General features: G+C 44.2%; 2 protein-coding genes across 2 annotated transcripts; both read right to left on the minus strand.

The window, feature by feature from the left end:
- Nucleotides 1–13,172: 13,172 nt before the first annotated feature.
- ITGA1 (integrin subunit alpha 1) lies at nt 13,173–92,879 on the minus strand. The gene is made up of 30 exons (XM_056848712.1): nt 92,808–92,879; nt 65,337–65,457; nt 64,987–65,099; nt 63,740–63,828; nt 61,325–61,439; nt 59,056–59,183; nt 57,205–57,353; nt 56,087–56,237; nt 52,568–52,733; nt 46,160–46,233; nt 44,647–44,785; nt 43,471–43,613; nt 42,269–42,412; nt 41,654–41,911; nt 40,144–40,274; nt 36,960–37,123; nt 35,430–35,566; nt 33,940–34,050; nt 31,913–31,998; nt 29,739–29,874; nt 28,115–28,195; nt 24,060–24,136; nt 23,107–23,196; nt 21,189–21,291; nt 18,544–18,657; nt 16,805–16,909; nt 16,462–16,566; nt 15,405–15,497; nt 14,165–14,281; nt 13,173–13,312 (listed from the first exon to the last, which is right to left on the minus strand). The coding sequence occupies exons 1-30, from the start codon at nt 92,863–92,865 to the stop codon at nt 13,268–13,270; spliced, it is 3,543 nt and encodes a 1,180-aa protein (XP_056704690.1). The 5' UTR covers nt 92,866–92,879; the 3' UTR covers nt 13,173–13,267.
- PELO (pelota mRNA surveillance and ribosome rescue factor) lies at nt 81,262–84,205 on the minus strand. The gene is made up of 2 exons (XM_056848711.1): nt 83,447–84,205; nt 81,262–81,704 (listed from the first exon to the last, which is right to left on the minus strand). Exons 1-2 carry the CDS (start codon nt 84,170–84,172, stop codon nt 81,273–81,275), a joined length of 1,158 nt encoding a protein of 385 aa, XP_056704689.1. The 5' UTR covers nt 84,173–84,205; the 3' UTR covers nt 81,262–81,272.
- Nucleotides 92,880–144,179: the final 51,300 nt, after the last annotated feature.

Raw genomic sequence — 144,179 nt, forward strand, 5'->3', positions numbered from 1 at the left:
TCTTGATGTGACGGTCTTTAGGACCGCGCAGAACACAGCAGCTGTCAAGCCTTTTCACAAACCCACGGACTTGGGGGCTGGATTACATTTTCAGTCACATCACCCTCTGCATTTAAAACGCAATCTTCCTTTTAGTCACTTGTTAAGACTAAAAAGAAATTCTACTCTGGAAAATGACTATCACCTAGCTGCGGAACGCCTTATTAATAGATTAAGAACGAGAGGATACGATGATCATATTACCTCCCAAGCCAGAATAAAAGTGGCAAACAAAACCCGACAAGAATTGTTATCCAGTAAGGAACCTCGGGAGCTTACACCTAGAGTGTTTGCCTCTCTGCAGTTCACCCACCTGTCAGGAGAAATTAAGAAAATAATTTTACGACATTGGCACATTCTACAGAGTGTGCCAGGATGCCAGGAAACACCACTGTTAGGTCTCAGGAGAACACAATCTCTGAGAAATTGTCTAGTCCATACGGACTGTCTTTCTAAGAAAGTGAAATCCAAACCGCATGGCCACTTCAAATGTGGCACATGCGCAATGTGTAAATTTTGTTTACCTGTTAAGGAAGTCAGTTCCACCGCTTTCAGATTCAGTTATAAAATTAAACAATTCAGCAATTGTCTATCTCAAAATGTTATTTACGCGGTCAAATGTCCCTGTTCTCTTTTATATATAGGTTCCACATCTAGACAGATAAAAGTGCGCATTGCTGAACACAGAACGCGAATTCGCGCACGCGTGATGGAGGCTCCACTAACGGAGCATTTTCTTAAGAAAGGCCACACAGAGGACGATCTATTATTTTTTGTTTTATGGAAGTATTCTCCCAAACCATACCAGACGGAAGACATCTCCACTGTATTACACAGGCAGGAGATGAAAATGATATTTTTATTTAAAACTTTGGCTCCAGCAGGTCTTAATAATGACTTTGATCTAGGCTGTTTCCTTTAAGTGTTCTGTAAGTTCTTATTTTTTTGCTCCCATACTACATAGGGATGAGGCTTGGAGATAATGTTATTCAGCTGGGATCTAGCTTTCTCCTCCCTTTCTCCTTCCTTAAAATAGTGCTGGGTTTCTAGCAGATTCAAGCACTTCATTGCTAGGGAACCCGCTGGGTCGTTCTCTTCTGTACTCGGGTAAGCTGCTTTCCTGCTACTCTGCCTGCTTGCTTCTTTAATATTGCCAATTGATTTTTGCTTAGATTTTCTATTTATTTATTGTAGAGGCTTATATGCCCATCTCTAGAATGATATTCATATAAAGCCAAACTTCACACCGGTAAGATGGTATTTTATTAACACTTTTGTTAATAAGAAATCTTTTACAGAACGAGACAGCTTGCAATTATTTAATTATATTGTTTACAGAGGCATTGCCCTGAACACAACTGAAGAAGCTGCTCCGAAGCGAAACGTTCACCAATCCGGAGGTGTCGTCTTTTGTTCTTGATGCTGTTTATGCTCGCATGGGCTATTTTCTTGAGAGACCTTTCTCAGGTGCTGCCTGAGAGATTTTCTTCGCTGTTACTTTGAAGAAACTGAAATTTTCTGGGTTATACTTTGTTTGTATTCATTGATCTGTTGTAAGGTTTTTTAACCCCATATTACTATTGTTCTCCCTTGGTGAAGCAACCTGTATTGTCATTTTTTCTTTGGTGAAGCAACCTGTATTGTTTATTTCAATCTCTCAGGTGAAGTAACCTTCTTCATTTATGTATAATTTGTAACATTTGTGATTTGGGAATCTTACCTGGTGTATGCTTGTAATATACCTACCTTGGACATTCAGTCTTGGTTGTTATTATATTAGTCATATATATTTCTTTCACAATATATGGTACTACTAATTTAAGAGCCCCCGTGCTGCTGTTTATTTCTAGCTTATACTATCTCAGCATAGGTGATTGTTTGTGTTAGTAGTACCTGGAGGTTGGCAACTCTACTTTCAACCACTTTGGAGACTTATCAAAGTTAATTTGGTACAATTCCAATGACTGAAAGAACTATATAACTTGCAATAACCGTAACAATCTCATTCCAAATATTTCTTAGATAGGCACTCTGGGTACACCATGAACAGACTGGCATGTATATCATATCAACTGTTTTTGTTTTCCAATTTAGACTAGGGATTTTTCTGTCTTTAAAACCACACACACTGTTTCTGATACACAAAGACGAAATAATTTGCAGTACATCTTTGACCAAACACAGTGAAGGAGTGGTTAACATTTTGAAGGTGTTCAAACTTAATATTATTTTTCACTGGTGCGTAATTCTGGCTTAACTGAGCTGCTCTTGGGTCTCTTTGCGGGGAAAAGCAGCATAGACAAGCCATAAATAAATACCAAGGGCCCATCTACTCTGGAATCCTAAGAACATAAGAGCCCTGCAGGATCCAACCAGTCGTCTATCTAGTCCAATATCCTGTTTCATACAGTGGCCAACCAGTTACTATAAGCCTAAGACCTTCCCTAATGTTGCCTCCTGGGACTGGCATTCAGAGGTTTCCTGGTATTCAGAGTTCCAAGAGGGAGAAAGGATGAGGGGAATCCTTTTTCACACAGTGGTCAACCAGATGCCTCGAGAAAGCCTGCAAACAGGCCACAAAGGCAACAGGTTCCTCAGAGAGCCAGCATGGTGTAGTGGTTAAGAATGGTGGTTTTGGAGCGGTGGAGTCTGATCTGGAGAATCTGGTTTGATTTCCCCACTCCTCCACATGAGCGGCAGAGGCTAATCTGGTGAACTGGATTTGTTTCCCCACTCCTCCACATGAAGCAGGTTTGATTCTCCCTTAAGTGGCAGAGAAAGTCGGCATATAAAAACCAACTTTTCTTCTTGTTGTTCTCCTTCTCCTTCCAGCAACTGCTATTCAAAAGTAACTTGCTTCTGAATCTGAACATGAAGCTTCCAATTAGCCACCCAGGATGGTAGTTAATATCCGTTAACTTGCCTTTTAAAAAGCCATCTGGAGTACAAATAGAGGGGCCGAGCATCTGCTTGGCATGCTGGAAGGTGCCAGGTTCAATCCCTGACATTTCCTGTTTAAAGGACCAGGCAGTAGGTGATGTGAAAGACCTCTGACTGAGACCTTGGAGAGCCACTGCCAGTCGGAGTAGACAATAATGACCTTGATGGACCAAGGGTCTGATTCAGTAGAAGGCAGCTTCATGTGTTCACATGTACATATGATTACACACGTATACAGTGCTTTTTAAAGTGTTCAGCACTCTGCGCTTCTGCCATAGTTTTCACCCCACAATTTGCCTCCTGAATTTCCAATAGCAGTAGTTCATTATTTTCTCCTTTTATTTATAAACTTTGCAGTATTTTAAACAAATGAACAACAACAAAGCTTCAGCTTTTACTACCTAGGAGAAAAGGAAGATCTTTGGAGGGGGACTGCAGTTTCAAGAGAGAGGAAGGATAAGGGGAATTGAACAAGTAGGTCATTTTGAATGAGCTCAGGTTTCTTCCAAGAGCTTTTTTTTTTTTAAAGGTGGAAAGTAATCACTGCATCAGTTTTACCTTTCCTTATGCAAAATGGATGAGGAAGGAAAGGGCTCTGTGGGTGTTTTTAAATCCTGGCATGTAACCACCCCCTGAAAACAGCTGCTGTAAAAAAACCCAGGATGAGTTACCCCTGAGAGGATGAGAACACACGTTGCTTTTAAGCAACAGTCTCTGTTCACCAGAAACCTCTTGCTGATGACATCATCCCTGCAGTTCTGGGGAAATAGTCCTGAATCTCTGCTCCTGTGAATCCAGTGTGCTAGTGCACAGTCCTGAGAATGGGATTTGATGATCCTTCAAAGGGTGTCATGTGTATTTTGTCGATTGAACCAGATCTAGCCAGCTGTTGCCTGCTTCTGAGTAAATATTGATTGATAGGGATTGGGTGGATGGGCTCAGCCGTTAAGGCTGCGTTTATATTCAGCCTTCCTCTCTTATTTTAATGCCAGGTCTATATCCTGAAATAAGAATAGCTCAGATTATGAGCGAAAACGCATGGTCACTTTAGCCTCCTTTATTCCCTGTTTCAGCCAGGATTCAGCCAGGATTGAATGCATGTGTTTCGCCGAACGTGTGTTTGATCCTGGCTGAAACAGGGAATAAAGGAGGCTAAAGTGACCATGCGTTTTCACCCATTGACAGAGTGTATTACCCTCCTTAGTAGAAAGGGTTAATGGATTTCTAATCACAGTGTCTGTCTGTCTCTCTCTATATATAAATAAACACACACAACCCCCCTGCTTGTATTCTTGTATGGTTAGAACAAAGAAGTCCACACCTTCTAATGATCATATGCTGCACATCATGAAGGGTGGGATATCACCATTTAAATGTGGTGATATTTTTCTTATCTGATAAAGCTGCCCTAAAGGCACAATTTATAAAATTGTTCATCCTGCAGTAACACAAGTGTTGCAACTTCTTTCTTCCCAGGAATGTTGACAACAGCATGAGGGAGACAAGTAAATCATTTCCAAAATAGATCCGGAAATGAACACTCAAGGATTCCTGAAACAGATCATCCTTAATATGGAAGGTTACAGACAGGATGTAGCAATGGGAATTAGTCATGTTTACAACTGTAACTGCTCTCTACTATAGTCCAACATAAAGTAGGATCACAGTTTTTATATGGTGCACCTATCTGGGTCGAAGTTTCTGGAGAATCTATTGATAGGATAGTGACCCTCTACCTACCCACTGTGTTCACTTGTAATTCTCATAGTGCGAATTAGTTAACCAAAAAGTAGAGTTTAGAGATCATGTTCCAATACCTCAAAGGATGTCAAAAAGAAGAATAGTTGCTCAAAGTATTCACTGATGACAGAGCAAGAAGCAGTGAATTGACTAATAGGAGGTAGAACTCTAAAACATAGGTGGTGGGGAAAATCCTACCTCAGGAGTGGTTCAAATGCAGAATAAACTGACTACAGGTGCCATAGACTTTTGTTCCTGGTAGGTTTTCTGAGCGCTGACCTGGATGGCCCAGGTTAGTCCAATCTCATCAGATGCCAGAAGCTAAGCAGGATCAGCCCTATTCAGTATTTGGATGGGATACCACCAAGGAAGACCAGAGTTGCTTCACAGAGACAGGCAATGGCAAAGCACTTCTGAAGTATCTTATCTTGAAAAACCTATGGGATCGCCATAAATCAGCTGTGACATGATTAGGGTTGCCATAAATCGAAAGTGACTTGGTGGCACAACACACACATGGGGTTTCTGAGAGAAGCTGGAAAAGCACACATTGGAGATGCTGTTAAAAAGCAGGTTCTGCTGAACAGAGATGCTTTCCTTTGCAGAGTGGGTCACCCATCTGGGTTGGCGCTCCTTCTTACACATGGATCAGTGACTTCTATTCAAATGAATGGTAGCTCCACAGCACTTTTGCTGGTGCTGTCCCATTGGTATCCTGCATTCCCCCCCCCCCCAAAAAAAAACAGGCTGCTGGAAGACCATAGATTTAATAGGGTGGCATACTTAGATTTATATAATTTTATGCTCACAACAACCCTGTGAGGTAGGTGCGTCTGAGGGAGAATTACTTGCCCAAGGTCATCCAGAAGAACATAAAAAGAGCCCTGCTGGATTAGTCCAGTGGTCCATGTAGTCTGGCATCCTGTAGTCAAGACAGTTGCCCTGGAGGGCCAAGAAATAGGCCATAAAGGCCAAGGCCCTCCCCTGATTTCAGAACTTTACTGCCTCTGAATATGGAGGTTTCCTTTAGTACCATGGCTAGGAGCCATTGATGGACCTAAAATGATATAGCTAATCAATCTGACCTTCCCATATCGAAATCCCGCTTCCCATATCGAAATCCTGCTCTCAGTTAAACCAACTGTCTATAAAGTGAAATGTGCTGGTAAAACACACCATTTTGTTTTGTGTATGTGCTCCTCTGTCTGGGGAGGGGGGGCACTTAAATGTGAACCTTCAAAGATGCCCTAGAGTTTTCAGCATGCCCTGGCATGGAGGCCATGCACATGAAAGATATGAAAATGAGTTCATATGCTGTGTGTAGAACATGTAGCAACCAGGGTCTCTGTACACAAATGGACATGGGTAGGCTCCACTTCCACAATCTGTTCACAGCAACAACAAAAACAGTTGCACAGGTCATGCAAGCATAGGTGAGCATAGGTGCATGTAAGGCCCAGTTCATACCAGTAGATGTTGTTACTGTGGAGGCTAAGAGATGGAGGTAAGAACCAGACACCATAGTGCAAATTTACCTGGGCATGAATTGACTGGCTGGAGGCAAGCTACTTTCTCAGCCTCAGATCCCATCCCTGAGGATGACAACAGAATCGTTGTGGCTGTCCATCAAAGCCCTCTGAACTCAAGAACTCAAAGCCCTCAAGAAGTACTATTATCATGATAACACCAGAGATTCTGCAAAGAGTGGGAAAGGATGACTCAGGTAAATACTAGCTTTCACACCCTTGTAACAAACACAGTTGGCCTCAGTGTGGGTGAGATCGAAGTCAACAGCGATTTCTCAAGAGCAGACCCAAGACCATTCTTACAGCTCAAACTGTCTAGACTTTCTGCTAACATGCATTGACTAAACAAAGGGTTTTACTGTTAATTTCCAAGAAGATTGTGCAATTGTATTAGTAACACGTACATACATACAGTGTCCATAAAAGGAGGAAACAAATATTGGAAAATGAGCTCATGGGTTGTTACAGCCATACTGGCCTATCCCTACACTAAGACGTGAGTCAGATACACAACTTCTTTTGACATGGAGTTGATTCCAGCCCAGGTGGGAGCCCAGGTGGTATGGTGGTTAGTATTTTTGACTAGGATCTGGGAGGCCCAAGTTCATATCACTACTCTGCCATGGATGCTTGCTGGGTAAGGTTGCCAGGTCCCTCTTCGCCACCGGCGGGAGGTTGTTGGGGTGGAGCCTGAGGGCGGAGTTTGGGGAGGGGAGGGACTTCAATGCCATAGAGTCCAATTGCCAAAGCAGCCATTTTCTCCAGGTGAACTGATCTCTATCAGCTGGAGATCAGTTGTAATAGTGGGAGATCTCCAGCCACCACCTGGAGGTTGTCAACCCTAACACACACATACACATATACACATATATAAAATCTGCCTAGTACATATACAGTTGAAACAGAGGGTGTGGAAGAAGATTTTAAATGATCAGCACGCAGTCATGGGGAAATCTACCAGCCAAGGATAGTGAAGAAAGAAGATGGGAGGGGCATGTTAAATGGAATGGATGTATATAACAGTAAACTATCCCTGGTTGGGTTGAAACATCTTCACTTAGCCACACATCAGGTCTGATGAATGTATAAGCAGAAGAACATTTCGCATAGCAAAACAGTTTGATAGTGCAGAAGAAAAGCATCGTACATGGGGAAAAGAAAAGCAGTGTATATAAGGAAAAGATAATAATTCTCAAACTATAGGTACTAGATACCAGTACAGTCTACTTTGACCAGACAAATCAAATTGTCTTTAGCCAGACGTCTTTGGAGTAAATAGAATGCAGTCTTCAGGCCATAATGAACTCTGAAAATGAACTCTGTTAAAATAAATGGAACCTCCTTATTAAGTGGTCCCAGTTGAGCTAAAATTAGTGTTGCGAAGTTAGCAATATTGTTTATTTTTATGTGGGGGTAAGGACCATTGATCACAGTGAACTTTACTTCTAAATTCACAGGGTTGCCCTGCACACCCCGTGGTTAACTTGCCAATGAACTTGTCACGTTGCTTCTTATGAGTCTTAGTTGAGCTACTGCATTTAAGATAAGTGTTCTGAAGGAACTGTAAGATGCCATCTATGTTTCAGCGTAAGGTTGCCAACCTCCAGGTGGGGTTTGGAGACCTCTCAGCATTACCACTAATCCCCAGACTACAGAGATCAGTTCCCTGGGAAGAAATGACTGCTTTGGAGGGTGGAGTCTATGGCATTATACCCCGCTGAGCTCCCTTGCCTCCTCATACCCTGCCCTCCCCAGGCTCCACCTCCAAATCCCCACAAATTTCCCAACCCAAAGTTGGCAAAGTTCAGTGTAAGCTTCTATCCAGTGTAGCAGTATTTTCATTACTTACCAGTTTATGTGCATTTAAACAATTCCTCAAGTCATAAACCTGCAGTTTTCAGAGGGCCTGCTTATACTTTCGATTACCTTGCTCCACTGAGCTCCTAATACAGGTTTCTTATTGCTTAGAATGAGTTGGATCCCACAGATCTGTTGTGCTAGCGGAGACTTTTCTTGAAAGAAATGCCTCCACTTCAAGAAACTTGAAAGAATGTCTATCATCAGGCAAAGGCTCCATCTGACAGAGGAAAGTGCCTGAGCTAGCAGACAGGATCTGTGGGATCCAATCCATTTACCTCTAGTAGCCCCTCAGGTCATCTCAAATCTGACCCTTTCTATTTTTATGCACTTTTCATATAGAAGAAGAAGAGCTTGTTTTTATACGCCGACTTTTCTCTACCACTTAAGGAAGAATCAAACTGGCTTACAACCACCTTCCCTCCCCCTCCCCACAACAGACACTTTCTGAGGTAGGTGGGGCAGACAGAGCTCTAAGAGAGCTGTGACTAGCCAAAAGTCACCCAGCTGGCTTCATGTGTAGGTGTGGGGAAACCAACCCAGTTCACCAGATTAGCGTCCACTGCTCCTGTGGAGGAGTGGAGAATCAAATCCAGTTCTCCAGATTAGAGTCCCCCACTCCAAACCACCGCTCCTAACCACTACACCAAGCTTGCTCTCAGATGTAAATAACTAAGCTCCAGGGTTGTTTTTTAATATATGTTGCTTCGCCACCACCCAGCAAGGAAGACGTATTTTCTATGCCATTGTTTCTGTGTCCAGGGGTACCAACAAATTGTGGTCAGTTAGTTCAGACCTCACTGTGAACCATGATGAGTGCAGAATCAGCTGTAAGCTCTCGTTCGAAATCCCTGTTTGTTGACAAGTAACAAATGTCTGAACTGGTGTTTTAAGATGATGGTCAGGAGTCTACATCTGAACAATCTGAACTTAAGACAATCTGAAATTCAGACAAGACAGAGGTTGGTCAGGAAGGCTTCTGTTCTAGAGGGATTGGTTCACCAGATTAGCGTCCACCACTCATGTGGAGAAGTGGGGAATCAAACCCGGTTCTCCAGATTAGAGTCCAATGCTCCAAACCACAGCTCTTAACCACTACACCACACTGGTGTTTCATATTGCTTTACGAAGTTAAACCACCACCACCATTCAAAAATATATAGAAATTGTGTGATTGTGACATATTTCTGCTGTGAGCTCCTGCCATTTGCAGGATTGTGGGATCTTATTCTATAGTTTTGTATTGATGAACAAGGAAAAAGACCAAAACCAGGGATAGAATTACATCAGAATTTGTGTTTCAGTAACAAATACAGTTTTCAGTGTGCACGAATCTTTCCTCAAAACGCTATCCACATTTCCAAAATTCCAATTGTATCATTGAGTTGTGTGTTAAGTCCCGTCAAGTCGCTTCCGACTCATGGCGACCCTATGAATGAAAGTCCTCCAAAATGTCCTATCTTTGACAGCCTTGCTCAGATCTTGCAAATTGAAGGCTGTGGCTTCCTTTATTGAATCTTTAATTAGTAACAACAAATATTAGTAACAACAAATATACTTTGTTGTATATACTTTGTTGTATAATAAAGGATAAATATATCCTTTATTAGTAACAACAAATGTACTTCCTTTATTAGTAACAACAAATATTTAAAGTGTTTCTGCATGTGAATGTGTGTGTTTATTTAGAGTGTGTGTGTAAGCACCAAAATGTTTGAAAAGATGGCTAAAATCAAATATTGAAAATTTGGCCACCCCATTCAAAGCAACTCAAAGGCAACACCCCACTCAGGAGCCAACTGGGAAGTTAAAATGGCTGCGGAACAAGCTCAGTTGAGTAGCCCCTACCAGCTCACACTTCAGGAGCCACTGAAGTCAGTGGCACTGACAATGATGGGACATGGTTGCTCCCTTTAAGTATTTGAAGGACTGTCACTTAGAGGAAGGCAGGGAACTATTCCTGTTGGCAGCAGAGGATAGGACTCACAGTAATGGGTTTAAATTGCGGGCGGAAAGGTACCGGCTGTATATTAAGAAAAGGTTTTTTTTACAGTAACAGTGGAATCAGCTACCTAGGGAGGTGGTGAATTCCTCCTCACTGGAAGTCTTTAAGCAGAGGCTGAACAAGCACTTGTCAGGGTTGCTCTAGGCTGATCCTGCATTAAGCAGGGGGTTGGACTGGATGCCCTGTGTGGCCCCTTCCAACTCTATGATTCTATGATTCTACATAGACAATTATTTCTGACATCCAGGAGGGGTCTGACTCTTTCTAGTTGGCAATTATTCTGACATCTCACATTTTGGTTTTATTTTTGCAGGCGGTGAGAGGGTTAGGCAATACTCAGCAGATATTCACCTTACAGGGACCTTGTTCAAACAGAACAGTTTGCCAATCTTCCTGCAAATGTGGATCATTCCAACAGGGATTTCTGGGCACAGCATTTCTACATTTTGTGGGTGGGGTGCAATATTTAGCATACAAGATTCAGCATGCTCCATTTTTTTTTAAAGAGATTCTCTTTCCACTTGAGGATATTTGGAAAGTAAGAAAAACCTTATGCTTCCCTATTTCCAGACCCTACGATTTTAAATGCCTGTAGAAATTTGGAAGCTAAGATCCTTACAGCGAGAGGTACAGTCACTGAAGATTCCATACCAGCTGGGAGAGGAAAACATCTAGAAATGTGTTTTCTACTAAAATGATAAATGTTCATAAAATGACTAACTTTAATCCCTCAATTAAATTGAACTATGACTCAGCTCAAATGTGTAAAATTACAAAAGAATGGAATCCAAATGTGATTTTTAATTGTGAATCGCTAAAAGCCACAGAAGGGAACACTGCATTTTTTTGAATGATCCCACCACATTTTCATACACATTAATTAATCTGAATCTCAGCGCTGTCCATGGGCCAATTTAACTGTAGTTAGAGCCTTAAGGAAGCGTGATGAAGGAGAGTTGGTTTTTATATGCCGATTTTCTCTACCTTTTAAGGAGAATCAAGCCGGTTTACAATCTCCTACCCTTCCTCTTCCCACAACAGACACCTTGTGAGGTAGGTTAGAAGAGAACTGTGAGAGGGTTAGAAGAGAACTGTGACTAGCCCAAGGGCACCCAGCTGGCTTTATGTGTAGGATTGGGAAAACCAACCCGGTTCACCAGCTTAGAGTCCACTACTCATGTGGAGAAGTGGGGAATCAAACCCGGTTCTTCAGATTAGAGTCCACCACTCTTAACCATTACACCACGCTGGCTCTCAGCAGATCTTGCAGCCTTTGACATTCTTTGTTGCAAGATTCTCTGCTAGCAGATTTAATATATCTGCAGATTAAGTATCTATCTGTTCAGGAACTATTCAGCAACTCCACAGCTTCCTCCCAGCTGTAACCTATGTGAGAAGGAATACGTTTCCTGGAATCCTCACCAAGATGTTGGGACACAACAGATACCACATGTGAATACTTCTGTTCACATAGAGGCATACCATTGATCATGCTGAGGAGGAACCAGAAACGGTTCAGATACAACTAAGTGGGAAAAGAAAAATCACAGTTATACCTGGAAATATGTCCATCAAGGAGCTCTACTTGGATCCATCACAATGCTTGCAAAATGGAGTTTTCTTTTCTCCCCCTTTCTGCTCCAGCCCTTGAAAGCTGTCCCTGAGTCTTGGAGGTTGTTCTGTAAACTGTCGGATGTGGTGTCGGGATTGCAGCAGGAAGAGGAAGAAGTGGGGATCTTCCTGTGCATGAACAGAAGTGCTTTCCATTTGCACGATGACATCTTCGGATCCAAGCCTCTATCCTTGGGACAACAAATGTTTTGCAAAGTAGCTTCTGCACCTCGGTGTGCATCACACATCGTACAACAGAAAATGCCGCAGGGGTGGCATGTTCAGTGCAAATTTAGAGGTATTGCCCTCTATCCAATTTCACACTAGCTGTGTTCAGATGTCACAGTAAATGTATGAACAATCCAAGTACAGTGTACACTTGATTTTTAAAAATACACACATCGAGTAGTTCTCATGTTACACTCAACACAAGTGCAGCTGAACAGGGCATTTATCCAGGTACTGGCCCCTGGTTTCAAATGCAAACTGAATGCACATCGGTTCTTTCCTTACAAACAGATATATGCATGTATTTGAAGCATGTATAGGGTTGCCAGCTCCGGGGTGGGAAATACCTGGAGATTTTGGGGGTGGAGCCTAAGGAGGGTGGGATTTGGGGAGGGGAGGGACTTCAGTGGGGTATAATGTCACAGAGTCCACCTTCCAAAGTGGTCATTTTACCAAGGTGAACTGATCTCTGTCACCTGGAGATCAGTTGTAATCCCAGATCTCTAGCTACCACCTGGAGGTTGGCAACCCTAAGCATGTAACAGGCAACTGCATGTTGGTGAAGGAGGTGAAGTATTTTTTTTAGTCCAGATGTATAGCTCAAGACACTATGTGAGCATACCAGAGCAAGGTAAGGAAAATAAGCTTATTGCAGTACCTTTTTTTTTCATTTATACCTTGTTTCAAAAATAAGAATATTGACTGATTGATTTATTTCATACTTGGGGATGAGTAAAAACCCAGGCTTATAGAATTGTTTCTTCTAAATGTCAAGAGATTGTCTTAAACCCATTATTTGGAAGTATATCCCATATTTTCAATATAATGTACTTCTAACTTTGTATGTTAGCAACCAAAGTCCAAAAAACCCAAAAAAGACATAATTTTACAGACAGCCAGGATCCAGAAAGCTGCTTTGGGAAAGTGACCTATTCCCACTCAAACCAGTGGAATTTTTGACCTTATTTCTTTGAACAGCAGACCCCCCCACCACACACACACAAGATAAATCACTCTGTGCATGTACCTGTGAAATGGAAAAGTCCACAGCCCCTCTGTCCTCTGCACGGAATCCTAATGCAGGCTGTGTCCAGAAATAAAATTAAAATATATTTCTCTTATCCAACTCAAGCTCCAGTTAGTTTTCACTTCTTTTCTTTTTAGCATTAGGCACCTTGGTTATTCTGTATTGATATGTGAGGAAATTTTGTGGCTATCCAGATGACACTAGATTTGGCATTTTCCGGTCACATTTCTGAGGCAGACCTGAGAGCAGATCACTGTAGAATTGCTACAGTTTATTTTGGTGTCATTTCCCTCCTCATTTCTCCATTTTCTTCCTTAAGGGCCTGTTGAAAAATCCAGCCTGCAAAGAGGAGGGATAATGAAACAAAAATGCTTTGAGTCAGCTTTGAAATGTATAGGCCTATATGGCTTACCTTTGCATTACTTACAATTATACTTTACTCTCATCTTTGTTTTGTCACTAAAAACAGTAGCTTGTTGAGGGTGCTTAGATATACCTCTGCCAGAAATCCCCAACTCACTCACAGGACAGAAGGAAATATTGTTAAAACAGTTTATACTGCTTTACCATTTAAATGCTTTACCATTTTTGTTCAATTGTTTTGTGGAACACAGAGGAGGGGAAAAGAAGAGAAAATGGCATTTCTCTGTAAAGCTATTGTTACAAACATGCAATGCTTTCTGAACCATGTATCTGTTGCTAAGGATCAAAGATGTCATGCTTCAGTTATGCTAACAGCAACTGAAATTAAGTTGAATCAACACTACTTCACTGGGCTGTTCTTTAGATATTGATACTTGGTACAAAACTGCAGACAAAGGCGTCTATTTTCTTATTGTAAGGCACTGGTTTCTTCCTTTAGCTTTGAGCAGGCTGCCCACTTGTGGTCAAATGTATGACAACACAGCGATATCAACCGCAATGGCCATCACTTTGTGCACTGGGTTGAATTCTTCTGTCAAGTGTGGAATTTTCCTGTGATAGACATCTTCAGAAGGTGGGTCCTTCCAGCACAGAAAGACTCCTCACTTAGCGCAAGCAAAAAAAAAGGTATCCAACCTACTATGTTTCAATCTTAACTTGCTAGCATATCAACTTAATGATTTCCCCATCCTTATTCTCAGTGATTCTTCAAGACACTTAATCGGCACTGGGGTGAAAACATCTAAACAGACTATGCCATTATCTTACCTTCCATAATGCAAATATAAGTAGTGTAAGAATCAGAAGTCCAGCAAAAACACTCAGCAGAATAACCCATAACGGGACCCGGCCAGGAAGAAGTTCTCTTAAAACCTTAATAATGATCTAGAAATGATTAAAATTGTAAAAAAAAAAAAAAAAAAAAGGAATAATGGAATAGAGCTTAATCACATCTGTAGTTACGGTGGCTTCGTTTTTAGGAGTCTAGTATTGTATAATAATTGATAATAACTTAATGCTGTGAAAGAATAAGTTTTAGTATTTAGCTGGTATTTATGACGTAAATAATGAGTTGGGTAAAATTCACATTGTAGTTTCACTGTAGTCACATTGTCTGAGATGTTATTTTTTTCTTTCATTTGTAGGAGTACAATTAATTGCTATAATAATAAAGAAATGCTGGTAGACTTCCACTTTTGTGTAATAACGAGGAAGCCACAGCTTGGCAACTTTACAATATGCTGGGGTAGAAACTGAATTAATAGCAGCAACAGCTCCAGAATACCCAGGGGCAGAATATGAAAAATGGTCAGCTTGTGCAGTCTGTTCACACTTGGGTTGCCAGGTGCCTCTTTGCAACTGGTGGGAGGTTTTTGGGGCGGAGTCTGAGGAAGGTGGGATTTGGGGAGGGGAGGGGCTTCAATGTCATAGAGTCCAATTGCCAAAGCGGCCATTTTCTCCAGGGGAACTGATCTCTATCGGCTGGAGATCAATTGTAATAGCAGGAGATCTCCAGCTACTGCCTGGAGGTTGGCAGCCATAGTTCTTGTAAAGTATTTTTAAAACTGGGCTGTAAATTTATAGCAATCCAATATTATATATGCTTACTTTATATATATATGCTTAGAGAGCCAGTGTGGCATAGTGGTTAAGAGTGGTGGACTCTAATCTGGAGAACCGAGTATGATTCCCCACTCCTCCACATGAGCAGTGGACTCTAATCTGGTGAACCACTCCTATGCATGAAGCCAGCTGGGTTACCTCGGTCACAGTTCTCTCAGAACTCTCTCAGCCCCACCTACCTCACAAGGTGCCTGTTGTGGGGAGGGGAAGAGAAGGTGATTGTAAGCAGCTTTAAAGGTAGAGAAAAGTGGGGTATAAAAACCAACTCTTCTTTTTCTTCTTGAAGTAAGTCTCACTTAGTATTATGGTCTAAAGCCTTTACTCTGATTTAACAGATTTGTGGATTAAGACTTCAGTACATAGGAGTGAAACTAGTGAGACTTACCTCTCTTTTTTCATCTTCTTTTTTCAAGATCAATGATGAATTTTCACTCCTCAGTAATGCTGTTACAATAACATCTACAGTGGGAATACTTGCCTAGGATACAAAGAGTTGAACCCATTTAAACTCAGTTTAACAAAGCTTTAAATCATCAAAATAAATCAGAGTAAGATTTCCGTTTGTGAGAGGAAGGGGGAGAAAAACCACACATGCGAGCAACGCCAGCAATGAAAATGGTCAGTGGGTACACCATAAGGAGATCATCTCAGTGTCTTCCAGAATTTAATTGCAAGCATACATGGCAACAACTCAAATCAGGGCCAAGTACAGTAGGGAGAGCAAGATTAACCTGCTTATCGAAACCACCAGGCTTTTATTGGCTTTGGAAGGAAAATAGGCAGGAAAAAAATCAGGAATAAAAAAAAAAATTCCCTTTTATCTGATCAGACCACTGAGAGGTAATATGATAACTATCTTCAAGTATTTGAAGGGCTGTCATATAGAGGATGGTGCTGCTGAGTTGTTTTCTGTTGCCCCAAAAGGTCGGACCAAAACCAATGAGTTGGAATTAGGGCTGTTGATTCAGTAAAAACTAAAATGAAAAAATACCAAAAAAAATGCAAATTTGGTAAAATTCGGGTTTGGGTTTACTGAGTCCGCAAAATCCGAGAGGTTGGCAAAGCCAAATTTGCCATCCCTGAAAAAGCTGGATAAAAATACGGCTTTTTTGGGAACATCTTTCAGCAGCTCCTGGGGGGTCATTTTTGCAGGTTGAGGTCCCACACTTTTAGGGTAGCTAGAAGGGACTCTCCTTGCAAGAACCCCCAAGTTTGGTAAAGATTGGGTCAGTGGGTCCAGAGTTATGGGGTCTGGAAGGGGTCACCCCATCCTCCTCCATTGAAAAGCATTGGCAAAGTGGCTGAGTTCAGATGCTTTAGTGTGATCTTTGCAATGTATCTCAATGGAGAAACATATATATATACACAATGGAAGAATAACAATAGAATAATACTAGAGGCATAATGTCCTTTCATACTCTTGATTGTGATGGCTCACTTACCATTATAAAGGTAGGTTTCCAGAGTCGGAGTGAAATGTTCACCTGAGTTACATCAGATGGGGCCAGAGCACAGTCAATGGTTGTACAATCATAGGAATCACATTCCTGTTTGAAGGATCATGACACAAATGATAAATGAAATGTAAAACATGACTGCCCAGAATGACCTCCTTCCAAAGGTCCTAACAGTGGTCTTTCCCTCATTGCTACCAATGACATTCTTTCTGACGGCACCAATATCCTTCAAAACATATTTACCACCTGTGATTTCATTCATTATCTGGTAATTAAATGTCAAAACAGATGAGACAGAGATCGTGAACCAAAGTTTAGAAATACATACAACAACTGGATCCTTTAGAGGCTCTCTTTTCCTTGACGTTGAGAAAGGTTCACCAGCATCAATCATTAATGGATCTATGGGGTGACTAGTTCGGCAGACTGCATTCTAATAGTGGGGAAAAATCAGAACTCTTACCAGCAGTTAAACAATAGTCTGAGTAAAGTGTTTGGGCTCACTTGATTTGACAAACAATGTAATATTATTGGTTCTTGTAGGTTATCCGGGCTGTGTAACCGTGGTCTTGGTATTTTCTTTCCTGATGTTTCGCCAGCAGCTGCGGCAGGCAGGCATCTTCAGAGGAGTAACACTGAAGATGCCTGCCACAGCCACTGGCAAAACGTCAGGAAAGAAAATACCAAGACCACGGTTACACAGCCCGGATAACCTACAAGAACCAATGAACTCTGACCGTAAAAGCCTTCGACAATAATGTAATATTATCTTGCTTATGTTTGCTTATAGGAAGTGAAACTATACACGTAAAGAAACAGAAAAAATATTAATTTGAAAAGCAACCTCAATAGAAAGAATAGTATAGTCAGCGTATACTATCAAAATACTACTATTGTTAGGAAAAGTTACTATTTTTTAATCACAGTTCCACAATATAAACAATGCTTGGAGGATAGTCATATACATAAAAACTATACATGTATTAAGAATGCTGGTAGAACAGTAGTTTTGTTCCATAAAATCATTACTGAATTATCATTGACAGCCATTGTTTTCATCCATTTACCTTCATGTTTGCCAATTTTATAACCATTAAGTTATCTAAGCAAACATTTACCTAATGCACCTATTAATGTTGAATTTGTTGAAATATTTATTGCACTTAATAAGTTATTCTCCGTTTCTTTATGCTATTGGAAGAACTCGGCTATCTGACTGCAGGTTATAGCTTCATGAGCTATAAAAATTATAAGCACAGCATTGTTCACTTTTGCTGGCAATTGCTGTAATAAACTGAACTGAACTGAATTGAATTATAAGCACAGCAAACGGATCTTGTTGACTCTTGATAGCTACCAGATCTATTTATTCTTTGGCTATTTAAAAGTTAATTTAAAAAATAGCACCAAGAATTAATACATCTCTTCCACACCCCTGTCAGAATGCACAATCCTATACATGTCTTCTCTGAAGTCACAGTCTATATACTGAACTGGGTTTTCTCCCAGGCAAGTGGGCATAGGATTGCTTTGTAAGAAAGCCCCACTGAATTAAATAGGATTGACTTCAGAGAAAACACACAGAAGCAGAGGGGGGATTTGGCCTCACTTGGGCATACAGAGCCAGGGTCCCACCCCTACCACCCCATTTGTTTCTTCTCTTTGAGAAAGCAAAACCTGGGAAAGAAATTGGGGTTTATTTGGGTTGCCCCTTATTTAGCTGAAAGGTTCAGATTTCAAACTTCAAGCTCCTGTTACAATATGGTTTTAGGATTGAAGGATCTCTCCCCCATCTCTGTCCAATTCCATTTAACTTCAGTGGAACATTTCTACTTTTGGGAGAAATAGTCTAGTCCAGATGTAACTAAGGCATCAATCACTGTGGCTAGATCTGACTGACCCAGGAATGGACGTAGCTCATGCACCAGCCAGAGATGGGCAAATGCACTCTTTCCCTCAAAAGCGGGAGATATGGAATATATTGTCATTCAAAACTGGAAATCCATACTATGAAAATCAAAACTAGACACTGTTGTTGAGGAATGTTATTTTCTACATCTTACTTACCTCTGTGAATGATAGTCTAGTTAGGTACAGTATAGGGTTTTGCATTGAAGTCAAGTTAGGGAATAAAATTTGCAGTGTAAGTTCTGGCACTGGAAAATGTTCACCTTTAACAATCTGTGGACAAGAAGAATGAAGCTTATTCATTCATTCACGCACTTTATTTCTTTTATTAACAGTATTTTCACTCTGTACTAATGCGTACATCAATATTAACAGGAAGTACAGTCCTGTTCTACAGTACAGTACAATTCCACCGTTTGACATCCCAAAATCCTACAACAATACATTGATAAATTATACAGGAGAACAAAGCAGTTCTTGAGCCATTTAAGTTTCTTCATTGTCAACCTTAAAGTTGTCATTATTTTTGGCTTCTTGATGTTCAGCTGTAATCTTGGTTTGGAATTTTCTGCTTTAACTTTCACCAGCAGTCATTTCAAGCCCTCATAATTTTTTGCCTGTAATATGGTGTCATCTGCATATCTCACAGTGTTAATGTTCTTCCCCCCAATTTTCACTCCACTTTCATCTAATCTAGCTTTCCCTATGATATGTTCTGCATATAGACTGAAGAGATAGAAGAATAAGAATTGGTTTTTATATGCTGACTTTCGCTTCCACTTAAGGAAGACTCAAATTGGCTTAGAATCACCTCTTCCCCTCCCCACAATAGACACCTTGTGAGAGAGCTCTAAGAAAGCTGTGACTAGCCCAAGGTCACCTAGCTGGCTTCATGTGTAGGAGTGGGGAAACCAACCTGGTTCAAACCAGTTCTCCAGATTAGAGTTCACCCCTACAAACCACCACTCTTAACCACTACACCACTCTGGCTCTCAATAGGGAGACAAGGAGATAAAATACATCCCTGTCTGACACCTTTGCCAGTTGGAAACCATTCAGTCTCTCCATATTCTGTCCTAAAAGGAGCCTCTTGTCCAGAGCACAGGTTGTGCATCAAAACAATCAGATGCTGTGGCACACCCTCTACTTTTGGACAAACACTACAGAAGTATCACAAGTCAATAAAATGTACTTTTGTGATACTGACTTTTCATACACTCAAGCAAGGCCAGTCCAAACTGTTTCAGAGCTGGAGAACAAGACAGCTACCACAGCTCAGCCCCTCTCTCCTCTCAACCCAGGAAGAGAGCCAGAGTGGGGTTGTGGTTAGCATGTTGGACCAGGATCTGGGAGACCCGGGTTCCAATCCTCATTTTGCCAATAAGCTTGCTGGGTGACCTTGTGCCAATCGCTCTCTCCCACCCTAATCATTCTGACAGGATTGTTGTGAGGATGAAATGGGGGAAGGGAGAACTACATCCAGTAATTAATTAATTAAATCCTAAACTGATTAAACAGGAAGGATTTAACCTGCTGTCTCCTCCTCACAGCAGCCTCCCAAGTAGGGTTTCGAGGTCCCTCGTCACCACCGGTGGGAGGGTTTTTGGGCGGAGCCTGAGGAGGGCGGTGTTTGGGGAGGGGAGGGACTTCAATGCCATAGAGTCCAATTGCCAAAGTGGCCATTTTCTCTAGGTGAACTCTATCGGCTGGAGATCAGTTGTAATAGCAGGAGATCTCCAGCTAGTAACTGGAGGTTGGCATCCATACTCTCGAGCCACAAGGCTATTATTACTGGCCGTGGACCTGGGTGTAAACTTTACTGGGATCAGAAATGGCTGCTTGGGAGAGGGGAAAGCCAAGAAGATCAGAACTCCTTGCTCACAGGGCCCTTGCACTCGATCCAACCCAACAACTTTTCTTCAACCTAATTTTGAATAAATTGAAGAGGAGGCCTTAGAACCTTCCTGTGAATCCTTTTTCCTGCCACTAGAATACCTCCTCCCCTGTTTGCTGAAATGGTGCCTTGTTGTTTGGGGTAATCCTGTCATCTAGGGATACATTGGGCGAAAACGCATGGTCGCTTTATCCTCCTTTAATCCCTGTTTAAGCCAGGATCGAACGCACATTAGGCGAAACGCATGCATTCGATCCAGGCTGAATCCTGGCTGAAACAGGGATTAAAAGAGGATAAAGCGACCATGCGTTTTTGCCCATTCTAATCTGTGGCTGATGAAGTAATGCCGTGTTTCTTAGAGAGGAAAGAAAAATAGCAAGAACACACCAATTACTAGAACATTATTGGAGTGGGAAGGAAAGGCAGCACATGCAAGAAGGCAGGATAAAGCAAAACGTTTCTTTTTGAGAGTGGTGATAATAGTTTATGAAGGAGGTTCATTTTTGTTATGACAAACCAGCCTGCCATATCTATATTGCTCACTCCTCCCCTTTCATAATATCATAGGATTTCTTATTAGCCCTTGAAACCCAGATGGTTTATATTATCCTTTTCTTCCAATCAGAATAGCAAAGACCACCGGCCAAGGTATGCAAAGCTAATGGTTTCAGGCAAACCCCCCACCCCCCAGCAATAAGCACACAAGGAAACAAATAATCAGAATAGTATTATAAGTAGAGACGCCAACAGTATATTTGTTATGACAGGAATAGCAGCTGAGCACCTGGAAAGAAAAAAAGCTGACATTATCCCATAAGCTGGAATTATAAAGTATTAGCATCGTATAAACTGGCACATGTTGTTATATTACAGGAACATCAATCAGAAAATTGTGTGTGCTTTTTCTTACCAAATAGCTGATGTTAATTTCATCCCCAATATTGTCAGGGGCGTTGATAACAGGTGGAACTGTCTCATTTGCAGCAATAATGACATGAGAGAAAGTGGGTTCCCTTGAAAAATAATAAGAATTTCTTGAAGCTATTTTAGCGTTTTCATATTTCAATAATTCTGACAACACCCCAGTAACATAGGTCAGTAAAATGTCCATATTTTAGGCATGGGAGCAAGTTTTATGACTACAGTACTACTTCACACAATCATGAAAGAAAATTATAGTCATGTACTTTAGAAATCCACAACGTACATTGTGAAATTATTGTCTTAAGCTTTTTATGCTTGGCTGTTTATCCTTAACAATAAAGACTCAGACACAGCTTATTAACTTTTGGAGGAATGGCCACAACTTTTATTGGCAAACAGCTGTTTTGTGCCTTGGCATGGCATGGGAACTGGATGGATATCAGCCCCCACCTTGCTGACTGATGTAACTCACCCTCCCAGCGATCCTGCTGGGAGGGGCGCAAAGGATGGCGGAGCTGGGAAAACACCTGGGCTTCAGCCACTTGGTGGTTCCCCCCGCCACTTGGGTAGAGGCCCTACTACACTGCCCCCGAGCTGGGCACCCAGAGCCTAGCCTCACCCAAAAACCCCTTATTGGGGTTCCCAAAATGGCAGATAGGGGCACGCAGGCCACTCGCCCCAATAAACAAATCCAGTCCCATGCCTACACCGCCAAGTTGTGACAAATTTCTTAACCATTAAAAAACTTTCAAAGAGGGAAGGGTGGGTGGGACAAAGCCAGAGACGGACTGAAGCTGGCTGCAGCCCGACTCCCTTTTTATGCTGAGCTGGAGGACCAGATTGAAAACTCCCCTCCAGCTCAGTTTTCTCAGCCTGTCCCCAGCCTGCTCCCCATTGGCTCATTCGAGCCCTCTGCTGGAGCGCGATTGGCTGAGCCCGGGGAGAGACCCAGGACCAGCAACGGTGCGGCCGGGATCTTTGCCACCCAAAACAATCCTACCCAAGCTGCTGCCGCTTCCTCCCCCGCACGGGTCCCCAACCTCGCCTCTGGATAAGTCCGGAACCGTTAGATTGTCGGAGGGGTGACTGCGACCTGCTATAACACACTCTCTTTAAATTTTGTTTAAAATGCTTGTCTAGTTCAAACCTGAATATCATCTCAGGGATTCACTGACCTTGGATTCAGCTGGGGGATGAAGATGGACATAAACCATCCCTGTTCACTTTTCCTGCACCGCTGGCCCACCAGCGCTGCCAGCACATCAGCTGCTTTGGCAGAATTCTGGTGTGGGTGCTCATGCCAGGGTTTGCCTACCCCTGCTTCAAGTCAACATAAAGGACCACCTTCTCCCATACAAACCTACCTACCAGTCATCTTCGGAGGTTGGTTGACCCTGCCATCTGAGGCTAGATGGGTGGCAACCCAAGAAAAGGCCTCCTTGGTTGTGGCACCAAAACTTTGGAATGCCCACCCCAGGGAGATTTGCCTATCTCCCTCTATCGATGTCTTTGACCAGCACATGAGGCCTTTTTTCCCCTTCCAGCATACCCCCAGTAACAATTATTGGCCCTCTTTCTAGTGTTGTTTATGTGTTTTTAGCTGGATTTTACATTTTAAATTGTATTTTAATTGTTCAAATATTTTAATTTTTTTCGTTCACCACCTTGTGAACCCTGATGGGGGGAAAGGCGGCACAAAAATGTTCTAAACAAATAAATAAGCATATTTCAATAAGTTGGGTACCATTGATTTAAATCCCAGTTCTTCAGTTGATGAAGTTAATCACACTTTTAAAAATTAAGATACATTTTTGTTTTATTTTTACCAGATGGGAAGGGGAAAAAATTCTAGCCTGTCTTGTGCATCCTCCAAACTAGAAAAACAATCAAGAAAGCAGCAATACCTTGAAAACACCAATCCACTTTCATATTTTACTGGTATCGTGATGTTTCCTCTGTTGTCGAAAAGGGTGTCATCGTGCTCTTCACTGTCACTAAGTAGAAAAATTATTTAGATTAGAGTATGCATTCATCCATTACATCTGGGCTCAGATTTGCTAGGCTGACATGCCTGGTATTGGTTAAAAACATGATCCATTTTTTAAAAGAAATTGGAAATGAAATAGCTATCTCTGATTAAAAAATAGTATTTCAGACTAAACTCTATATGAGGTTAGTAAATAATTGGCATAGATTTGAAATAGGTATGCTACCCAAGAAGGGACTCTGATATCTGTAATTTACAGTAACTGCTGTATTTACGGTTGCCAACTTCCAGGAAGGAGGGCTGGAACTCTCTGGGAATTACAGCTGATCTCCAGATGACAGAAATCAGTCCCCCGTAGAAAATGGCTGCTTTGGAGGGTGGACTCTATGGCATTATACCCTGCTGAGGTTTTCCCCCTCTCCAAACCTCACTCTCCCCAGGCTCCACCCCCAAATCTCCAGATATTTCCCAATCCAGAGTTGGCAACCCTAGCTGTACAGCATACAAACATAACACCAATATGGCATATCAATACATTGACCCGTTACTTGAACTTCTGGTCTCGGCTCAACTGACTTTAAATTATGTTAAAGTAGACACTAATTTTGTGATTTGATAAAGCTATAAAATCCGATTCATTTGTGCCACAAATGAAAAAAAAAGCTATTTCTTTAATACTGTTAATTTGTTCTCTTTCATGGAATTGGTGGCTATTGGACATTTCTAAATGGGAACTGTTATATGCTCAACATATGATTATTTGGAGCTAAACACACTAAGAAATATCTCGTTTGGTCATACATCTAATTCAGGTTTTTTGCGAAATCTGTTACTGAATAAAAAGACATACAAATAACGATTGGGACTAACCTTGTCACAGAAAAATGAATAGTAGTGTTTTCCAGAAGAAAAGTCACATTGAACTGGAATACTATATTGAAGGAAATCTAAATGGAAAAGCCATTAAAATGCATCAGTAATGTGTGGGAGGTTGTAAACAATGCTAATAGGATGTAACATGATGTCACTCCCCCCAAGTATAGGAACCAAAAAGGTTGAGTTAGCATAAATTAGGGTTGCCAACTCAGGGTTGGTAAAAACCTGGAGATCTGAGGGTGGAGCCTGGGGAGGGGAGTGTTTGGGGAGGGACCTCAGCAGGTTACAAAGCCATAGAGTCCACCCAAGCAGCCATTTTTTTCCAAGGGAACTGATCTCTGCTATCTGGAGATCAGTTGTAATTCTGGGAGATCTCCAGGTCCCACCTGGAGGCTTGCAACCCTAAATGCAGCAAATAAGAGTTCCTCAGAATCAATATAGGTTTGTTTGTTAGTTTTGCTTTGATTCAGTAAAAATATTATCTTTTTGGCAACCACGGGTTGTAAACTAATAGAAATATTACAGTCTTTCCAGATGAGGGAGCCAGATTTCATCTTTACTATTGAGCGTACACTATTCAGTGCCCTGATGTGATCAGTAGTGTGATATTGTGTGGGTTTTTTTTAATTTATACTTTCGTATGCAGCCATGGCATGTAAATATTTTAAAGAAGTAATATCCTTTCCCCATTGAATAGACAGAAAGTGTCCTTTCCTCCAAGAGCTAACATGGGGATTTTCTCCAAGTTTACCTTTATGACATACCTATGAAGTAGGTTAGGCTGAGAACATGGGAGGGGCTGTGGCTCAGTTGTAGAGCAGCTGTTTGGAATGCAGAAGGTCTCAGGTTCAATCCCCGGCATCTCCAGTTAAAGGGACTAAGCAAGTGGGTGATGTGAAAGACCTCTGCCTGAGACCCTGGAGAGCCGCTGCCGGTCTAAGTAGACTATACTGACTCTGATCTGATTCAGTATAAGGCAGCTTCAACACTGACTAGCCCAGGGTCACCCACAGTGCCATTCTTAGCACTTACTCCCTTCTAAGGCCACTGACTTTAGTGGAATAACAAGGGAGTAATTCGGTTTGGTATGGCAGGCACTAGTGCCAATGAACCTGGCAGCTGAGTAAAAATTTGAACCTGGATCTCTCCACTCTCCACTCCTGGGGAGTATATACTCAGCTTATACTCGAGTATATACGGTACCGTAATGTAGCAGATTATAGATATTTTTTTCACTAAGGGGGCTAATTTCATTTTGAAACAACTGTCTGAATGTATAAATATTACCTTCCTTCCAGTTCGAAGTAGTTCTCTGTAGACATTTGTTTTGAATTAGCAAACGATACTGGGGGCTACGGAAAGGTATTTCGTGAACAGTACAGAAAGAATCTATAACTGGTTAAGCATGCTAACCTTAAAGTCTCTGGCTACAGTTCTCATCCGATATATATACAGTGCGAGGAGAACGAGTTGTGGGAAAGTTTGCTGTCAGCCAAAATATTGCCAAGAGAGCTGAGCCGGGTCACACAATGGGGATATGGGAATGCAACTTCTGAAAAGCCTCAGATACAGTGGAATGTCGCTTCATAAACAGAGCAATGGCCTAAACTGTTAATGTAAAGGCTGAGAACAATACTTGATGGTATGAGGTTATAAGAGCGGTTGCTGTCCGTCTCTCAGCCCTGGGGTCTTGCCAGACTATCAGGGTGAAGACAGAAATAACATCTGAGCAGCAGTCACAGTGAGGGTTTTTTTTTTTGCCTGTAGTATGATCTTAGGTTCTCACTGCTTATGGAGGCACCCTTGACAGCTCATTTTTGCCAAGCCAAGCATACAGAACAGGATTTACTTTTTTTTTGTCCTGTGGCATCTTACATGCCAACCCTATCATGTTATAAATGCTGATCGTATTTTGCTTCAGAAAGAAATGTATTTAATACATCTTTTCAACTCCATGGAATCAAATGGGCTTAATTCAGAAATCGATCTGTCTTGCTATCTCTAAGTCACATCAGGATACAGCCCTCTTTTAAATAGCCACACCTGATGGATCCTATTATTCAGTGGCAATTCCGCCGGGTTTCTAGGATGCCTGCACATCAGACTACTGACTGCACTGCAGCGAATGGACACACAATTAAGTGTAAATTATTGCAAGTATATTATAGGTAAGCAACTTGTATAAGAGGAAAAATAAGTATGCAATTTGAAATGGAGACAATAATATGTGTTATTTGTACAATGTGCAAGGTCTTAATTTGACTGTATAAATTTATTGTGATTTGTACACCTATTTCAGTGCACACTGATGAAATAAATGGAAATGAAACAGCCTGATATCCGGCAAAGCCATTTGTGCGCTTCACTGTAGCTGAAAACAATGTTATTGGTGATGCTACATGCTTCTATTTCCATTGTGAAATTGATACGAAACTTGATCAGCTAGACACACGCAGCTCTCTTCAATTTGTTGCACCTTGCGTTCAAGACTTTGGATTACTCCTCTTGTTTCCAGTTCTGTGGGACTTTGCCATTCATGGTTCGCTGTTTTGAGGTCTCCCACGTTGTTTTATTATTCTGGTGTAATTCATTATTGGAAACATTGTGCATTATATGCTATTGCACTGAAACTTATGTTGCTGTGTATTTTGTTAAAAGTGATATTTTCCTTAACCTATACTGATTTTGTACAGCATTATTAGGTATAGAGGTGTAATTTTTGTTTCATTAATCTCCAGGTGGTGGCTGGAGTACTCCTGCTATTACAACTGATCTAAGAAGAAGAAGTTGGTTTTTATATGCCATCTTTCTCTACCACTTAAGGGAGAATCAAACCGGCTTACAATCACCTTCCCTTCCCCTCCCCACAACAGACACCCTGTGAGGTAGGTGGGGCTGACAGAGTGTGACTAGCCCAAGGTCACCCAGCTGGCTTCATGTGTAGGAGTGGGGAAACCAACCCGGTTCACCAGATTAGCCTCCGCCACTCATGTGGAGGAGTGGGGAATCAAACCCGATTCTTCAGATCAGAGTCCACTGCTCCAAACCACCTTTCTTAACCACTATACCATGCAGGCAACAGAGATCAGTTCATTTGAAGAAATTGGCCACTTTGGAAGGTGATCTCTATGGCATTATCCCCCATTGACGTCCCTCCCCTCCCCAAACCCTTCCCTTCTCAGGCTCCACCCCAGAAATCTCCAGGTATTTCCCAACACAGAGCTGACAACCCTACTCACTGCTCCTATATCTTTCCCCAGTTTTAGTTTCACGCAACATGTAGAGTGCCTGCTTATTTATTGTGGGAGATAGGCATTTCCCTCAGGGAAGCCATTGGTTCTAGGGTATTGTATTTCCCAGCACTCTGACTGTGATGCTGAGAAAATGTGACTTTTTTTTCTACTAGTATGTATATGTGCACACAGCTGAGACTTGATAGGTTGTCACAGATGCCCATTGGGTAATAATATTTAATCATAATATGTATTATTGTTTAAGAAGAAGAGTTGGTTTTTATATGCCGACTTTCTCTACCACTTAAGGATCAAACCGGCTTACAATCACGTTCCCTTCCTTTCCCCACAACAGACACTCTGTGAGGTAAGTGGGGCTGAGAGAGCTCTAAGAGAGCTGTGACTATCCCAAGGTCACCCAGTTGGCTTCATGTGGAGGAGTGGGGAATCAAACCTGGTTCTCCAGATTAGAGTCAACCGCCACTGGCACTGTTTAAGGTATATTTAAACCGAATAATATTCTGCCTGCAGGTTTAAACTTAACAACAACAACAGCAACAATAATGCTTTAACACTGATGATTCTAGCTCCATAAAGCCTGCCCGTGAACAGGGGGAGAAACAGTGGCATGAGGGAAATGGCACTGGATAACATAGGAATTACCCTGGTTTTCTAATTGGACGATGGGGTTATACCATCACCCAGGCTCCATATATGTATTGGCTTGGAGGGCCAACCACCACAAAAAGGAACAGGTACTCGCTGACCTGGGGAAACTACAATTAACCCAAATCAGCCAAATGCACAATATCTTACCTCCTCTCCAGGTGTTAGGAAGGGGTAACCCACTTTGCAGGTGATGTGAAGTCCAAATTCACAGCTATCTTTTTGAATTCTCTGGACAGAAAATGACAAAATCACACCTTTTGGTTTAAAAAATCAAAGCAGAAACAGAAACAAAACACTAGTTACTGTAACGTATAGTCGAAGGCAAGTGGAACAGTTAAAAGTGTAGGACTTGGACCGGGGCGACCCAGTTTGAATCCCTGTTTGGCCATGAAGTTCACTGGATGAAACTTGGGTCAATCACTGGTATATGTGGGATCATCTCACTTTGTGCACCCGCCCGCCCTGTGAACTAGGAGAGCCGAGGGTCAGTGATCTGCCTAATGTGGTCAGCACAGCTAGGATCTGAACCAGGTCCAAGCCCAGTCCTCACTCTGCTACATCACAGTTACTTTAATGCAATAGTACAGGATCACAGTTTCTTTTTATTTATGGAAATGTGTCTGATGCATCATGGAACTGTAGGTCATAAAGAAACTATTCCCTGACCACCAGAGAGGCATTTGAGCCTTCCACAGAGAGAGGCAATGTGATAAGCAGGATTATGGGTAATGTAGGCTGCCGTGGCCCAGACTCTGTGGCTCAGCTTCTGGGTAATGCCACCCACTCATGTGCCCCACACAGAAAATGATCTCTTGAGCCAGAATTACCTGTCATTAAAGAGGGTGAGATAACCTGTTCAAGGAGGCAGCTTTTCAGGTGCCGTTAGAGAGGAACAAAATATCCTTTATTGTCGAAGGCTTTCACGGTCAGAGTTCCTTGGTTCTTGTAGGTTATCCGGGCTGTGTGACCGTGGTCTTGGTATTTTCTTTCCTGATGTTTCGCCAGCAGCTGTGGCAGGCATCTTCAGAGGAGTAACACTGAAGGACAGTGTCTCTCAGTGTCAAGTGTGTTTGGAAGAGTAATATATATAGTCAAAAACCCCTTTTGACTATATATATTACTCTTCCAAACACACTTGACACTGAGAGACATTGTCCTTCAGTGTTACTCCTCTGAAGATGCCTGCCACAGCTGCTGGCGAAACATCAGGAAAGAAAATACCAAGACCACGGTCACATAGCCCGGATAACCTACAAGAACAAAAAACATCCGTTATTTGTTTTATGATTCTATTTGGCCAACATAGCGACGCCGTCTGGGCATCTTCCTCAGGTATTGTTATGAACTGAACCATTTCTGTAGGCCTTAATTCTCCATGAGGTAATAAACCCATGCCTAGATAAAAACCATTTCTGATGGCAGGTGAGGGCTCCCATGTTTTAATATTCCTCCATTAAAAAAAAGCTACCCACATGGACAACTAAATAGCATGAAGAAGGCCTGTAGCCGATCAGCCTTCCTGGAACCCAACTTTATATTTGTAGAGAGGAGGGGTTTCTTAGGTGTGGGGTATGGAGAAGAATTCAGTCATATAAGAATATACCTGCAGTGTAAAGTGCTCCAGGCCAGACACAGGTTTATCAGCGCAGTGAGAACTGGTTCTTTGACTGCCCATGAAACCACTTAATAAGTATGCATACACTCCCAGCCTGAGCTTGAGTAAATGAACATGTTCCCACCCCAGTGTAATATAATGTATAGGAATATCTACCTCTGTTCCAACGAAAATAATATTTGCAGGGTATTGAACTATGACTCTTGTATTATAGGCACTGTCTCCTTTATTTCTAACAAGCAGATGGACTGGGAATTTGTAATTGCTTGACTTGATGACGATCATAGAAGCACTGTAAAACGTTAAAACAAAAGGTTTGGGGTAATAATTAAAAAAACAATAACATCTCTTATTGTTTTTTCTCTTTAATCATAGCTTTCGTTGCCCCAGAAAGATGCAAGAAGTTTTATTAGAAAGAGATACAAAAGATTGAATGAATTGGTAGAATCCATCCCATTACAGGACTCATGTCACAAACAGCATCTTTATGGGAGAAATTACAGGAGATGAGTGACTGCTGCCAAAGACAGTAATCTGCGTGCACTGCTCAGGATAAGAGAAAAATGCCTATTATATTAGGTGCTGTGGAACTCAGGCAGGACAATGCTGCTGCAGTCATCTTGTTTGTGGGCTTCCAAGAGGCACCTGGTTGGCCACTGTGTGAACAGACTGCTGGACTTGATAGACCTTGGCCTGATCCAGCAGGGCCTTTCTTATGTTCTTATGTTCTCTCTCTCCCCCATAAATATCTCAAACGAAACAAAAAGTCCCAGAGTTGGAAGGGGCCTTATATACCATCTAGTCTGACCTCCTTCTCCATGCAGGAAATCCAAAACTAGAGAATCCTGACCAAATGGCTGCCCAGCATCTAACTGAAGATCTTCAGTGAGGGGGAGCCAGACCCCCCCCATCAAAGTAATTGGTTCCATCTCCGAACTGCTCTTATCTTTAGAATGTTGCTCCTAATCTTCCATTAAATCTGCCCTCCTGTAATTTAAGCTTGTTGAATATAGTTTGGACCTCTATAGCAGCAAAGCACAAGGCTTTAACATGTGTCAGTCCTTCAAGTATTTGAAAACAGTGATCATGTCAGCCTTCAGCCCCTGTTCCTTCACATACCCTTTTCCTTCAACATTTTCTTATAGCCAATAATGGGTACAAATTACAGGCAAAAAAGTTCCAGCTGGACATTAGGATTTTTTTTATTCGTTTTTTTTTTCTTTTTGCCTAAATAGAGCTTACCATTTGTCTCTGGTGAATTTCATTTTGTTAGTTCCAGCTCAGCTTTCTAATCTATCAAGGCCATTGTGAACTTTATTTCTGTCTTCTAAGGCAGAGTTTCCCAAACCTTTTGAGTCATGGAGCACTTCTCAGGAGAGAAATTCATCACGGAGCACGAATTTTCACATAGCACCGATATACTAAGCCGAATGGCAGTAGTATTTTTCTTTCCAATCTCTTCATGGAGCACTAGATGTTTCGCAAAGCACTGTTTGGGAACCTATGTTCTAAGGTATTAACTACCCCTCCTAGTTTTGTGTCATCGGAAAATTTGACAATTCCCTGCATCGGAAAATTTGACATTCCCTGCATCGGAAAATCTGACAATTCCCTGTCACTGATAAAAGTGATTTTAGAGGGAGAGGAAGAACTTCTGCATTCAGTGGCAACAGTACCCTTCCTGTAAGATGTAATTCCAGCCTAATTTACATAACAGCAAGTACAGCAGAGTTTTAATAAGCTGCGTGAAGTTGTCATAATGTACTTTGGGGAGAGGGTGTTGGGCACATTGGATTTGACCAGCTCTGCTGCTGGTAAAAAATAGAGGCAAGGCCCCTTTTGACCACCAAAAAGCCAATGCTGCAGATCGTGGGATCCGCACACACAAAAGCCTTATGGGACAGGAGCTGCAGTGAGGAAGGGAATTGGGTGAGATCAAGCAGAAAAGCTGGTAACCTTCAATGTCAGGAAAGCGCAGTAAAAGTAATAACATGAACGTCAGAAAAAGCAACTTAAGTGTTTAAAAAGTACTGTAGAATATCGGTAAGACAGCTACCACCAATTAATATGACTCAATACGGGGTGACACCCAAGTCATGGAATTGGATACCAAGGTATCCTTCTGCTCATGGAAGGTACTCTTCCTATCCTGGAAGTACTCCCTCCTTGAAGAGAACAGGGCTTTTGGACCCAACCCCTAGTTTAGAAGCCAACCCATTAAAACTTGGGCAAACTGGACCAACTTTGCTTGACACCTGAAATATAACAACAAGTACATTAATTAATCATTAATTTATGCAAGGGTATTTAAAAAGTTTCACATGAGTTACCTGTCTCTTTCTAGTCTTGCATCAGCAGTCAGTTGTAGATCTGTAATGCACTTTTCCTTTTTTCCACAATCTTTTGTGAATGGGATCTGAAAGGTATTAGTTATGAAGAAGAGTTTGTTTTTATACCCCATTTTTCTCTACCGTAAAGAGTCTCAAAGCAGCTTACAACCACCTCCCCTCCCAAAAAGGCACCTTGTGAGGTAGGTGGGGCTGAGAGAGTTTGGAGAATACTGTGACTAGCCCAAGATCACCCAGCAGGCTTCATGTGGAAGAGTGGGGAATCAAACCTGGTTCTCCAGGTTAGAATCCACTGCTCATGTGGAAGAACAGGTAATCAAACCCAGTTATCCAAATTAGAGTCTGCCGCTCTTAACCACTACACTCTGCTGGCTCTAGAGAAAAATTAGGCAATGTACAATTTCAAACCTCTGCTTTGACCCTTGGCTTGTGCTGAACAAGGAATAGTCTGCAGCTCCACTTGTCAGTTACCAAATGACTATAATATACTTCCCACATGACTTTACAGTCTGGTATTGTGCAAGAGAAGCATTTCATTTTGGAAATATCTACTTCTGACACTTTTCTACACAATGTCTATTTTCTAAACTGACACCAACATGCTTTGGAAGCCACTAATCAATATAGTGAAATATGGCCCTAGAACATGGATCAAAATGTCTGCACAATGGGGCTATGTTCAGATGGGGAGTCTGCAAACCTAGACAAACCCCCCAATGTTTGCAGAAAAATCTCAAAACTTAATATTAACAATTGGGGGGTTGTTAAATCCTCCTCAAATGTAGAATGCCACCTGAGATCTTGTGAAGTCTTGTGAGATCACAGTTGGCATTCTGTGGTTGTCGAGCAGCCGAAGCACCAGAGCCTGCACCCAGGTATTTTCAGGGCAACTGTAGCTCGGGGGAAAAGCAACACTAGTGAGGCAAGGGAAAGAAACTGGTGAGTGAATTAGTGGGAAACAGGAGATGGCAGTTCTTCAAATGACACGATGGACCTGGACTCACATGCCCTGATGTTGTAATTCAGCGAATATCTTTATCTACCTTTCTGTCTGTATATCTGTCTATCTGGTGTTAATTTCCCCTTCTGTAGCTTTTTGTTCTCCCTCTCAGACACCAAAGGCAGCTTTACATATTCTATTTTTAATGTGCAAAATAATTCGCACATAGGACTGCAATGTATGCTCGTGGAGTTTCTTGTGTATGTGGCACAGGTTTATGCTCTTGGAAATTAAGATTAGCTAAACTTCCTGCCAGTGTTTATACAGGTTGGGAAATATGGTAGTTTCTACTACTTAAGAAGAGAAACAGACCTAGATAGCCCTTGGATTTTGGCAGGGAAAGGCGGAAGGACAGAAAAGTGATGAAGCAGCAATGGTTACAGCATAATATTTGGGGTCCTCAAGACAAGGAAAAATGGTGGGGAGGAGAAATGGCTGAGTTGGGAGAAGCTGAACTGGAGGGGTTTTATTCCTTGTGGTTATCAGTTCAAAGAATCTGGCATGTGATCCGTGAAGCTATTCTACAAGTTATGCAGAGTCAGGGGGTACAATTCTGGACATTCAAAATTAAAGTGATCATATTTTGGATTGTGAAAGATTCCCTGTATGTAGTAAACTAGCATATCATAGATGTAGATACATTAACACTTTTCTCCCTGTAGGGATTTTTTTAAAAGGGAGATTCAGATATATGACCCATTCTGCTATCTGAAGCAGTATAGCTCCAGATTCTATCACCTTAGTCTGCCATTTTAATTCTGCTTAATGAGAAGAATTACTTTTAGCCCTAGGACCTTCAGCGAATCCTGTTATACTCAATCCAAATGACAGTCCAATGGCATGAAACTGTGAAAATGAGATTTCTTAGTGGCTTGCTTATCATTTAGGCCTTTCCCTCCTCCTTTTCACAAGATATTTTGAGATATTGGGGTTTTGTGTAAGGATTCATTTCCTGCTAAACACTCATAGTTTAATAGAAGTATCACATATTCCCAAAATGGTAACTTACATATTCAAATATTGAGTTCGGCAGCTCAGCATCAAGAATAGGGCCACTCTCAGGGTCCGAAAAATTGAACTCTAGCAAAACCTTCACAGAGTCACGAAAATCAGGTTTGCTCTACAGGTAAAGGAAATCAAAGCCTTCATTGCAACTTTTCATTACTTTCAATTATCAATATGTTTACAAAATGACAACATTCTGAAAATAAATTACTTGCTGTTTGGTAAAGTTAGTAGTAAACATGTCTAAACTTTATATCATTCGCATTTAAGGAAACAACACAAAAGGCACTTTCACACATGGCAAATAATGCACTTTCAATTCACTTTCAATGCACTTTGAAGCTGGATTTTACTGTGTGAGATGGCAAAATCCACTTGCGCTTTCAATCCACTTTAACAATTGTTTGCATTATTCAGCATTTGTGAAAGCAAGTTTCAGGTAGATAGCTGTGTTGGTCTGCAATAGAAGAGCAAGATTCGAGTCCAGTAGCACATCAGAGACCAACAAGATGTCCAGGGCATAAGCTTTTGAGAGTCAACGCTCCCTTCGTCAGATAGTAAAGCAAAAAGTGTAATTTTCCTAAGACAAAGCTCCTTTCCTGTTCACAGCCAAACATTTTGGGAGACATGTGACTGCCATCCCCTCTGGCGTTTCATCTGTAGCATGCCTAGAAATGTGTGATGTGATATTATTGCATTCACTAGTCTCCCACCCCCATTCCCATTCCAGTTTCCTGGCTGTTGATTGCAGGGGGCAGGGAAGTACTGAGATTGATGATGTCAAGTCATGTCATTCCACTAGAAGTTACTGGAGAGACGTGTGACAACTACAATTTGGTGGAATCTACATGGCCTGTAAAGCCAGATGAATACTGTGCCTCTCTGCTGATTTACCCAGTATACTTTTACAGGTACACATGAAAATGTTTTGGGTCAGTGGCCGGCAAACCGCGGCTCTTGAGTCGCATGCGGCTCTTTGGCCCCTTGAGTGCGGCTCCTCCGCATCCCCGCGCCCAGCCAGGCAGAGGCGCCGCGCTCCTGCCGGGCTCCAGTGCGCCCCAGGCGGGAGGAGCCGCATCATATAGTTACACTGAGGAGTCAACAAGGATTGTTTTCAGGTCACGGGTAAATCTGGTTACAAATCTAGTTTGCTATGACATAAGCAAAGCCATTTCTAAGTTAACCAGGATATACGTTTCAGGGGCATGCAATTCCTGCCTTGGAAAAAAATAATAATGTTTACACAAACCGATACAGTCTTAATGAAGGGAAATTTGAATGGAACCTGTGTCACCATCTGCCCACAAAAGAACATGGAGCTCTAGGAGAATACAGTCTATATTCAGATCAGTATATATTCTCTACAGTAGAGCTATCTGAATATTACTTTTGAATGAGGGGATCCTTTACAAATCAATTTGGCACCAGTTCAATACAAGTCAAACAAGAACAGCAATGGGAAAATAGGATAGCTACTTTATATGATTTACTTGCCAACATGTAGAAGGTATGATTAATACATTCTGACCCATTGACTGTGATATTTTTTTGTATCTTCCGTTCTTGGGTTCCTGTGAAAAAACTCCGAGATGACTTCCTTTGTGCATCAAGTGTGAGCCAATACTGGATATCTAGGGAAACAATAGGAAGACAGATCATGATGGGTAGCCATGTTAGTCTGTCAATAGCAATAGAAAAGAGCAAGAGTCCAGTAGCACCTTAAAGACTAACAACATTTCTGGCAGGGTATGAGCTTTCGTGAGTCACGGCTCACACCCTGCCAGAAATTTTGTTAGTCTTTAAGGTGCTACTTGACTCTTGCTCTTTTCTACTAATATAGGAAGAATCGGTTACATCTATAGTTTCAAGAGGACTGTCTCTTTCCCTCTCATGTTCTTTCTTACTTCTCTGAGCCACTGTTAATATGCCAGAGAAGGCATACTGAGGAAGCACGAGTGACTACTGAAGCAGGAACAAAATTTGCATCTGACCCTAGGATTGCCAACTTTGGCTTGGGAAACGTCTGATGATTTGGGGGCGGTTCTTGGGGAGGACAGAGTTTAGGTAGGATAGAAAACTGGAGGATGTGATGCACAGAGTCTGCCCTCCAAAGGTGCCATTTCCTCCAGGTGAACTGATTCCTGTAGCATGGAGATCAGCTGTCATTCCAGGGAAAAATCCAGGTTCCACCTGGAGGCTGGTAAGCCTTTCTGACCAGGGAGCAGTAGGAATAGAGTTGCCAGGTCCCTCTTCCCCACCAGTGGGAGTTTTTTTGGGTGGAGCCTGAGGAGAGTGGGGTTTGAGGAGGAGAGGGACTTCAATGCCATAGAGTCCAATTGCCAAAGCGGCCATTTTCTCCAGGTGAACTGATCTCTGTCGGCTGGAAATCAGTTGTAATAGCAGGAGATCTCCAGCTAGTACCTGGAGGTTGGCAACCCTAAGCAGGAGAGAAAATACAAGTCATCAACATAGCCTCAATCTTGGTTTGAATCTTTAGGGTATATGACCCTGACTTCTCTTTCTATTTGTTGATGTCCATCATTGTGGGTCTCCAGATAGAACTGCAAAGCAAACCTCCAGGTGGGGCCCGGAAATCTCCCAGATGACAGAGATCAGTTTCCCTGGATAACATGGCTGCTGTGGTGGGTGAATTCTATGGTATTATACTCCACTGAGGTCTCTCCCCTCTCCAAACCCTGATCAATCCGGGATCCACTCCCTAATCTCCAGGGATTTCCCAAGCTGGAGTTGCCTACCCTATTTCCCAACCACTGCTTGGGCAGAGTTTAAAATATCACCGTGCCATAGCAGCAGGCATCTTTTCGCTACTGTCAACATTTAGCATTCAATTCTAAGGCATTTTGACAGTTTCTATTCCATTTTTCTTGCCATATATTAAGATATAAAGCAGTTTACCTTCAGATAACTTGTTTGTTTCTAAGGGGCAGCTCCAAAACAAATGCTTTCAGAATGGCAGACAACTGTTTGTAGAAAATGTCTGTAATTTGGACAATATCTACTTACTCCTTTCATAAATTGTATCTTCCTTCGATTTCAATCGGACTTCAAAACAAATAGTACTATTGATGGACACGTTTTTTCTTTGAGTGCCATTGTTAATCTTCTGGATATTAATTGTGCTGGGCATGAAATTCATGGAAGCATTTATCTCAGCAACATCTCGAGTCCTAATACGACATACAATAATGCAAAACATTAGACTATACTACTAATAGCTAGTGTGATGTAGTGGTTAAGAGCAGTAAACTCTAATCTGAAGAACTGGGTTTGATTTTCTGCTCTTCCAAATGAGTGGTGGACTCTAATCTGGAGAACCGGGTTTGTTTCCTCACTCCTTCACATGAAGCCAGCTGGGTGATTTTGGGCTAGTCACAACTCTCTTAGAGCTCTCTCGGTCCCACTTACCTCACAAGGTGCCTGTTGTGGGGAGAGAAGGGAAGGAAATTGCAAGCTGGTTTGATTCTCCTTAACAGGTAGAGAAAATCAGGGTATAAAAACCAACGTCATCTTCTTCTAATTATAATTTTAGCATTTTAGCCTTGAGCATTCTTGGATGACATTGATTTGCCATCTAACTCCTGCCCAATCTGCTGTCTGACTCTCTCTTTTTTTTTGGCAGTAGTTTATTACTGAGGGAGTACATCTGGGACTGTCCAAGAGCTTTTGATACTACTAATGATGATAGGCTTCTGGTTTGCCATGCTGGGGCAGGAGAGGATATTGTTGTGCAGTGGCTCCTATCCTTTCTGCTAGTGGGCCCACAAAGTTGGACTGGAGCACAGCAGCTCCACCCCAAGGCAGAAATTTCCCAAGCCAGAGATGGCAACCCTTGGCAGAGGCAGGCAGTGGCAAACCACCTCTGTTAGTCTCTTGCCTTGAAAACCCTACAGGATTGCCATATGTCGAATGTGACCTGACGGCACTTTGCACACACACATGTGGATGCAGACACACATGTGTAGCCATGCAGAAGCTGCTTTCATATAGATTTTCCTTGCTAAATAAGGGGAGGGGCCATGGCTCAGTGGTAGGGCATCTGGTTGGCATGCAGAAGGTTCCTGGTTCAATCCCTGACATCTCCAGTTAAAGGGAAGAGGCAAGTAGGTGATGTGAAAGACCTCTTCCTGAGACCCTGGAGAGCTGCTGCTGGTCTGAGTAGACAATATTGATTTTGATGGACCAAGGGCCTGATTCAGTATAAGGCAGCTTCATGTGTTCGTGTGCTGTCTCTCTTTCAATTGAAAGGTGCTGATAACTCTGAATTAGTGTCTGAATGAGGGTGGACAAACTGACGCTAAATCTGGAAAGTGCAGAAGTACTTGATATATAGGGATAGGGGTACATCCTGTATTAGAGGGGATTGCACTGTCCTTGAAGACCCAGGTTCTCAGTCTGAATGCTCTCAGGGGACCATTATTGCAACCGGATGTGAAGCCAGGAGCAGATTTTACCACTTTAGGATGGTATGCTGGGTGTTCACTTAACTACAGGAATTCATGACTCAGTTGCATCCAAAATAGAACACTATAATGAACTATTTGTGAGGCCATCTTTGAAGTGTGTCCAGAAAATACAGCTGGTTTACAACATTGTGGCCAGACCGTTAGCTGGGACTAGCCACATAAAATATATTATACAAATCTTCTTCGTTGGCTGCTGGTTTGTTACTGGGCTCAATTTAAAGTATTACTTTTAACCTTTAAAGCTGTAAATATGAGGTGCAGGCTACTTACTGCCTAATCCTATGTACGGTGTACAACTACTCCTTAAAAGGCTATTTACTTAGATATGGGTCTCCCTGCATAACAACTGGGAGGGAAGGTGGCATGGTATAGCCTCAGCCTGTCATATCTCAGAAGCTAATCAGGGTTGGTACTTGGAAGGGAGACCATCAAGGAAGACTCTGCAGAGGAAGGCAATGGCAAACCACCTCTGTTTCTCAGTTGCCTTGAAAGCCCCTTGCTGGGGTTGCCATAAATTGGATGCGACTTGACAACAACAACTACTACTACTGAGGAACTACACAATTACAAAACATTAAGGCTGACAATGAAGAAATTGAAATTATTAAAGACTTTCTATTCCTTGGCTCAGTCATCAACCAAAAGGCAAACTGCAACCAAGGAATCCAAAGGAGACTGAGACAGGGAGGGCAGCCATGAAGGAACTAGAAAAAGGTGCAACTGTATTTAGGATGTCACTGTCAGTCTCTGAAAATTAGAATACCAATATTTTAAGCAACATAAAAGCACCTTGAAGCCAATACATAACTAGTTCCTAGACACCCAAATGAGGCTAACGTTTCTCAAAACACAACTCCTATCTCCAATACCTAGGATTGCCAATTCTAAGTTGGAAATTTCCTGGTGATTTGGAGGTAGATCCTGAGGAGCTATGGTTGCCAGGTCCCCCTTGCCATCGACAGGCGCTTTGGTGGTGGTGGGGGGGCTGATTTGCGAAGCGTACAGCATGTGCACACAATAATGACCCTTCAGGGGTAAACCTGGAAGTGACAGGGGCACTCTAGCATGTCCCTCAAAAAACTCTATGGAAACCATAGAGGTTTTTTGAGGGATGTACTAGAGCATCCCTGTCGCTTCCAGGTTTACCTAGGAAGGGACATTATTGTGCCATGCCATGCGTGTATAGGGATTTCCCCACCCCCCTTTTAGCTAGCTTGTTTCCTCTTCTGGCCAGCTGAGGGGTGGCGGGCAGGCCTGTTAATTTGTGGGCAATTGGCCACCATTAACAGGCACTAGGCAACTCTATGAGGAGGGCAGGGTTTGGGGAAGGAAGGGACCTCAGCATGGTATAATGCTAAGGTTGCCAGACACCTGTCAGGGTGGGGGAATCCCCTAGTTTGGGCCTCCTCAGCCTATGCTAAGTCTATATGGGTACTTGAAAACAAGTCTAGTTTACATTTGCCAGTGGTCCCCGATAGGGTTGCCAGGTCCCTTTTTGCTGTCGGTGGGAGATTTTTGGGGCAGTCTGAGGAGGGCGGAGTTTTGGAGGGGAGGGACTTAAATGCCATAGAGTTCAATGGCCAAAGCAGCCATTTTCTCCAGGTAAACTGATCTCTGTCAACTGGAGATCAGTTGTAATAGCAGGACATCTTCTGCTATTACCTGGAGGTTGGCAACCCTAGTCCCCGACAATTTGATCCCTGTTTAAATCTGAGCATACATACCAGAAGAGGGCTGCCCCACCAAGGCCTCCAATGGTGACATCTGTCAGTCCATCACCATTTAAATCCATTTTGCCATGTATAGACTGACCAAAAAATTTCATCTTTTCCCCATCTCCACCTGATGCAATGCGCTGTGGAAAGAACAACACCGTGACTTCAGTCAATAGGGAATCAAGTTTGAGAATATACATGTATGAATGCTGACATTCACCTAAGTTGGGACATTTACTAACATGTAAATGAAGCTAATTCATCCTTAAAGAGATTTTACAGATAAATACGCATAAGTTTTGGTGAACTAGGTTGAGGTAGTCAACCTTTGAGGCAGTTAACCTTTGAATCCCAGTGCCAAGAGGCAGCATCTGGGGAAGGCCTCAGCCTCTGTGCCCTGTTGTTGGCCCTCCAGAAGAACTGGTTGGCCACTGTGTGAGATATGATGCTGGACTAGATGGACCACTGGTCTGATCCAACAGGGCTCTTCTTATGTTTTTATGTTTGGCTGGTCTTACCCAAGGTGAGTTGCCCCTGCAAATCCAGGGCAGGTCCTGTCTCTGGACAAAGAGAATACTGTCTGGTTTCCAATAGTACCAAAGTCCCATTGTAATAAAGAATTCCAGTTCTTATACCTGGGGAACCTCAGGCCCGGGGGCCGTATGTGGCCCCCGAGGACATTTTTTGTGGCCCTCGGGAGCTCCGGGGCCCTGCTGCAGAGGCAGGGCACAGGGCGGCCCTCCCAGAGGGTGTTCCTGACGCCACGGCTTACAGTGGCGCTGCGGCGCCCTTTGGACCTCCTCTCGCCGACTGTCGGCTGTTGAGCAGCGAAAGGGAGGGGGAAAGAGGCTAGCGGCTCCCGGCGGCAGAGCATGCATGCAGGAGCCAATCGGGCTTTGGGGGGGGGGCCTTTTGTGGACTCTGGGGAGGAAAGGCCATGGAGACTGGTTCCTGGTCGCGCGGGGCTCTGTGCGCCGCCGAGTGTGTGTGTGGGCAAGGGAGGCTGGGGCCCGGTTGTGCGGGGCCAGCGGGTGTGTGTGGGGGGGGGGGAAGGCTTTTCTCTCTTTTCTTCCTCTTTTTCTGTCACTCTTTCTCCTTTCTCTCCCTCTTTTTCTGTCTCTTTGTCTCCCTCCGTCGTTTTCTTTCTTTCTCCCTCTCTCTCCATTTCTTTCTCCCTTTCTCTCCCTTCCCCCCTTTTCCTCTTTCTCTGTTTTCCTTCCTCCCTTGCCGATCGACTGTGGGCTACGCCCCCCCTTCACCTTGTTTGCTCGGGCGCACTGCTGGCTGCTGGGAGGGGGGAGTGGGGGCACCCTGCAGGCCTTCTCTGTGTGGCCTCCCCTGAGGTTGCCAACCTCCAGGTTGTGGCTGGAGACCTGGCAACCCTAGCCTCTTCCCCCCGCCACCGGGAGATCTACACCTGGTATGGCCCCTGAATGATGTCATAAATGTGCAAATGGCCCTTGGCAGGAAAAAGGTTCCCCACCCCTGACCTAGAGAATTGCTGAATTTTATGTCCTACCTGTGCATAATCTTTCCTTATGCTGCTTCCATTGCCATGGTAAATATACACAGCTCCTCGATGATCATCTTCTAGAGGAGAACCTATGACTACATCGTTAAACCCATCAAGATTGAGGTCCTTTACTGGAGCAATTGAGGTCCCAAAACGAGCACCGCAAGGTTCATTCTTCTTGTGATTTGTGCAGCCTTTATCTCTTAGTACCGAACAGCATGTTTGTTTGGCTGGCTCAAGGCTCATCTGATATTCAAACCTAGTCTGTGAATAAGAAACAAGTTGGTTTCCATTGACTGTATATTACAAGCAAGCACCCTTGATATCCTGACCCCCAAACATGCAACATAAGCAGAGTATCCTTAGGTAGCTCTTCTTTGTTGATGCTAAACAATAATTTGGACATCAACCCAATCATCTAATTGTTATCCTTTTTTTTTTTTTGCAGGAAGCTCAAAGTGTGTTTATGGTTCTCCCTTTCTTATTTTGTCCTCGCAACAACCCTTAGAAAGAGTCATTTGCCCAAGGTCACCCAAAAAGCTTTCATGGCAGAGCAGACATTTGAACCCGGATCTACCAGCCATTTTAACCACTATATAACACTCACTCTTGATTACTTACCTCATTCAAAGAATACACATACACCTTGCCTTGTTCATCTTTTTCAGTCCCCATGTACATAGGTGCACCCACAAGCAGAAGATCAGTAAATGTGTCGTTATTGATGTCAACAGTTGTAATAATACTCCCAAAATAAGATCCAATCTGTAATGTTTACAACATAGTATCCCATCACATATCTGTAATGATTATGAATTCTGGAATTTAACGTGGTAGCAGTATATTAATGCTACATACCTAACCGTAATAAACATTAAGAACATAAGAAAAGCCATGCTGAATAAGACCAAGGTCCATCAAGTCCAGCAGTCTGTTCACACTAGAGTTGCCAGGTCCTTCTTCACTACTGGTGGGAGGTTTTGGGTGTGGAGCTTGAGGAGGGCGGGGTTTTGGGAGGGGAGGGACTTTAATGCCATAGAGTCCAATTGCCAAAGTGGCCATTTTCTCCTGGTGAACTGATCTCTATTGGCTGGAAATCAGTTGTAATAGTAGCTAGTACCTGGAGGTTGGCAACCCTTGTTTACACAGTGGCCAACCAATGCCTCTAGGAGGCCCACAAACAAGAAAACTGCAGCAGCATCCTGCCTTTATTCCACAGCACTTAATATAATAGGCATGCCCCTCTGATACTGGAAAGAATAGGTATGCATCATGACTAGTATTCCTTTTGACTAATACCCCTAGATAGCCCTATCCTCGATGAACATGTCCACTCCCCTCTTAAAGCCTTCCAAGTTGGCAGCCATCCCCACATCCTGGGGCAGGGAGTCCCACAATTGAACTATGGAATTCAATGAAACACAGAAAAATAATGCTAAGTGATGTTTCAAACTCAGGGGGGAAGCACTATATGCAACCCTACCATTTGAGCAATTATGACTGCCTTTATTTGAAGTGTTCCAATTACACAAATGGTAGGGGCCATGTATACAGGTTTCGCAATAGAGGTGCCATTCATATAAGTGCCATCTCCATGTGACTCTTGCCAGCTTCACACAGTTCTGTTGGGGGGGGGTGTCACCAAACTTATGGACCATGCCCATTTTCATAATGAAAATAGTGTGGGCACTAGTGTATGTCAACTTTGTCCAAGAAATTGAACCCCTTGCACATGAGGATAATGAGAAGATTGTTATATCAGATATGCCATAAATGTATACATGACATTCCATTGGTATTTTTATGACCACGTATATACTTACTTGTTCTCCACTTAATCGCTGAATTATTTCAATATCTTCATCTGTCTTTCTATAAATGACAACTTGGCCAGTGTGGTTATATCGAGGTTGGCCAGCAATATATAATACATCTCCAGGAACAGAGGCAGAATTTACTTCATACCCTTAAAAAAATGGAGATATAGCATTCATTCACATAATATTTTGATTGTAACTATGTGTGCTTTCTTTTTGTAAAACAAAACAAAAATAGTCCACACATAAGACTCATTAGTAATACTTGCATAGGTCAAAGCAGATGATTAATCAGTTCCATTGAACTGTATTGAAATGTACAAAACTCTGTTCCCCCTCTATGATGCTCATGAAAATGGAGAAACTGTGACAGATGGCAGAGTACCTGGCTGCATTGGATGTGTACAAATCCCCAGGGACATATGATGTGCATCTAAGAGTGCTCAAAGAACTTCCTAGAGAATGTGCAGAGACTTTGTCCATCATCTCCAAGACTTCTTGGAGGACAGGAGATGTGCCACAAGACTGGAGGAGGTCAAATGTTATCCCAATTTTCAAAAAAGAGGGGAGGGATGACCAAGGAAATGACAGGCCAGTCAGTCTGGCCTCTGTCCCAGGGAAGATACTGGAACAGGTTTTAAAGGGGTCAATCTGTGAGCACCTGAAGGACAACTTGGTGATCTGGGGTGTCAGTGGGTTTGTTTCAGGGAATGGGGCTGCAGTGGGATGGGCAGGCAGAGAAGGTGACTTCCTCAAGTGCAACTCTGAATGTGCAGCTTATGATCCAAGGCCATATCCTAAAAATTACTTCTGTCATATCTGCTTGCAGTTCCAGTGTAATGTCATGTTTTTCACATTGTGACAGTGCAGATATTTATATTCCCCAGATCCAAAGCATTTATTTGCTGGTGCATTTGTAATATAAAACATTTGAAGTTGTCTTATACCATTGGTCTATACATTATCTCCAGATCAAGAGAAGTTTCCCAAGATCTCAGACAGGTAGACTTTTTGAAGTTTTGGTACCTTTGGTTTCTTTTTTAATTGGAGAAACAGGATTGAACCTGGAGCCTTCTGCATGCAAAGCAGATGCTATCCCGCTGAACCATGGCCCTTTCCCTGTCATAAGAACAGGATATATGGCAGAAAAATAAGAATTCTGAACTGGAACATCCCACTCACCTAAATAAGCTGCAAGAGGTGCATTTCCTTCTGAAGCCTTATAAAATGAATCATTTCTTGGGATAAAGGTAGTATCTTTCAGCATGATGACAGTTCCGTTCCAATCATAGGCTCCAACTGCTCCAAGCATGATCCAATCCTTACATACCAAAAAATTTTTTTATTTGTATGCAATATGCAATATGGGCTTTGCTACTATCAGTGCAATCCTAAGCAAAGTACACCTCTTCTAAGTCCATTGAAGCCTTAGACGTCCATTGAAGGCTTAGAAGGGTATAGCTTTACTTAGGATGGTACGGTAAGTTATGCTTTGATTCCTGGCGGTGTTTCTTAAAGCCAGTGTCATAATGTGGTTTTCAATAAAAAGAAAGTCAACTTTCAGTGCAGAGCTATACAGAGGTTCACCTTAATGAATCCCCCAAAGTCAATGGTTTTAAAAAGGATTAAGGATTGCACTGTTGCCCTCTCTCTCTGGCTCCAGTGATGACATCGCATGAACTCAAGGATCTCCCACCAGTGCTGACGGCAATTCCATAATAATGGCACAGACAATAGAGTTTAGATCTTTTCAGTCATCAAGCTATGCCTGAAAATTTGGCCTTGGATTCCATGGAGGGTTCCTGGGCATGGAAGAGAGGTGATTTTCACCAGTTCCCTTCCTATTGCAAACCTCCAACTCCTCTCTGCTTTTCCTGGGGTCCACCTTCCTGCAGGAGCAGCATTTCTGGGGGTATTTTGGGCTGTAGCAGGAAGCAGAGGAGGAAAATCTTCTTTCATGGATGAAAATTTCAACTAGCAGCTTGGAAGGTGCATGGTCATGCTAGCCCTACAAGAATTTTGCCAGAAGCCATTTTTGTATCTCATCTCTCCCCACTCTTGGGGGGAAATGTACAAAATACTGGGACATTTTTTCCATAGGAAAAATTAGCAGCTGGGGGCGGGGGGCACTGAGATTATAAAAATGAAATGGGAAAAAGGTTTTACACACAGAGAGAGAGATACATACAGTGCAACCCTGATCTCAATCGCCTGCCACAATGGCTGGAATGTGCAGTTATTTACTTCATTTATACCCCACCTTTTTCATCAATGGGCACCTGAAGTGGCTTATGTTATTCTTCTCTCCTCCATTTTATTGTCACAACAACCATGTGAAATAGATTAGGCTGAGAATGTGTGACTTGCCCAAGATCCAACAGTAAGCTGTCATGGAAGATTTGGACATGGATCCCCCAGATCCTAGCCCAACACTATAACCACTACACCCTGCTGCGAGCACAGAATTAACTTGCAGCCCTACCTAGTCAATTTCTTTTAGCATTTGCTTGATGCCGTTTTACAGATTGTCTGGGGTTTGACTGATAGGAGATACCATCAATGAAATAGGTTGAGAGGCATTTTTTTAACAGAGATATTCTATTTCTAAAACATATCACCTATCTGTACAAGGACACTCCGTAAACAATAAAGTCAACTTTCCTTTTTTTCCAAAGTTACAATCTGACTAGTTTACCTGGGAGTAATGGGCACTGAAACCAGCTTGAGACATTTCCAGTTCAAAAGAGGATGCCAGCTGGTCTTTTGTTGCTGTAAAAAACAAAATCAAAAGTTTAAAATCAGGCAGAAATGAGACTTTCAGCCCAATCCCGAAAGGGGGGGGGCGTTAGGCAGCAGCCAGGAGAGGTGTAGCCGCGCCACCTCCTTCGAGGCTTCCTAGCTGCCGTGGAGGGAAAAAGAGCAGTTAAAAATAAATAAAAACAAAAACAATGGGGAAAATGCCCCATTGAACAAAGCAAGGCTGCGCCACCCAAAAAGGTGGCACAGCCACGCTGCAGCTCAAGGGGGCGTTCCCGGGGTGAATGGGGTTAGGAAGCTGCCCAAAGGCAGCTGCGCTCCCAGGAATGCCTCCCCCATGCTGGCGCAGGCGTTCTCTTCTGGGATTTAGTTCCTGGAGTGGCTGCACTGGTGGAGCTCCGTGACTCCCAGACGCCAGCATGTTTGCCCCTGTACTGGTGTAGGTGCCACTTTATTCTGTGATAAAGTGGCACCTACATCGGCGCAGGGTCACGCCGGCTCCTAAGGAGATTGCCCCCCCCTTCAGGACTGCAGCCTTTGAGTGGTATCCTAAGCAGAATAACACCCATTTAAACCCACTGACTTCAGTAGACTTATAAAGATGTAACTCTCTGCTTAGAATTGCACTCTGAGTATTAAAAATGTTCTGGCTGTGGGTGCCATAGCTAGAATAGACATCTTCTGTTAACAGAAATGTTGAAATTGGTCCAGCTCTGTCCAGTAGCAAATACACTGGAAATCTTTGATCTCAATTTGTTCGGCCACATTCCATGCGTTCGAAACAGACACTGAACCTATTATTCCTATGGCTGCTAAGCCACATTCATTCAACATGGCTGGCTGCTAGCTTAATTGCAGGGTGCATCATAACTCACAAGGACAAAGAGGTACAAATGTGCACAACTCCCCTGAAGATTTTTACTGGTCCTATAAAATCTCTTTTTCTTTTCTTTTCTTTTCAGTTCATTAGAGGTTTCGCCTATCTAAGTTCATCTCAAAAATTCTCATTAGGTGAAACTCAGTGGCAACCTACAGACACACTGGGCTCTTCTGCAGATACCACAAAACCTTCTCTTCCTTGGATGTTTTACCCTTCCAAATCAGCTCTTAAATTCTGCTTTAGAGAAAATTCAGTGGCAACCCTAAGAAAGAGGAGTTCATTTTTCTATCAAAAATGTTCTAGTGGAAATAGAGATCCCTTTCAGTCAAGTGACAGCTGATTTGAGAATGTTTTCCAGAGTAGTGTACATCTCTGCTGAAAGTGGTTTTGCAGGTATGTGAAGAACTGCAAACCCTTTAAAAACCTGGTTACCCTGACCAATGATGACAAAGGAAGCAAGGTATAAATTGGGTTGCCAGGTCCCTCTTTACTACTGGTGGGAGATTTTTGGGGTGGAGTCTGAGGAGGGTGGGGTTTGGGGAGGGGAGGGACTTTAATGACATAGAGTCCAATTGCCAAAGCGGCCATTGTCTCCAGATGAACTGATTATCGTCTGGAGATCAGTTGTAATAGCAGGAGATTTCCAGCTAGTACCAAGAGGTTGGCAACCCTAGGTATAAACTTTGAGTAAGAATGTCCGTGTCAAACCACCTTCTCCTTCCTGAACAAGCTAGTGCCTGAAATAGCTCGGATACAGAAAAGGAGGGATGAAACCTCTGAATGACAAGAACAAGGGGTACAGAGTACCAGAGGTCTAAAAAAATAATTGTAGAAGCATCAAAAATGCCCAAAGGTTGTGTATATTATTCAAAAATGGCAAAATGTAATGGGAAATACAAAAGATTATTATTGTAATTACAAAAGCACAAGGCTCTACCATGAAATCACAAATCAAGAATGACAACAAATAGGAACACTATCAAAAGATTTACAGGCAAAATACAGCAAATAATTTCAATATAGATATCATATACAACTTCAATATGACAATTTTATAGAAATGTTTACAAGCTGCAGAAGAGCACATTACAAAAAGACAGGATGTCGGCTAAGTTCCTATTTCGATGTATGAATCTTCATCAGTTGCGAATGACCCTGCACTGGTTAATTTGGAAGCCAGAAAATCAAAAGCAAATTCAAAGCATGTAGTGCAGTATAACTTCAAAAGACAAACACTTTGGCTACCTAGAGGTTGGCATCCTAGTTTGGTGCATGCTCAGAAGATGATTGCTTTAACTCCTTACTTGGCCTGGATAAGCCAGTTCTGATAACTGAAACTGATTTGAGATTGGTGTAAATATAATTGTTGATTGCCACTTCTGTTACCTGCTGAACTCAAAAAGATCCATGTCACTAAATACGGAGCATGTGTGTTTCAAGACTCTACAACACTCACATACACAGCTGGAAAGGGAGCGTTGCATGCTATCCCCCCCCCCCCCAATACCTGCACTAAAATTCACAAAGGGCAATGCAAGGACATTCATGTAAAAACAACAACTGTGAGCCAGTTTAGATGAGCAATTTTTATTTTTAGTATTTGAAATGCCACTTGTAATTGATGATCCAATTATTATTCAAGCCACAAAGAGATGACTTATTAGCAAAAAATGATTAAATATGTTTCCAGTTGAAATGCGGGAAGAAATGATTAAATATAGGGCTTGGATAAAAATATTTTTTCCATTTGTAATTTTAGGAAGCTGCATGAAAGAGTATTAAATTGTACTAAATTACAAGCTTTCGTCCAGTGTTGAAGACTGTTCAACTGAAGAAAATGGCCACTTTGGCAATTGGCCTCTATGGCATTGAAGTCCCTCCGTCCCTCCCCTCCCCAGACCCCGCCCTCCTCAGGGTCCTCCCCAAAAACCTCTCGCCAGTGGCGAAGAGGGACCTGGCTTCCGTATTCTCCACAGCACTTGTTTCACTAAACTAAAGAAGCCAGAGATCCAGATCTTCATCTTCCATGCCTAAATGATGGATATGATCCAGCATGTGCATATGCAGGGTGGTGGGAAGTGCTGTGCACTGCCCATAGTCAGCTAGCCCTTTCCATGGCAGCCATCTACACCGCTGAAGAGGCAAGCCACATTTCAGTCTAAAAAGAAGCTCCTTTTTTTGGCAACATAAGTCGCTGCCATGGAAACGGCAAAAGAAATCTGTTGTTTTTTTCCCTTCTGCGCAGATAACAAATGCAGCCCAAATGTAAAAGGGAAGAATGAACACTCTTCACAAGCCAAGAAGGAATATACGTAACTCTTAATTGATACAAGCTGCAAGACAGAGAAGCGTCCGGCGGCGGCCCACACTTTGATTCTTACCAGTGATTTGTTTCTAGTGATTTCTGGTGATTTGTATCTAGTGATTTGTTTGCAATGAAATGCTAGTTCATATGTTTTCAGAAATGATTTCCTACATATATGGCCTCTTTTGACGTCGAGGCAAATTATCTCTTATAAGCAAGCTTGATATTATTACCCAGGGAAAACTGAGATGCTTGCGTATGAAGTATCTGCAGATGTTTTTCCCAGTTAGGGAATACAGTCATATTACTCTGAATTACTCTGATTCCTGCCTTTTTAAAAGTATCAATAACTTGTTAAATATTGTAGAGATAACAGAATTTTCAGTCTAAGGACAGAGCAAGCAGGGTTTCAAAGGAGAAACAATGATGGAACATGGAAGATTGCAACAGCTCAAGCCCACAATAGACCACAAACCTGGAAAGAGAAAGGTGCCAGGCTCAAATTACACATCATGCCAGAGAGCCATGCTTGATTTTCCCAACATTTTTTAAACATGGGGGGAAAAAAACAGCTGCAAAGAGACCAAATTGGATTGGGTCCACTGGGCTGGGGAAGAAGTAGTTAAGACTTTCCAGCAACACCCTCCCCATAGATAATTGTCCTCTCCCTAAACTATTAACTGTGGAAGGAAAGAAAGACTGGTATTGCATGACTGATCAACTAGCAGGCTGTGCATGTGTATGGTGGCTTTGTATTGCAAGAACAGTGCCAAGCAGAAAGGGTTAACCTCCCCAATGCCTTGGCTCCGATCAGAACAGTCTCCCCAAACACTACTTAGTGTTTAACTGTGGCAGTCTGTTCTATTGCTGACGCTTTGAATTTTTTTTCCTGCTTACTTAATTTAGTTTAATTTAGTGATTTCATTGGCTAGGATCCATCAGAGAATCTCTGCAGACAGAAAAGAACTTTCTCATCTCCCCCCCCCCTTCCACTACAGCCCAAAATGTCTCTCCAAATGCCTGGTTGACAGGAGACTCTGAGGCACAGCTACTGGGGGCATTTGGGGATGCACCAGCAGGAGAGAGGGAAGAAAGTTGCCTTCTGGCTGCAGAAATGCTTCTGTGAATCCAAACCATTGTATGCTTCATTTTAATGTAAGCTGTTTTGAACAATTAATTTGGAAACACTGGCTTTAAATATTTTTAATGTATTATATTTAGCATTTATACAACACTTGGTGTGTTTTAAGCAGTTCATATACATCACATTAATCCTTACAGAAGCCCTGTAAGGTGTGTGTGTTAAGTGCCATCAAGTTGCTTCCGAGTTATGATGACCCTATGAATTAATGACCTCCAAAATGCCCTATCGTTAACAGCCTTGCTTAGGTCGCGCAGACTGATGGCACGATCTTGGAAGCTAAGCAAGGTTGGTAGCTGGAATGGAGACCACCAAGGAAAACTCAGCAGAGGAAAGCAATGTCAAATCACCTAGGGTTCACCTAAGTGATGTCATCGTTTGGCAGCATGCCAACATCAGAGACTCTCTGGTATTTTGGCAAAAACTCTATGGTAGAAGTCAGTTTTACCATAGAGTTCTTGCCCAAATAGCACAGCATCCTGTTTCACTGGCGATGTAATGATATCACTTCCGTTGTGTGTGGAAGTGACATCACTGAATCGACGGTGATGCAGGCCTAGGCTAGCACATTGGTACGGGGGGGGGGGGAAGAAACCCAGAGTGGTGTATCCCCAGCCCCTGGCAGGGGCCTGGCAACCCTAAAACCTCTTCTGCTTCTCACTTGCTTTGAAAGCCCCTTGCGGGGGTTGTCATAAGTTGGCTGTGATTTGACAGCACTTTACACATACACACACATGTCCCTGGATTAGGTCACAAATAGGTTCTGGGAGCTTTGTGTTTCTGAGGTATACAGGAGCCCAATTAAGACTGGTAACATAGTACTTGGGGAAAAGGAGCTTAGATCTTCCACTTATATTGTTTCCCCAAGCTGAAACTAGCCCAGGGAGCTGCTATTTGCACCTTTGGGGCTGCATGTGTACAGATATGTCTAGATGCCAGTATCCCCAATGGAGCAAATAGGAGCTCCCTGAGGCTATTTCAGGTTGGGAAAACCACGGCAGGGAGGGTCTAAGCCCCTTTGCCTCACTCATTATAGTCCCAGTCTTCATGCACATGGGAAGCACAGAGCTCCAAGAACATGCCATTGCTCAACCTGGGGATGTACCTGAGAAGAATGTAATGTGTAGTTAGGGCCTTGAAGAGTGGCTAGTACCATCATACCCTACTTGCCAACTTCCCTGAAACCAAGTGTCTGGCTACCATTGTTGTACAGCATGCCAAACTAGATGCAGAATTGCCCTCAGAAGAGTTGAAGGTGGCAATCTCCCTCAGGTTTCAGCCTACACATTATTATAGCTCAGGAATGCCAGTGCCTCCGGCCAACTCTTCCATCCCACATGCTCTGGTGACTGTTAAATGGACAAACTACCTGTACAAATGCCAAGGATGTTCAATTATCCTGGTCTGCTATAGATATTGTAAAGTAGTATAAAAGATAAGAAAATAATTATAGCAAATGTCCATGTGTGTGTATAAAGTGCCATCAAGTCACAGCTACTTATGGCAAACCAGTAGGGTTTTCAAGACAAGAGACTAATAGAGGTGGTTTGCTATTGCCTTCCTTTACATAGCAACCCAAGTATTCCTCAGTAGTCTCCCATCCAAGTTCTAACCAGGGACAACCCTGCTTAGCTTCTGAGATTTGACAAGATCAGGCTAGCCTGGGCTATCTAGGTCATAACATGCATATATTCCTCAGTGTTTTCCTGCACATCACTTCTAGCATTGCTGAATCTCTCTCTATCCCCTCTCCTGACTGAAAAGGTATTCCTGCTTCACTGGATCATTGGTCTGACCTAACTGGGTAACTATTTTTTTCCTGATATTCGTGAGAACTGAATCAGGGAATGTTCAAGTCAAGAGAAAGAATGTTTAAGGAGGTAAAAAAGAAATACATTCCAAAATCATCCTATCTTGATTTAGGTACATAATGGCAATATTCAACACCAGGCAATCTTTTCTTTGCTGTAATTACACTGTAGGAAGTTGTTACAATTTAGGAAAAGAGGGGAAACAATACCTTCCAGGGCAAATATTCTCTCTCCAAGAGCTTCCACAATATTAACCAGAGCAAATTCATCCGAGACATTGAAGAAATGCTTTTCAGTTGGCTGACTTGCAATTGATTTTATTTCTTCAATAAATTTCTCGGTGCTTAGATTGCCTCTGTTGTAGGAGCCAAGGATCTATGGCATTAAAAAAAAGTCAAGAAGATATTTTAGTCACAAAGTGTGTGCTTCACAGTCCTTATCATATCATGAACAACTTCACACAAGTCATCAGGAAGCAGGTCCTCTTTGAAACACTGGTAGTCACTCTAGAAAGTAGCAGTGGAGTCTGTGGGGAATGTATATGGCAGAGGTAGGTTTTATCAGGCTCTTGAGTTTTAGAGGAGCCTGAACAGCTTTGCTTTACTTTTTACAATGTTGTAGGTCAAGTTTTGCCTGCCTCTGCATCATGCCCCTGGTATTCCTTGGAGGTCTCCCATCCAAATACTTGCCAGGCTGAGAGTGTGTGACCGGCCCATGGTCACCCAGCAAGTTTCCATGGCAGAGCAGGGATTCAAACCTGGGTTTACCAGATTCTAGTACGACACCTTAATCACTACACCACGCTGGCTCCCTGAAGACTCATATTCAGTTCCTATAGTAGGCCATTTAAGAACTTCACCTGGTCTTCACATATATGGGTTTTGTACATTATACTAGCTTGGCATTAAGTTTTTATCATTTAATTTTCTTAGCTATAACCCTTCTCTTAATAGGATTATTAAATCCATTTATATTTAAAGTACTTACCTTTATATGTTCCAGCTTGCAATCACAAAGATAAAGATAAAGAAATGAGATTTACACACAGCAATAAAGCTAATTTTGCCAGCCACTATGTCTATTCATTAATTATCTTCTCTTACTGTATAAAATACTGTCATAGATTCTAGCTAGGTTTTGACAGCTCCAGATTGGGAAATACCTGGAGATATTGGGGGTGGAGCCTGAGGAGGGCGGGGTTTGGGGAGGGGAGGGACTTCAATGGGGTATAATGCCATAGAGTCCACCTTCCAAAGTGGCCCTTTTCTTCAGGTGAACTAATTCTCTGTCAGTTGTGATCCTGGGAGATCTCCAGCCAACACCTGGAGGTTGGCTACTATCATTCTAGCCTTAATGCAGGATCTATCACAATTTGAATCGCAGAGTCTCTATATCTACTGTTGTTACTAAAAAGACTGTTTTAAGAGGTTCTTGTTTAATCATTAAAGGGTAGTTCACCTGAAGAAAATGGCCACTTTGGAAGGTGGACTTTATGGCATTATACCCCATTGAAGTCCCTCCCCTTCTTCAATGACATTATATGTCTTTTCACCCTACCTAGGACATTACATGTTCTCTACCCTCCAAATCACAAGGCTAGCAAATGCTAACTAATGCAATGTAAGCATATAATTGTGTTTTATGATTTAAATGTGTAGACATTATACTACTGATTCACAAATGAATGTAATGAATGCGTCTTATGCTGGAGATGAGAATGATTTATTTATTTATTTTTGTATTTCTAGCCCGCCCTCTCCCGGCAAGGCCGGGCTCATGTTAATGTTGTTTAACATGATGTTAAAATTGAATATATAGAGTGATTATGAAGCTCACAAATTTTATAGTTTAGTAAAATAGACACAGAGGATGTGGATATCCAAATATGGTCTTATGAGGGGTGCAATTTAGCACACTAAGGGAGCAACTTAGCACATTCCTGCTACAGAGTCACAGAACCCTCCTGATAACAGGAGTGCAGGATCTTTCTTCCTCCTTTTCAAGGAGTTTGAAACAGTATAAATACCGGCACAGTAAGACTAGATTTTCAGACCTCAATCAGAGTGTCTCAAGAAGAGGCTGTCGGTATGTATGGTTTTGACTTATTATTCTAGAATGTGACTTAGATACTTTATACTAAATCAGACTTATTTGACTGTTATAATTTGAAGTTGGATTTTAAATTTGAATGGTATGTAAGACTTGTTTGCTTTATTGCATACATTGTAAAATACATTGTCACTGCATACATTGTAACAAAGTGTAAAGACTTTGTAACTTGCATTTACACATTTTTACTGTTAGTATTTCAATTAAAAGACTTGTTTTTTTAAAAGTAGGTAAAGTCGTTGAGTCCTGCTTAGTGAGTGACTGGCTGAATAAGATAATATATCACTTCTCAGGAAGTGGTCCTTTCTAAGAGCCTGTCACTTCAACAGCATGACCCGCTTCTTATATTTTGATAATAGTTTAAATAGTTGAGAGCCAATGTGGTGTACTGGATAAGTGGCGCTCTAGCACCATAGGCGAACTGAGTTTGAATCTCCACTTCTGCCATGGAAGCTGGCTGGGTGACCTTAAACCTGGCCTACCTCACAGAGCTGTTGTTGAGGGAAAGTAGAGGAGGGGAGGATCATGTTTTAAAAGTTGCTTTGAGTCCAAAGTGGGGAGAAAATTGGGATATAAATAAATACATAAATGCAAATACATCGTAAAAGGGATTCCCCAATTGTAACAAATGTTGAAGGCAATTAATTTTTCAGTCAGACATCTAAGCTGTCTTCTTTTTTGCAGTACAGATTTAGGGAAATCTATCATAAACTGAATTTCATGATTGTCAACATATATCTTTGATTAAACTCTGGCTGCTTTTAGAAGTTGGTCTTTAACAAATGGACTTACTAAAAAAACTACACTCACATCACAAGATTAGTAGTTAGAAGGAAATTTTGATTGATTTGCTCGCATAATTGATTTGTTCTCATTAAATTCAGATCCTAAAATAGAGCCAAAGGTTTCCTCCAAAAAAGCTGTTGATACCTTCAGCTCCTTCTACTAATGTTCTTTTTAAATTATTTTTTTCCTGCTTTTGAGATCTAACATCTCTGTTTTTTGTTCTATGCTTGGTTTTTCTCTTGAATAGCTATTGGTTGTTTATTATCTTCCCTTGCTTTTTCAACATCTTCACGATGACGCTGTGTTTTTGCATCATTTCTAAAACCTCCATTTAACTGCTTCTAAACCCACCTTTGTGTTTTTCTAACTTTATTAATCTCTGTAACTTATCAGTCAGTCTTTATATCAGCTAACATAACTGTCTGGAGTTGACCTCCCAACCCCTGCACTTTCCCAACAGGTAAGTCCTTTAATGGACGGACTTGAAGCCAGTTGAGGAGGAACAGCAAAGTCCTTCCTGAGAAGTGCGTGGAAGAGCCAGATGCTGGCATGGGAGAGGAAGGTGGGTGAAGGCAAACCCCAGTTCCCCTCGCTTCACTGAGGCACCTGACAGGATGTCCAGGTAGCCAAAGGAAGACCATGGAGGCTCCAGACAACTTTGTCAGGATTTCAATTTTTTAATTTCCCAAATGTTCTTTTAAAAATGCCTGGGAACTGCATATTCCCACCCTGGAATCTCCACCCTGGAACTGCATATCTGGAGTGCGGTATATCTGAAAAGCCCTGTATGTGGTGGTGGGGATTTCCTTACAGTCTGATAGCACTTCACTTACAGCAATTGAGTATCTCTGTATGTTATCTTTTTCGCAATCCTCAATCACTTTTTGCAGTCGAAAGTTGTCATGAGATTCTCCATCAGTCACAACCACCATCACTCTTTGTACCCCTCTGCGTGCGCCGCGAGCTTCTGTGAAAGCTTCCTTCCTAAAGAGGCAGAGAAAGAGCGAGAAGAACCTCAAGGAGAAACTGCAAACCTCCTGTGAACCAAGGATTGTAATCAATGATAAACAATGACAGATAAAAATAATTATTAGCATAGTATGTTGCCAACATAAAACCTAATAGCACTTATGGAGCACCAAGATAACTCTGTCTGCCTAAGAGATGCAAAAAACAAACAACCCCCTCCCTACAATACACAAGGATTCACAAGAGAAGAGCTGCCCCTTCCTTTGAGTTGCCAGTGGTAGCTTTGTTAGAAATCCACTATTATCTCCTGCCATACAAACAGGCCACAAAACGTGGATTCTCCAGCCAGCACCTCTATATATCCAAACATTTGGTTGAATCCAGACAGCATTTTTGTTCTTACCCAGTTCTCCTCCTTACTTCAACCCCTGTCCTACATCGCTTTCGTCCCTGCAGCACCTACGATTCCCAGCCTAACCTTTTTGGTGGTCAAAGAAGACCCTTTCCTTCCTTTATCATCAATGGAAAAGCTGGCTAGATCCAACCCATTGTCTTTACCAGTTGCATTCACATACTTGTGGACAGGGCCGGTAATCAATTTAATCATTTTAATTGATTTCCCATGTGCCTTTTGACCAACTAATTTAAGTATATTTGCATATGTCAAACCCTCAATATAAGAGCTTTTCCTAGACAGAATTCATATTTTGACTAAACACATTACAATGACTAAATCTTACAGCCTTGCTTTCAGGGAGGCTTGTGGCTACAGAAGACAGGCGGAGTCACTTATAGTGCTGACTTCAGTAAACCTAGAAGGACACAACTGCTGACGAAGGCATGGTTATGGTCACAGTATATCAACTGATGTGAAAATGAACTCGTGACTTGCGATCATATGCATACTTTGGAAAATCCAAGATGGTGTCTGGTACAGTAAGTCAGGCATAGAACTTTTATTTCGTACTATTTTATGGCCTACCTTGCTGTATCAATTCCAAGAGCTGTCATAGTTTGACGACCTTTTCTCTGAATGATGGCATTTGCTGCAGCCAGCACATCTTCTGTAGTTGTGTAAGTGTTGAGGTTAAATTCATGTGTTACGTTTTCTCCATATTGAACAATTCCAACCTGAAACACACACTTTTTTGCTTAAATAACCTTCCTAGTGGATGACTCTTTAGCTCTTTTCAGACTTTTTGTGAAAGCATGGCATGTGTGTGTGTGTGTGGGGAGCCTACAGAGATAGGGCAGGACTGAGGTACGTGCACTGTGGTTGCTTTACACCTTACTGAAAGAAGATGTATCGCCCTCTCATTAAAAGTCCCATAACAGTTAGATATTGAAGATCAATATGGGCTCCACACCTTTTAATCTAGCCTTACATTTTACTGGTGGAACAGTTTGCATCTTCAGTTTTTATAGATATTTAGAGAGAGCCTGCATGTTGTAGTGGTTAAGAGCGGTGGTTTGGAGTGATAGACTCTGATCTAGAGAACCAGGTTTGATTCCCCACTCCTCCACATGAGTGGCGGACGCTAATCTGGTGAACCGGGTTGGTTTCCCCACTCCTACACATGAAGCCAGCTGGGTGACCTTGGGCTAGTCACAGCCCTCTCAGCCGCACCTACCTCACAGGGTGTCTGTTGTGGGGAGGGGAAGGGAAGGCAATTGTAAGCTGGTTTGATTCTTCCTTAAGTGGGAGAGAAAGTCGGCATATAAAAACCAACTCTTCTTCTTCTCCTCCTCTTCCTCCTCCTCCCTAGTTGCTTTAACTACCCATCCCTTTTAGCACAAACATCTCTGTTTAACAGCAGCCATGGACGTTATTTGAACTGAAGAATGCAAGAGCTGTGCTCAGAATAGCAGAGCACAGATGTTCTGTATTGTTACCAGAATTAATTGGATATTGCTGTTTCACTGTCCAAGAGCAAAAAACCAAAGTCACAAAACAGTAACATTAATATGAGACTTATTATGTATTTTATTTCATGTCTAGACCTGATCCATTCACTGCTAAGACAAACTACAGAAAGTTGTATCTTCTGCATGAGGTTGCTGGTTCAGGTTCCTGAGATGACATGCCTTTTAAGTGGCATGAGGGCTAGATAATACCAGGCAGAGGGAAGGAGAAAAAATATTAATGAATTCCTTTCGTACATAGTTGTACAGTAGTGTCCAGCAAAGAGTCATATCCTGGCATCTCCAAATAAAAAAGGATTAAAAAGTAAAGGTAGTCCCCTGTGCAAGCACCGGGTCATTACTGACCCATGGGATGACGACACATCCCGACGTTTACTAGGCAGACTGTGTTTACGGGGTGGTTTGCCATTGCCTTCCCCAGTTGTCTACACTTTACCCCCAGCAAGCTGGGTAATTTTACTGACCTCGGAAGGATGGAAGGCTGAGTCAACCTTGAGCAGGCTACCTGAAACAGACTTTCATCGGGATCAGGATCAGGTCATGAGCAGAACTTTTTACTGCAGTACTGCAGCTTACCACTCTGCACCACAGGGCTCTTAAAAAAGGATTAGGAGATATGAAAGATGTCTACCCAAGACCCTGGAGAGCTATTGCCAAGGGACAGTAGAAAATGCTGACCTTGATAGATCAGTGGTCTGACAGCTTCGTGTGTGTTCTTGATACACTTTTCTAGTTATCCTTTTTTAGCATCACATCTTATCTGTTCCAGCTAAGAAGGTATGGGAATTTTCCCATCATTCCAGCATGTTGAAATGTATATGTCCATAACATACATATAACTGAGGTTACATCTCTCTGTCTTTTTTAAAAACCACAAAACAGGGGGAATAAAACTTCTGCTTCAACCTACTTGAGTCTGTTGTGGACCTATATCCATATTTTGCAGCAGCCGGTTCAAAAACAATGTCACGCTCTCCCAAGGGTAAATACTGTTAGAGCCGTCAAGAACGATGACAAGGTCCAGCTCAGTCTGGCATTCTGCAACATTAAACATGGGGTTGTGAGGAAGTATAATGATGTAAAGTATTTTGAACTACTGACACTAGGACTATGGTACTCGACTTGAAAAGAAACACCTTTGCATTGCAGTGACTTATTCAGGCAAATATGCTAAAAATTACTGCCTCGTTTGCCTGTGTGTGTGTGTGTTAAGTGCCGTCAAGTCGCTTCTGACTCATGGCGACCTTATGAATGAAAGTCCTCCAAAATGTCCTATCTTTGACAGCCTTGCTCAGATCTTGCAAATTGAAGGCTGTGGCTTCCTTTATTGAGTCAATCCATCTCTTGTTGGGTCTTCCTCCTTTTCTGCGGCCCTCAACTTTTCCTAGCATGACTGTCTTTTCCAGTGACTCTTGTCTTCTCATAATGTGACCAAAATATGACAGCCTCAGTTGAGTCATTTTAGCTTCTAGGGTCAGTTCAGCCTTGATTTGATCTATAACTCACTGATTTGGTTTTTTTTGACGGTCCACGGTATCCATAACACTCTCCTCCAACACCACATTTCCAAGAAATCTACTTTCTTCCTGTCAGCTTTCTTCATTGTCCAGCTTTCACACCCATACATAGTAATAGGGAATACGATGGCATGAATTAATCTAGTCTTAGTGACCAGTGACACATTCTTATTCTTCAAAATATTTTCTAATTCCTTCATGGCTGCCCTTCCCAGTCTCAATCTCCTTCTAATTTCTTGGCTGCAGTCTCCCTTTTGGTTGATGGTGGAGCCAAGGAATAGAAAGTCTTGAACCATTTCAATTTCATTTGCATATGCAACATTAATTGTTCAGTGTCTTCTTCCTCAAACCCATGCCATCTCTTCTTCTGGAGCTTATGCAAGGACAGCTGTGCAGGAAGTCTGAAAGCAGCAGCTGGATAGAAGGGAGGCTCAATTCCTTTCCTTCCTAGAACAGTCAGTCAAACAACATGTTCGTTTAAAAGAAACATTACTACAAAAATAGAAGGACAGAGCAGGAGTGCATCAGTAGTCCAACCATTTCCACCTTCTGACCCAAGCAAAATTCTCCACCTTTTGTATACCACAAAGAGAGTGTGGGTGTGGTACAAAAAGGACTTTAGATTAGAATAAAAAAGTTCTAAATAACTATAGTAAGGAAGGTCCAGGAGCAGAGGAAAAATTATGAAACATCTGAATTGGTCCTAAGTCAAGAAAAAAAGCCATGCTTGCTTCCCTCCTGCCCAAGGGTGACTCAGACAGAATAAAGAAATATGGCCAATCTGGCTTCATTTATACTTGTCCTCAGCCAAAATTAGAAAGATGAGAAGAAAAAGAAGGAGCAAAACCACATGTTTCCTGAAGCATGTTTCCTGAGAAAGGGAGGTCTGGGAAATAAAATAATCCTGAAAAGCGTGGAAAGCAAGCTGGTAAAGGAAAAGGAAATGTATAGGGCATCTTGCTTTGATGTCTAGTCAAAGCATACATGGTGGTTAAGTTCAGAGAAATGCCTGGAAATTGCATAGGTCTTCTTTAGCTAGGCAGGCAGGTAGGCGAGATAACACCAAAGCACTGAAGCAGTTCTTTTGAAATCAAGCAGCGTCAGTTCTGGCAACTGAAAATACATATTTATCATCTGATATTGCTCCCTCTGGTCATTTTGAAGGCCACTGGTTTACGAGACTGAGGCATACCCACCTTTCTCCAGCTACATAAAGCAGAACCTAGTCTGAAATGAAATCTCCATAGAGAAGCTCTCTGGCTCGAAAAGCAGAGGTAACAAAGCTGATCGATGAGGAGACGGAAATAAATTGTGTTCTAGACCTAAACAGTCACACCAATTCTAAGCCCAAGGTCTTCAAGGGACTTAAAAGGGTGCGCTGCTTTTTAGGATCACACTAGATCACTGCCTGAAGATTGTTATTTTTTTAACACTGATAATAGCTCACGACATAGCATCCCGAACTCTGTTTATGAGAAAACGAATTCCAGAGGTCGCAAGCGATTGGGTTATATACCGATGATGATAACATTTACTTAACTTGGTCATGTTAGTAGCCTTGACAAATCGCTTACGCTTTTGGTATGCCTCTGTGTATACATCTGTCTTTCTCAAGGCTCAGTACTTTCAACACATACAAGAGCAAACGTCTTCTGCACATACCTTTCACAGATGGGGCCACAGAGTTTACAACTTGAAAAGTGGAGTCGACGTTAGAACAGATGCCAGTCGTGTAATGCAAACGTCCACATTTGTAAGCATACAGAGGCCCGCATGCCTTCGATAAGGAAAAAATGCTACAGTTTAAATAATTAAGCATTCTGGAACTTTATAATAATTCTGTTTATTTTCTTAAACGATGACTCGGAATATCCTTGCTGGAGCACGAAAAGAGCAATGTAAAACACATGACACATCAATAGGGTTGCCAAGTCCTTCTTCGCCACCGGCGGGAGGTTTTTGGGGTGGAGCCTGAGGAGGGTGGGGTTTGGGGAGGGGAGGGACTTTAATGCCATAGAGTCCAATGGCTAACATGGCCATTTTCTCCAGGGGAACTGATTTCTATCGGCTGGAGATCAGTTGTAATAGCAAATCTCCAGCTGCTACCTGGAGGCTGGCAACCCTACACATCAAAGTGGTATCACATTTCAGGAAGTTCTGTTGTGGTCCAGAGGTCATCTTGACTTGATGAGTAGGCTTGCTAGGCTCCGTAGCTCCACCGGCGTAGCGACACGGACACTGTAGCAATCTCAGCCCAAACTCTGTGGTTTCCATAGAGTTTTATCTGAGATTGCCAGAGCGTCTGTGTCCACAGGCACGCAGTGCCCACCGGCCACAAGCTGGCCGGCGGGCAGCCCGGTGGATCGGCGGGATTTTACCCGCCACCACCGGGCACTTGGCAACCCTATTGATGAGGGTTAGCCAGCTTACACCACTGATGCTGCCAGAGCCAGACTTTGGGGCAGAGATACAGACACAACAAGCCCCCCGCCCCGCCCAAAAGCAGCAGTGGGGTAACATTTGATGTCTCACCCGTAACACGGTTCAAAGCCCAAGATTACCTAGCTGCAACTTTGCTGGCAGCCTGCAGGCCAGATTGCCCCCCGCCCCCAAGACATTTTTGTCTAATTCCTGTTAGCACTTCCAAATTTTCATCAAGGTTTTCCTATTGTAAGGAAAATTAAAATTTAAAAAAATGCTTTCAAGACGTAACAAAGAAAAAACATTTTACACTTCAGTCTGGATTTGTGTGGAAAACAATTTTTAAATTTTTTGGGGGATGTAATATGTACAAGCTGGGGCCCTAGGAAGAACAAGTAGAGTTGCCAACCTCCAGGTGGTGCCTGAGATCTCCCGGAATAACAACTGTTCTCCAGACTGCAGAGATCAGTTCCCATGGAGAAAATGGTTGCTTTGGAGGGTGGTCTTGTGTCATTATATCCTGCTGAAGTCCCTCCCCTCCCCAAACCCCACCCTCTCTAGGCTCCACCCCCATATATCCAGGAATTTTCCTACCTGGAGTTGGCAACCCTAATAATATAGCAGCTTCATGTGCCCTTTGCCATTAGGGTAACATGGGTGGGGGAAACAACTGGGAAACACAATATAACACACAAATTTACATTATGCCAATACTAATCTCCCCTCCATAGGGTTGCCAGCTCTGGGTTGGGAAATACCTGGAGTTTGGGGGGGGGAGGAGCCTGGCAAGAGTGGGGTTTGGTGAGGGGAGGAACCTCAGTGGGGTATAATGTAGGGTTGCAGGTCCCTCTTCGCAACTGGTGGGAGGTTTTTGTGGTGGAGCCTGAAGAGGAGGTGGTTTGGGGAGGGGAGGGACTCCAATGCCATAGAGTCCAATTGTCAAAGCGGCCATTTTCTCCAGGTGAACTGATCTCTGTCTGCTGAAGATCAGTTGTAAAAGCAGGAGATCTCCAGCTACTACCTGGAGGTTGGCAAGCCTAAATACAGCTTCTATCCAGAGGTAGTGGGGTATAATGACATAATGTTTACCTTCTTAAGCAGTAATTTTCTCCAGGAGAACTGATCTCTGTAACCTGGGGACCCACTGTAATTCCAGGAGATCTCCAGTGCAATCCTGCCAAAAAACCCTCAAATTCCCCACCCCCATCCCCTGCCAGTGGCCAGCATTTTGGATTGCCACAATAATGAGAATAGATGTTGGGGCACCTAACTGAAATTGCTTTCACACATGTTGGATAATGCACCTTCCATACACATCAGCCATCATTTGCAAGCGGATTTTCTTGTTTCACACAGGAAAACCCATCTGCAAACAATTGTGAAAGTGCATTGAAACTGCCTTACCCAATGTGTGGGAAAACTGCTTTACCCAATGTGCTTTACACATTGCAGCCTGAGGCTGCTCACCTTCGGGTTTCACAGGCACCCTGGACAAGGGGGAAAGAGAAAGAGGACACATCAAGGGTGAGTGGAGTGAGGGAGCTGATGGGAGTCTGATTTCCCCTCCACCCCAAGTCCTGGCAGGTCCCACTCTTGTAAATTTTATTCAGAAGTACAAGCTTCCTTTACATTTATAGACAATACTTATTTTCTCACCAAAAATCCTCCTTTGGGATTTGTCACTAAAGTCGCTCCAAGGGTCATGTTCTCCTTTACTTCTGTAACTTGAGGAATGGATATGTCATCTATAAATAGAGCAACACTTTTCAGTGTGGGGGGGAAGCAAGATGGTAAATCACACAGCCCAAACATCCCATCTTTTATATAAAATTCAGTTCGTCCCTGTTTCCCTTCCTCCTCCATGTTCCCCCTCAATTAGAGCTCAAATGAAGAAGTCAGAAGCCTGGCTTTCATCCCAGATACGTTGTCTGGGATGCTGGTTCACATATTTTTCATGACCCTCAGAGGATGTCACAACAGCAATTCAATGACTGTGGCAGATAAGCAGTCACAAAGCTTGCTCATAAGAGGAAACATTCTATGTGATTTGATATTTCTAGCGATAAATTATTTTATATGACATCAACGTATCAGCTCAGCAATGTATCCAGCTTTCCAGTGAGGAAAAGGTGAAGTAATTATAGGAAAGGATACGCATTAGATTAGAATTCTTATCGCTTGCCCTATTAGTAAAGTGTGGATTTTTCAAGCGGATGCCTTTGTTGCCAAAAGGGCTTGAAAGAAGGCAGAAGTGGCTTACTCTGCTGAGTGGGGAGGGATCCTGGAAGCTTGCAGGAAATCACTTCCTCCCTAGAATCTATTTATTTATTTAAAATATTTACATCCCGCCTTAACTCCTTAGACTCAAGGCAGCTAACAATGCAACAACTGTTTGCAAGAATGCAGGTAGTAGCTGGAGAGGAGATCTCCTGCTATTACAATTGATCTCCCACTATTACAACTTAACTACAGGTGATAGAGATCAGTTCCCCTGGAGAAAATGACCTCTGACAATTGGACACTACGGTATTGAAGACCCTCTCCTTCCCAAACCCTGCCCTCCTCAGGCTTCACCTTGAAAATCTCCAGGTATTTCCCAACCTGGAGCTGGAAACCCTAGTTTCCACAGCAGTGCAAAAAGCCTCTTACTACAATGCTGCTTCTGGGGAATGGGGAAACCCCCAGGAAAGCTTGGAGAAATCTGAGGTTTCCTTCAGGAGGGGGGAAATCAGTCAAAATCACCCCAAATTGTTCCCGCAGAAACTCTAGGCAGTATCCAAGCCATATATTTTTACATGGAGATTAAAATGTCACATGCAAAGTGAGAATTGTGATGAAAATGCCCTTAACCATCTCTTTGCAGGGCCCACTCCGAATTACTACTAAGCCATTTACCGTCTTACCTGGCAAGTTCAGCTTCACGCATGGTGAACCACGGTTCTTTCCCACACGGCATTTGTAGACATCTCCTGTTCGGTTCTGGGGTTGACCAGCTAAAGGAGAACCAATCAGCACCCTTGGAAATGAAAACAACCACGTTTGTCTTCACAATGCAGCACAGAATTTTTACTCTATGTAGGTTAAAAATGTAGGTATGTAGGTATTTTAAAGTTACACACAGTCAGTTGCTTAAACCTGAATATTTGTAGAACAACGGTAACAGAGCACAACAGACACAGCTGTAACAGAAAATGGGGAAAGCTTACGTGGGGGCAGGGGAGTGGATAGAGAGGATAGTCATAAAAACCCTCACCATTTTCCTTCTTCATTTTCAAACTGCTGAACAGTATATCCAAACATATCCTCCACGGGGCCACTGAAGGTCATAGTGTCTTTCACATCAACATTGAACTGCAGAGAAAGATGCAGCAGACCTGATTTAAAAAAAGAAGCATACAACAAAATATGAATTACTGGCTCAAAAAGAAGCCGGGACAATTAGTGTCATTTTCCATCTATGATGTAAGTAGATTAATTACCCTAGGGAGAAATGCTACTAATGGTACCTGGCATATACAATTTGGATCACTGTGCATTATAAGTTATACCAGGGGTGTCAAACATAAGGCCCGCGGGCCGGATCCGACCCCTTGAGAGCTCTTATCTGGCCCCCGAACCAGCCAAGGCAGCTACCCCCACAGTCCCCATCTGGGCTGGCAAGGCATGGCCCAGACTTACCAAGTGGCATTTATATCATATCCGGCCCTTGTAACAATTGAGTGTGACACCCCTGCATTATACTTTCTTCTTTTCTAGGATTTGTTTTGCAGAATCTGGCCACTGGGTAGGGTTGCCAGGTTCCTCTTCACCACTGGCGGGAGGTTTTTTGGGGTGGAGCCTGAGGAGGGCAGGGTTGGGGGGGGGTACTTCAATGCCATAGAGTCCAATTGCCAAAGGGGCCATTTTCTCCGGGGGAACTGATCTCTATCGGCTGGAGATCAGTTGTAATAGTGGGAGATCTCCAGCTAGTACTTGGAGGTTGGCAACCCTACCACTGGGATTGTGATGTGGAAACTGGTTTGGGTTCGAGTTAGGGGGGCTTTTTTGTAGAGTCCCTTTCTTCTGATTTCATTTTCCCATCCATAAGTTCTCCCAGCACGGCAATGCTAGTGTGCCTCGTACTTTCCCTTAAGGCTTCTTCCTAGCGAGAGACGCTGGTCATTGATCATTCCAAGCAGCTGCTTCCCCGAACTTCGTCCTTCTCCTCTGACAGGTAGCTGCACAACTTCCCTCTATCCCTTTGACCTTTAGATCTTGTGTGTGTGTGTGTGTGTGTGTGCTCTCATACTGTGTTTTGTGTTCGCTTGTAACCCCTTTTAAACCCCTTCAATAAAACCACTTTCTTGTGATACAAACATTTCTTTATTGAAAGCTTTTCCCATTGGTTTGCTCATCTCTCGTACACATTGGGAAAAGATTTGGCTTGAAAACCTCTCGCAGTGCTCTATCTCCGTAGCTAAATTCCCCACTAAAACCAGGAGATCACCCACTAATTACCTTAACGCTAGGTTGGTATTTGTTTCCATAGGAAAAAGTCACCAGGAAGAAGGGATAAAATCCGCTCAACGCCAGCCTCCCTTTTCAAAATGCATCCTCATTCCTCAGTGGTCTAGAAAAGTCCCCCAAAAGAATCACAGATGTAGTCCCAACTGTTTGCTACTTCAGCATGTGTGCAGATATGATTCTTTCAAACCAACTACAAAGACTACACCAAGTCAGCAGCAGCCTGCGGCCACTTTAATGTATTAACTACACTGCTGCTTTCTCAACCCCCGGTCTGCTCCTCAGCTGCACTGGGTCTTATAAACAAAACTGACAGCATTCCCCATTATTTTTTATAATTTGGACATCCCTCCCCTTCATAGAGCCTTCTCTCTGGCCAGGGTCAACGCCATCCCTTCAAGGCTGTTGTACGGCAGGTACCATCAAATCCCAATACAGGAACGGCTTTGTACCTGTGGGTCCAATTCCCTGGATACGATTGATCATATACTGCTGGATTGTCCCCTATACCAAATATCCCGTGAGAAAAGGCTTAAAAATTGGATACATTCAAAATATTATCTATCCAATAAAGCAAAATGTCAACTCCTATTAAATGATTCTGCTCCAAAGATTACTGTGGATGTTGCCAATTTCCTGATGGATGTGATGAAAATTCGAAAGCTTGCCAGCTTTGATTTTTGAACTCATTCTATTGATATTAGGTTTTATGATTATTTTGTAACAACTGTAATAATAATTATGCCATTAAAGGTTTCATTGTCATTGTTATTAACTACACTGCTGAATTTGTACAATGGAGATTTGGGGGTTAAAAATCTTTCCTCAGTTACGGAACATCCGAAGTGAACTTGGTTTAGTGAGTACTTTTTAGTCTAAATAATTTCAGAGGGCTGTTGTGAGTGTAAATTGGGGAAATGAGTCAATGTATGTTACCCTGAGCTCCTTAGAAGGAGGTCAAAGCTAATCTAATGTCCAGAAGTGAAACAACACAGCTGGAGAAGATAATGATTCTCTCTAGGCCAAACATACAGAGAGGAATCTGAAAGATTCAGTCTCTGGTTTTAAAGTGCCTAAATCTTAGCTTTCCATGTGTTCTGCTCCAGCCAGGTTAATGAACTGAAAATAGTCTGTGACCTTCATCAACTGAGAATCAGGTTTGCCAGCAGACAGTGGCTGGCACCTGGCAGGAGATGGGAGGACAGTAACATGGGACAGGATGGGAGGACAGTAACATCAACAGTTGCGTTGATGGTGTGTGATGTCACACCATCCTGGGATTCAGCAGAACCTCTATGGTTTTACCATATACCATACTATAGCAGCCAGCATGGTATAGTGGTTGGGGTGTCTGACTAGGATCTGGGAAATCCACGTTCGAATCCTCACTGCCATGGAAATTGGCTGGATTACCTTGGGGGCAGTCACACACTCTCAGCCTTGACTCTGGCAAGGATTTAGATGGGAGACCTCCAAGGAATATCAGGGGCATGATGTGGAGGCAGGCAATGGCAAACCACCTCTGGATGTCTCTTGCCCTGAAAGCCCTACGGGGTTGCCATAAGTCAACCGTGATTTGATGGCAACAACAACAAAAATACTATTGCAAGAGGCCTGGCAACCCTAAAAAGTAGATCTAAGCTGCTCCGCTGAAATTTCAACTTTTCTCTTTGCCAGAGCAGGGCTCACTGCCAGAGTGCTCATCCCCTTCCAGCTGAGATTGATACTCTTGGTGCAACTCCGTCCTTCCCCATGATCACAGGGGAGAGGGTTTAGAGGACTCAACTTCTCCTCCTCCTGCCAACCACCCTCCAGAGCAGCTTGGAGGGAGAAGGTCCAGTAGCACCTTAAAGTCTGAACAAGTCTTTCTTCAATGTAGATTAACCTATTAACAGGGTCATCTGCTGAAGCTGGAGGGTGAGAGACTCAAAACAGATAAAAGGAAGAATTTCTTCACACAACGGATACATTGTGGAACTCCCTGCCCCAGGATGTGGTGATGGCTGCCAACTTGGAAGGCTTTAAGAGGGGAGTGGACATGTTCATGGAGGATAGGGCTATCCATGGCTACTAGTCAAAATGAATACTAGTCATGATGCATACCCATTCTCTCTAGTATCAGAGGAGCATGCTGTGGAACACAGGCAGGATGCTGCTGCTGCAGTCCTCTTGTTAGTGGCTTCCTAGAGGCACCTGGTTGGCCACTGTGTGAACAGACTTTCGGATTTGATGGGCCTGGGTCTGATCCAGCATGACTTTTCTTATGTTCTTATGACGTTTCCTATTTTTTTCTGTCAATGGGCACTAGGGTTGTCAGGTCCCTCTATGCCACACCAGCGGGAGGTTTTTTTGGAGTGGAGCCTGAGGAGGTCAGGGTTTGGGGAGGGGAGGGACTTCAATGCCAGAGTCCAATTGCCAAAGCGGCCATTTTCTCCAGGTGAACTGATCTCTATCGGCTGGAGATCCATTGTAATAGCAGGAGATCTCCAGCTAGTACCTGGAAGTTGGCAATCCTAATGGGCACCATGGGCAACACATTGGGGACCCCTGTTGTAAGGCATCTTATCCTCTGATAACAGCAGAAACCCTGCTCCTCTTTTCTCCAAGGTGGACAACCTCCACATATAGAATGGGAAGTCTAAAAATTTTGCACCCAGAGAAGAGGCACAGCTTATCTTAACAGTTATCTATCTTTCCTTAATACCAGCAGCACCGTAAAAAACGCAGCATGAACTGATATTCCAGATATTACATGCTATTTATTTTAAATGCTTACTATTGAATGGCCAAGTCCCATAAAACATCAGAAACCAAAAATGCATTAGAGAACGTAAGTCTGCTGTTGATAGTAAACTTCCATAGTGAATATACCTGCTGCAACGGCCAGCTCTGCTCTACCTATTCACTGCTGGACAAAATACTGTATTGGTTCAAATTCAAACAGTGGGCACCACCCCAAAAAGGCACAGCTAACCACAAAATGGCTGCCAGTTGCGGAATGGGCTCACCACAAAATGTTGAGAGGTTCCAAGCAAATAAACCTCCTCTCATGGAGGCAACTGATTCCCAAATCAGTGTTCCTGGTAGAGACTGTTCTGAACACAAAATGCTGAAATGAAGTGGATGAAAGCCAGGATTGGCTGACCTGGATGGCCCAGGCTAGCCTGATCTTGTCAGATCTCAGAAGCTAAGCAGGTTCAGCCCTGGTTAGTATTTGGATGGGAGACCACCAAGGAAGTCCAGGGTTGCTATACAGAGGAAGGCACTGGCAAACCACCTCTGTTAGTCTCTTGCCTTGAAAACCCCATAAGGGGTCGCCATGAGTCGGGTGCGACTTGATGGCACTTTACACACACACACACACACACACGGGAAGAAGGAAGTGGGCACCAAGAACCAGAGTAGCAAGGCCCGTGGGGTCACTCATTTAGCAGCTAACACAATGATAAAAAGAAAAGGTGATAGGAAGAGGAAAATAAGCAGTTCCAGGCACAAACTCTTATTACGTAATGACCAAGTGGAGTGTCTGCTGCAGGAGACAGGTCTGTGAAGTATTAATGGCTGAGATGATGTAGTTATAGCAAACAGCAGGCGAAAAGCCATAGGGTTTATATGGAAGAGAACGCTAGGAATCAGAAGGACAGCAGAAATGTCAAAACAGGCTGATGCACCTTTATAAAAAAATTAAAATATACATGCCCAGAGAAGGTACTGTGAAAATCCAAAATGATTATAAGAAGAAGAGCTGGTTTTTATATGCCGACTTTCTCTACCACTTAACCGACTTACAATCACCTTCCCTTGCCCTCCCCAGGTGGGGCTGAGAGAGTGTGACTAGCCCAAGGTCACCCAGCTGGCTTCATGTGTAGGAGTGGTGATTGGAGTCCACCGCTCTTAACCACTATACTATGCTGGCTCTCTGGGTGCTAAAAGGGACAAGGAGAATATAATCAAAATGCTATATATATGATGAGGACACGAAGGAATCAACTCCAGGAAGAAAACACAGCTATATTTCTCTTACAGCACAAATATATTCATGCTGTTGTAAGAATATTGAAGGGCCTAGGGTATGAATCTGAAGATCTACCCATGCATCCCAACCTAAATTGCACAGCAAAGTATGGCAACCAAGTTTTTTTGCACCCCCCCCCCCCCACAGTTCCTTCAACAGGGCTTGTACAGAAGCTCCGAAAATGTTTCCTGTGGATTATGTTCACTGGAGAAGAGTACCTCTCATAAAAAGTTGTAGAAATGAAATGATGCGGGGATTCACACTCCATTTTATGGGGCCATGGTAAGTCTTTCAGCAGCTTGTATAGCTGTTTAAATTGATAAAAGAACTGATTCATTGCTTGTAAAAACGCTGATTGTTTCCATTAGTGCTCATACAGTCCTCTGGTAAAACAGCAAAACAAGCAAGTAAGAATGGTTTTTAAGTTATTGAGCCTCTAGGTGGTGAGGAGACCTTTTAGAGAGGTTTTCCTGCTATAAGCAGTCACACCACAATGTGATTTATTCTCACAAAAACAAGGTTGCTGAAGTTATTCCATACACTGAACACAAATGGAACAATTGTCATTAGGGAGGAAAAGAACACTCTTGAGACATCAAAGTTTTATTTCTATTAGATAAGCCAGTTCTGCAACACTCTTGTGTGACGAAGGAACGAAACAGATACACAGAGATAGGCGGCTTAATCTTTATTGGCTGGAGAGCAAGTTTAGCCCACGCTCAAATGGTACTATTTCCTTTTTCCTTTCTCCTATAAGGGAGTAGCTGCCATTCACTCCTATGGGGGGCACAATACTTGGGGATACTTTCGTGAGGGAGATTTGAGGGTGGAACCTGGGGAGGGGAGCCTGTAGGGAGGCGAGGGACCTCAATGGGGTATAATGCCACACTTTTCGCTTATGATATTGGGTGGGGAGTCCCTGCGAGCTCTGAACGTTATTAATTTTGTCTTACAAGCTAGGCATGAGGACAGGGAGGCATTTGAAGGCCGGGTCCAGACTAAATCGGTAATTTCCACCGATTCCATCTTCCCCGTGCAATTCCTCCGGGTCTCCTAATTGCCTGGAGCACCATTTCATGGAGGTCGGACAGCTGCCGTGGGAATGGGGAAGGCAGGAAAGTTCCATTCGGTCTTTAGAAAATGTTATCTTGATCCAACGCTTTTAACTTTCTTTGGTTTTAGTTAGTACTTATAAACTTCTTTGAGCCAAGAGGGAAAGCGGGGTATAAATATTTTAATAAAAATGAATAAAATACATGGAATAGGAAGGGAAGTTCCACTTATTTCAGAAAAGAAATTGCACTATATACAAAAGAACACATTCTGTTGGAGCCACGGTGTTACAATGGACACAAATAACCCTGACTTTGACTTTTGCTATTCAAAGCATAGTTATGAAGACACAGTCTATAGGAGAGGTTCTTGGTATTCAAAAGCAAGCACTCACCATACTCCTGATGTCCCAGTAACACCAGTGTTCAGCTATTTAAAAAGCCACAAGAGCTCATTTTGCTCTGCATTTTATATTTGTTTAAAACATTTGCCGCATTTCTATCTTGCAGAACTCCAGGCAGCTTACAATATAATGGTGGACTAAAAACTAGTATCGCAGATAAAACTTTCTAAAAAGGTTTCAAGCTTTTCAGCTACCGGATTTGTCTATTTATTTCTTTAGGTCATACAAACCAGCTTCTTACCATTAACCTTTGCAGAATAAGAAATTGACTTTCTGGTAAATTTCCAAACAACAAAACAACAATGTGGGAATTCTTTTTCTAAAGAGTAGACAATTGTTCAGCACAGCAAAAACAGCACTAATACCATACAAAGGGCCCAGATTCAATAACAAAGACTAGTTTGGACTAAGGCAGGGGTCGCCAAACTCATTAGTCAAGAGAGCCAAATATCAACAGTACAACGATTGAGATTTCTTTTGAGAGCCAAATTTTTTAAACTCAAACTATATAGGTAGGTACACTGTTTATTAACTTAATAAACTTTAATTAAAGTTTAGCAGAAGTGGAAACCAGTAGAGCACCTACTGCACAGTGGGGTGGTGAATGGCTGTGGGGAGAGTGTAACCCCCCCATTCCTTTTGAAAGAGGCACAAAGTAGCAGGAAGAGGGGAAACCTGTAGTAATAGGCCAGGGGAGGGCTAACAATTGCCAGACAAAAAGGCCCACTGTTTCCTCCCCCCCCCCCACCATCACCCAGTAAAGGTCCAGATGTCCAGGGATCCCAGGCACAAAGGAAGAGGCCAGCAGGTCCCCGGTCTGTGTGTGTTCCATGCAAACAAACAAGGTGGAGATGCACAGTCCATCCATCCTTTCCCCCCCCCCCACCACGGACATGCCAGTTCCCCCCTGGCCAGAGGGAGGGGCAGGTGCTCACCCCCCCCCCCATTCTGGGACCGACGGGCTCCAGATTCAGGGCAGGCAGGCGGGCGCCTGAGCAAGGTGGCTTGGCTGGAGGAGCCCCCCCCCCCCACTGGGGGGACAGGCAGGCAGGGCCGCGCGCCCAGGTGGCTTCCACGGGGGGAGGAGAAAGGAGAGTCCCCCAACGGCCCCTTCCTCCCTCCCTCCCTCGAGGGAGGGAGATGCACAGTCCATCCATCCTCCCCACCCCCCGCCACGGACATGCCAGTTCCCCCCTGGCCAGAGGGAGGGGCAGGTGCTCACCCCCCCCATTCTGGGACCGACGGGCTCCAAATTCAGGGCAGGCAGGCGGGCGCCCGAGCAAGCAGGGCCGCGCGCCCAGGCGGCTTCCACGGGGAGGGGGGGAGAAAGGAGAGTCTCCCAACTGCCCCTCCCTCCCCCCTCAAGGCCACGGCGCCAGCCCCCTCCCCCCTCCCAGGGGCGGCCTGAGCATGGTCTTGGGCCCACTCTGCAGCCCTGGGGGCGAGAACAGCCGTACTGAAAGAGAGGCCCGCGTGGAAAGGAAAGGGGAGGTGGTGGCCACCGGGGCAGCTCGCTCTCTGCCTCCCCCTCCCCTCCAGGCTGCGGGCGGCCTGAAGCGAGAAAGGCGCCGCGCAGGGATTCCTCGTCCGGGCGAAGCGCTCCCAAAGCAATGAGAATTTCTCTTGAGCCTTTCTGAAGAGGGACTCGAGGAGCCGACAGCAGAAGCCAGGAGGCAGCAGGCGGGCTTACCGTGCAAATATTGAAACGGCGGCCGCTTCCTCCGCTGCTTAAGAAACCCCCAATCCCCACAGCAGGCCAGCCAGCAGCAGCAGCAGCACGTGGTCACTCCTTTGTAATTCAAGCGCCTCCTGCGCAGACTCTGTCCCCACAGCAGGCCCGCCAGCAGCAGCAACGGCACATGGTCGCTCCTACGTAACCCAAGCGCCTCCTGCACAGACTCTCTCCCGCCCCCCGCCCCTTTCGCTACTCAGCCAGGCCCGCACATGGAAAGAGCAGCACTCAAGGGCTCAAAGAGCCGCATGCGGCTCGGGAGCCGCACTTTTGCGACCCATGGACTAAGGCAAGGCTTTGTTCAAATTCAGCAAATTAAAGCTGGAGCTTATGAAGTAACTTGCATTGCTCATAGCTTTACAATGCTATGGCTAACAGGCAAATATAGTAAATCTCGGCTTAGCTGATTTTTCTATGCTGCTGAAGCTGAGTATTTGGAGAAGCCTTTTCTAAACACAGAGCTCTAGGAAATGGAATAAACACAGCAAGAAAATGGCTCTCACTTATTCAGCTCAAAACAAAAAGACTGATGGGTGGGGGAGAGTAATGATGTGGCGCTTGTGCAGTTTTGTGAAGCGAACAATACCGACTTAGTCATCTCAAATTTGAAAATATGCTTTCTGTCACTAGTAAAAGCTGGTCCTATGAAAAATATAGGGTTGGATCCAGCCAGCTTTTCCATTAGACCTTTCTTCAAGCTCTTCCTTATTACAGCCTCCATCACACGTGGCTGTTGAACATGTAACTCCCAACATTCCCAATTTTTGGGTGGTCAAATGGGGCTCCACTTCCTCCACTTCTTTCCAGAAGAAAAGCTAGCTGGATCCAACCCAGTTTTTCAAATATTCTCCCCCTTCCACTCACACATTTCAACTGTAGCAGGCATTCTATACATCAGTCCAGATTAGGCGGCCCAGAAAAACTAACGGGGGAAAAAATACCCCCACAACGGATTTTCCAATGGAAAAACTGGAAATTTTGTGGAGTGTTGGAAGAAAAACTCCAATGCAATAGCTTCTCTTTTGGAATGAGTGAAAAGCTTTTGAAAACAAGCTTTTGCTTAGAAAAAAAATAGAGTATGAAGAAGCTTATGTGAAACAACCTACTGCTTTAACAATGACACACCAATGCATTGCATTTTAAGTATATTGGCTTTGTTCTGTGCTGTTCAAACCACTTAGCAACTATCTGAGGTAAAGGTCTCCCCAGCCCCAACCCCCTGCTTCCTTCAGCGAACTACCTTCAACTGCCCAAATCCAAATGCTACTTTAGCCTCTGTCCACAAAATGCCCCTCGGGTACTTAACAACGTATTTTCCCTTTAGTGATAGCTCACGATGGGTAGCCATGTTAAGTCTGTAGCAGAAGAGAAGAGCAAGAGTCCAGTAGCACCTCAAAGACTAACAAAATTTCTGGCAGGATATGAGCCTTCATAAGTCACAGCTCACTTCTTCAGATACCTGAAGAAGTGAGCTGTGGCTCACGAAAAGCTCATACCCTGCCAGAAATTTTGTTAGTCTTTAAAGTGCTACTAGACTCTTGCTCTTTAGTGGTTTGATTAACCTACAGCATTACATACGAACAAAGCATTTCATTACACACAGTCAGATCTGAATACTGTGTATGTGAGGCTGGAGAGTGTGTGTGACTAATTAGCAGAAACAGCAAAATCTTCCAGCACTAATGAGAGCAATACTCCACAATGCAAACTTACAAAGAAGTTAAACAATTACATTTTATGATAGATTAAGTAAAATCACAGGGATGCAAATAGCAGCTTTGCTAAATAGCCTTCTTAAAAAGTGTTTGTACTGATCAGGACAATATTTGGAAATGCTACCCGCCCCAGATGATTCTGAAAAATCTGAGTAATTGCCCAAGATAAGTCAAACCAGGGACTAGGCAGGTAGGTGATGTGAAAGACCTCAGTCTGAGACCCTCAAGAGGCACCACCAGTCTGAGTAGGCTATACTGACTTTGATGGACCAGGGGTCTGATTCAGTATAAGGTAGCTCCATGTTTTCATGTGTGAGTGTCCGACTAGGCACCAGGAAACATAGGTTTGAATTCTGACTCTGCCATGGAAACTCACACATACACTCAACCTAATCTACCTCACAAGGTTGTTGTGAGGATAAAACAAAAGACAGTGATTTAGCAGCTTGGGTTCTCCATTGAGAAGAAAGGTGGGGCATAAATGCAGTAAATAAATTATCAGAATTCTCCCACAAACAGGGTGGGTTTTTTGGTTTTTTTAAAGCAATTGATGCCAAAAATTTCCATAAATGGCGGGACACAATGGACCACTGGACAAGACTTCAGTAGGAATAAGTAAAATGTCATGTCATAGCCCTGTAACATTTTTCTCTGCCACCTAGCCTGAGGGGAAAAAAGCTAAGTAACATAATTGTGCAGCTGGTATCCTAAAAGCTAGTTGAGCCTGTTAATGGTATTAGATACTGCAAATGGGGGGCACACAAAGACTTGCAGGAGAGTGTCAACATATGTCAAAGTTATGCCTAGTCTGCAGTTTGCTAAACAGATCATACTGATCAGAGTGACAGCTAAGTCATGTGATGAGGCTGGTCTGATCCAGTTTGTACAGCCAGGAATGGGGATTTCCAGAATGACTCATCTCAGGTGAACTGTGATTGGTCATGAATGTGTATATAAGTCTGTATAGTGAATGTAAATTACCTCTTGCTGAAATATATATGCTGGCGGAGCATGCTGTTGCTCAGAGCTGTGAATGATTAACAGCCAAAGGACTCTGTAAATATTGTAAATAAACTGTACATAGCAGAACTGCGTGGTGTGAAGTTGCTACCAGGTAAACTCCTGAAGTCCAGACAAGCTGTGCGCGACAGGGTTATGGGCCCAGATAGACTGCGCTGAGAGCTGGAGGTTCTATTGGAGTTGGTGAGCTACTGCCGTGAGTTGCTGCTGTGAGCGGTTTGGATGTCTACAGAGGCCAGCGACGCTGAGGACCTTGATGTACAGTCTGCAGACGGGTCAGTTGTTTCTGACAAAGAGTCGGAGGAGGAACAAGGGGAAGATAATCAGCTACTGCCAGTGAGAGAAGATATCATGGCACAAGCTGTTTCTGCCCTGCTGGTTGATAAACTGACTGCAGATAACTATGCTGTGTGGTCCCTGCGAATGGAGAATTATCTTAAGCGTGAGTCATTGTGGACGTATGTGGATTCTCCCCCACAAGCTCCCACGCCTGAGGAAAGTTTAAAAGACCAGAAGGCATTGGCTACGTTGATATTAAGTGTTGCTGATGACCAGTTGGTGCATGTGGCGAGACAGGGGTCAGCTAAAGATGCCTGGAATAGCCTCAAGGCTGTATATGTGCAAGACACGGCTGGATCTCTTATTTCCCTCATGAGAAGGATTTATAGAAAGACTATGGAGCCAAATGAGAGTGTTAGAGCTCATTTGAATACCTTAGCCACGTATTTTCAACTGCTGGCTCAGAGGGGAAAGCAGATTTCTGACCAGGACCAGGTGTTTATAGTTTTAAGTTCCCTGACGGAGCGTTTCGACCCACTTATCTCAGCCCTTGAATCTGTGGATGCAGCAAAATTATCTCTGCAATACATCACAGGGAGATTGTTAGCAGAGGAGGCGCGATATACGCAGCGGGAGTTGTCAGTCAGCCAGACCGGGAGCTGTGCCAAGCAAGAGATAAGGAAGGATACAAGCCTCAGCTGTGAAGCAAGTAAGCCTATACCTGTGGCTTTACGTGTCAAGAAATGTTTCAGATGTGGGAAAGAGGGACACATTCAAAGATTTTGCCCTGCTGCAAGGAAATACAGAGAAGGAAAAAAGACTCAAGTTGTGACCAAACAGCAAGCTACGCTGGTGAGAGCAAGTCCAGACTCCCTGAATGACTCTTGGATAATTGACTCAGGAGCTTCACAAATATTTGTGAGGGAGGAAAGGCTACTAATGAACTCACATCAATCGGCGTTAGGTCATGTAAGTTTGGCAGATGGACGTTCTGCAACTGTTTCCTGTGAAGGAAGTGTAATGTTTGGAAGTTTAAACCATACATTCAATGATGTGCTTTGTATACCCACTCTTGAGAAAAACTTATTAAGTATAAGTGCACTAGATTCTGCTGGATTCAGTGTGATTTTCAGAAATAAGTGCTGCAATATTCTCAAAGGTGATAAGATTATGGCAGTGGGGAATTTGAAAGATAATGTGTATGTGCTAGAGCACATGGCAGGTAAAGCACAAACAGTGTTAAATAAAAACCCTCACCATAAATGTATACATTTGCTACATAGAAAACTCGGCCATGTGGGCTGGGGTACCTTGAATAAAACTCTTGCCCTGCTGGGCAAAGAGAAGGTTGAAGGGTGCAAAACATATCTAGATTGTGATGTGTGCAAGCAAAGTAAGTCTAAAGCACACCCAGTTGCACCAAGGAGTGACAGAGTAACAAAAACCCCTCTATATCTTATTCATAGTCATGTGGTAGGCCCTTTCCCAGACAGTATATCTAAAAGAAAATATCTTCTTCTTTTGATAGATGATGCCACAAGGTTCACATGGGTGTATCCCATAGTAAAGAAGTCAGAGGTGTGTGATACTATAAAGATGTGGGCTAACAATGTGCAAAGACAATTGGGGCATAAAATTTGTAAGTTCCAAAGTGATTTTGGGGGCGAGTACATGTCTGGTGAAATGGCTCATTGGTTTAAGACTCAAGGTATTGAACATAGAATTGCTAATGTATCCATGAGTCAAGAAAATGGTGTTGCAGAGAGAAAGGGAGGAGTACTGCAAACAATGATAAAATCAATGCTACTTGATGCTGGATTGCCAAAAATGTTCTGGGCTGAAGCGGCAAAAAATGCTTCTTATATATCAAATAGAATTTGGACAAGTGCCACAAATAATATTCCATACAAGGCTTTGTATGGGAAAGATCCCAGTTTGGATCATATCAGGATATTTGGCAGTAAAGCATGGGTTAATATACCACTGAAACAACATAGGAAAGGTGGTGAAAGAGCAAAAAAGTTGACATTCCTGGGGTATCAGACAGGAATGAAATCTTACCGTTTTGTAAATAACCAAAATGCATTAAGTTTCAGTCGTTCAGCTACATTCTGTGAGGATGCTAATTGGCCTAAGATACATGCAAACCAATTACCATCCACAGTACTGTTACCTATGAATGATGATTCTGATAACATGCCAGAGGTGAAACAGGAGGTGCAGTCACCAATACATGCAGACTCTGAGAGTGTGCAAAGTGCAGATCAGAGAGTAGTGCCAAGAGTGTCCTCTAGATCTACAAAAGGTGTTCCACCTCAAAGGTATGGTGTAACTGCTAACCATGTGTTTGTTAAAGTTCCAACTGATTACAATGATGTGTTAAGTCTAGCCTCAGAAGAGAAAAATGCTTGGCTGCAAGCCATGGAGGCGGAATATAACTCATTGGTGTCAAATGAAGTATTTTCCTTATCTGAATTGCCAGCAGATAAGAAAACTCTGAGTTGCCGTTGGTTGTACAGACTCAAAACCTTGCCAAATGGGAATGTTAAATATAAGGCAAGATTAGTTGCGAGGGGATTTACGCAGGTGGTTGGACAGGATTATTATGAATCATTTGTCCCCACGATTCGCATGGAAACAATAAGAGTTGCATTAACCAAGGCTGGAGCAGAAGGAATGCTAGTTGATCATTTTGATTTTGATACTGCATATCTGAACGCACCTATTGAGGAAGAGTTATAGCTTGATCAAATACCAGGGTTCAAATGTCAAAATGCCAAAACAGTGTTAAAATTGCACAAGGCATTATATGGCTTAAAGCAATCAGGACATGCATGGAATATGTGTATAAAAAATGCTTTAACCAAAAAAGGGTTTAAGCAGAGTGTGTCTGATCCATGTCTGTATCAAGTGGAAATATGTAAACAAACCTGTTATTTATTACTTTTTGTGGATGATGTATGTTTAATGTACCACAACAAGGAACAGTTGAAATGGTTTATGCAGACGATACAGGAAATGTTTAAAATGAAACATCTAGGCCCTATTAAGAATTACCTAGGGGTGCAAGTCTCCAGAAATGGGAATGGTTGGTGTGCACTAAGCCAGGAGACTGAAATGTTTGAATACTGAAAGATGTCAATACTTGAAGAAATGGCTGTGTTTAACAAATGTTTGACTAGGGAGGCGTGTCAACATATGTCAAAGTTATGCCTAGTCTGCAGTTTGCTAAACAGATCATACTGATCAGAGTGACAGCTAAGTCATGTGATGAGGCTGGTCTGATCCAGTTTGTACAGCCAGGAATGGGGATTTCCAGAATGACTCATCTCAGGTGAACTGTGATTGGCCATGAATGTGTATATAAGTCTGTATAGTGAATGTAAGTTACCTCTTGCTGAAATATATATGCTGGCGGAGCATGCTGTTGCTCAAAGCTGTGAATGATTAACAGCCAAAGGACTCTGTGTAAATATTGTAAATAAACTGTACATAGCAGAACTGCGTGGTGTGAAGTTGCTACCAGGTAAACTCCTGAAGTCCAGACAAGCTGTGCGCGACAGAGAGTACCTCATTTGCTCGTCCACCGCTACTTTCTCTTTCCTAGCAGCCCCCATAGCCTCTCCCCCTTTCCTACTTCCTTCTCACCCACCAGCAACCTAAGTTTATCTGCCCCCCCCAAGTATCAGGTTTTCCTCCGCAGTCAATATATATGTGAAATTATTATAAAAGTACATTTACAAATCTTCTCATCTCAGAGTCATACTAAGCATTGCAATGACACATGAACACATGAAGCTGCCTTATACTGAATAAGACCCTTGGTCCATCAAAGTCAGTGTTGTCTACTCAGACTGGCAGCGGCTTTCCAGGGTCTCAGAAAGAGGTCTTTCACATCACCTACTTGCCTAGTCCCTTTGACTGTAGATGCCGGGGATTGAACCTAGGACCTTCTGCATGCCAAGCAGATGCTCTACCACTGAGCCACACCCCCTCCCCACCTGACACCTGATTATAATTAGATCTGAAATAGGTTCTCATAAGAACAAGGGGATAGGTACCAATATTGTCACAGAATACAGAAAATACTTCAGCAAGACAAAATGTTTTTCTGCTTTTGGTTTATTTTGTTGTACATTATCTGCAAAGCATCAATGACGTTTTTGTTTAACTACATTTTTTGTTCCAAATACAGTCCATGGAGACAAACCTGATGTTTTTCTCAGCCTGCTTTTGCTAGCAGAGAATCTTTGCACCAACCACCATCATAATCAGTAACACAGCAAGGGAAGTATATAAATACGTTGGCAATGAGCACCGTGCCAAATGCTCACCCTGCCAGTCACTTGCAAAAACCCCCACTGTCCTTAAAAGTTATTTATGAAGCACAGTACAAAGGCTCACAACATGTTAGAGAAGAATCTCCCAAGTGCTGTAAGCTTGTTATATTAAAAGGAAAAAAGGTGCTGTCAGTCTTCTTCAGAACTAGAATCATCTTCCTGGTCAGAAAGCTCAGCGACAGGAAAGCGCAAGATGGCTGCTACGCCTGTAAGTTGCCCAAGCTGCTCCCCAGACACGTGAAGGCTAGAGAAGATGCGGACAGTGCCCATATTGTCACGCACGCTGTCTACTAGCCTGACGTAACGACTCCGAGTAGCTACGTCTTGATGCCTAAAGAGTTCATCGCTAATCAATAAGGTGTCGATCGCCATGGCCTCATTGGCCTTTTCCACATGCTTGAGGCCATAAAAAGCCCGGTCAGGCTCATGTTGCAGCATCTTGTAAAAATCATCTAAGGCTTTGACTTCAGCGGCGGCTTTCGTATCAGCAAGTCGACTAGTCACTGCTGGGTCACACAGAGCTTCTTTCAATGCATATTTGTGTCCAGAGGAAGAGTGTACCTAGAATAAGAAATCACAGGAAAATACTGACCATTTTTTAAGAGTTCTCTTTTTTTCCATCACCAGAAATTTCGATATTTAGCTTCCTCATAGCTAGTTGGTATCCCTCTGGCTAAGCTTTAGAAACTAGGAACCGAGAGGTTTAAATATATACTGCTGGTCTTAAAACCACAATATCATTCAGTCTGGATTTTATGTTCAGATACCACAGAAATGCAAGACTGAATCCTCCTGTTGGAATTTTGTCCTAGCCTTGCCTGGATAGAAATAGAAAAAGTTCTTTCAGTATCTCCCCCCGCCCCACAAATAATGAGGATGATCTTCAATGTTTTGAACAATATGTTTTAATTATATTAGTACTGTACATAAGAATTCACTTTTCAGAATTGGCACTTAAACAATAGTACTATCCTAAACCATTGACTTGTACAGATATTACACTTAGCTCATTTAAGAGGAAGCAAACCCCACTGAACTTAGGAAGAATGCCTCATACATGTGAACAGGACCTAGCAGCTTACCTTACTTCCGAACTCTTTGGTGAAACAAGTACAATTCTTACAAGTACCTGCCCATACACAACATATACTTCAGCATCCTTTATGGCCGCAAACAATTTGCATCTGAAGCAATTGATAGCCAAGAATACATAAGAGGCAATTTGAATGGTATATTTATATGATATGACTTTGCATGAATCAGGGCAGGATGGATTTTAATCAACTGAACATGCTAGTCATTGCTTCGGACAGATTTCTATTTGCTAGATTTAGCAGTAGTTTCTAATATTAACTAAACAGAACTAGTTTAAAAGTTTAAATTCCAAATTTTAAAAAGCTATCTTGTACTTAAGAGGCCTCCATTTCCTTCCTTCAAACACACACAAGTAAAGTTAAAGTTATGATAGCTGTACTGACAATAAAATCCCAAAGATTTTGGCTTTCTTTATGGCTGATATTCTAAACCAAGCTCCAGGAGTATGTTAAAATTAATCTTAAACCAAAAGCTTTAGCACTCTCACGTTTGGCCTACCCTTCACAGGTCTGTAGGTACATATGAACTCATTTTCTAGCTCCTTGTTGTAGTCTAAAGTCTGAACAATTTTTAAACTCACAGCAAAAAGAAAAAGGGGGAAGCGAGGCTTACAACAGAGACCTGGAACAGCCTATCATGTTATGATTCTTTAGATATTTACTGCTATGATCCCACTTCTCCAACACTGTTTGTAACCTCAATTCTGAATAAGCTTACGGATAAGCAAGTTACACTAAATTCTGTGGCAAGCTTTTCAAATACAGGTCCTCCCCCACTCAAGAAGAGTTGGTTTTTATATGCCTACTTTCTCTACCACTTAAGGGAGACTCAAACCGGCTTACAATCACCTTCCCTTCCCCACAACAGACACCCTGTGAGGTAGGTGAAGCTGAGAGAATGCAACTTGCCCAAGGTCACCCAGCTGGCTGCGTGTGTAGGAGTGGGGAAACAAATCCAGTTCACCAGATTAGCCTCCCCCACTCATGTGGAGGAGTGGGGAATCAAACCCGGTTCTCCAGATCAGACTCCACCGCTCCAAACCACCGTTATTAACCACTACACCACACTGGCTGATGTACGCGTGATGTTCCCCTCCCCAAGTAGGCTAAATAAGTTAGGAAGAATAACAGACCAACTGAATAACAGACCACTTCATCATGCATTGATTAACACCCCCATCTTTTGCACAGAACTCGAGTGAACTTTACCTGCAAGAATTTTGAGCGGTTCTCCAGCAACAGCTTGTTGTCTGTCTTCACTGCCTGCTGGAACATGTAGTCGCAGAACTGCTCCCTCACAAAGCCTGGGCTGGCCACAAGCACACACTTCACAATATCAAAAGAGATGTGACGCTGAACTGCTTGCATCACCTGGTCGTAGAATCTCTCCAGCGCCCGGTCATGCTGAGTGCAGTTTCCTTTTCGCTTTCTAGGGATGTTCACCTCAATCTTGGCTCGGGTCAGGGTCATGCTGGGGGTCACCAGGCAGACGTGGGCCAACCCTTCCTGCATCACCACCGCCGCCACATCGGCGCTATACGCGGGGTCACAGGCTTGCTCGACCCTCTCCAGCACCACGCTGTCCCACTGCTTCTTCGCCAGGGTGAACTGGCGGTTGGGCTCCAGCTCGATGGTGTGGTAAGCCCCCATCTTGACATACTGGTTTTCCTGGATGTTGGTGCCTTTGACACGCAGCTGGCACGCCTGGGTATCGAAGTCAATGGCCTCCACGCTGAGCGTGAGGGTGGTGCGGATGCGGCTGCTGCCCACGCTGCCCGTGGAGGACTCCGTCTGCACCTTGCGGATGGTGGAGGCTCGCAAGCTGTCGCCCACCTGCAGCAGGTTGTAGGTGTGCCAGATGTCCTCGGCGTCTTCAGGAAGGAGGGTCACCTGCCCTGCATTGTCTTTTTCAATGTCCTTCCGCACCAGCTTCATCCTGGCTTTGCTCAGAGACCTAGCAAAGCAGACCTCTGCGCACGTCCCTTGAAGCCTCCTCCCCAAAGTAGGGAACAGGGGAAGATATAGGAGCAACAGCCCAGTTTTCTGTCGCAGGCCGTTAATTTCTTGAATGGTGGCGCGCGGGGGGGGGCGCTAATAGGAAGACCCCCAATCAGAGGCGATGGGCAGCTTTCCCATCATGCAATGGGCAGCTTTCCCATCATGCAATAGAAAGTGGAATTCTCTCGGTACCTGGGGAAAAACAGCGATTTTTGCCGCTTTCGAGTAACCTCCACCATCCCCACCACTCACAAACCACGGCATCCCCTCCCCTCCAACGCGCCTGCGCGCCTCCGCTGATCTCATAGGAGGAAACCGTCCTATGAGATCGTCACCAACCGTCACCAACGGCTTCCCGTTCGCCCTTCTAAGCACGCGCCCTGTGACGTGGCCGCTCGAAGGCGTTGCCGGCCCTTGGTCGCGTCGAAGCGCATGCGTAACGCTCTGTGGCGCGTCAGTACGGGGATCCCCGACGAAGGCTAGGAGAGAGGGCCAAAGACGGCGGTAAGGCGCGTGCGCGCAATGGAATGCCGGCTTTGCGCCGGAATCTTGCCGGCCGCGAACTGCGCACGCGCGAAGCCAAACCTGTCCATCTGGGCAAGTTGGAGGGGGGGGGAGGGGCTGTTTCCTCTTGATTCTCAATGCACAAAAGGCTTCTCTCCCAGCCCGGGTGGAGCTTGCAACGGAGCTTAATTATTAGTAGGAGCAAATTGCATTGCAACGAGACCCTGGTTGTGAATCTATTAAACTCGGTGGGGTCTGCTTTTGAGTCAGCGTTCCCCAGAGCCGGTTGCACGGCTGCAATTTTGCTCCCATTACGTTTTTGTGGGATTGACCTCCGAATCAGTGTGCGCGAGCTGCGTGGTTGAAATCTACGCATTCCTACCCGGGAGTAAGCCTGCATTCTATGGGACTTACTTTTGTGTAAGCACGCATAAAATCGGGCTGTTCGAGCAAAGCTTAGAAGATGCACTCTGTGATCACACAAAGTTCGCTTTGGAAGAACTGGTATTTCTGTGTTGAATTTGCACCTGGGGAGAAAGATGAGGAGGAACGAGGCTTGTTCTAGCTGCCTACATGCACAGCCTCCTCTCGGACGAAAGCAGAACTGAAGACTAGGGTTGCCCACCTCCAGGTGGGATCTTGAGATCTCTAGTAATTACGACTAATCTCAAGACTACCCCATTCAGTTGCAAGGGTTACCAACTCCGAGTTGATAACTTCCTGGAGAATTAGGGGGCGGAGTCTTGGGAGGTATCTCAGCAGGGTATAATGCCACAGAGTTAAGGTTGCCAACCTCCAGGTACTAGTTGGAGATCTAGAACTGATCCCCAGCCAATAGAGATCAATTCACCTGGAGAAAATGGTTGCTTTGGCAATTTGACTTTAAGGCAGAGGTTCCCAAGCTGTGCTTCGTGGATTACTTAGTACTTCGCAAAACATCCCCTAGTGCTTCATGAAGAGATTGGAAAGAAAAATACTACCGTCATTTGGTTTAGTACATAGGCGCAAGGTGAAAATTAGTGCCCCGCGACAAATTTCTCTCCTGAAAAGTGCTCCATGACTCAAAAAGTTTGGGAACCTCTGCTCTAAGGCATTGAAGCCCCTCCCTTAACTCCATCCTCCCCTGGCTCCACCCTAGAAATCTTCAGGTATTTCCTAACCCGGAGCTGGCATCCCTACACAGAGTCCAGGTTGCTCATGTAGCTCAGATAAGGAACTGAGAACAAGGAACCAATTTCAGCTTTCTTATAAAATTAAAGGTGACTACTACATGACAAGCTCATTTCAAAACTATTTTAAGTGTTTAGCAAATATATATTTGTGTGTGTGTATATTTATATATATATATATATATATATATATATATATATATATATATATATATATATATATATATATATATATATATAAACTAAAATATATAAAAGTATATAAATATACTTTTCTGTATATATACTTTTCTGCTTACAATTATATATATATTCTAATACACAAACTTTTCTGCTTACAAATATGTATGTATATATATTTGTAAGCAGAAAAGTTTGTGTATTAGAATTAATTGAAGGTCTTTATGTGTTATAGACAGTTGAACAATCTTGCAAATTCAGGGTTTGTCAAGCTAATAAATTAGAGAACACGGAGAAAAAAACAGAACTGTTGTATTGGTCCCTTAGGAGAACCGATCAGATAGCAGGAAGAACGTAACACTCCTATCTGCCGCTTTGGCAAACTTTGATAAGAGCCAATCACTAGTTAGTTTTAAACCCCCTTCCGACTATAAGTAGAACTAGCTTGGTCAGCCAGAGACACAAAGGAAGAGCTTTGAAGGAAGTCAGAAAGCAAGGACAGAGATGAAATCCAGATACCTGCAGCAGAGAATTCCCTCAGGAGGTGGAAGGCGCCTGAGAACTGAGGAAGAGTTAGACCAAGAAGAGCTGAATAGCTGTGGACAGAGCTAGTCCCCAGCAGCCTGACTACAGCCAGTCTCAAGGCAGTCTACGAAGGGAGTTGCTACACTGAAGTCCAGGGAAGAGGAGATCCCCTCCCCATGAGAACATATAAAAATGCTGGAAATTATTAATGTTATGTTTTTAAATGTTTCCCTGTAGCATGCATGGAAGTTTATGTTAGTTGTCTAGTATCTTAGGTTCAAACCATAGTTTTTGTTGTTCCAAATTTTTAAAAAAAAGCTTTGTAAGGGAACCATACTGGTGTGAGTTAATCAGTAAGGAAAAGAGGAGCGGTGAATCCATGCAAAAGAAACATTCTGACTCATGTCAAAGTTTGCTTTCAAGCTCTGGATGTTTTACTACTATGAAGCACAAGGATTTCTGCTATCATGGACAAAAACAGTTTGGTGGGACCTTTTCTACTCCAAGATACATTGGAATTTGACTTGGCATAGAATGATATCCCGTATGCAATATATGTAAGGTTTTTAAATACTGTTGTTAGAGGGTTATGCAAAATGCCAACTTTATATTGCTTGCTACAAAGTAACAAGCAATTTCAGAACTATTTCTATCATTTAGGAATATGGGAAGTAGTGAAAAGGACAGAAAAGAAACTTGTTTGGCAAAAGATGACCTCATATGGCAGACTTTTCTTATTTCTGGTATGGTCTGTTTCATGCATAGCAACTGCCTATTCAATACCGCTTGAAGAAATATCATTTCAATAAAAGAGGACACATATAGATTGTCCACCTGTAGCCCTGTTCTTCACACAAATTGAAGTGCACAAAGAAAGTAATTATTTCTGTGCTGTGAAATACATTGAATATGTGGATTTGTAAGGCTGAAAAAAGGAAGAAGCTTTTAAAAAAGAAACTGAGTAGCTCATTTTGCAGTGGACTATAATTTTGCAGTCTCTTAGAAGGCAGACAATGGAACTTCTGTGTTTGGGAGCCGAATTTGGCCTTTTAAACAGAAAATCATTGAAAAATCATTCAAACGTATTCTTATATTCTGTCTTGCTGCCAGTTCAAAAGCTGCAGCTAAAAATATGCATTGTTAGACATTGTAAATTTAGTAATTTTCACATTCTGATGTTTTTGTTTTCCAAGAGAGGGCAAGGATCATTGGAGGGATACCTAAAGACAACTGCCCAATCTTTAAATATATTTATTAAAAAGCAAGCTTGACTTAGTTTCAATGGGACTTCCTAGAATCAGTGTTTAGGATTGGAGCCCTAGGATTGGAGATCCATCATATTTCATTTCAAAAGCAACTGTTCTAGAGATGACAATAGTGTATCTGTTCCTCTTTTTGTAGGATCAACCGGATCATTTCTAAACCACAGACGCTTGGTCTGTCTTGATGTTACACTGCAATATCCGTGTGCCCAAACTAGATTCATTTCTGCACAGAAAGGTTAACATGGATTCCATGCAAAACAGAAAATGAGTAGAACCGGATTAGCTTTAGGGCTGATTCATGCATTTGTTAATCTCTGGATGCCCACAGTACGCAATAAGGACTTCCATGTATGGATAAAACAGAGCAGAGGAGAATGATGTAAACATCTTTGGGTCCCCACTGGGGTGAAAGGCGCTGTATAAATGAAGTAAATAAAGTAAAAGAAAGGTATGAATGAATGCCAAACTAATTAAGGGTTAAAAACTAGGCGTGGGATCCAGACTAAATTGGCAATTTCCACCAGTTCCCCTCTCCTGCTGCAGATCCTTCTTATGTAGGGTTGCCAACCTCCAAGTGGCACCTGGAGATCTCCAGCGATTACAATTGATCTCCAGGTGACCAAGATCAGTTCCCTGGAGAAAATGGCTGCTTTGGAGGGTGGACTCTATGGTTTATACCCTGCTGAGGTCTCTCCCCTCCCCAAACCTCACCCACCTCAGGCTCCAACCCCAAACTTTCTGGGTATTTCCCAAACCAGAGCTGACAACCCTATTCTCCTGTCATTCTTAAGGGCCTGATACCCCAAGACAGCATTTCATGGAGATCAGTGAACTGCAGCAGAAGCAGAGAGGCAGGAAAATTACATCTGACAGATGGAAAATTTATTCCAGATCCAATTCTAGGACCACAGGTTGGAACAAGGCAGCTGTGTGTGTGTGTATGTGGGATGGTATACCTTTCCCATGGGTGGTTTTCATGACCTCTGCTGACTGCTAGGAGAAGTTGTTTAAACTGCAGGCAGAAGAAGAAGAAGAGTTGGTTTTTATATGCTGACTTTCTCTACCACTTAAGGAAGAATCAATCCGGCTAACAATTACCTTCCCTTCCCCTCTCCACAACAAACACCTTGTGAGATAGGTGGGGCTGAGAGAGCTCTAAGAGAGCTGTGACTAGCCCCAGGTCACCCAGCTGGCTTCATGTGTAGGAGTGGGGAAACCAACCCGGTTCACCAGATTAGCGGCCCTCGCTCATGTGGAGGAGTGGGGGATCAACCCCAGTTCTCCAGATTAGAGTCCACCGCTCCAAACTACTGCTCTTAACCAACTACACCATGGTGGAACCCAGATTGTTTCTGTATGTTTTCTCCATGGGTCAAATAGCAGCTCTGAGGCTGACTGAAGTCAGAAATGGTGCTTGGGGTGTGTGTGTTTTAACGTTCCCCTCCCACCACAACAGATCCCACTGTGGCTGCTGTTTGTGTCCATGAATCTACCGATGCATCTCTGGGTTGGCTCTAAGCGGTGTCAGATCAAACAGTACAATCAGAACAACCGTGTTGCCTCACAAACTGTTCTTTTTCACAGGAGTCAGTTCGCACATTCAGCTACACCCCATCAATAGTTTAGTAATCAGCTGATGAAAAATCAAATTATGATCAGGCATGAGTGCCGACTCTCATTTGAGAAGGTACGAAGTTCACGTATTCCAGGCTGCGTTCTGTCTTCAGAAGTGGCCTAAGTGGATCCTACCAAGAAGGATCAACTGCAGAAAGCCACTGTGGAATGTTCCGTTCTCTGTTCTCTTATCATTTCCCCAGGAGATCGGAGACAGCTGATAACCAACAAAGCAGAAACTCTTGGCTAAAAATTCTTTCTGCCTGTAAACTCCAAGGATCTGTCTAGCCTTTTAAAATCAATGCAGTTGTCCATTACCAAATTCGATGACAGTAGGGTCTAGGCACTGACACCGGACTGTATAAAAAGGAAAACAAAATAACTTGTGTGCTGCTGTTCCTAGTTGTGAATCCTCAGTGGGAAATCGGTATGGCCAGTGGCACAACAAAAGTGGTTTTTTTTTTTAAAGAGTGTGGAACCATAAATCATTAAAGTACTTTCTCAGAATCCAGCCTTCTGTTTCGTTTGCCCAATGGCAATGAAATTTGCTCTTTTGTAGCTGCACTTTGTTCTTATTTATCACCCCCCCCCCATTTTTTTGGCTTCTTCCATCTTCCTTCCTGTCTATTCCCTGTCCACAATTGTAAATTCCTTGAGGGCAGGGACATGTCTTTCCTGCTTATTCTGTGAAGCGCTTGGCACAATTTATGTATTCATTTAGATATTTATACCCTTCTTTTCTAGCAGCTTATATCATCGTTCTTCCCTCCTCCATTTGACCTTCAGAATAACTCTGTGAAGTACGTTAGGCTGAGAGTGTGTGATGGCCCAAATTCACCCAGCAAAGTTTCATGGCTGAGTGGGGATTTGAACGTAGGTCTGCCCGTTCCTAGCCTGGCACTCAAAATGCTACACCATGTTCGCTCAATTGATGGTGCTGGATTAACAGTAATAAGTACATAGACTAATCGTTCCCTGAGTACAGGTGCTGAAAATTCATTCAGCTTACCATCTCATCTTTTTGCCTACCGGCCTAGGCTTCTCTGGCCTGCCTTAACCCCTACCTGTTCTTTCCAGCCCTATAATGAGGAAAACCAGCCTTTTATCCCTGTTCTCTATTTGTCTCATCTCTTTGGTTTGACCCTTCGTTCCTAGTGGGTTCCCCCTCCCCCCTGAAATGACTTTTTGTCTTTACGTGGCTCCTTCCCTTGCTCTAGGGTTGTCAACCTCCAGGTACTAGCTGGAGATCTCCTGCTATTACAACTGATCTCCAGCCGATAGAGATCAGTTTGCCTGGAGAAAATGGCCGGTTTGGCAATTGAACTCTATGGCATTGAAGTCCCTTCCTTCCCCAAACCCCGCCCTCCTCAGGCCCCGCCCCCAAAACCTCCCGCTGGTGGCAAAGAGGGACCTGGCAACCCTACCTTGCTCACTTCCTTGGTCCTATTGACTTATTCCCAACTTTTACTTGCTCTCTCCTTCCCATAAACCCTTCTCCCTCTAGTTATTCAGAGTTGTACCCTACCCCAGGTTAGACGCTTCTTGACAGGGGCAAGGTGGTCTTAGCTATCATACTGCCATCAATGAAGCCATCACATTAACCTGCCTAGTACAGAGTCAGACCATTGGTCTATCAAAGGGCACTTTCACACAGCCCAAATAATGCACTTTCAATCTCCTTTCAATGCATTTTGAAGGTGGATTTTACTGTGTGAACTGGCAAAATCCACTTGCAAATGATCATTAAGGTGCACTGAAAGTGCATTTGAAAGTGCATTTGAAGTCAGCATTGTACACTCTGATTGGCAGCAGCTCTCCAGGGTATCAGGATGAGGTCTTCCACAGTACTTACTACCTGATCTTTTAAACTGGAGATGCCAGGGATTGAAACTGGGACCTTCTGTATGCAAAGCAGATGTTCTACCACTGAGCCATGGCCCCATCAAGAAGGGAGAAAGTAGTCAAGCATCCATCTACTTCCTTCCTTCCAAAGGTCATTGATGGAGATATCAGAGGGTATGAAGCAGCTTGTCCCCTCCTACTATGCTTGGATGCAGCTCTATCTGATAATCCTCCTCCCAGAATATATGTATTTAATGTCATTAAAGCTTTTTTAACTATTATTGTGGACCTCTTGGGAGCCAATTTTGGCTGAAAATTGAGATGGAAATGCAATAAATATAATCAAGAAGTAAATATAAACAACGGGTATCATAATCTAGAAATGGATTGTCAGAACAGTTCATGGGCTTCATAAAAACAGCCACTGCTACTAGTGTGTAGAAAGGAGATTGCTGTGCTATAATTTTGGAAGTTTTAATAATAGGATGTAGGCATGCAAAGTGCTACCATTTCTGGGATCATTGTAATCAGGCTTTCACACAGTTCCGAAGTGTCAGTTTCTAAAGGACACCCTTCCTTCCCCAAAAAAGTACCAATAAAAGCTGGAAACCTTAAACTGCTTGCACCATAGTTGTTACATTAAAATAAATAAAGCCACACTGTTGAAAGTGATTTGTGAACTGCAGCCAAAAATTGCAAAAGAGATGAGCCACAGAAAACATCCCTTTCTTTCCCCTTTGGGTGATTTTTATAAGGTTTCCTGGCTTCTTTTAGCCATTGTCAAAACTGTTTTGTGTGTCTGTGTGTGCGCTTCGCCCACACAATTCTGCATAACCATACCTCGGAGACCTGCAAAGTATTCAGCAATTACATTTGTTTGCATTTCCTCTCTTTTTCCTCTCTCCCCCCATTTCCATTTCCTTGAGTTCCACCACTCCACAGAGAAACAGAATGTCTGGATTTCTCTGCATCTGTGTTGCTTTAAGAAATCTTCAAGAACATGAACTCCTTAAGTGGAAATTCCACATGTTAACATGTGTATGTACAGACCAGCTCCCCCACAGTTAACTGGGGACTCATCACATAACCCTTCCAATAACTGTCAGTGTTATCAACAAAATATTAAAATCAACAAGCGGACAAGAGCATACAATATCAACCCATTTGTTCCCATCCTTAACCCAGCTGCTCGCTTTATGATCTCTCTTTTCCCACTCAAATGCTCCCCTTTTTATTTTTTAAAAAAATTCCAAAATCACAGCTCCTGTTGCAGTCTCTGTAGAACCGCTAGTGGTAAAGTTGACTCAGAACTCCCAGGGATTGGCTCAAGAGAGATCAAACTGGGGGAAAAGAGGGAATGATGAATTGCTCGGTTTGGGAGAGCCTCAAAAAGGTGTGAGAATCTCCCTCCTTCCCTCCCTCCCTCTCTGGCAGGTATGAAAGTTCAGAAAGAAGAGAAATAGATGTTCTCACCTGGCAGGACCACACCTAGGACAGCGACACCAGGGATGCTGATAGGGCAAGAGCCCATGGCTGCAATGCAACGGAAACACACGCTGCAGGAATGCAAAGTTGAGTAGTGACAGGGGCAGCTTGCTTGTTCCCTGGCGCCTGCTAACTTCCCAACACTGCTTCTCTGGCTGCGGCTAGTCCTATTAAGCAGCAACAGCAGCCAACCAGGCATTTCCTGTTTGTTGTCCGAGCCCTTAAGACTCCCCCCCCTTTACACATCAGGATGAAATGCCCCCCCCTTACCGTCTCCCACCCCTGTCCTATCCCAAGTGGGCTCTGAGCCTTTGTAACCCCCACGTGGCAAGATCCCAGAGCTGAGAAACATGTACAAATAAAGTCAGATCTTAAACAGCTAGTGTTTAGGCTGAAGTCGGCAGGCTGCAAACCGGACCTTAAAGGGACATCTCCATGCTTATAATTAATGGGTGTCTCCAGCTACCAGCTAACCACTACCAAATGCCGACACCAAGAAAGCAGGCTGTGTCTTTTTTTCTCCCCCTCCTCCTTGTAAAACCGTGCTCCTAAACATTCTCTGCCTTGTGAGAAACAAATCAAAGAGAGATCTATGTTGGATGCGTGTGTTAAATCCAGATTACAAGGCACTTATAAATGGAGGTTGCCGGTTATTGGTCTAATTTGATTCCACTTACATCACTCTTGAAAAATGTGTCCGTTTTGGTCTGTAACGTATAGCCTTAAGACGAGACTCTGACAAGTAGCGAGGCGGCACATTCTCTTATGTTGTTTGCATTTGCGATTAACAACTTGGACGAATGTTTTATTAGTTATCATTCAGACTAATGTTTTGAATTCACAGATTGCATTACAGCAAGCATCGCGGATACTCTGGAAACAATAAATCACCATCTTTCATCCTCAGTCTTTCAGCTGTAAATTGGGAATAACCGAGACCAGGGGGATGGGATGAACAGTGTTACAAGCAAAAGGACCTCTAAAGAATCACAGGGAAGAGCAATTGGAAAACCCCGCTTCCCCTGTACCTCCACCTCCAAGTCAGTCTTCAAGCAGCTGCAGGGATGCTTTAGGCTGATCCTGCATTGGACAGGGGGATGGACTAGATGGCCTCTATGCCCCTTCCAACTCTATGTTATCTAAACTCTCAGGCAGCTGAGCAGGCTGATCCTCCCCCTTCCCTGATACTCCAGGACACTTAGCCACATGCTGAATAATGCACTTTCAATGCATTTTAACGATAGTTTGCAAATGGATTTTGCCTTTTCACACAGTAAAATCCAGCTTCAAAGTGCTTTGAAAGTGGATTGAAAGTGCATTATTTGGCATGTGTGAAAGCTGCTCTCAACATTAGTTCTTATCAGGCTGGTTTTGGGGCTCCTCCTGTTTCTTTTTGGTTAATTTACAAAAGGCAATTTTCCTGCACACTGGGGAGTTTCTTCTATGTTTTTTGTTAATGGTCTGGTTGACTGCATAGGTTAGTGTTAGATACAGCAGTAACTGTAGATCTCTGCTTGGGAACTACATTTTAAGAGGACGTATACACATGCTGGTCCTAGGGTTGCCATTCTCCAGGTACTAGCTGGAGATCTGCTATTACAACTGATCTCCAGCTGATAAAGATCAGTTCACCTGGAGAAAATGGCCTCTTTGGCAATTGGACTCTATGGCATTGAAGTCCCTCCCCTCCCCAAACCCTGCCCTCCTCAGGCTCTGCCCCAAAAACCTCCCACTGGTGGCAAAGAGGGATCTGGCAACCCTAGCTAGTCCTAGTCCTAGAACAGCTGAGAACATGCAAAGGCTGCTTAAACTTGCCTTCTCCCAGTGTAAAGAGCAAGAGAATTTTGAAAGTGCTTCCTTTCCCAGTCCTGATTCTCACTCTCTGCCATATGCCTGTGTCTCCTCTCTATCGTAGGAGTGAGCCAATGAGTTTCCTCAGGGGAGAAGAAGAAGAGTTGGTTTTTATACCATAATTTTCTCTACCTTTAAGGAATCTCAAATCGGCTTACAATCACCTTCCCTTCCTGTCCCCACAATAGACACCTTGTGAGGTAGGTGGGGCTGAGAGAGTTGGGAAAGAACTGTGACTATGCCAAGGTCACCCAGTAATAGGGTTGCTGTGCCCCTCTTTGCCACCGGTGGGAGGTTTTTGGAATGGAGCCTGAGGAGGGTGGGGTTTGGGGAGGAGAGGGACTTCAATGCCATAGAGTCCAATTGCCAAAGCAGTAATTTTCTCCAGGTGATCTGGGAGCCAGCGCGGTATAGCGGTTAAGAGCGGTGGTTTGGAGCAGTGGACTCTGATCAGGAGAACTGGGTTTGATTCCCTACTCCTCCACATGAACGGCAGATTCTAATCTGGTGAACCAGATTGGTTTCCCCACTCCTCCACATGAAGCCAGCTGGGTGACCTTGGGCTAGTCACAGCTCTCTTAGAGCTCTCTCAGCCTCACCTACCTCACATGGTGTCTGTTGTGGGGAGGGGAAGGGAAGGTGATTGTAAGCTGGTTTGATTCTTCCTTAAATGGTGGAGAAAGTCGGCATATAAAACCAACTATTCTTCTTCTCTATCAACTGGTGATCAGTTGTAATAGCAGGAGATCTCCAGCTGGTAACTGGAGGTTGGCCACCCTGCCCAGCAGGCTTCATGTATAGGAGTGGGGAATCAAACCTGGTTCTCCAGATGAGAGTCTACCACTCTTAACCTCTACACCACACTGGCTGATGACAGCATTTGTCACTGTCCTTCATGTGTATGAATGTGAACACATGAACACATGAAGTTGCCTTATACTGAATCAGACCTTTGGTCCATCAAAGTCAGTATTGTCTACTCAGACCGGCAGCGGCTCTCCAGGGTCTCAGGCAGAGGTCTTTCACATCATCCACCCGCCTAGTCCCTTTAACTGGAGATGCTGGGAATTGAACCTAGGACCTTCTGCATGCCAAGCAGATGCTCTACAAACTGAGCCACAGCCCCTCTCATGTGACATCTTAAATAATCTCCACTAGAATGTGCTGCAATACATAATAATGTGTGTGTGTGTCTTTAAGATTAAGGACTCTTATGGAGGCTCTTGAGGAATAGGGTTTTTATTTACGGTATTTATAGTCCACCTTTCTCACAGGAACTCAAGGCGGGTTACACATAGTGAGTCAGTACAATCAACAAAATGCATGCTCCGTCTAGCTCCGCTAACATCTGAGCAGTGGCATTCTGGACCAGGTTTGGCTCAAGCCTGCTAGCTGTCAACTCCTACTCTTGATTATTATTTCCATTTTACTGACCGGATACTGAGGAAGAGACATGAAACTGTTATGAGTGTGACCACCTGGATTACTGTGCATGGATCTATCACTGGTTTGGTTCAGGTGTTGCTCGATGGGAGCCAGGGATTTCACAGGACCTCTCTCTTCAAAAAGCCAAGGCCACAATCCATTTAATACTTGTATTCGGACCAGTCCAAGGACACATTACTGCGCAAGCTTTCAAGTTCCTCAGAACTTTTCATCAGGCCAGATGTTCCAACAGAAGGGCATTCTTAACATCATGAGCTGCAAGGTCTGCTTAAAATGTGTTCTCCACCTGTTTTTTTTTAATGTTGTAACATCTGGCCTAATGACAAGTTCTGGGGAACTTGAACGCTTGCACACTATTATGACTCATTGGGTTGATCCCATAATAAAGGTACCACACAGATTGTGGGTTTGGGTTTTGACTTTTGGACCAACACAGCATTGAACAAGTCACCTCTCTTCAGCCTCATCATCTAAAACCAACCTCCAGGTGCGGGCTGGTGATCTCCAGGCTACATAAATGGCTTATTTATTTATTATTTATTTATTTAAAACGTTTGTTCTACTTCTCCTGGAGAAATGGGCTGCATTGGAGGGTGGACTTAATGGCATTATACCCTACTGAGGTCCCTCCCCTCCCTAAACCCCACTCTCCCAGGCTCCTCCCTCAAATCTCCAGTTGGCAAACCTAATCCAAGCAATGTGTCTAATTTTGTAATTTTATATTTTTACACACATACGTGTGTGTACCAATATAGGACACATCTGATGAAGTGGGCTGTAGTTCACAACAACTTCATATCACAATGAATCTTTAGTAAAAAGTCTAGTTTACCTAGTTTACCTAGTGTACCTTTACCTAGTCTAGTTTACCTTTACCTAGCAAAAAAACAAACAAAATAAAGAGGCAAATTGATTATGTAACAATGCTGGATGAGAAGTACTGGGATCATTTGGACAGATTTAACTGATATTTTCTAAAAAAGATTGTGTCATTTGTCATATAACATGAAGCTTAATGTCTACGGTAGCATAGTGTTTACAAAGGGATATTAGATGTTCTACCAATACCAGGTTTGGTTCCCTACTCCTCTACGTGAGCGGCGGACTCTAATCTGGTGAACCGGATTGGTTTCCCCACTTGTCTTGAAATGTGTGCCCCTGTGCGCTCTCTGCCCATCTTACACACATTCTATGGACTCTACTCACAAATGCACTATAAGACTCTTCTGGTCTCAGGCTGGCAGCACGAAAGCGTCTTCTCAGTTGTTCTGTAGAGAGCCCAAACTGCTGGAGGGTCAAATTCCTAAAATACTGGTAGTCTCTTGCTTGGTCTGGGGCTAGTTGAGCTAACAGCTCAGCAACTTCTCCATGCACACAGCACCTAAGTACTCCCATATACTCCCTCTCAGGGAGACAATAGTCCTGTGCTGTTGCTTCAAACAAGGCAAAGAAAGCCAAGATATCCTCACCCGGTCTCAGCTCTGGGAACTTCAAACGGGACCATCTATCATCCTGATTCTGGGTGAGATGGTTCTGTAGCATATTCATCTGTTGTCCATTTTTGCCCAAGAAACTGAGCTAGCAAAGTACATCGCTGATCCATTGGAGCTACAGATGGCACTGCTGGAGGATGCTGGCCCGGAGGGACTGCAGATGCCATAGGTGCAGCTGGCGGGGCATTCACAAAAGGGTTAACTCCAGTGCCTACTGGCTGTGCACTATCTGAAGACTGTAGTCATTTAAGTGGGGTGCCCAAACAATCTTCCCTTGGTCTACTTGGTGTTGCGCTGTGCCATAAACACGGGTCTGTTTCTAAACACATCTCCCGTCTCTGGGGAACACGTGGCAAGTCTTTATAGGCCAACGCACTTGTTCTTAGGCCCTACAAATCATCTTCAACACTGAATTGTGGCCTCAAGGGCGATTCAGAAAAAAAATATTTAGTGCAACTAGACGGCCCAACAGTCTCTGTTTTACAAATCATTTGGTCAGGCTGGCTACCAGAGGCCGAAGCCCTGTGGCCCAAACTCATGTTGACTTTACTAGGAAGAAGGCTGGGAGAAAAAAACAAAACACCTTCCGTGCTGCAATACAAACACATCCAGGGTCTCCTTCGCTGCCACCGTGTGTGGTGTCTTACTTTGCGTCCATGTATACAAGGAAGGCACACTCCTTCATATATTGAATGAACTTAGCACGGAAGGACTAAGAGCTTGAAAAAGTTTCATATGAAATGGAATTATACCGGATTTCCATTGCACCACGTCTTGTCTCCTTTGCTTGAATTTTGCAGTCTACATGCATGGACTTGAAATTATGATATGCATTGAGCACTTTTGCCTATATTTATCTTTGTGTAAAGCTAGTATGCTGTTATATTGAATTCACTTTGAACCTTTTGTAAATTTCCTGTTTGCTCAACCAAGGTTGTGCCTGTTAGTAATTACCTTTAATATACATTTTAAAAGCAATTTTGTATTGTAGTTACCTTATTTTAGGTTTACTTTTGCTGGTGCTTGCACCTTGAATTCTAAACTCCCGAGTAGCACTTGCAGCCGAATTTTGACTACTACCCTGTGTGAACCGGCAACTTCTTGCCCAGATTTGAAATGCCGACAGCAGCCCTTTCAGACTCCCAATGGGCTGGGTATGGTTCGTTCAACGATAAGGTTGAGAGCTTTTCCTTGCCAGGAACCTTATCTCACCGGCCTTCGGTTCTTCCCCAGGAAAGTTGCACTCACAACGCGCGCAGGCCCCTCTCATTAGTTTTATAAAACACAATTTATTTTTTGAGAAGATAAAGAAAACACTCTCAATTAATTACAAGCAAAAAACCCAACCCTAGTAACTAGCAAAGGCCGTCAGTAGTGTGTAAAAAAAAACAACCCTCCCCTCAGAACCAGGCTAATGCCCTCAGAAAACCCCCCACCGATCAAGGTCGAACAAGTCGTCACTCTCCGCCCAGCAACAGTCTTACAGAGATACACCTGTTACTTCCATAGACCACTCCACATGAAGCCAGCAGGTTGACCTTGGGCTAGTCACAGCTCTCTTAGAGCTCTCTCAGGCCCACCTACCTCACAGGGTGTCTTGCGGGGAGGGGAAGGTGATTGTAAACCGGTTTGATTCTTCCTTAAGTGGTAGAGAAAGTCGGCATATAAAAACCAATTCTTCTCCTTCTCCTCCTCCTCAACAATAACCCACTGCCTGAACAGTGTTTAAAATGTAATTCAATCTAATGAGGGGGCGAGAAGGAGTTCTAACTTGTGTTCCACGTGTGTAATCCCTAATACAGATTAACATTCCATTCCCATACGTGTGAAGTGGCTGCAGTGTAGACCTGCATTAGAAGACTAATTGGATACATGCTGAATGCAGCGTGACCCTGGCTTCAGGGCCCCCAGGGATTTTGTCCCCCGACTCCCCGCCTCTTGGCAGCTGTGGCAGTGGTTTTCTAAACTGTCATGCAGAGATGACTCATTCCCACTGCCTACAACAAAAGTATTTTTAGAGAGCAATCCTAAGCAGGTCTATTCAGAATCCTATTCAGGTTGATTCAATGGGGCTTCTTCCCTGGAAAGTGTTCAGGGTTGCAATATTAATGAAAGGTATCTGGGGCTGAATTTAAAAGCTTCTGCATTGCAAAACACATGCTTACCCTTGTCCTCCTCCAGTTGAATGCTTCTCAGCCCCACAACAAAAAGAAGCACATCTGAACATGGGACTAGTTTGGGACGCTGGAGTGTAAGCCATTGTCTGATATATCAGGTCAGTTAAAACTAAAGATTCTTTGTTGGAACAAAATCATTTAGGTAGTGTGACAGTGACGAAAGATGGGTAGAGCAATCCTGAAGGGAGGCTGAAGGTGGTTAGGAGCTGGTGTGACCCCAGCACCAGTGTTAGTGACACTTGTGCCGGCTATGTGGGCACTAATGCCGGCACAGGGCCAGTTAATGCCAGCGCCGGGAAGCAGTGTGGCAGCATGAGACAGGGGTGCCGCAGCGAATCCATGGCAGCATTTTGCCAGCACGAGGGGTGTTTACGGGGCATTCCCAGGGACGGAGCTGACTTCAGTCAGCTTCCTAAGCCCTCTCGGCCCAGGAATGACCCCTTTTGCAGGCATGGACTTGTGCCTGCAAAAAGGGAAGCACAGCCCCATGTAACACAATGGGACTGTTACATGGGTTTTTTTTGGGGGGGGGGGCTCCAAGCCGCTCAGGAGGCGGCGCAGCTGCGCCATCCCCAAGCCCAGCATAATTACCCCCCTTTCAGGATTATGCTGTTAGTGGGAAAATGCCAGTGGAAGCCAAAGAAACTGCTAGTATCTTTTTGACAAAGAGGGCCGGAGTGAAGATTTATGTGCTACTGTGGAGTAATTTACCCTATATGGGAAAATGTGCTTTTTAATGTTGTTTTAGAGAATTTTCATGCTTCCAAAAGTAACGGGTGGGGGGGGGGAATGCAATTTGTTTGCTGAATCACAGAACATCAGAGATTCCAGTGACAGGAGTGTTGTTGTTTTTTAATCCACCTTTTTGAAATTCCATTCATTTCAGAAACTCAGCTAAGTAATGGGAATCAGAGACAGAGGCAGAGAGTTATGCAGTTGCTAGGAACAAGAATCTCTCTGAGATTTTGACGAAATTCTTCTGGCTGCTGGAGTCTCTCTTTGCTTTTGATATGATCACTTTGCATAGTTGCAAATGACCCAAATATCACTAATCACACCACAGGCTTTCCCATCCAAAGGAAGCCAGCGCCACAATCCTATGCACAAATGCTCGGAAGAAACCGCCATTGCATTGTACAAGATGATAACTTCCCAATAAATATGCATAGAATCAGGCGACACACTCTGGACTTTGTCTCAAGCAAGGCCTTCTGCAGTGCCATGCCGGCTGTTGTCATGATGTGTTTTGAGTTCCTGGCAAAGTACAAAGCAGAGTCTTAACTCCACTTGAGCTTTTAGAATCCTTTTCAAGGCCCTTTTAACTCTCTTTGGAAATTTTCCAAATCCACTGTCGCATCAGCCTTCGGATAACATTCAGCTAGCATGAAGCGTAAGGATGTGTCACTGGCCACCAAGATTATGTTAATTCATGCCATCGTATTCCCTATTACTATGTATGGGTGTGAAAGCTGGACATTGAAGAAAGCTGACAGGAAGAAAGTAGACTCCTTTGAAATGTAGTGTTGGAGGAGAGTGTTACGGATACCCTGGAGTGCCAAAAAACAAAAAACAAAAAACAATTCAGTGGGTTATAGATCAAATCAAGCCTGAACTGACCCTAGAAGCTAAAATGACTAGACTGAGGCTATCATATTTTGGTCACATTATGAGAAGACAAGAGTCACTAGAAAAAACTGTCATGCTACGAAAAGTTGAAGGCAGCAGGAAAAGAGAAAGACCCAACAAGAGATGGATTGACTCAATAGAGGAAGCCACAGCCCTCAATTTGCAAGACTCAATAAAGGAAGCCACAGCCCTCAAGGCTGTCAAAGATAGGACATTTTGGAGGACATTGATTCATAGGATCGCCATGAGTCGGAAGCGACTTGATGGCACTTAACACACACACACACACACACAGCATGGAACATGCAACAACATTTACATTCTAGGTATGTTATGTGCTTGGTTCAGAAGTATTCTCTTTGGCTTGCAATTTTTTTTTCACACCGTCTTCTGTGAAATGTCACTAGGAATCCCTCCCTTCCAGTCCTTTCCTTTCCAAAATACTACTCCACCAGCACCGTCTTTGATCTTACTAGCAGGGCTCTGTATTATTATTTGAAAAACAGTGGGAGAGAAGATCATGTATTTTTGCACTCCCACAAAAAAGAACCAAATGCAGACTGGATTTATCTCAAGAATCAGAAGATAGCGGGCTTATTAATGACTCTCTTCACCCACACCCTCTTGAGCTGGAGCCAGGATTTCGGTGAACAATCGGAAGTTCATGGAATTTTCCTCTGTTCCTCTGAGAGTAATAAAGTACTGCTGCTAATGACCACGTCCCAGTTAAAATGTGCTTTCTATTTCTGGCTTGGGTTTTATGAGAACTCGTTGAGCCAATTTTATGTATGTCAGTGCCATAGAAGTGGCAATTTCCACAAAGCTGCAAATGTTTAAGATCAAATTACAGCTCTGCTTTGACTGCCTACCAGGATGTCAATCTTTTATTTATTTTTTTAAGGGAGAGGGCTGAAGAAAGAAAAGGAAATTCTAGCACTCTGTTTGTTTGCTAATGCATTTATTTTCAAATAAACAACCCTAACGTTCATGTGAGTTGCTGCCAGCTTACCAGCATTTGAACAAATCTACCCTGGCACAGCATTACCATGGGCTTTGTTTACATTGCAGCTAGAATAGCCCAGGCCAGCCAGAGCTTGTGAGGGTTTGGAAGCTGGGTTGGCCATGGTCAGTACTTGGATGGGAGACCGCCAAGGAAAACCAGGGTCGCTGTCTAGAGAAAGGCAATGACAAACCACCTCTGCTCACCTCTTGCCTCCGAAGCCCCATGAGGGGTCGCCTTAGGGTCGCCAGGTCCCTCTTTGCTGCCGGCGGGCTGTTTTTGGGGTGGAGCCTGAGGAGGGTGGGGTTTGGGGAGGGACTTCAATGCCATAGAGTCCAATTGCCAAAGCGGCCATTTTCTCCAGGTGAACTGATCTCTATCGGCTGGAGATCCGTTGTAATAGCAGGAGATCGCCAGCTAGTACCTGGAGGTTAAAATGATAAACAGCACCAGCTCTAAGAAATAATTCAATACCAGAAATTTCACAGTTTCAGGGTTTGTAATGCACAGAACGCTCTATAGTAAATAGAACATAGAACGTAGAACAATAAATTCAACAAAAATACAAAGGTTACATCACCATGTATCCCAACATCAAACTCAATTGGGTACGAGCACCTGGAGGTTGGCAACCCTAGGTCGCCATAAGTCAGTTGTGACTTGATGGCACTGAATTATTGTTATGATTTATCCTAGCGTGCACATAAAAATGGTGCTAGGAGGTGCTGAGCCCCCTTCTCCTCCCTGAAGATGCTACTCCAGCAATTAAGGGCTTGGTTGATGCTGGTTAGGGCAGAGTGTTCCTTCCACAATCCATCAGGCTGCAAAAGCCACTGATGGGCTAGCCTTATAGAATCATAGAATCATAGAGTTGGAAGGGACCACCAGGGCCATCAAGTCCAACCCCCTGCACAATGCAGGAAATTCACAACTACCTCCCCCCTCCACACCCCTAGTGACCAGAAGATGGCCATGATGCCCTCCCTCTCATCATCTGCCTAAGGTCACAAAATCAGCATTGCTGACAGATGGCCATCTAACCTCTTCTTAAAAACCTCAAGGGAAGAAGAGCTTACCACCTCCCGAGGAAGCCTGTTCCACTGAGGAACCGCTCTAACTGTTAGAAAATTCTTCCTAATGTCTAGACGGAAACTCTTTCGATTTAATTTCAACCTGTTGGTTCTGGTCCGACCTTCTTGAGCAACAGAAAACAACTCGGCACCCTCCTCTATATGACAGCCCTTGAAGTACTTGAACATGGTTATCATATCCCCTCTCAGTCTTCTCCTCTTCAGGCTAAACATACCCAGCTCCTTCAACCTTTCCTCATAAGACTTGGTCTCCAGACCCCTCACCATCTTTGTTGCCCTTCTCTGGACATGTTCCAGCTTGTCTACATCTTTCTTAAATTGTGGTGCCCAAAACTGAACACAGTACGCTAGTTGAGGTCTAACCAGAGCAGAGTAAAGCAATACCATCACTTCGCGTGATCTGGACACTATACTTCTGTTGATGCAGCTCAAGACTGCGTTTGCCTTTTTAGTTACATCATCACACTGCTGACTCATGTTCAATGTTTGGTCTACTAAGACCCCAAGATCCTTTTCACACACACTACTGCTCAAACAAGTCTCCCCCATCCTGTAATTATGCATTTGATTTTTCCTACCTAAATGCAGAACTTTACGTTTGTCTTTGTTGAAGTGCATTTTATTAGTTCTGGCCCATTTCTCCAGCCTGTCAAGATCATCCTGCATCTTGGCCCTGTCTTCTACTGTATTTGCTACCCCTCCCAATTTAGTATCATCTGCAAATTCAATAAGCATCCCCTCTATTCCTTCATCCAGATCATTTATAAAGATGTTGAACAACACAGGGCCCAGCACAGATCCCTGAGGAACTCCACTAGTCACTTCTCTCCAAGTGGACGAGGAACCATTAACTATCACTCTTTGGGTACGATCTGTCAACCAGTTGCAGATCCATCTAACAATAATAGGATCTAACCCACATGTTCCCAATTTGTCAACTAGAATACTATGTGGAACCTCATCAAAAGCCTTACTGAAATCTAGATAAACTATGTCTACAGCATTCACCTGATCCAGCAAGGTAGTAACGTTCTCAAAAAAGGAGATAAGATTAGTCTGACATGACTTATTTTTGAGAAACCCATGCTGGCTCTTAGTGATCAGATCCATCCTTTCTAAATGCTCAAGGACGGACTGTTTGATGATTTGTTCGAACACTTTTCCTGGTATAGAAGTCAAGCTGATGGGTCGGTAGTTACCTGGATCCTCCTTTTTCCCCTTCTTGAAGATGGGGACAACATCTGCCCACCTCCAATCTTCTGGCACCTCACCTGTTTGCCAAGACTTTTCAAAAATAATGGACAGAGGTTCCGAAATTACATCTGCAAGTTCTTTGAGTACCCTTGGGTGCAATTAATCTGGCCCAGAGGATTTTGTTTCATTTAAAGAAACCAGGTGTTTTTGCACTACCCCAATGCCAATTCTAGGCTGCAAATCCCTTCCCTCATCACAAGTTCTGTTTATGCCATGTTGAGCACCACTTCCCTCACGAGAAAAAACTGAGGAAAAGTAGGAATTGAGGAGTTCTGCCCTCTCTTCATCTCCTGTTACAATTTCACTTTCCGGTCCACGCAATGGGCTTATCTTGTCCTTGTTCTTACTCTGTACATAGGAAAAGAACCCTTTTTTGTTGCATTTAGCATCTCTCGCTAGCCTAAGTTCATACTGAGCTTTAGCTTTCCTAACACTCTCCCTACAAGCACTAGTTATTTGCTTATATTCCTCTTTGGTTATAAGGACCTCCTTCCACTTCCTAAATGAGTCTTTTTTATTTCTCAACTCTTTAAAAAACTGTTTATGGAGCCACCCTGGCCTCTTTAGGCTCCTCCCATTTTTCCTTCTCATAGGATTGGTTTGGGATTGTGCCTTCAGTATTTTATTTTTAAGAAACGCCCACCCTTCTTGAACTCCCTTCTCCTTAAGTATTTCTGACCATGGGATTCTACCTAGCATAAGTTTAAGTTTGTTAAAATTTGCTCTTTTGAAGTTCAACCTATATGTCTGACTACGTACAGGTTTTCCTCTCCCCAAGATTGTAAATTCACTACTACCCAGGGTGCCTACTACTTTAACCTAATCAACCAGTTCTTCCCTGTTGGTGAGGATCAAGTCTAAGATAGCAGACCCCCTTGTTTCCCTGTCCACCTTCTAGAATAGGAGTCCAATTGCCAAAGTGGCCATTTTCTCCAGGGGAGGAAGAAGAAGAAGTGTTGGTGTTTATATACCGACTTTCACTACCACTTCAAGCAGAATCAAACCAGCTTACGATCACTTTCCCTTCCCCTCCCCACAACAGACATCCTGTGAGAGAGCTGAGACTAGCCCAAGGTCACCCAGCTGGCTTCATATGGAGGAGTAGGGAAACCAACCCGGTTCACCAGATTAGCCTCCGCCGCTCATGTGGCGGACTGAGGAATCAGATCAGAGTCCACTGCTCCAAACCACTGCTCTTAACCACCACACTAACGCATGGGCAGAATGTTCCTGGTTCGCTCCTCTGTTATCTCACAATAATCCCACAATATTTAATCCCACAATATTTAAGTCTGGATAATCAAACGCATGATGCCAGCCTATCCCACATTAAGTCTGAAACAAGTAGCTGCTGGAGGCTCCCCGTGCGTTTGAACCAACCATATAATGTGGGATAGTTCGCAATGCGGGATAGCAGGGGAGTGACATCGCCCAAGGATTGGCTGAGGAGTAATCCAATCAAAGGGCGATTCTCCCCCCTTTTTTTTCTTGGAACACCAGCGTTCCGGTATACCATCGTCTCAACCTGTCAATTAAAAAAAGGCGGGACGGGAGACCGGAAGCAGCAATTGCTCGCACAGGAAAGGGGGCGGGACGGGGGACGGGAAGCGGCAATTGCTCGCGCAGGGAAGGGGGCGGGACGGAGGAGACCAGTAAGGGGCATTAGTAGCGAGCTAGTCGAGTAATTACACGCACTTCGGCGTTCCGGTAATGTAGCGGAATAAAAAAAAAGTAGCGGATTAGCACCAAAAAGATCGCTATAAACCAGGGATTGATTAACCCGGGTTTTTTTTGCCTTAATTCGCGACTAAGGTGGGTCCGATGCGCAGCCCTTGGACGGTCGTGCGTGTGGACCATGGAGATTCGCTACTATTAAGGCACAAAAGCGAGACAAATTGGCCGTGCGTTAAGCCCCTATGCTGGCTCTCTATAGGCTGGAGATCAGTTGTGGCATCAAGTCTGAGAATGGTCAAAGAAAGTTTGATGTTAAGGCACAATAAAACTTTCACTATTTGATATTTTGTGGTGGCACTTTTGGGGAAGTGGCTTTGTGCCTGGATATTTTAGAACTGTTTCTGAACTGTTCCTCTTCTTTCCCTGATCTGACTGTTGTCGATCTTCCCTGATCTTATTATCATGTTTTTATCTTATGTTGTAAACTGCTTTGGAAACCTGTTTTGTTAGCCAAAAGGCAGTTAACTAATGCCCTAAGTAAATAAATAAAAATGTGCAAAAATGGACAAATCACACCAAAAGTAGATTAAAACATGTTGACGTCAAGTGCTTTCCCTTTAATTAATGCCTTCCTGCATTACTTATATAGATAGTTGGTATACGATTAGGGATGGAGACACTTTTTAATTATTATTTTTTGCTAAAATGTGACCTGTACAAATAATTAGCAAGATGAACCTCAACTTGACATGTTCCAGGTAGACATGAGTTTTTTTTCCCCTGACCAGTAGGCACCAACCTTCAACGTGCAACTTTTAAAATTACATCTGACTCAACAGTGGGATAAAAATTCCATGGTGAGTGGGTCACCTACAATACTTGCACAGCTAAGCCCAGGCTTCAATTGCTGTCTTCAGGTTTCCCTGGCTTACATTAGTTGTTACATTAGTTACCAGAAAATTAGCAGGTAAGGTTGAGGTAACGATTATTATTTGCTTCCAGAGCATCAAGGACAGTGAAAAGGAAATAACAAACAAGGAGAATTACTCTTTTGCTAAGCAAAAGAGTGCATGGCCAAGAGGGTCATAAGAAAGAAAGAAAGAAAGAAAGAAAGAAAGAAAGAAAGAGAGAGAGAGAGAGAGAGAGAGAGAGAGAGAGAGAGAGAGAAAGAGAGAGAAAGAGAGAGAGAGAGAGAGAGAGAGAGAGAGAGAGAGAGAGAGCGCCAGCGTGGTGGAGTGGTTAAGAGTGGTGGTTTGGAGCGGAGGACTCCAATCTGGAGAACCAGGTTTCATTCCCCACTCCTTCACTTGAGTGGCAGACACTAATCTGGGTTGGTTCCCCCACTCCTACACATGAAGCCAGCTGGGTGAACTTGGCCTAGTCACACTCTCTCAGCTCCACCTACCTCACAGGATGTCTGTTGTGGGGAGGGAAAGCTGGTTTGATTCTTCCGTAAGTGGTAGAGAAAGTTGGCATATAAAAACCAATTCTTCTTCTTCTCTGGTGCCCACTAAGTGTTTTTAGAAAGTGAGTGTGGCCATGTGGGGCATTCACCCAGCAGGGCTTCTAATTAACCCCTGGAGATCTGATGGGCTGTGCAGATTAAAATAACACTGTTCCAGCATCAGCTGCTTCCACAATGTTGGTTTCATTGTCTCTCTTTCTTGGTGTTTTTTTTTTTTTTAATTACCCTCCTTCTCCCCTATCTATCTCCATCTCCATCCGTCCAGCTGCCTGTCTGGAGAGAGATTTTTTTCATAATCCATATCAGTTATAAATGCTGATGTCAGGTTGTCTTTCTTACAAAACTCTGGGTGTTAGTGCAGAACTATTGATCTTGTAGAAGAGGGTCCCCAAGATGGTACCCACTGATACCTTTCGTAGTGTTCATTTTGAAAGGCACCCTGTTACGGATCTTTTGTCTGGAATGTTGAAGGGTTGGTATTAGAATTATGTATAACCTTACTTAGTTGTGTTTTGTGATTGGCTCCGGCTCCTGCAGTAGCCTTTTTGTGGGTGGATCTGTCTGCTGTGGTCGCCATTTTGTGGTTACACCTATCACCATTTGTCAAAATTCCAAAGGGTCAAAAAGGTTGAGAACACCTGCTGTAGAGTGTAGACTTCTTTTCATTTTTCCAAGTTGCAGAGAAGAACCTGAAAAGTATATGTTCTTCCAAGATCTTTTTTTTTTTTTTTAGAATCCCTACCGATATCTCAAACCTTTCTCAGGCACTGTTGAAAATCTTTACATTTATAGATGAATCAGTGGCAGCATTGTACTATTGAAGACAAGCAATTCAACTAACTTTTTTTCCCCATCAGGCATATCACAGTCATGAGTTATAAAGATTTAGTAAGCAGCTTATTTTAAGAAAAAGAGGCCACAGTCTACATTTAAGATGTGCCTCAGCTTTTGAATTCATCATATGATTGCTGTAATGATTATTCAGTGATTTACGTGCTAAAGATATCTTTGAAGGAAACCCCATGTATTTGGTATTTAGCTGAAGGAAAGATAAGATAGTCAGAAATTGTCCACTCAGAACTGTGAAGGAAGTCCAAACTTTACGGTGATCTTGAATCCAAAAGTGAGTTCTAGCAGAGGCCTGGGGAAGTTTAGAACTTGAAAGCCAGCCACTCCTTTTCCTGAAACATAGAATACAATGCATTATTGACATTGATATGGAACTTAGAACTACTATAGTATTTTATTCTTCAGTTAGTAATTGTGAGAAATAACAGGAATAAGGGATGATGCTCACTGTCTGGTAGGGATAGGAAATTGGTAATTCTAGCAGTTCAATGCATGGGACTTCCCATATGGCCCAACATAGGCCAGTAACGCGTGACTAGGATGCCATTGGTTTGTCCCTGTTATGTCTCATGCCTTTTGATCCCGTGTTCAAAAAATTGAATGCATGGTGCCACGGCCGGGTCTCCCTCTGCCTTGCCTGCACAGCGGGGCGGGGGGGGGGGGCTCAAGGGGTGGCGAAGGCTCCGTGTGCTCCTCCACCCCGCCTTTCCCTGGCTTGGAAAGGTTCTCGGGGGCTGGTGGAGAGTAGGGTTTTCTCCAGCAGCCATTTTCTCCAGGTGAACTGATCTCTTTCGGCTGGAGATCAGTTGTAATAGCAGGAGATCTCCATCTGGTACCTGGAGGTTGGCAACCCTAGGAATCAAACCCGGTTCTCCAGATTAGAGTCCACCGCTCCTAACTATCACTCTTCGCCACTACACCACGCTGGCTCTCTGATTTCTGTCTTCTGGAGTCTGTTGCAATTTCAGGAGATCTCCAGACCCCACCTGGAAGTTGTTAACCCTAATTCTACTGCTTGTTCTCTATGCCTTATTAAAGAATACGTTTCAGTTAAAAGAGCAACAGAAAAGACACTCCTTGAGTGGAAACATTTATTTAGCTCTTTACAACATCACCCTCTCTCATTTTGCCACGTAACTACCATTTGCACTGTACTGTGCTAAAAAGATGTATAATCTCCCCAGCAAACCAGCTATTAGTCTCTTCAGTGATAATTATGTTTATATTAGATTTTGGTACAGATATTACATTTATTTATAGATATTTAGATAGCAGTGAAAGAAGCTATTGAGCACGACACTCAGCAGTACCATCAAGGAGAGTTTTCAAGACAAGAGACAAACAGAGGCAGTTTGCCATTGCTCGCTTCTCCATATGAACTCTGGACATCCTTGGTGGTCTCTAGAGTAGCCAACCTCCAGATGGTTGCTGGAAATCTCCTGCTATTACAGGTGACAGAGATCAGTTCACCTGAATAAAATGGCTGCTTTGGATGGCAGACTTTATGACATTATACCCCATTGAAGCCCCTCCCGAAACCCTACTCTCCTCAGTCTTAACCCCTAAAATCTCCAGGTATTTCCCATCCCATTGCAGCTGGCAACCCTAGTGGTCTCCCATCCAAGTTTTTTTTTTCTCCTACTTACTTTTTCCCACTTAACACAAGAACATAAGAAAGGCCCTGCTGGATCAGACCAAGGTCCATCAAGTCCAGCAGTCTGTTCACACAGTGGCCAACCAGGTGCCTCTAGGAAGCCCCCAAACAAGACAACTGCAGCAGCATTATCCTGCCTGTGTTCCACAGCACCTAATATATTCGGCATGCTCCTCTGATCCTGGAGAGAATAGGTATGCATCATGACTAGTATCCATTTTAACTAATAGCCATGAATAGCCCTCTTCTCCATGAACATGTCCACTCCCCCCTTAAAGCCTTCCAAGTTGGCAGCCATCACCCCATCCTGGGGCAGGGAGTTCCACAATTTAACTATCCCATATATTGGTAAGCAGACATGGCAAAGTAGGTAGGTTGGTCTTTATCCGTCTGCTTCAAGGGAACATCTAGCAGAGACCAGAAATTATACTCTCAACTTCCACATCCCTTGTCAGTCTAAGCCATGCAAGGCCTGACAGGTGGCAAAGTAAGTGCCGTGATGAGCATAGCTCATTGCTGTGATGGAGCAATCTGGACCCTGCCACTCACTTAAAAGCTTAGGAAGAAAAATGAGGCAAACTGAATTAATGCTCAACTAATGTTTTAAGATCATGTGTACAAATTCCATGTTAAAGACATTGGAAGAACAGTCTTTTGGCAACACCGGACTTCCTACATAATTTAGTTGGGTTGCTGGGTTTAATTGCACACTGTTTATCTTCAGATGGAGCATTTAAAAAAAAAAAGCTTAAATGGAAGGATCACAGGAGAAACAATGTGGCTTTCTTGATCTAAACATAAAGGCTTCTGAGGTTAAGGAATGTATTGCACTGCCACATTTAGTCAATGTTTTACTTTGTAATTTCCTGAATTAAATAAAGATTCATTTCCTCACATCAGCCTTTGAAGCACTTTTCGCTGTTAGGAAAGAGAAAAAGGTGTGTGTAGGTGCTGCTGAGAACGAGAGAGAGAAATGCGCCATTTAGAATAATAGAGTTGGAAGGGACCACCAGGGTCATCAAGTCCAACCCCCTGCACAATGCGTTTTTGTCAAACCATCTGTTATCAAAGAACTCTTTCCTCATCGACTTATCTGCTGAGGACTCGCTCAGCATATCTGACATAGATCCCCTGTGCTTGCTAGAAGATTCTGGGACAGGGGACTGTCCATGTAATTTGAGCCTCACTATTCCTTTGCATGCATTTAAATGACACCCTGTTATAACAATTCTGTTCTGACCTGGACCATAAGATTAGTTTTTTAAACTCTATTTTTGTCCTTTTCTTTCTGTTTGAATACAAGTGTGCATGTGCCGGTGCTTTTCTCCTCTGTCTTCTCTATTCTTTGGTGCTCTTTTCCTCACTCTTAAAAAAATAACATATATAGTTTAAACGATAATAGTATTGGTGGTTGTTATATCATGAAAATGAGGCAACATAGAAAGTGTATGATCAAAAAGGACCTGGCTGTAACCACAGAGGTACATCAGGAGGAAGCTGGCTGCTAGCAAGAACCCAACTGAATTGAAAGTGGAAAATGAAAATGGTTTTGTGAAGAGACTGAATTCCAGCTCTTCTCAGTATGGCAAACCATGAGGGTCAGTTAGGGTTGCCAATCTCCAGGTACTAGCTGGAGATCTCCAGCTATTACAACTGATCTCCAGCCGACAGAGATCAGTTCACCTGGAGCAAATGGCCGATTTGGCAATTGGACTCTATGGCATTAAAGTCCCTCCCCTCCTCAAACCCCACCCTCCTCAGGCTCTGCCCCAAAAACCTCCCACTGGTGGCGAAGAGGGACCTGGCAACCCTAGGGTCAGTACATGAATGAGCTGTTGCTGCTGATTCACCCGAAATTAGGCCATGTCCCTTTTTTAGATAACTTCCACAACCTAAACATACACTTGGCATCTGCTCATTTCAAAGAAAGATCAATGGTGGTAAGAAAGTTATCTTTCAGCCATTACTGAATTCATTGAAGAACCTCTGACAAGATTCAGAGGTACCAGAGGATTCCCTGGAACACCATTTGAAAACTTTCATATATTTTGTCAATCAATGTCCCCACCCTGCTGTACCCTGACAATCATTGAAAATCAAAAGAACAACAGGAGCTCAGCGATGAGTGTGGTGTCGCCAGAAGACAATCATACAGGGTTGGTATAGGGTTGCCAGGTCCCTCTTTGCCACCTGCGGGAGGTTTTTGGGGACTGAGCCTGAGGAGGGTGGGGTTTGAGGAGGGGAGGGACTTCAATGCCATAAATTCCAATTGCCAAAGAGGCCATTTTCTCCAGATGAACTGATCTCTATCGGCTGGAGATCAGTTGTAATAGCAGGAGATCTCCGGCTAATAACTGGAGGTTGGCAACCCTAGTTGGTACCACACACATGAAGTGACACCACAAAAAGTGGTGCTGGAGAAAAGAACAGTATACGGTGTACTTGAAAATCTGAGTTTATTTATCTGTTCTATGGGTATTCATTTTCAGTGATATAAAAGGTCAAAGTGGTATGCAAACTGCCTAAAAACCAACAACATTGTGAAACCTACATTAAAAATAACTCACAAAGAGAGATCAGGAGCCGCTCTACCAAATGCCTCCATTCTCAGGCAAATGTACATTAGACCTTACTCCCTTATGTTTTGTAATTGGCTCCGTTAGACTACTTAATCTAGTGAGGTTATAAATGGAAATATTTCATGTTCAGCAGCTAGGTTCGAGCCCAGTAGCACCTTAGAGGCCAACAAGATTTTTTTTTCGGTATAAGCTTTTGAGAGTCAACGTTCTAACAGCTTCGACTCTCAAAAGCTTATACCCAATTTTTGGGGAGGTACTGGACTCAAATCTAGCTGTTCTACTGCAGATCAGCACAGCTAGCCTCTGAAACTAGCTTCATGTTCAGCAATATGTGATTCAAAATATCCACCGGGATTCTGACATTTTGCATATTTTTGTTGGGTTTTTTTTTTAAGTCACACATTTAAATGTGTTTCTGGTGGGTGGCCATGTTAGCCTGTAGTAGTAGGGCTAAATTTGTGTCCAGTAGCACTTTAAAGATCAACAGAATTTTCCAGGATATAAGCTTCCATGAATCAAAGCTCCCTTTGCCAGATTTCCTATCTGTATCTGACAAAGTGAGGGTTGACTCACGGAATCTTATATCCTGGAACAATTTGATGGTCTTTTAGGTGCTAACTTTCATATAAGTTCTTCATAAACTCGCTATGTGGAGAGCTTATCTCCAGTCTCGTAAGGTGTAACCATCCAATCCGAAAGTTGATTTCTACTTGCTCAGATTGCGAAAATTATGGCGAACCTTTTAGAGACCGAGTGCCCAAACTGCAACCGAAAACCCACTTATTTATCGCCGAGTGCCAATGCGGCAATTTAACCTGAATACCACCCCCAGAGGGGGCCCAGAGGGAGAGGCTAGGGTTGCCAAGTTCCTCTTCGCCATGAGTGGGAGGTTTTTGGGGTGGCGCCTGAGGAGGATGGGGTTTGGGGAGGGACTTCAGTGCCATAGAGTCCAATTGCCAAAGTGGCCATTTTCTTCAGGGGAACTGATGTCTATTGGCTGGAGATCACTTGTAATAGCAGGAGATCGCCAGCTAGTACCTGGAGATTGGCAACTAGTTCCTTAGTGTTTTCTCTCTACATATCAAGACAAATGGAAAGGTGTTTGGAGGATGGCTTGTGGGCACTTCAAAGGTGGAATAGGACTGCACGCCCCTCCGCCCGCACAGACCCAGAAGGCGCCGGAGAAGCCGCTGGAGGGAAGAAGGAAGGAAGGAAGGAAGGAAGGAAGGAAGGAAGGAAGGAAGGAAGGAAGGAAGGAAGGAAGGGAAGGGAGGGAGGGAGGGAGGGAGGGAGAGAAAGAAAGAAAGAAAGAAAGAAAGAAAGAAAGAAAGAAAGAAAGAAAGAAAGAAAGAAAGAAAAAGAGAGAAAGTGAGCAAGAAATGAAGCGAGGGAGAGAAAGAAAAGTAGGGAAAGAAAAGGACAGAGGGAGACAGAGAAAGAAAGAGGCCATTTATGCATGGGAGGTTTTACCTTGGATTTGCCACTCTCCAGATGCACATTTTCCCCATCCGGATTCTCAAAACTCTGCATGGGGACTTACTGATGAGTTTTGAGAATTTGGATGGGGAAAATGTGCATCTACAGAGCAGCAAATCCAAGGCAAAACATCCCATGCATGAATGGCCAGAGACAGGAAAGCCTTCCCGCTTCTCTCTCTCTCTCTCTCTCTCTCTCTCTCTCTCTCTCTCTCTCTCTCTCTCTCTCTCTCTCTCTCTCTCTCTCTCTCTCTCTCTCACACACACACACACACACACACACACACACACACACACACACACATGCACACACACACCCCTCCTCCCTCAGCCCCCAGCAGAGAAGGGGGGCACGCGTGCAGAACAGCCCGCAGCGCACGGGGCGCTGGGAGACCCTTCCCTTCCCTCGGAAGCTCGGCGTCCTGCCCTGCTGACAGCTGCCCCCACCCAGCCTGGCCCGCCACCAGCGAGGGAGGGGAAGGAGGCACCCCAGAGCCTCCGCCTGACTTCCCGCCCAGTGGCTCGCCAGCCACCAGCCCTGCCACCATGCCCTTCGCCTGTGCACGGGGCTGGGCCCCCCCGGCCACCTCCCACGTGCCCGGGTTGAGCAGCAGCAGGAGGAGGATCCCCCGCCCAGCTGGGCCTCGCCGTCACCCGCCTCCACCCACCCCTTTCAGAGTGGAGCTCCGGTGGAAAGGAGGCCCGTCTGGCGCAGAGGGAAGGAAGGAGGGAGGGAGCCCAGCCTAGCTCACTGCCCCTCTCTGCCTGCCTGCCTTGCCCAGGCCCCTAAGCCCCCCCGCCCGGAGGGGGTCTCCCACCTGGCCGGCCTGCCCCAAGGGGGGGATGCGGCGAGAGGCGAGCAAAGTGGGGCAGAGGGCGCCTCCTTCGCGCCCACCAGCCAGCCACGCCCCTCTGTCCACACAGGCCCAGAGGGCGCCAGAGAAGCCGCCGGCCATGCCGAGTGTGGGCGCCCGGCTTCTGTTCCCCACTCTCCCACCCGCCTGGCCGGCCGCGCACGCTCCCTCCAGCGGCGGCAATGGCGGCGGCTTCTGTGGGAGAGTCCGGGGGCCACCGCCAGTGATGTCGGAGGTTCCCCACCCCTGGGCTACAGCCTCCCCCATCCGGGGAGGGGCAGAGCCAGAAAGGCCAGCGGCTTGGAGGAACCACGCGTGCCGGCAGAGAGGGCTACGCGTGCCGGAAGTGGCACGCGTGCCATAGGTTCGCCAACATGGTCCTATAGTGATCTAAATCAAATATTTGCCAGCTTTGCCCTTACAACGATTTCTGCTCCAGAATAACATTTTGTCAGGAGATTACTGTGACTAAGATAATTACTATGATTTTCCCCAAAATGATGTTTTTGAGGAATTAGGCTTTATAACAGAATAATGTTAATGCTTGTTAGTGGTTGTAGGTAGTTTCTCAATGGGAGGTTGTCTGGAGGTGATATCTTGATAATTCTCTTGTTCAAATACCTCTTGAGAAGGTATCACTTCTCCTCCTTTGGTAAGGCATCATGTGTGTGTAAAGTGCTGTTAAGTCGCAGCTGACTTATGGGAACCCAATGGGGTTTTCAAGGCAAGAAACTAACAGAGGCGGTTTGCCATTGCCTTCCTCTGCATACCAACCCTGGTATTCCTTGGTGGTCTCCCATCCAAATACTAACCAAGGCTGACCCTGTTTACCTTCTGGGGTCTGACGAGATCAGGCTAGCCTGTGAGCATAACCAGGAAGAGTGCAGTTTAGGGTTGCCAACCTCCAGGTACTAGCTGGAGATCTCCCACTATTACAACTGATCTCCAGCCGATAGAGATCACTTCCCCTGGAGCAAATGGCCGATTTGGCAATTGGACTCTATGGCATTGAAGTCTCTCCCCTCCCCAAGCCCCGCCCTCCTCAGGCTCCACCCCAGAAAGCTCCCACCAGTGGTGAAGAGGGACCTGGCAACCCTAGTGCAGTTTGAAGTGTGGAAATGAGAGCAGGATGGTTTTGGAGGTCATTAATTCATAGGGCTGCCAAAAATGAGAAGTGACTTGACAGCGCTTAACACACACACAGTACCCTCCGGTACAGAAGTGACAAAGGGCACCTCTAGGAATTGCCAGAAACTCTATGGTTTTACAACGGAGCTTTCCAGCAGGAGGCCTCCCACTAGAGCAATTCTGACAAGCCTACAGTACCCTTTCTCAAAATTCCCAGAGTGGTACAAGGTTGGAGCACTAGATGCCCTAGGATGCTCACAAGCAGGGCGTGGCCAAACCCTGTAGATTCTCCCCAGCATTTCCCTCCAGCATTTGCCCACAAACTGCAGTGGGCATGGATGTTAGGCCTTAGTCAGCCTTACTTGGTCCTTCAGGAGGGCCGTCTCAGCACATTCTATCATGTTAAAAACTGCAGAATCAAGCCATTTGTTTGCCATTGCACATCCCATCAATAACCATTTCAGCCCCTCCACCGGCTTCTTAACATTATGTTTCTTAAATTGCTAAACAAAACAAAACCTTTCAGTCCTAGCAAAACCCCCACAAAAAATAAGGAAATAAAGCTGCCCATATTCCCTCCACTTTTACTTTTCCCTCCATCCCCAAGGGTCTTTATTCATACCTAAACAGTGTTTGATTTATAAGCGACACAAAGAGTGTTTTCGTAAATGAATTTCATTTTTATTATTCTGCCTTTATTTCTCTCTTCCTGTCGTGCTCTCTGATTCCACTAAATCCTCGTTTTATTACCAAGAGGAGATGTGTTTGGTGGCGGATTATTTGTTCCAATATCAAAAGCGAACCTCCCCCCACTTTCGGTTTTGAAACCCCATTCATCACAATGGGACTTGAGCACCTCGGCTCCGTAACTAATCCTTCACACCGCTACATCCCCGGTCATTAAACACACAACACGAGCCTTAAAAGGCAAGTCTGAACGCACTTTGATGCTTTGCTGTAATCATTTTATTGCCCTGGCGATGGGTGTCCAGATAGCTATCATGGGGATCTCTTCTCCTTGATGCACTGCTGCCATAAAACTGGCATTTAGTTTATATGAACTAAAAGCATTTGGGAAATGTAGGCAGGATGTCAGGCCATCAGCAGCACTGTACGACAAGGAGAAATATGTACTGTATTATTTTTCCCCCAGCTGGAATCCGCACGATGCTGTTTATCCCTTTGTTTAGGCACATTATCCAAATGTCTCTAAAACCCTTCTGCAATACCAGTTAGCATGAACTGTGAATGGCATCTATAGTGAGAGGGGGAAAAAACATATCCTTATAGTCTGAGGTCAGCAAACAAGAATGGTGACAGCAAATGTTTTGTGGGCCTTCCAAGAATGGGAAATCTACAGACTGGTCTCTTTTCCCCCTTCTTTCCCAGGAGAAAGCATAAACACTAAGCCAGTTCCATGGAAAGATGGAAGAAACATCCAAAGGACCCAAGTATCTCAGAGGGTCTCACTACACATTAGACGTTACATTTTTCCACATGTCCTCTTCAGGTCATATCCTAAGGACTGTCACTCAAATCTCAGCTCCTGAGCATGTCGGGCCTGATTTGGATCAGCACCATGGTGTGCGTGGACAAGGGGCTTCTGGCTTTCTGCCTCCTGACCTGAAATTGCCCCAAAGGGGTGCTATTTCTTCCACTGGGAAAACATTTGTGCACCCCATCCGTACACACCCCGCAGCTATCCAAACCATCTGCATGCATAGTAGCAAGTGCTCTGAGCTACGTGCATGCCCACCGATCCCCTTTCTGGCCATGCGCTTAAGCGCAGTTACTTGGATGTAGAGTCTGTATAAATCTATAAGACTTCTTTAGGGTCAGGACTGAGTTGGCTAAACTGGGAAAGAAAGCCTTTTTATGTAGGGTTGGGGTAGCAGAAAGAAGAAGAAGGAAGAGTTGGTTGATTTATTTCCTCACATTTTTACATGCCAAATTTCTCTACCTTTTAAGGAGAATCAAACTAGCTTATAATCTCTCCCCCCCACACACACACACAACAGGCATCTTGTGGGTAGGTGGGGCTGAGAGTTCGAAGAGAACTGTGGCTGGCCCAAGGTCACCCAGATAAGAGCTCTCAAGTGGTCGGATGCGACTCACAGGCCATATGTTTGACACCCCTACTCTACATCCTCCTCCCTCTCTTCTGTCACCCCTACATTTCTCCCTACTGATGCTTCCTCCTTCTCCTCAGCTGCTGCTCTCCTTCTTTCTCACCACTACCTTTGCCACTTCCTCCTTCTCTTTCCCATTGCCTCCTCTTTCTTCTTCCCCTTTTTCAAACCCAGCTACTGTCACCACTTTTCTGCCCCCTCACATGATTTCCAAATTTTCATAGGGATTGCTAGGCAATACCTCTAATGGGATTGCTAGGCAATACCTCTAACGGTGGCTGAGATTTCACAGTGCTACCTCATGAAATCTCCTTTGTTTAAAAGTTGCAGAGTAGAATCTCTTCCACAGCTTTGTTTTAAAGGTTGGTGATTTTTCTACAAAAATGAAGATTCCCTCCAAGTTTCTTAAAACATCTCCCCTTTCCATACCTGGCCTTGTTGTGCAGATATGTAAATCTGCACAGCAGTGAACATGTTCAGGATCAGATATATTTATTTGAATTCTGTAAACTGCCTTGAGTACATTTTCTTAAGAGGCAGGCTTGATACAAATAAATAAATGCATGAACAGATTTAAGTTGCGTTCACCAAAGCTGGAAGGGGGGAAATGGCTGGGAAGATGTGCTTTCAAGTCTTCGATTGTGCCCTACTGCACAGTTACAGAATGGTGATTTCTCTCAGTCTGAGAAATGCCACTGTCATTAAAAAACGTTTTTGGATTTAAGTTTTCAAGAGACCTTGACAGTATACAAGCAATGATCGCTCATATCTCAGTTGAGGGTGCATGTGAGGACGGTGCTTCTAGTGGTTAGGAGGTAGAGCTTCAGTGTTTTATGTATTCCTTTCCCGTGGCTAGCAGAAGCGGAATTATGCACAATTTAAAAAAAATCTTTGCAAACTTGCTCCATTTGCATGATGTTAAAAAGTTTTTTACAACATACGAAGGTCGCCACAACAAGGAGATTTTGATTTTTGCCCCTATGGCTGTGCCGAAGACCAAATTCAGCCACTAAAGATGTTTTTAGAACAATGGCTGTGCTCCTGGGCAACTGACTTATAGGGCAATATTTAGTGTCTTCCCTAAATTGTCCAGCCTCTGTTCCTGATAATCTCACGGAGAAATGCAGATACCATAGATAAAACAAACTGCAACCCATATTTGGCATGCTGTTAACAAGAGGAAACCAGCCGCACAGGAAATGTCGCCAAGCAACCCTGCTCTGGAGTCCTTTTTCGAACTTTCTGCTGTTTTTACAGATGGCTTGATCACACAAACAAGCTAAACAAGGGTACGATTGCCCCCCCCATCAGAGAAGCCCCTGTGGTGGGGCAAAAGGGGAGGACAATCTCGATCATTTCGTTCCAAGAGGAGTCGTTGTCTGCCCTCATATGCAGAGATGGCTGAAATTCGCACAGTGCCTAAGAGGAAAGCAAGGAGAGCGTGAAGCCGCATTTACTCTTGAGGATCTTTTCATGCTTTTGATATGTCTGAGTGTAACGGTGTGCATTACGCCCTTTCATGAATCTGGGTCCCTATGCTACCAATTATATGCTGTCTTCCCTTTCCTAGGCCCAGAAATGGTTAGTGGAGAGGCACTGCCAGCAGGCCTTTGAGCAGCCTTTCTTTCACTCAACGTCCTGAGGCCTTGCTGTAGATTTTCCCTCAGGGCCTACATTTCCCTGATACCTGCCCAGGGAGCATTTTCCCTGTGGCAGTGGGCAACACCCTGCTCCTGTCCTTCGTCTGCCACCCTTGCTAATTTTAGTGGCCGAATAAAAAAAAAAAATGGGTGAGGAATAACGTTGAAGGTAATGTTTTGGGAATTCTCCCTCAACTCTATGATCTTTAACACAGAGATTGGGGGAGTTTGTAGAGTGTCACCTGGAAGTTGTGTTATGGTTAGTGACATACAGGGCGAAAACGCATGGTCGCTTTAGACTCCTTTATTCCCTGTTTCAGCCAGGATTCAGCCAGGATCGAACGCATGTGTTTTTGCTGAACATGCGTTCGATCCTGGCTAAATCATGGCTGAAACAGGGAATAAAGGAGGCTAAAGTGACTATGCGTTTTTGCCCACAGTGTGGGAGAGTTCCTAGAGAGATATAGGGGAACCAATATCACCCTCCAAGTCAAGTCCTTGAACTAGAATGGCGACAGCCAACCAAAGCTAGGGTTGCCGAACTATATAATTTGGTGAGACCCCAAAAGGACTGATGTCACTTATGGGTCTCTCATCTCTATCTGCCCGACAGCCATTTTTTTTAAAAAAAATTATGGAGTGGTGGTGGATAACAAGAGGTGGGGTGGGGGAATCACCCACCCCCGCCATTGGACTGGCTACCCTACCCAAAGCCTTTGCCTGCTCCAGGGCTGAAAGGGGCAGGAGTGAAGGATGGGTATGTGTAGGGCTGGAGTGATCCTTGGAAGGATCTTACCTTCCACAACAAAGAAGAAGAAGAGTTGGTTTTTATACCCTGTGTTTCTCTACCTTTACAGAGTCTCAAAGCAGCTTACAATTGCCTTCTCTCACCCCACAACAGACACTTTGTGAGGTAGGTGGGGCTGAGAGAGTTCTGAGAGAACTGTGACTAGCCCAAGGTCACCCAGCAGGCTTCATGTGGAGGAGTGGGGAATCAAACCCGGTTCTCCAGTTCTCTGCCACTCATAACCACAACACCACACTGGCTCTTACTAATGGTATTTTGTATTGTACAATTTTGCATGCAATATTACCTAGGAATTGACAATATTTGACAGATCAGTTTCACTTTAGAGACCATTCCTATGGCAACTTTACCATGCAGCTATATTTATTTTTATGTAACCATCTCTGTGGGAGGGAAGGCAACATTGGTATAGCCCAATCTCGTCAGCATTTAGAAGCTAAGAAGGGTCAGTACTAGGATGGGAGTCAACCAAGTTAGGCTCTGCGAAGGAAGGCAATGGTAAACCACCTCTGCTTCTCACTTACCTTGAAAGACCCTTGGTGGGGTTGCCATAAGTCAGTTGTGACTGGACAGGACTTATATACGTACATAACCATATCTGTGACCCTCCATTGATTTCTGAGGGACTTGGTAGTTTAAAGGAGCTTATGACTGCTGATGATCAGATGAAAGGAGAGAGGAATCCACCCTTCTTTAGATGTTATCTCTTGGAACATCCATTCTTCTTCCTGTTTCTGTGCTCATCACCTCTAGCGAAGACAGCACTGACTACTACTTATCTCATGTCCTGCTTTTGTCCTCTCTTCCTGTTTCTTCCAGTCATATCTCTGATGGGTCATGAGGCGTATCTTCCACCCTGACAATAACTTTGAGATATTTGGTTGGATCCACTAATTTTTTTCTGCTGCTTAAAAAGAGGGACCTCTTTGGCCAGTCAAAATAGCTTTGTTCAGAATCATAGAAACTGAATGGACAAAGACCATGTGTCGTAAAGAGGAGAACTGGGGAAGAAAGCATGAAAAGGTGGCTGGATCCACCCCACTGATTCCCCAAAAGATTTCCCTGATTTCTTTTTCTTTCCCCTGGGTTCTTGCTGCAAGAAAACAAAGTCTAGTGGCACCTTAAAAACAAACATTAATTCCAACATGAGCTTTTGTGAGTCAGAGCTCACCTCTTAATATTCTATGAAAAGAAAATCATATTCCCCATTTTTTTCTGGGAAAATAGTCCACATTTTTGCAGGGTAAAGGAAGGAGTGGGGCAGAAAGAGGCTTGGTATGATTCTTGTCATAAATCTTTCAAGTCTGATTCTCTGTGTAAGGGACTGAAATTTATTAGGTTGTGACACATAACGGATGATAGAAGTCAGATGTTCCATCTTTTCAGAGCGAGATCCCAACATTTCTTTCTCTGTAGTTCTAAACTCTTTACATTTTGCTTTGAGCATGCTCAGAATTAATGTGTGTGTGTGTGTGTTTGTTTGTTTTTAGCATAGACTGAAGCAGTCCTTAAGGGGGAATCATTTATGGGTTGTTGTTACAGGCACGTTTCCCCAGGTATGTACAGAAGATCCAGTGTGACTGAAACCCTGATCAGACTCGTGTAATCTGACAAATCCCTTAACATCGCATACGCACAGAACCTGCTTTCTTCAGACACCATGCAGAGATACAAAGCAATTAAAAATACCAAGCAGCAGTTTTGCTTTACTGCATGTTCACTTTCCAATATATTTAGTGCCTGGATAGCTACTGTACAGCGCTGTGCTCCACCCCTGCTTCTTAGCAATAGACAGCCTTTGTCCATTGTCAATGAGTCCGGCCAAGCAGGAAACTTGGAATCATAAGGTCCTCTCTCTGAAATCCAGCCAGTTCTGTTTTTGAATAAGAAAGTGGAGCTGTGATAGATTTGATTTCAGCAGCTTCCTCTGCATCCTTTCCCTTGATATCTGCATCTGTGGGAAAGTTATTCTCACCATAAATCTGCCTAACCAAGCTTGTGTTATTCATTAGCTTGCATTTATGTAAACTTTCTCTTGTTTTTGTTACATAACATCGCCCTGTATCTATACTTTATTGTTTATTTTATTTTTGCACGATATTTATTTACAGTTCAGGCCCCCAAATGTACCTAAGTATATTTGTTAATGCACTGACTCCCTGAAATCTACTGTTCTCTTGCAGCAAAAGAAGCTCCCACACTTCCAAGGATGTAATGAAAGGCACAGCATTACTAGGGTTGCCAGATTCCCCCCTCTCCTCCGGCGGGAGCTTTTGGAGCAGGAGAGCGGTGCGCCCGCGCGGCACTTTCGGTTTGCAACCGGAAGTGCCGCCTCACGAGGAGCCTTACCACTGGTAAAAGGCCCTTACAATGTGTTTACACCCAGAGGTGCAACATTGCAAGAGGCCCTTTACCACTCAAACTAAGAGTTTGAGTGGCATAAGGCTCCTCGTGAGGCGGCACTTCCGGTTGCAAACCGAAAGTGCCGCGCAGGTGCCTAAAAAAACTTTAGGCATTTCCCAACCTGGAGCTGGCACCCCTGGGCAGTGGCGGGAGTGGGGGAGAGAAGCTGTGGTGGGCCAAGTGGCAGAGGCTGGGAGCTGTGCCGGGTCCCGGAGTGGTGGCAGTAGGGTTACCAGTTCCCTCTTTGCCACCGGCGGGAGGTTTTTGGGGCAGAGCCTGAGGAGGGTGAGGTTTGGTGAGGGGAGAGACTTCAATTCCATAGAGTCCAGTTGCCAAAGTGGCCATTTTCTCCAGGTGAACTGATCTCTATCGGCTGGAGATCAGTTGTAATAGCAGGAGATCTCCATTCAATACCTGGATGTTGAAAACCCTAGGTGACAGTGATGGTTGGCGGGCGGAAGTCATGGTGGCCCCAGCAGTGAAGGTAAAGGATGTCATTGTAACAACTGTGGCATGGGGGGGGGGGTGTTTAGATATTTCTTATGATGCACCATTTATACAAGGTAACAAGCTCTTACATTGTTCAGTACTAGTCTCATATGCATGCCTCTGAGAAATATACTGTTATGCTACTATGAAGCATTAGCAAATTTGTTTGTTAATCATGCCGGCATCTTTGTTGATTTTTTGGTACTTTTCATAATTCTGTCTAAGCTCCCAGTGCTTTTGACTTAAAACATTTCCAAACATCCTGAAAGGATTTGGACTACTGGACAATATGCCTCTTTGACGTAAACCCTCAAAACATTCTTCCCAGGCCTTGTTATATATAGCATGGCTGCTAACTCTGGGTTGGAAATGTCCTGGACATTTGGGGGGTGCAGACTGGGAAATTCCTGGACATTTGGGGGGTGCAGACTGAGGAAGGCAGGGTTTGGGGATGGAAGGGACCTTAGTGGGGTATAATGCCATAGAGTTTACCCTCCAAAGCAACCATTTTCTCCTGGGGAACTGATCTCTGCATTCTGGTGATCAGTTGTAATCCTGGGAGCTGTCTAGGCTCTGTCTGGAGTAGGGTTGCCAGGTTCCTCTTTGCCACCGGCAGGAGGTTTTTGGGACAGAGTAAGGTTGTCAGGTCCCTCTTCACAACTGGAGGGAGGTTTCTGGGACAGAGCCTGAGGAGGGCAGGGTTGGGGAGGTGAGGAACTTCAATGCCTTAGAGTCCAATTGCCAAAGTGGCCATTTTCTCCAGGTGAACTGATTTCTATTGGCTGGAGATCAAGTGAAATAGCAGGAGATCTCCAGCTAGTACCTGGAGGTTGGCAATCCTAGGGCAGAGTCTGAGGAGGTGGGTTTTGGGGAGGGGAGGGACTTCAATGCTATAGATTCCCTGCTCCGTGCCCCCTTCTCCTGGTGCTGTTGAGCTGGTGCTGGTGGGGGGACTTACTAGCTGGAGGCTGGAGGGAGGCTGGCAATGACGCATCGACATCAGTTCCAATGCTATAGAGTCCAGTTGCCAAAACTCCAGGTGAACTGATCTCTATCGGATGGAGATCAGTTGTAACAGCAGGGGATCTCCAGCTAGAACCTGGAGGGTGGCAACCCTAATTAGCCAAAATATCCTGCAGTTGCAAGAAGGATGCCCTCCCACCTTTCTTGCACACTCTCACTATCAAGGTCTAGGCACCCCCATTTAGATTACCCAGATTCCTAATGAAGTGAATTACTCTTTATTGGCAGGAACAGAGGGTTGGAGATAGGGCTGCAAACCTCAGGTACTAGCTGGCTCCACTATTACAACTGATTTCCAGCTGATAGAGATCAGTTCCCCTGGAGAAAATGGCCACCTTGGCAATTGGACTTTATGGCATTGAAATCCCTCCCTTCCCCAAACCCCACCCTCATCAGGCTTAGCCCCAAAAATCTCCAGTTATTTCCCAACCTGGATCTGGCAACCCTAGTTGGAGAGGCAAATTTCAAAATATAATATGAAGAAATCACAAACACTTTGAACCAGCCTGAAATGCAATGAGAAACAATCTACCTTTTATCTGCCTCCCATCTTCAGCTATATTTATTATTTACTTCATTTTTACCCCCCCCCCATCTGCATAGTAGGAATCAAAGCAGCTTACATTATTCTCCTGTCCTCATTTTTATCTGCACAACAACCCTGTGAGGTCCAAAATAGGGTTGCCAACCTCCAGGTACTAGCTGGAGATCTCCTGCTATTACAACTGATTTCCAGCCGATAGAGATCAGTTCACCTGGAGAAAATGGCTGCTTTGGCCATTGAACTCTATGGCATTCAAGTCCCTCCCCTCCCTGAACCCCTTCCTCCTCAGGCTCCGCCCAAAAAAACTCCCGCTGGTAGCAAAGAAGGACCTGGCAATGCTAGGCCAAAATCACCTAGTGAGCTTCCACAGGAAGATAGGAAATTGAACCCGGGTCTCCTAGACCCTACTCTGAAGCTCTAACCGCTAAGGCAATGTGTTAAACCTGTGTTTACCTAGATATGTAAGACCACTGGACACCACTGAATGATGAAGCTTTGTGCACAAACGGCGGAAGTAATATCCGGATATTCCGTCTCCTGATTCTTGATATTTATACTTACCGGTGATCCAAAGCTGATCTCCTAGGATCATACACCTGTCGATGACAAGGAAAGATATTTCATTTGAAGAAGAAGGCAACTTCTCAATGATTGACTCTATTCCCTGTTGCTTATTTGGATTTTGGACTAGTGATATATTTTGCCCACTTGAGGGCCATTGAGCTGGTTTGCTATTGTTTATGTTAAAGTTATATTGTTATTGTTATCTGTTCTGTGACCTATTTGAATCTGCTACCATTATAATAATTAGAGAGTAGCCATCGTGCTCGTGTTCTGTAGAGGCTCTCATATTACAGCATAGGTCTTTCTTTCTTTCTTTCTTTCTTTCTTTCTTTCTTTCTTTCTTTCTTTCTTTCTTTCTTTCTTTCTTCCTTCCTTCCTTCCTTCCTTCCTTCCTTCCTTCCTTCCTTCCTTCCTTCCTTCCTTCCTTCCTTCCTTCCTTCCTTCCTTCCTTCCTTCCTTCCTTCCTTCCTTTTTTAAAAAAAATTATTCAGGGTCCGGAAAAATAGGGAAAGGGGAAAAGGGAAACCAGACTGCATTAATTTCTTTTCTCGAGTGCACGGACTTTCTTCATCAGCATATATTTCTTATTATTCCTCTTTTCTATTGCTGTCATTATTTCGTGCATCAGTTCTCTAATACTATTTTTATTAATTCTGTTCAAAACCCACTTCTGTTGGTCTTTTGCCTCAATTTGCATAGGTTTTTCTTTCTGTTAGTGTTGAACAGTAGCAAGCAGCCAGGCTTAGTTGAGTCATGCAAGTCGGGTGGTATCAAGTCTGCTGCCAGGCTTAGGTTTGCCAACCTCCAGCCGGGGCCTGGAGATCCTTCAGAATTACACTGAACTCTAGATGACAGAGATCTGTCCCCTTGGAAGAAATGACTGCTTTAGAGGATGGGCTCTACGGCATTATACCAGCTGAGGCCTCTCCCCTCCCCAAACCCAGCCCTTCTCAGACTCTACCACAAAATCTCCAGGAATTTCCCAACCTGGAGCTGGCAACTCTAGCCAAGCCTAGTCCCATCATAGGGTTGCCATTCCCCCTCCAGTGGCAGGGGATTCCCTGCTCCGTGACCCCTCCCCCTGGTGCTGTTGAGCTGGCTGGTGGGGGGACTTACTAGCTGGAGGCTGGAGGGAGGCTGGCAATGACACATCGACATCAGTTCCAGAAGTAATGTCATGACGTCACAAACAATCTCAGGGATGCTCTGGAATTTGGGCAATACTCTATGGTAAAAAGGGCTTCTGTGTATGTGTGTGTGTGTGTGTGTGTGTGTGTGTGTGTGAAGTGCCGTCAAGTCACGGCCGACTTATGGCGACCCCCTTGGGGGTTTTTTCATGGCAAGAGACTAACAGAGGTGGTTTGCCAGTGCCTTCCTCTGCACAGCAACCCTGCTATTCCTTGGTGGTCTCCCACCCAAATACTAATCAGGGCTGACCCTGCTTAGCTTCTGAGATCTGACGAGATCAGGCTAGCCTGGGCCATCCAGGTCAGGGCAAAAAGGGCTTCTACCACAGAGTTTTTGCCCAAATACCAGAGCGTCCCTGCGATTGTGATGACGTCATTTCCGGAAGTGGCATTGGTGTGTTGACACCAGCTTCCCTCCAGCCTAGGGTTGCCAGGTCCCTCTCCGCCACCGGCGGGAGGTTTTTGGGGAGCAGCCTGGGGAGGGCGGGGTTTGGGGAGGGGAAGGACTTCAGTGCCATAGAGTCCAGTTGCCAAAGCAGCCATTTTCTCCAGGTGAACTGATCTCTATCGGCTGGAGATCAGTTGTAATAGCAGGAGATCTCCAGCTAGTACCTGGAGGTTGGCAACCCTACTGGCAACCCTATCCCAACGAGTCCACCCTCAAATGCTGAAATAGGCCTGGATATAGCCCTGCCCCTTCCCCCTGTCTTTTACTGACAGAAACCAACTTGGAATTTTAAAGGAAAATTGCACAACCTCGATGTAGCCTGTTCTGTATAATGTAAGAATGATATCCATCTCTTTTTTTTTAAAGGATGAATATGAAGTATGATTTACTGCTTTCAGTTATGACGAAATTTTAACTAAGAGCTCCCAAATTTTGCCATACCATGTTTCTAGGACAAGGCTAATGACCACATTTTCTTTAACGGAATAGTAATACTATACAACACCTCTGTACTCTCCAATACATGTTAAAGTTTGTTAATGAACAGCATGCATAGCTGTTTTTGTTCTAAATAGCTGTATTGATTGATTTAGTTTAATACAGTCCAAGACCAACAATAAAAACTTTTACATAATAAAAATAGCTTTATTGTCAGCTGCTGTTGCAACGATAGATGTTCTTTTGGCCGGGGAGGGGGTCGGAACCAGTGTGTTTACCAATTGTAATTTTTTTAAGTGTTTTTTAAACCCTCTCTATTAGCCTATGAAGATTTGCATCAATATACACATTACCGATAAGACATCATCATCAAGATCTATGATCAAACGTGGCCAGTGATTCTTTTTCTCTGTAAGTGGGACCTCTTATAGTCATGATTTATGAACATTTCAAAGTACAAAGACATCTCTCCTCTTGTGGGTGGTATTTGACAACAGATGGGAGAAAGCCTGGATAGATTTTCTTTCTCCCCTCCCCCCCCCATGTCGACTTCTAAAGTTTCAGTCTGATCTGTCACTTCTTAAAACTCACTTTGTCTTTGTTTTGTCATGCTACATTGTTAGACAGCAACATTTACGCTTCAGCTGGCCACTGTAGTCTGTCTAGGGTTGCCAGCCTCCAGGTACTAGCTGGAGATCTCTCGCTATTACAACTGATCTCCAGCCAGTAGAGATCAGCTCACCTGGAGAAAATGGCCAGTTTGGCAATTGGACTCTATGGCATTGAGGTCCCTCCCCAAACTGCGCCCTCCTCAGGCTCCTCCCTAGAAATCTCCTGCTGGTGGCGAAGAGGGACCTGGAAAGCCTAAGTCTGTCAAATGGCTCCAGAATAAACAGCAGGCATCCAAAATGTTCCCTGAGTAGAGTTCACTGCTGAGCTTATGGGCACCCGGTGATGATTTTTGAGGCTCTTTTTCAACAGCAGGGTCTTTTACTATGAAAAGCCCTCATTTTCAAATCTGTCTTCGGGGAGGGATTGCTGTTTGAGAAGCAGAAATCCCCTTTCAAAAAAGCCCCCTGCGAATGCCTGGAATAATTCACATGGTGCTTTGGATCCTTACACCTGCAGTTCTAGGAAGCCAATTCACTGCCCTTTACTCAAGTATTGGTCAGTGTCTCAAGTACAGGTCGAGTATCCCTTATCCAGACTGCTTGGACCAGACGTGGTCTGTATTTCAGATCTTTCCACATTTTGGAACATTTCAGAATTTTTGCATATACATGAGATATCTTGGGGATGGGACCCAAGTCTAAACACAAAACGCATTTATGTTTTATGTGCGTTTTATATATACTTTATACACATATCCTGAATGTAGTTTTAAACAACGTTTTTAATAATTTTGTGTGCATCAGTGGCGCGGCCGAGGGCCTGCATGTAATGCCTGGATGCCGGCTTTAAAAGCCTGGTTTTCAGATCAGTCTGGATATCGGATGTCCGGATAAGGGATACTCATCCTGTATATCCCAACATCCTTCTCCCCTGCTTGCTTGAGAAGCTTCCTAGCACTGGCATACCTATATCCAGCAGAAGACAGAGCGTTAACGTTACTCTGTAAAGTTAGCAGTGCTTTTGGCACAACATCTGCCTCTCGTTAGATGTCGTTTTCCCGTTTCCTGGGCTGGATAGTGTCTCTGGCTACTGCTGCTGTAATCTTCCTCCTACACTATCATAAGTCTTTCTGTTTCATGGTCCTCACGTCCTGCTGCACTTTGGTAAGCGTTCATTTTACTTTGAAGTGAGAGTGAGCTGCATTTGTCTGTTATGGAAAGGAGAATATGACTGATAACCCCCCCGGTCATATGTCACTGCTAGGGTGCAAACAAACAAGCAAACAACAAAAAACCAGCATCCATTTTAACCACAGAGATTTCGGAAACAATGCCTTCTCTCCCTGTGTTGCGTGTCCATTACAATTCCATTCTCACATTCGACTATCAAATATTATTTGACTTCTATTGGGGAGGGGCCGTGGCTCAATGGTAGAGCATCTGCTTGGCATGCAGAAGGTCCCAGGTTCAATCCCCGGCATCTCCAGTTAAAGGGACAAGGCAGGTAGGTGATGTGAAAGACCACTACCTGAGTCCCTGGAGAGCCACTGTTGGTCTGAGTAGACAATACTGATTTTCATGGACCAAGGGCCTGATTCAGTATAAGGCAGCTTCACTTGTTCATCATCATCCTTTATTTATGGCTAATGGCCAAAGGCTGTAGCAATCTTGACACAAAAGAAACAGAGTTTAAAAAAGAATATGGCCATACAAAAGCCACACAATTCCCCAAACATTAAAAATTAGAATGAAAAAGACAACAGAATTCAGATTCCCTTCCCATAAAAACAAATTTAAAACTCCAACAAAATAGTGCTGTTTACACCTGAATCAGAAACACCTTTACCTCAAAGTTTCTTAGCCTCCAGTGCATAGAGAGAGACCATATACATTACATATGTTGACAACCTGCCCGTACTAGATGTTGACAACCTCCCGGTACTAGATGGAGATCTCCTGCTATTACAATTGATCTACAGCTGATAGAGATCAGTTCACCTGGAGAAAATGGCTGCTTGGGCAATTGGGATCTACGGCATTGAAGTCCCTCCCCTCCCCAAACCCCACCCTCCCCAGGCTCTTCCCCAAAACCCTCCCACCGGTGGCAAAGAGGGACCTGGCAACCCTACTTCCATCCTTCTGCCATTCTGGAACTCAGGGTGGTTTTCATAGGATTCCCACCTGCTCTCCCATCCAGGCATCCAGAACAGCCAGCCTTTCAGCAGCTGGATGGTGTTCTCTCCAGCCATAGCTGGGCCCCCACCATAAGGCAATATAGGACCAGTTCATACATTCACAAGTGCAAGAACTTGGATTGCTTCTGTAACTCAAAGACCTTGATTCTGTTTGACAAAAGACTGGATCTTCTGCCCCAAACCACTCCCATCTGTCCTCTGAAACTGAATACTATCAAGGACATTGTGATTCTGCTGTCGATGTAATTTATTCCTTTTCCTCTGATGAAGATTCTCTTTGGCCCCCCTTCCTTACATGGGGATGGATCTTGCCACCTTTTGCGTAGGTGCAAGAGGGAGGGCCTCTTTTGACCTCCCTCAAAGGCTTTGCTACAGATCATGGGACCAAAATGAAGAAAAGCCACCTGGGAGAAGGCTAAGTGAAGAGGTGAATTGGGCACAATTGCCTATTCACACTCTTATGACAACAAAAACTCCAGTAGCATCTAACTCATTGTCACCAATTCTGTTTTTAGTCAGCAAATGCTAGTGATTGGCTATGTATCCAAAAAGGGATTTTTATTTGATAGAATCATAGAATTGGAAGGGACGACCAGGGTCATCTAGTCCACCCCCTGCACAATGCAGGAAATTCACAACTACCTCCCCCCCCCACACACACAGTGACTCCTACTCCATGCCCAGAAGATGGCCAAGGTGCCCTCCCTCTCATGATATGCCTAAGGTTATAGAATCAGCATTGCTGACAGATGGCCATCTAGCCTCTTCTTAAAAACCTCCAGGGAAGGAGAGCTTACCACCTCCCGAGGAAGTCTGTTTCACTGAGGAAAATTCTTTCTAATGTCTAGATCACTGGTTCCCAACCAGGGGTCCACGGACCCCCAGGGGTCCGCGAGAACTAAATTAAGGTCCGCAAAACAAAGTTATAAACCCATAATAAATTCATATTTTCAATTAAAAGTTCTCTATTATAAAAATATATATTCAAATATTATTCTAAGTTTAATGTTTAACTAACAGTTATGATTAAAGTTTATTTTCAAATTCTCAGAATTTTTATTTTGAACCTTGGGGTCCCTGCACCGAACAAAAAAGTCCTAGTGGTCCCTGGTCAAAAAAAGGTTGGGAACCACTGGTCTAGATGGAAACTCCTTTGCTTTAATTTCAACCCGTTGGTTCTGGTCCGACCTTCTGGGGCAACAGAAAACAACTCGGCACCCTCCTGTATGTGACAGCCCTTCAAGTACTTGAAGATGGTTATCATATCACCTCTCAGTCTTCTCTTCAGGCTAAACATACCCAGCTCCTTCAACCTTTCCTCTTAGGACTTGGTCTCCAGATACCTCACCATCTTTGTTGCCCTCCTCTGGAAACGTTCCAGCTTGTCTACATCCTTCTTAAATTGTGCTGCAGGTGTTTTCGTCATACATTGCTAAAATGTTTCCAATGACCTAAGGTTTTGGCCAACTAGCCATCTTAAGCCACCCCCAAAGAAATATCTCCCAGCAATACTGCAAGCTTTCTGTCAATGGGGGTATTCACACCAACATGGTTTGTGGTTGAGAGTCCCAGTATTTATCATTTAGAGCAATTTCAGTGTCCAATAGTTGATGTGACATGTTCACAGGAAAATAAATTCTGAACACAATCCTGGGTAAGTCAGATCTTACTTAATAGAGTTCCACAATTGATTATTTAAAAATTCAAACAACCTGCAGGGAAGGATATATTTGAGCAGACCTTGAGAAATGTTGCTAAACCTACCTATCATTTCCCAGCTCAAAATTCCCATCTCCAAATAGCTTTTTCACCTGCAGGAGAAAATATCAGGTTTCTATATTTTTTTCATTTCATGAGTGAAAATACAATTTGGAGTGGGAAGTTTTGAGCCAAGAAATGTCGGAAATGTCTCTGCCCAAGACAACTGGGTGAGAGGTGTCACTTGTTCTGGATGGGGTTGCTAGTAAAAATGGATACTAGTCATGATGCATACTTATTCTCTCCAGGATCAGAGGAGCATGCCTATTATATTACATGCTGTGAAACACAGGCAGGATAATGCTGCTGCATCGTCTTGTTTGTGGGCTTCCTGGAGGCACCTGGTTGGCCACTGTGTGAACAGACTGCTGGACTTGATGGACTTTGATCTGATCCAGCATGCCTTTTCTTGTGTTCTTAACTAAGCATTTTAAAAAAAAAAAACCACAGAAGAAAGGCTCACAAACCTCAACATCAGTCCCCAGAGAACAAGGGAAGAATGACTGATAGACTTCCTTGGACTTCATGGAATTCAGTCTGTAAACATACACTGTGTTCCAGTGAAATATTACACAGAAATGTTACTGTGTATTGAGCGTTAGGTTGCAGCAAACCCAAGTGTTTCCAGGATTAAAGCAACAGCCCAGATTCTATCCAAAGTTCCCACCATGGTATTTCCAAGTAGAGCTGAATTAAGGCATCTGAAGAATGTCTGGGGTTTGTTTTGGTGCACTCTGTGGTGGACATAGACTATTCTGTCCAGGATGCAAACCAGTCTGAAGTTCTTCTGCTATCTGGTGGCTGTAACTTGAAATGCCTCATATTTTGCAGGCTAAATTCTACTCCAGTGGCACCTTAGAGACCAACTAAGTTTTCAGGGTATAAGCTTTCAAGAATCAAAACTCCCTTTGTCAGATACTTTGACTTTCAAGAAGGTTATATCCCCTCCCAATACAGTTGGTCTCTTAGGTGCTATTGGAGTTGAATCTCGATCTTCTACAGCAGACCCACATGGCTCCCTTCCTGAAACTATTCTGCAGGCTAATGGCTGACCGTTTCCCTTCTCAGTGTTTGGGCGACTCCGTACCAGTTTGGGACATCAGAATTATTGTGTATGTAATTAGTAGGCAAGTAAGCAGGGGGGAAACCTAGGAGCTTGAGTCCCCGATGAAGGCTCCTAAGCCCTGCATGTGCTATTGGCCCTAGCCGGCGCACCCCATTGGCCCTAAGCCAGGACATGCCATTGGCAACCTGGGGGTTGTTCTCCCCTATCATGGATTGGGGGGAGTGGCCGCAGGCGGCCAGGGGGGTATATAAGCGGGGCCGGTTTACATAGTTCTCCAGTTCTGTTATTCACTTCAATAAAGCGTTGTTGTTGGAACTCTGTCTCGACCTCGTGTGTCCTCCCCACGCGGACTTAACAGTGGCGACGAAGGCTGGTAGGCAGTCCGGCTCTCCTGCTGAGATCACTCTCGCTGAAATCACCTTCGACGTCCGTGACCTCACAGTGCCCGGTAGGCAGACCAGCTTGCCTTGCTGAAATCCTCCCGACATACCTGAGACGCAACACCTCACTACAATGGCCACCAGAGGCTCGATGGAAGCGTTCGATTCCGCCAGCCCCAGCGAGTGGGAAAGCTACGCCGACCGGGTGACATTCTTCTTGGACGCCAATGACATCACGGATCCCGGCAAGAAGCACTCGCTTTTCCTCAGCATGTGCGGCTTACGGACCTTCCAGCTCGCTCAGTCCCTACTGGCTCCCGCAAAGCTGAGTGACACGCTATTGCCGGACATTATGGCTGCGCTGGGGAACCATTTTGCACCCCAGCCCACGTGGCTCGCTCGCCACCTGCCATTCCTCAAGGGTTTGCTGGGCGTTGTTCCCTATTTTGACAACGTCCTGGTTGCCGCCCGGCTCCGAAGGGGAGCTCCTGGAGCACGTCCGCCGGGTGCTCGGCCGTTTCCTAGACGCCAGCCTCATGGTGAAGCGGGAGAAATGCCAGCTGGGCCTGCCTCAAGTGGAGTTCTTGGGTTACTTAATCAACGCCGACGGCATCCATCCCATGCCCGACAAGATCAAGGCTATCCACTGCGCCCCCCCCCCCGCCCCAGTGCAAGCAGGAACTCCAGTCATTTCTCGGACTATTGGACTTCTATCATGCCTTTTTGCCCAACAAGGTGGGACCAGGAGTCCGGCGAGTCTGCCGCCATGTATCTCGCAGCCCTCCGCCTGACTGCCCTTTTCTGCGAATTCCAGGACCTCGACGGCACGCTGCTTGACCGTTTTGTCTTCGGCCTGAGGAATGAGAAGGTGCGCCACAGACTCATCGCAAAGAAGGATGGAGTCTGAGTTCAAGGACGCCTGGAAGGGCCCGCTGGGCTGCTACAAGGGGCCGCCTGTCCACCTGCACGTCGACCCCGCCACCAAGGACCGGATCAACACTGAGTTCGACCATCTTGTCGTGCAGGGTGTCCTGGTGCCTGTGCCAAATGCAACGTGGGAGACCCTGATAGTGACGCAGTTGAAGGCCAACGGGGATGTCAGCATCTGCGCGGACTACAAATGTACTCTGAACAAAGCACTCCAGTCCCATGCCTACCCGGTGCCCGTCGTCAGCCACCTCCTGGCCTCCCTCGTCGGGGGCCGGGTATTCGCCAAGCTGGACCTCGCCCAGGTGTACCAGCAGCTGCTGGTGGACCCGGAGTCGGCCGAAGCGCAGATGATAGTCACCCACCGGGGCACATTCCAGGTGACATGGCTGCAGTTCAGGGTCAGCACGGCCCTGGGCATCTTCCAAAACTTTATGGAAGACCTCCTCAAGGGTTTTCTGGGCGTTGTTCCCTATTTTGACAACGTCCTGGTTGCCGCCCGGCTCCGAAGGGGAGCTCCTGGAGCACGTCCGCCGGGTGCTCGGCCGTTTCCTAGACGCCAGCCTCACGGTGAAGCGGGAGAAATGCCAGCTGGGCCTGCCTCAAGTGGAGTTCTTGGGTTACTTAATCAACGCCGACGGCATCCATCCCACAAGATCAAGGCTATCCACTGCGCCCCCCCCCCTGCCCCAGTGCAAGCCGGAACTCCAGTCATTTCTCGGACTATTGGACTTCTATCATGCCTTTTTGCCCAACAAGGTGTTGGTTGCGGAGCCACTTCACCGCCTCCTGTACAAGTCCACCCCATGGTCCTGGGGCCAACCGCAGCAGCAGGCATTTGAGGCCGCCAAGGGCCTCCTGTCGTCCTCCAGCCTGCTTGTACATTTTGATGAGCCACTGCCAGTTGTGCTGGCCTGTGATGCCTCGCCCTATGGCATTGGCGCGGTCATCAACCACCGGCTGCCAGAAGGGCAGGAGGCCCCGATCGCCTTCTACTCCTGGACCCTGTCTCTGGCGGAGCGCAACTACTCTCAGATAGACCGGGAGGCTCTCGCCATCGTGGCCGGCGTGAAGAAGTTTCACGATTATGTTTACGGCCGGCTGTTCGAGATCGTCACCGACCACAAGCCACTCTTAGGCCTCTTCGTTCCGGACCGACAGACACTGCAAATCCTGTCGCCTCGTATGCTCCGCTGGTCCATCTTCCTGAATGCATACGACTTCCTCCTCACGCACCGCCCTGGGAAGTCCATCGGCCACGTGGATGCCCTCACCTGTTTGCCTCTCGAGGGGGCTGACCCCGACCCGTCCCCAGTGTACAACGTCCTGCTCATCGAGTCCCTGCCAGAGCTGCCTCTTCATGCCTTGGACATCGCCGCGCACACCGCAAAGGATCGCACCCTCTCCCATGTCCTCAACTGGGTGGGGAAGGGGTGGCCTGCGGTCCATCCCGGAGGAAGAATTCAAGCCCTTTGCCAGCCGGCAGCACGAACTCTCGATCCACAAGGGGTGCCTGCTCTGGGGAAGCCATGTCGTCGTCCTGCTCAAACGCCGCACACGAGTCCTGGAGGCACTGCATGCCAGCCAGCCGGGAATCGTCCGGATGAAGGCGCTAGCTCGAAGTTACGTCTGGTGGCCAAGCATCGGCGCCACGGTGGAAGAGTGGGTAAGCCGTTGCCAACCCTGCCAGGAGTCCCACCCTGAGATGCCATGCGCTCCTGTCCAGCGATGGGAGTCAATGCACGCGCCCTGGTCCCGCGTCCACATTAACTTCACGGGGCCATTCCAAGGCAAGACGTTTCTAGTCATTGTGGACTCCTACTCCAAATGGCTAGAAGTCGTGGCCAGGGCTTCGATGACTTCTCGGACCATCATCCGGGAGCTGCGCCGGCTCTTTGCAACCCACGGATTGCCGGACACATTCGTTTCGGACAACGGGGTTCAGTTTACATCTGCCGAGTTCCAAGAGTTCATGGCAAATAATCTAATTCGCCACGTGACCTTGGCACCCTTCCACCCCTCCACCAACGGCCAGGCTGAGCAAATGGTCCAAATGACCAAAGACGCGTTGCGGCGAATTGTCCACGGGGACTGGGATGCGCGGCTGGCAAACTTCTTGTTGACGCAGCACATGGCCAGGGGGGCATATAAGTGGGGCCGGTTTACACAGTTCTCCAGTTCTGTTATTCACTACAATAAAACGTGGTTGTTGGAACTCCGTCTCGACCTCGTGTGTCGAGGTCCCCACGTGGACTTAACAAGAATCTACTACTTTCCAATTGTATAAGCTTGACTGTGGCCTTGTCCTGAAGGTTCAGGCTGGTAACTTCCCAGTTCTATAAAGAGTGAACATATAACCAAGGAATTAAAAGCTGTGCACAGTACTGATGAAAAAAGTTGAGGTAGGGAGCCCCCAAATTTAACTTCACCTTGACCTCAGACTTCTCTCAACCCACCTCTGAATAATTAGGGATGCCACAGGAATGTATTTATATTTTGTTCAATAATACTTTTCTTTGTTATGATTAAAGACATAAAGTCTTCATGCTGTTCTGTATTGGTTTCCATTGGTTTCAGTAGGGAAATGCTTCTAGGTCTTTTTTCCTCTGATCCAACTGGGACAAGGGTTTGGGGACTGTACCCTTTGCTCATGGGACTGGCCCTGCCAAATTATTTTATAGAGCAGACACAGTGAGGCATTAGAGTTACACAACAGTTGCAGCTTTCATCTGGCTTCTGCCTCCCCGCCCCCAATGGGCTCTATATCACACTCTCTCATGTATAGCTAGCCACTAGGGTTGCCAGGTCCCTGTTCACTACCAGAGGGAGGTTTTTGGGGCAGAGCCTGAGGAGGGCGGGGTTTGGGGAGGGAAGGGACTTCCATGCCATAGAGTCCAATTGCCAAAGCGGCCATTTTCTCCAGGTGAATTGATCTCTATCGGCTGGAGATCAGTTGTAATAGCAGGAGATCTCCAGCTAGTACCTGGACATTGGCAACCCTACTAGCCACTGTAAAACAATAGCAATGCAAAGCGTGTGTGTGTGTGTGTGTTAAGTGCCGTCAAGTCGCTTCCGACTCATGGCGACTCTATGAATCAATGTCCTCCAAAATGTCCTATCTTTGAAAGCATGTGGGGGGGACATATTAATCCTAGTTAAGCTCCTAAGGCTAGTTAAGAACCTCCAAATTCAGAAGCAGTAAACCTCTGAATACCAGTGCCAGGAGGCAACATCAAGGGAAGGCTTTGGCCTCAATGCCTTTTTGTTGGCCCTCTAGAGTAACTGGCTGGCTGCTGTGTAAAACAGTATGTTGTATGGACCACTGGTCTGATATAGCAGGGCTCTTCTTATACTCAAGCACCCACCAGTTTGGTTCATGAGTTCATGTGGATCAGTGGTGGAACATCAGCTTGGCATGCTGAAGGCACCAGGTTCAATCCCGGTTGTCTCAATTTAAAAGGACCAAGTAGTATTCCATGATAGTATGGGATCCAAAAAGCACTTTCTGACACAGCATTAATTGGTGAAAACAATTATTTAGGGCATTTTTATCCTGCCCTTTCCCTAAGGACTGTACATGGTTCCATAATGGCAGCCATCACCAGGATGTGGTGACAGCTGCCAATTTAGAAGGCTTTAAGAGGGGAGTGGACATGTTCATGGAGGAGAGGGCTATTCAGGGCTACTAGTAAAAATGGATACTAGTCATGATGCATACCTATTCTCTCCAGGATCAGAGGAACATGCCTATTATATTAGGTGCATTGGAACACAGGCAGGATAATGCTACTGCAGTCGTCTTGTATGTAGGCTTCCTAGAGACATGTGGTGACCACTGTGTGATCAGACTTCTGGACTTGATGGACCTTAGTCTGATCCAGCATGGCTTTTCTTATGTTCTTATACATAGTTCACCCTTTCATTTTACCTTCACAACAAAATTACGTAAGCTAGACCAAGATAGAATGACTGATCCAAGGCCAGCCAGCATGCATTTAAGCCTTCCCAGTCTTTGTCCAATACTAACCACTACTCTACACTGACTGTGTACTGGAAGGGGGGAAATGGCTCAGCAGTAAAGCCTCTGCTTGGTATACAGAAGGTACCAGATTCAGTCCCTGGCATCCTCCAGTTAAAAGGACCAGGTCACACGTGATGCGAAAGACCTCTGCCGGAGACCCTTGAGAGCGGCTGCCAGTCTGAGTAGACAATACTGACTTTGATGGACCCATGGTCTGATTCAGTATGAGGCAGTTTCACGTGTGGAAGGAAACCTATTGTTACAATCCTCTCTGGTGGCAACTTTACTGTTAATAGGTCAATGTGACTGTTTATCAGTTCCATTTTCTGCTGCCTCCCTCTCTCCCCCCCCCTTCTGCTGCATGTCTTGTGCCTCATGGGACTGAAACAGTGTCAGGGAAGCACCAGAATAAAGAGGTTTGGTGACCTTGTTGCATTGTGTCTGAACGTAATTCATCATCAGATTGAGATTGAGGTTAATTATAGTTCTATTTAAGAACTAAGTGTGTTTGGTTCAGATGTTGATTACTTTCTATCCAGTGTGCACCCCTAATAACCTTGACCTCTTTTACAAGATTGTTGCAGGGATTACTGTGGTTGGTACAATCAGCACCCCATTGAACATTTGGCTGCCAAGACAGTTCTGAATCAGAAGCTAATGGCATGTACAGTGGACCCAAGTGGTGAACTGGGACAATTCTTAGAGCAGCATTATGGTCTTTGAATGATTGGTATGTATGATCTGAAGGAACACGATGCAGTAACCTTGCTGAAGCCGCATAGGATGGAGCCTGGAGGAGAACCAATCTGGGAGTCTATATTTGCTGTTTTGGACTTGCCAGTGGAAAGGTGAGATATAAATAACTGTAATAAATGTATTGCTAGTACCCACTATTTTATGTAACAGTTAGATGGAAATGAACGAGCTTATGAAGAACTGATTGTTTACCTTGATAAGTATTCAGCACTAGGGTTGTGTATATCGATATACCCAAACCAAAAATAAACCCGATGTCATTTGCCACCAAAATAAATGTTTTCCATGCCTTATTTTCCTTGCATTTAACCCGTTTCCCTCAGTTTGGAAGCTAACTTGCATGGACATCATGCTATGTGCCCCAGATATGAAGTGAGCCCCAGACTTTGAGGTGCTAGCTTGCTAATTGGCAACACTGAACTTCTGAACATGAAAACCAATGGACAGCTCAGCTCGCAACTGCCTGGAGGGTGGGGGTGACCCCTTTGCGGGCCCATAAAATTGGATCCCCTGTCCCAAAGTTCACCAAACTTCAATGCCATCTAGGGAGAGTCCCTTGCAGCCACGCTGCAAATTTGGGGACTCTACCTCCAAAAATGCCCCCCCCCCCAGGAGCTTTGAAAAAAATCCCCATACACTATAATGGACCTGAATTTTTCAGTAAACCTGGAAATAAGCTGAATACCAATATTTACTGGTATGGGTATTCGGCTTATTCCGGGTTTACCCAAAAAATCAGGCCCAATAAACCCAGACCTGAAATTTACTGAATTTTTTTTTTTTTTTTGCACAACCATATTCACCACACATAGCACATGTTGTGTCTGAATTCTGAGTACGGCCTCTCACAATTTTGTCCTGCATGAACAGTGCAATCCTAAGCAAAGTTACACCCTTCTAAGCTTTCGATGGACCTAGAAGGTAGGGTTGCCCGGTCTTCTGCTATAGTTGTAGACCTCCTGGCATTTGCCCACTGTTCCTCACTGCCACTTCATACGCTGGCAGGGTAGAACTGGGGGGGACAGGGTCACTCATGTTGCACTAATGTGTGATGACACTTCCAATGCAAAAGAAGCTCTGGAGGTCTGGCAAGCAATGGCTGCAGTGCTGGGGTGGGTTCAAGAGCTGTACTCATCCATTCAGCAAAAAAGGTTTCATCATAAATAATTTCTCCAACTGCTTATCTGTGGGAGTTGTTTGCATTTTAATATGCCCGTGTAATCTCATTAGGATTGCCAACCTCCAGGTACTCAGTACAGGAGCAAGAAATGTTAACAAAGTGCAAAAAAGTTTATCTAAAGGCTACTAATACACTACACAACAACAATATGTACAACATGAAAACAAAAATCATATAACCCACAATACAACAAACCATAGTCCATCAGACAATAGTGAGAAGATTCACAAATTTGTCAAAAGTCAAAAGCAAGTCTCAAAAAAGTCTCTTAATAGAGTACATTTGCCATGATCGAGCAATATATTTCACATGTAGTACTTTTGAAGATGCCAGTCATGGTGAGGATACGGCCGTTTCAAATTCTTAGTTATAAATTCTTCATCAGTCCTTCCTATAGTATAAAGATTATAATAATACCAAATATTGCAATATTTTTTGAGACTTCCTTTTGACTTTTGACAAATTTGTGCATCTTCTCACTATTGTCTGATGAACTATGGTTTGTTGTATTGTGGGTTATATGATTTTTGTTTTTCTCGCTCCTGTACTGATTTCCTAATCTACTTGATACTAGTACAGTGGTTCCTATCTTCCACCCAACCTCCAGGTACTAGCTGGAGATCTCCCGCTATTACAACTGATCTCCAGCCGATAGAGATCAGTTCACTTGGAGAAAAGGGCCGCTTTGGCAATTGGACTCAATGGCATTGAAGTCCCTCCCCTCCCCAAACCCCGCCCTCTTCAGGCTCTGCCCCCCCCCAAATCTCCCACCGGTTGCGAAGGTATCAGAGGAGCATGCCTATTATATTAGGTGCTGTGTAACACAGGCAGGATAATGCTGCTGCAGTAGGGTTGCCAGGTCCCTCTTTGCAACCGGCGGGAGGTTTTTTGGGCGGAGCCTGAAGAGGGCAGGGTTTCGGGAGGGGAGGGACTTCAATGCCATAGAGTCCAATGGCCAAAGCGGCCGTTTTCTCCCGCTGAACTGAAAACGCTGGTGGTGAAGAAGGACCTGGCCAGACTAAATCTAATGTGTGTGGGAGCATCAAAACATCCTTTGAAAAACAGGCTGTCTGAACATTGTAGTAAAATCAGGAATCTCAACTTTGAAGCACTGTTAGTAACACATTTTGTTGACATATCAAACCACTCGTTTCAATTTTTTCGTTGTTGAGAGGATTCAGTCTAGGCCTTATCGATCTCATAATATTGATAAATTGTTGTTTCAGAGAGAGGCCTTTTTGGATTTTCACATTGGACACATTATCTCCCAAAGGACTTAATGGTCGTTTGGATTTGACTGCCTTTGTGTAATACGAGATATTTTTCTTTTCTTTTTGGTTTCTGCCTTGTAAAGATCTGAGTCATCATGGCATGGCAAATCTACTATTTTGCTGGGGTTGCTTGTAATTTATTTGTTATCAGGACATCCAGAAATTGTTACATTTTAGTGGGCTTGTTTGCAATGTATATAGGGCTTGTTTGTGCTGGATACAATAACAATTTGTTTTTACACAGACAAGGACAATTTTTTTCTTATCTTTTTGTGTGGCCTCTTGTACTCAGTACCTTTTTTGGTTTCTTGCAGAGGTAGGGTTGCTAATCGCCAGGTGGTAGTTGGAGACCTCCTAAAACTGATCTCCAGGGGATAGAGATCAGTTCACTTGGATAAAATGGCAGCTTTGGAAGGTGTACTCTATGGTATTATACCTGACTGAAGTTCCTCCCCTCCCCAAACCACGCCCCAAAGCTCCACCCCCAAAATCTCCAGGTATTTCCCAACCCTGGAGCTGGCAACCCTAGGGTCTCTCCTCTTTTTCGCTCTTTCAGCAAGGTCAGTGCTGACCAGTTTGAGGACATGGTGGCTGAGAAGTTCCTCATCCCTTATGGATGTGGAGATAAATACATCCTTAGCAGGGGCTCCTTGGACAAACAGCATGGGCTGCAAGCAGTATGAGTGCCTGATTCACCCATAGGCTTCATCAGTCAGCTATTGCTTCGAAGGAAGTTTCATGGAAAGTATGGCTAGTTTCAAAAGGGATGGCATTGAGATCCCAACAGAAGTCCAGCGGCCCCTTAAAGACCAACAGCATTTATTTCAACTGGCCAAGTCTGCAAAGGTTGTCAGTGGCTGTAATAATCACCCAGTCGTGTTCCATGTATAAACCGCATACTTGGAATTCTGTGTTTATCCTCTCTCAAATGGGACAGATGTATTTGAAAAAGGCTTTAAGGATGTACGGTGGGAGGTCACACAGATTCAAGGCACTGGGCTTCATCTTTTCCTTGCGCTTTACGCTTCTTGCACCTCCTGGCACAACCACAAGAAAGAAGCACATCTGTTCTCCTGCCCTGATGTGTTTTATCTCCAAGCATCTTAAAAGCTTTCGCTTCCTCTGGGTAGGTTCCTGGGATCAGCTGCACCTGAATCTTATTAAGAAGACAGTCATAGAAGCTCTTGTTTAAAAGAGGTTGGGGAAATCTCCATTATTGGTCACTTCCTCTTCCAGGATATTACTACTGTTTTGATGAGCAAGCCTTTATGTATACATTCCTGCACGTCGGTGCAATACCAAGCAGAGTTATATGCTTCTAAGCTCATTGACCCCAATGGACTTAGAAGGGTGTAACTCTGCTTTGGATCGCACTATGTTTTTGTGTATAGACTCTACATGTGTATAGTTTTAGTAGTAAAGCAGATTATTTTGCAAATGACGGAATAAATTCTTGACTTACCATGAGTTGCTCTGAGAATGCGAGGAGGATGGAGAAACAGATCCAGCTGCTGAGACTAAGCTGTATCCTATGAGCTCAAGATGGCGACAGAGTGGCAGCTATCTGATTTGGAAGTAGGGAATAAAAATGGCATATCCCCACAAGAAGGCCTTATAAATGCCAACACACCTGTTACCCAGATGGTGGCCTGGGTGCCACATTAATTGCTCTAATACCGGAGTAATGTCAGGTCTATCTGTTCTTTGCAGGTCAGGGAGGAGGAGCTGTGGCTCGGGTAGAGCATCTGTTTTGCAGGCAGAAAGACTCGGTTCAATCCCCAGCATCTCTTGTTAAAAGTACCAGATTGTAGGTGATGGGAAAGACCTCTGCCTGGGACTCTGGAGAGCTGCAGGGCCACAAAGTGGAGACTCCGCAGAAAGCGAATAGCTGAAACCTGAAAAGTGT

This window comes from Euleptes europaea, chromosome 4 (assembly GCF_029931775.1).
Source record: "Euleptes europaea isolate rEulEur1 chromosome 4, rEulEur1.hap1, whole genome shotgun sequence".
Classification (NCBI taxonomy): Eukaryota; Metazoa; Chordata; class Lepidosauria; order Squamata; family Sphaerodactylidae; genus Euleptes; species Euleptes europaea.

What these genes read in the sequence shown, in the direction of transcription:
- ITGA1 (XM_056848712.1), bottom strand. Translation starts at nt 92,865, where the DNA reads ATGGGCTCTTGCCCTATCAGCATCCCTGGTGTCGCTGTCCTAGGTGTG. An exon ending in ACCTCTTGCAGCTTATTTAG is followed by an intron (nt 43,614 to 44,646) that starts GTGAGTGGGATG and finishes CATTTTTTTAAG; the next exon opens with GGTATGAAGTAAATTCTGCC. An exon ending in AGATACAATTTATGAAAGGA is followed by an intron (nt 35,567 to 36,959) that starts GTAAGTAGATAT and finishes TTGTTTCCCTAG; the next exon opens with ATATCCAGTATTGGCTCACA.
- PELO (XM_056848711.1), bottom strand. Translation starts at nt 84,172, where the DNA reads ATGAAGCTGGTGCGGAAGGACATTGAAAAAGACAATGCAGGGCAGGTG. An exon ending in ACCGCTCAAAATTCTTGCAG is followed by an intron (nt 81,705 to 83,446) that starts GTAAAGTTCACT and finishes TTCTTATTCTAG; the next exon opens with GTACACTCTTCCTCTGGACA.